A 144,179-nucleotide genomic window follows, 5' to 3' on the forward strand; every position below is an offset into this window, starting at 1 on the left:
GTTAGACTGAGTTCTAAGACCTTGGCCAGGGCAGTAATATAAAGTGGAGAAAGAGTTTTTCCACTATCGAACTCGAGTCGAATAAATCTTGACATATGACAGACGATGGGGTTTGACGAGTTGTCCATGACCTCCGTCCTGTAGGGATCCACGATAGTAGGACTGTATCACACGTTAACTGCACCTAGAGGTTCATCTTTCTATTCTACTGGGTGGCCACTACATGCTGCTAGGTGTCACTGGTGGATGGTGGGACTCATAGGGATTATCTTGATGATCGATAAACCCTAATGAGTTGAGTTGGAATCGTTCCAACCCATTGAAAGGAGTTTTCAATGATATTGTGATAGAGATCATAATATATCTCACTACCAGTCAGAGTAGAACCTATGGAGTCACACACACTAGAAGTATTGACCGATCCAATGGTTGAATAGTGATTATGAATTACGAGTAATCAATTCGATTGATATTCAGTTGAAGAAGGAACAAAGGGAATTAATTAATTGGACTTAAATACAAATCCTACTTCGGGTAGGATTCCTAGAGTCCTAATTAGATTAGGACTGGGAATCCTAGTTGGAGTAGGACTGGGATTCCTACTTGGAATAGGACTCCTGCAATCCTAATGAGATTAGGAGTTTTGAATCAAAATTAGATTCCTACTTGGAGTAGGATTCCTAGAGTCCTAATTGGATTAGGACTTCGGATTCAAATAGAGTCCTAATTGGATTAGGACTAAAATTAAATATGTCCTAATTTGGATTAGGGTTTCTTAAGTCACAATTAATTATTAATCTAATGAATCAATAAGACTCCTAATTGGATTAGGATTGAAGAGTTCAATTGAGTCAAAATTGATTTAAGTTCTAATTGGATTAGGACTTACCTAGATTGGATCCTAATTGGTTCACCCTTGGGCTAAGCCTAATTGGATTAGGGCTTGACCACATTAGGGCATTTCAAACCCTACTTAATGTGGATTAGGGTTAACCATGAGGAGGGGAATATGCCCCTCCCTTTTCCATGTGGAGAAGGGAGAAGAGAAAGGTAATTACTCTTGGGCTCCTAGATTGTAGGAGCCCTAGATGGCTATAAAAGGGGCAAAGGGGGCCGGCGCCCTAAGGAAGTGAAACTCCTCTCCTTGGTGCCGTACACCCTCTCCCCTCTCCTTGGTTCAGCCGCCATCAGCAAAGGGAAAAAGAAGAGGAGGCGTCTCCCTCCTCTTGGTCTTCTTCCTTGGCTCCAACGCAGGGAGAAAAAGAAAGGCTGCAAGGGGCTTCGTTCTTCTTCCTCTTCTTCATCCTTCTTCTTCCTCCTCTCAAGCATAATCAAGGGTTGATTGAAAGAGAGGAAATCAGCCATCAAAAGAAGTCTTTGCAAGGGAGCTAGCACTCCGGGAAGACAAGAGAGCTTTGATCGGATCACTGCTTCGTGTGGATACTCGTAGAGGCCGGGCACTTGAACGGCTTCAAGCGAACCTTCATCCTAGACCACGAACTTCAGTTTGCGGTGATCATCTACCCGCACAAGGTGAAGATCTGATCTTCTAAATGCATTTAAAAGTTTTAATTCTTATCTAACTACGAACGGTTCATGAAACAACGTTCATGCGATGAACGTCGATCCCGCTTATGCCGATTCCGCTGCCATCTGAATTTTTTGAAATATCAGCGGCATGGGCGGGTTCCCAACAGCATCGGGGGGCTGGACCTCTCTATAGACATGAGATGTTGTAGGGTAAAGGTGGGGTTGGGCACCAATAACTGTTAGGTGAGGACCCAATGACGACTTTATTCCTACGGTTATACGGTGGGTCTGACTTAACTAAGAAATGGGACCAATAACTGTTAGGTGAGGTCTTCATGGCTTAGAGACCAAGTTACACTGCACCATGCTTGAGAAGCATTGTACAAGAGTTGTACACTCATCCATCTATGTGTCACCAATAACTGTTAGGTGAGGTGGCATGTAAATCGGTGGGACCGCAGTACCCACTAGAAACCCTAGTCGTGTGGGATTTCCGTTTTCCTACCAGGGGAGTGTGAGGGATTCGAGAAAATAGTGGGAGTTACATTTGTTCTAAAAGACCTTAGAACAAATAAGGATCAAAGTACAAAAGTCTAACTAGAATCTTTACTCTCTGCATATCATAATGTCAGCCTCAAACCCTTTGACCCGTATTCTTGAGACCAACCGATTGATCGGAACCAATTACAAAGACTGGCTTAGAAATCTCAAAATTGTTTTGGACTGTGAGAAAATAGGCTACATACTCGATTCAGATATCCCCACACTACCAACACGTCCTACTGATGTTCAACGTGAGATGCATAAAAAGTGGTTGGATGATGACATTAGAGTAAAATGCTATATGATGGCATCCATGTCTAATGAACTCCAATGCCAGCATGAAAATATGAAGACTGCTAGGGACATATTGGCACACCTGCAAGAGTTGAATGGTGAGCAGAGTCGCACAGCTTGTTTTGAAGTGTCCAAGAGGCTTTTCAAAGCAAAGATGCGCGAAGGGCAGTCTGTCCAGGATCATGGTCTGACTATGATCAAGGACCTAGAGGAGCTTGAGAAGCTCGGAATGAACATGCACAAGGAATTGCAAGTGGATTTGATCCTACAGTCACTTCCTGATTCATTTGGTTAGTTTATAGTAAACTACCACATGAATAAGATTGAATGCACTAAGACTGAACTGATAAACATGTTGGTAACTGCTGAGGGAGCCTTGAAAGGTTCAAGGGGCAATGTCCTTGCTGCTGAGTTGACTTCTGGTTCCAAGAGAAAGTCTGCTTGGAAGAAAAAGAAGCCTGCTAAGAAGCACAAGAAAGACAAGAAGCCAAAGAAAGAAGTTCAAAAGAAAAAGGCTAACGACAAAGGAAAATGTTTCCACTGCAATGTCGACGGCCACTCGAAGAGAAACTATCCTTCATACCTCGAGAGCTTGAAGAACAAGAAAGGTGACACGCCTTCAGAAGGTATAGACTTGCTCATAATTGAAACTAATCTAACGGTTTCTTCTACTTCTAGTTGGGTTATAGATTCTGGTTCTAGTGCTCATTTGTGCACTACCATGCAGGGTCTAAAGGAAAGTAGAAGGCTGGCGGAAGGTGCGGTAACCCTTCGGATTGGCAACGGGGCAAAAGTTGCTGCTGTGGCTGTGGGCACCTACCATCTGCGACTACCGTCTGGATTTAGTTTATTACTTAGAGACTGCTATTATGTACCTGCTGCTAGCAGAAATTTGATTTCTGTTTCATGTCTAGCACAGGAAGGTCATGTTTTTACTTTTGACAAAGACTGTTGTTCTATTTATTTAAGAAATAAAATAGTCGCACGTGGTTTCATGATCGACAGTCTCTATCATTTATATATGGATGTATCTGTGAATATTACCGAGCAACAAGTGAGTGCCAAAGGATCCAAAAGATCTAGAGATGAGATAAACCAAAGATATTTGTGGCACCTCAGGCTTGGCCATATTGGAGAGGACAGAATGAACAAAATGGATAAAGATGGGCCTTTAGGCTCATTGACTTCCGAGTCATATCCAGTTTGCGAGTCCTGTCTTCAAGAAAAAATGGCTAAACTGCCTTTTGTAGGACATGAGGAGAGGACCACTGAAATACTTACCCTAGTACATACAGATGTATGTGGCCCATTCGATGTGCTAGCCAGGGGACGTTATTCTTACTTCATTACCTTTACCGATGATTATTCACGGTATGGATATGTGTATCTTATGAGATACAAGTCTGAATCTTTTGAAAAGTTCAAAGAGTTCAAGAATGAAGTAGAAAAACAGACTGGAAAACCTCTTAAGGCTCTTCGATCAGATCGAGGAGGAGAATACCTTAGTGGGGAATTCCGGGACTATCTCAAGGAAAATGGCATAGTCTCACAATGGACACCTCCGGGTACACCTCAACTCAACGGGGTGTCAGAGAGGAGGAATCGGACCCTATTGGATATGGTCAGGTCCATGATGAACTTCACTGATTTACCTATATTTCTTTGGGGAGATGCCTTACTCACAGCGATTTATTTATTGAATAGAGTGTTAGATGTATGCCCTAGAAGCCAATTTGGCTGACACATTGTTGATTCTAGGGACATAATTTTGTACTTGACTGTTTATTATTGAATAAATAAAAGGCATCTTTTTCATTCATATTATTTATGTGTCTATGAATCGTCCAAGAAATTAATAAGATGATGATACATATTCTCAAGAGTTGAGAATTTGAGCCATGTATCATTGGTGATTAATTTCTAAAATGCTCCTGATCAATGAATCATCACGAGGACGGTGATCGATCCGATCAGTGCACAGATCACTTTCCTTCTGGATGGACGAGACTTGAGTCCACAGTGTAGGGACACTGAAGTAATAGTGCAGGTGCTTGTTAGAGAACAAGGGTACTGAGCGTGACCAAGACAAGAAGTCACTTGGATGTCTATCCACTCGTCAGTGACTTGCTTGATGTTGCAGTAGTGTGACTGGTTCTTTGACCTGCGGTGCTTCGGCTACTCACAGTGAGGTTATTGTAGTTTGACTGCACACATACATGGTCTCTAGCCATATGGGTCCATGCAGTGTAGATTGGCTGCAGTAAGTTCACTGTAGGAGTAGGGTATGCACCTATAAGGAATCTATCGACCTTGATAGAAGAGGAGTGATCCTATGTGATTTGTTAGACTGAGTTCTAAGACCTTGGTCAGGGCAGTAATATAAAGTGGAAAAAGAGTTTTCCACTATCGAACTCAAGTCAAATAAATCTTGACATATGACAGACGATGGGGTTTGACGAGTTGTCCATGACCTCCGTCCTGTAGGGATCCACGATAGTAGGACTGTATCACACGTTAACTGCACCTAGAGGTTCATCTTTCTATTCTACTGGGTAGCCACTACATGCTGCTAGGTGTCACTGGTGGATGGTGGGACTCATAGGGATTATCTTGATGATCGATAAACCCTAATGAGTTGAGTTGGAATCGTTCCAACCCATTGAAAGGAGTTTTCAATGATATTGTGATAGAGATCATAATATATCTCACTACCAGTCAGAGTAGAACCTATGGGGTCACACACACTAGAAGTATTGACCGATCCGATGGTTGAAAAGTGATTATGAATCACAAGTAATCAATTTGATTGATAAGAAGTTGAAGAAGGAACAAAGGAAATTAATTAATTGGACTTAAAACAAGAGTCCTACTTCGGGTAGGATTCCTAGAGTCCTAATTGGATTAGGATTGGGAATCCTAGTTGGAGTAGGACTGGGATTCCTACTTGGAATAGGATTCCTGCAATCCTAATGAGATTAGGAGTTTTGAATCAAAATTGGATTCCTACTTGGAGTAGGATTCCTAGAGTCCTAATCGGATTAGGACTTCGGATTCAAATAGAGTCCTAATTGGATTAGGACTAAAATTAAATATGTCCTAATTTGGATTAGGGTTTCTTAAGTCACAATTAATTATTAATCTAATGAATCAATAAGACTCCTAACTGGATTAGGATTAAAGAGTTCAATTGAGTCAAAATTGATTTAAGTTCTAATTGGATTAGGACTTACCTAGATTGGATCCTAATTGGTTCACCCTTGGGCTAAGCCTAATTGGATTAGGGCTTGACCACATTAGGGCATTTCAAACCCTACTTAATGTGGATTAGAGTTAACCATGAGGAGGGGAATATGCCCCTCTCTTTTCCATGTGGAGAAGGGAGAAGAAAAAGGCAAGTTGTCATGGAGCTCCTAAATGTTAGGAGCTCCACTCCCTTTAAAAGGAGGACTAGGGCCGGCCCCCAAGGAAGAACCCCTCTCTTCCTCCTCCAAGCCGTGGCCATCCTCATCCTCCCTTGTTTCAGCGGCAAGCAAGAGAGAAGCCAAAAAGAAAGGGTGGCGGCCTCCTTCCCTTCTCTTCCTCCATCCAACGCAGGGAGATAAAAAGAAGGCTGCAAGGGTTTTGGATCTTCTTCCTCTTTTTCATCCTTCTTCTTCCTCCTCTCAAGTGCAATCAAGAGTTGATTGAAAGAGAGGAGATCAGCCATCAAAAGAAGTCTTTGCAAGGGAGCTAGCACCTCGGGAAGACAAGAAAGATTTGATCGGTCCTCTACTTCGTGTGGATACCCGTAGAGGCCGGACGTTTGAACGGCTTCAAGCGAACCCTCTTCCAAAAACCACGAATTCAGATTTGCGGTGATCATCTACCCGCGCAAGGTGAAGATCTGATCTTCCTAATAGTTTTAAAAGTTTTAATTCTTACCTAATTACGAAAGGTCTCGAAACAACGTTCATGCGATGAACGTTGATCCCGCACATGCCCCCTTTTCGCTGCCATCTGATTTTTGTTTTGAAATATCAGCGGCATGGGCGGGTTCCCGACAGTGGTATCAGAGCCTAGGCTTCGTAGATTAAGGTAAGAATTAAATATGTAAAGGCTTATTAGATCTGAAAATTGAATGATCATGCATGCTGAAAATTTCTGCATGCAGATTTTTCAGGGGTGCTGATTTTTGCATGCTGATTTTTATGTGATAAAATGATAATTCTAATTGCGTTGTTAATGAGATTACAAAGTTTAGAATCATGATTAGCATGATCAGCAACCTATGTCATGACATAATCAGTTAGTTTTCAGATCTGAAAATTATAATTGTTGCATATGGTGATGATCATAGGATTCAAACCCTTTTGGTATCAAATGTAATGACCTGCGATGTGATCTGTGATGTCATGTAATTTTTCAGATGCTTGCATGCATCTTATTTGATGTTTTGAGAGGCCAGCGTGCCTCCTAAAAGGGGATGTAATTTATTTTTATTTTTATTTTACATCTGGTTGTATTTCTGTGATGTGATGTACGTCAACGATCAAGTCGAAGATGTTGCATGAGATGAACAGGGCTCCAAGCGGCTGATGGCGATTGGATCAAGAGTTGGTCAAGGATCGAGTCAAGGAGGCTTGGGACCAATTCAAGAGTTGAAGATCAGTTGATCGATTGACGTGCATGTGCTTGTAATATGACCTAACTAGGATCCATGATCATCACCTATTTAAAGTTTAGCTTTAATTATTGCTGCGATTATAACTGCCTGCAATGTGCCGTTTGCATGTGATGTGAATGTGAGTCGGGTAGATAGGTTTACATATGATGTAGCAAACCCAATTGAGACCTAAATCAAAACCTCCTCAATCAAGTCGAGAGTGAACCGACATGAGCAAGTCATATTAGATTAATTGATCTAATTGGTGTCTAGGAAAGCATGAAAGGTGGTTACTTAATTAGGACCTTACTCTCTGAGTAAGGGGAGCTTCCCACCTGCTTACCTGGCCAATTGTTCGATTACCTCTTATGAAGAGCTCAAGTTGCAAACACTAAGACCTGATTAACCAATATTAAGTCAATAGGTCTTCCACTGTAGTAGAGCTGCTAAGGCCTTTCTGATGTTGATTTGTCTCGGCTGGACACAGTGGTCAAGTTGTATCGGGGGGCTGGACCTCTCTATAGACATGAGATATTGTAGGATAAAGGTGGGGTTGGGCACCAATAACTGTTAGGTGAGGACCCAATGACGACTTTATTCCTACGGTTATACGGTGGGTCTGACTTAACTAAGCGATGGGACCAATAACTGTTAGGTGAGGTTTTCATGGCTTAGAGACCAAGTTGCACTGCAACATGCTTGAGAAGCATTGTACAAGAGTTGTACATTCATCAATCTATGTGTCACCAATAACTGTTAGGTGAGGTGGCATGTAAATTGGTGGGACCGCAGTACCTACTAGAAACCCTAGTCGTGTGGGATTTCCGTTTCCCTACCAGAGGAGTGTGAGGGATTCGAAAAAATAGTGGGAGTTACATTTGTTCTAAAAGACCTTAGAACAGATTAGGATCAAGTACAAAAGTCTAACTAGAATCTTTACTCTCTGCAGATACAATGTCAGCTTCAAACCCTTTGACCCGTATTCTTGAGACCAACCGATTGACCGGAACCAATTACAAGGACTGGCTTAGGAATCTCAAAATTGTTTTGAGCTGTGAGAAAATAGGCTACGTACTCGATTCAGATATCCCCACAATACCAGCACGTCCTACTGATGTTCAGCGACAGATGCATCAAAAGTGGCTGGATGATGACATTAGAGTCAAATGCTATATGATGGCATCCATGTCTAATGAACTCCAATGCCAGCATAAGAATCTCAAGACTGCTAGGGACATACTGGCACACCTGCAAGAGTTGTACGGTGAGCAGAGTCGCACAGCTCGTTTTGAAGTGTCCAAGAGGCTCTTCAAGACAAAGATGCGCGAAGGGCAGTCTGTCCATGATCATGGTCTGACTATGATCAAGGACCTAGAGGAGCTTGAGAAGCTCGGAATGAACATGCACAAGGAATTGCAAGTGGATTTGATCCTACAGTCACTTCCTGATTCATTTGGTCAGTTTATAGTAAACTACCACATGAATAAGATTGAATGCACTAAGACTGAACTGATCAACATGTTGGTAACTGCTGAGGGAGCCTTGAAAAGTTCAAGGGGCAATGTCCTTGCTGCTGAGTTGACTTTTGGTTCCAAGAGAAAGTCTACTAGGAAGAAAAAGAAGCCTGCTAAGAAGCAGAAGAAAGACAAGAAGCCAAAGAAGGAAGTTCAAAAGAAAAAGGCTAACGACAAAGGAAAATGTTTCCACTGCAATGTCGAAGGCCACTGGAAGAGAAACTGTCCTTCATACCTCGAGAGCCTGAAGAACAAGAAAGGTGACACGCCTTCAGAAGGTATAGACTTGCTCATAATTGAAACTAATCTAACGGTTTCTTCTACTTCTAGTTGGGTTATAGATTCTGGTTCTAGTGCTCATTTGTGCACTACCATGCAGGGTCTAAAGGAAAGTAGAAAGCTGGCGGAAGGTGCAGTAACCCTTCGGGTTGGCAACGGGGCAAAAGTTGCTGCTGTGGCTGTGGGCACCTACCATCTGCGACTACCGTCTGGATTTAGTTTATTACTTAGAGACTGCTATTATGTACCTGCTGCTAGCAGAAATTTAATTTCTGTTTCATGTCTAGCACAGGAAGGTCATGTTTTTACTTTTGACAAAGACTGCTGTTCTATTTATTTAAGAAATAAAATAGTCGCACGTGGTTTCATGATCGACAGTCTCTATCATTTACATATGGATGTATCTGTGAATATTACCGAGCAAGAAGTGAGTGCCAAAGGATCCAAAAGATCTAGAGATGAGATAAACCAAAGATATTTGTGGCACCTCAGGCTTGGCCATATTGGAGAGGACAGAATGAACAAAATGGATAAAGATGGGCTTTTAGGCTCATTGACTTCCGAGTCATATCCAGTTTGCGAGTCCTGTCTTTAAGGAAAAATGGCTAAACTGCCCTTTGTAGGACATGAGGAGAGGACCACTGAAATACTTACCCTAGTACATACAGATGTATATGGCCCATTCGATGTGCTAGCCAGGGGACGTTATTCTTACTTCATTACCTTTACCGATGATTATTCACGGTATGGATATGTGTATCTTATGAGACACAAGTCTGAATCTTTTGAAAAGTTCAAAGAGTTCAAGAATGAAGTAGAAAAACAAACCGGTAAACCTCTTAAGGCTCTTCGATCAGACCGAGGAGGAGAATATCTTAGTGGGGAATTCCGGGACTATCTCAAAGAAAACGGCATAGTCTCACAATGGACACCTCCGGGTACACCTCAACTCAACAGGGTGTCAGAGAGGAGGAATCGGACCCTATTGGATATGGTCAGGTCCATGATGAGCTTCACTGATTTACCTATGTTTCTTTGGGGAGATGCCTTACTCACAGCGATTTATTTATTGAATAGAGTTTCCTCTAAATCCGTTCCTACCACACCGTATGAGATATGGCATGGTAAGAAACCAAGTCTGGGTCATCTCAAGATTTGGGGATGTCCGGCCCACATCAAGAGACTACAGGCGGACAAGTTAGAGGCTAGGACCATAAGTGCTCGTTTTATAGGATATCCTAAAGAGTCATTAGGATACAATTTTTACGTCTCAGAGGATCACAATGTGTTTGTGAGCCATCATGCCATCTTCTTGGAAAATCAGTTTATCCTTGATAGAGGCAGTGGGAGAAAAATTGAGCTTGAAGAGAAAGTCTCTGAAAAGCAACGAGTCATGGATCCTATCGAACCCATTCATACAGAGCCAGTACACGATGTCCCTCGACCACCTCGTAGATCTAGTAGGGTCTCCCATCCTCCCGATAGATACTTAGGTATACTAGAAGAGGATACCGAGGAAATGTTCCTAGTGGGAGATAGGGATCATACACAAGATCCCAAAACCTACGATGAGGCGATATCTGATATCGATTCCGAGAAATGGCTGGAAGCCATGAAGTCAGAATTAGACTCCATGCATTCCAACCAAGTCTGGACCTTAGTAGATCCACCAGAAGGTATTGTACCTATTGGATGTAAATGGATCTACAAAAGGAAAATAGGTTCGGATGGAGAGGTAGAGACCTATAAGGCAAGGCTTGTGGCGAAAGGGTATAGTCAGCGCGAAGGCATTGACTATCAGGAGACCTTTTCACCTGTAGCCATGCTGAAATCCATCCGAACACTGCTTGCCATTGCAGCATTTCATGATTATGAAATCTGGCAGATGGATGTGAAAACTGCTTTCCTGAATGGATATCTTAATGAAGACATCTATATGGAACAGCCTTTGGGTTTCACTTCCAGTGATGGAGATCACAAGGTCTGCAAGCTGCAAAGGTCCATCTATGGACTAAAGCAAGCATCTCGGAGTTGGAACACTCGTTTCGATGACGCAATCAAAATGTTTGATTTCATTAAAAATGAAGAGGAACCGTGTGTTTACAAAAAGGTTAGTGGGAGCGCTGTCGTATTTCTCGTACTGTACGTAGATGACATTCTCCTGATTGGGAATGATATTCCCATGCTAACCTCGGTCAAGGTCTGGTTGTCAAAAGAATTCTCCATGAAAGACCTTGGGGAAGCATCCTATATTTTGGGAATAAAGGTCTATAGAGATAGATCTAAAAGGATGCTTGGCCTTTCACAGAAAATGTACATAGAGGAGGTGCTGAAGAGGTTCAGCATGGAAAACTCCAAGAGGGGTCTCTTACCCCTTAGGCATGGAATTCATCTCTCCAAGAAGATGTGCCCCAACACATCTGAAGAGATTCAACGCATGAGCAAGATTCCCTATGCATCGGCAATAGGAAGCCTCATATATGCCATGCTGTGTACACGACCTGATATAGCTCTTGCTGTGAGTGTCACAAGCAGATATCAGTCGAATCCAGGTGAAGAACACAGGACAGCTGTGAAGAATATTCTTAAGTACTTAAGAAGAACTAAAGATTTATTCTTGGTTTTTGGAGGATCATCAGAGTTAAAGGTAGAAGGGTACACAGATTCAGACTTCATGACTGATGTCGATGACAGGAAGTCAACATCTGGATATGTGTTCTTGTGCAATGGTGGTACGGTAAATTGGAAGAGTTCTAAACAACCGATCATTGCTGATTCTACTATGGAAGCTGAATACATCGCCGCCTCTGAAGCTGCTAAGGAAGGCTTCTGGTTCAAGAAATTCATTGCAGAGTTGGACGTGATGACATCAGATGCCATAACACTCTACTGCGATAATAATGGCGCCATAGCCCTTGCTAAGGAGCCAAGGTCTCATCAGAAGTCTAAGCATATAGAGCGGCGCTTCCATCTCATACGCGACTATGTTGAGAAGAAATATGTAAAGGTGCAGAGAGTAGACTCCGCGGATAACGTGGCGGACCCGTTCACTAAGCAGCGGAGTCAGCAAAAGACTGAAGCCCACCTTGAGAAGATGGGCCTAAGATATATGACCAATTGGCTTTAGTGCAAGTGGGAGATTGTTAGATGTATGCCCTAGAAGCCAATTTGGCTGACACATTGTTGATTCTAGGGACATAATTTTGTACTTGACTGTTTATTATTGAATAAATAAAAGGCATCTTTTTCATTCATATTATTTATGTGTCTATGAATCGTCCAAGAAATTAATAAGGTGATGATACATATTCTCAAGAGTTGAGAATTTGAGCCATGTATCATTGGTGATTAATTTCTAAAATGCTCCTGATCAATGAATCATCACGAGGACGGTGATCGATCCGATCAGTGCACAGATCACTTTCCTTCTGGATGGACGAGACTTGAGTCCACAGTGTAGGGACACTGAAGTGATAGTGCAGGTGCTTGTTAGAGAACAAGGGTACTGAGCGTGACCAAGACAAGAAGTCACTTGGATGTCTATCCACTCGTCAGTGACTTACTTGATGTTGCAGTAGTGTGACTGGTTCTTTGACCTGCGGTGCTTCGGCTACTCACAGTGAGGTTATTGTAGTTTGACTGCACACATACTTGGTCTCTAGCCATATGGGTCCATGCAGTGTAGATTGGCTGCAGTAAGTTCACTGTAGGAGTAGGGTATGCACCTATAAGGAATCTATCGACCTTGATAGAAGAGGAGTGATCCTATGTGATTTGTTAGACTGAGTTCTAAGACCTTGGCCAGGGCAGTAATATAAAGTGGAAAAAGAGTTTTCCACTATCGAACTCAAGTCAAATAAATCTTGACATATGACAGACGATGGGGTTTGACGAGTTGTCCATGACCTCCGTCCTGTAGGGATCCACGATAGTAGGACTGTATCACACGTTAACTGCACCTAGAGATTCATCTTTCTATTCTACTGGGTAGCCACTACATGCTGCTAGGTGTCACTGGTGGATGGTGGGACTCATAGGGATTATCTTGATGATCGATAAACCCTAATGAGTTGAGTTGGAATCGTTCCAACCCATTGAAAGGAGTTTTCAATGATATTGTGATAGAGATCATAATATATCTCACTACCAGTCAGAGTAGAACCTATGGGGTCACACACACTAGAAGTATTGACCGATCCGATGGTTGAAAAGTGATTATGAATCACAAGTAATCAATTTGATTGATAAGAAGTTGAAGAAGGAACAAAGGAAATTAATTAATTGGACTTAAAACAAGAGTCCTACTTCGGGTAGGATTCCTAGAGTCCTAATTGGATTAGGATTGGGAATCCTAGTTGGAGTAGGACTGGGATTCCTACTTGGAATAGGATTCCTGCAATCCTAATGAGATTAGGAGTTTTGAATCAAAATTGGATTCCTACTTGGAGTAGGATTCCTAGAGTCCTAATCGGATTAGGACTTTGGATTCAAATAGAGTCCTAATTGGATTAGGACTAAAATTAAATATGTCCTAATTTGGATTAGAGTTTCTTAAGTCACAATTAATTATTAATCTAATGAATCAATAAGACTCCTAATTGGATTAGGATTGAAGAGTTCAATTGAGTCAAAATTGATTTAAGTTCTAATTGGATTAGGACTTACCTAGATTGGATCCTAATTGGTTCACCCTTGGGCTAAGCCTAATTGGATTAGGGCTTGACCACATTAGGGCATTTCAAACCCTACTTAATGTGGATTAGGGTTAACCATGAGGAGGGGAATATGCCCCTCCCTTTTCCATGTGGAGAAGGGAGAAGAAAAAGGCAAGTTGTCATGGAGCTCCTAAATGTTAGGAGCTCCACTCCCTTTAAAAGGAGGACTAGGGCCGGCCCCCAAGGAAGAACCCCTCTCTTCCTCCTCCAAGCCGTGGCCATCCTCATCCTCCCTTGTTTCAGCCGCAAGCAAGAGAGAAGCCAAAAAGAAAGGGTGGCGGCCTCCTTCCCTTCTCTTCCTCCATCCAACGCAGGGAGATAAAAAGAAGGCTGCAAGGGTTTTGGATCTTCTTCCTCTTTTTCATCCTTCTTCTTCCTCCTCTCAAGTGCAATCAAGAGTTGATTGAAAGAGAGGAGATCAGCCATCAAAAGAAGTCTTTGCAAGGGAGCTAGCACCTCGGGAAGACAAGAAAGATTTGATCGGTCCTCTACTTCGTGTGGATACCCGTAGAGGCCGGACGTTTGAACGGCTTCAAGCGAACCCTCTTCCAAAAACCACGAATTCAGATTTGCGGTGATCATCTACCCGCGCAAGGTGAAGATCTGATCTTCCTAATAGTTTTAAAAGTTTTAATTCTTACCTAATTACGAAAGGTCTCGAAACAACGTTCATGCGATGAACGTTGATCCCGCACATGCCCCCTTTCCGCTGCCATCTGATTTTTGTTTTGAAATATCAGCGGCATGGGCGGGTTCCCGACATAGAGTTCCCTCTAAATCCGTTCCTACCACACCGTATGAGATATGGCATGGTAAGAAACCAAGTCTGGGTCATCTCAAGATTTGGGGATGTCCGGCCCACGTCAAGAGACTACAGGCGGACAAGTTAGAGACTAGGACCATAAGTGCTCGTTTTATAGGATATCCTAAAGAGTCATTAGGATACAATTTTTACGTCTCAGAGGATCACAATGTGTTTGTGAGCCGTCATGCCATCTTCTTGGAAAATCAGTTTATCCTTGATAGAGGCAGTGGGAGGAAAATTGAGCTTGAAGAGAAAGTCTCTGAAAAACAACGAGTCATGGATCCTATAGAACCCATTCATAAAGAGCCAGTACACGATGTCCCTCGACCACCTCGTAGATCTAGTAGGGTCTCTCATCCTCCCGATAGATACTTAGGTATACTAGAAGAGGATACCGAGAAAATGTTCCTAGTGGGAGATAGGGATCATACACAAGATCCCAAAACCTACGATGAGGCGATATCTGATATCGATTCCGAGAAATGGCTGGAAGCCATGAAGTCAGAGTTAGACTCCATGCATTCCAACCAAGTCTGGACCTTAGTAGATCCACCAGAAGGTATTGTACCTATTGGATGTAAATGGATCTACAAAAGGAAAATAGGTTCGGATGGAAAGGTAGAGACCTTTAAGGCAAGGCTGGTGGCGAAAGGGTATAGTCAACGCGAAGGCACTGACTATCAGGAGACCTTTTCACCTGTAGCCATGCTGAAATCCATCCGAACACTGCTTGCCATTGCAGCATTTCATGATTATGAAATCTGGCAGATAGATGTGAAAACTGCTTTCCTGAATGGATATCTTAATGAAGACATCTATATGGAACAGCCTTTGGGTTTCACTTCCAGTGATGGAGATCACAAGGTCTGCAAGCTGCAAAGGTCCATCTATGGACTAAAGCAAGCATCTCGGAGTTGGAACACTCATTTCGATGACGCAATCAAAATGTTTGATTTCATCAAAAATGAAGAGGAACCGTGTGTTTACAAAAAGGTTAGTGGGGGCGCTGTCGTATTTCTCGTACTGTACGTAGATGACATTCTCCTGATTGGAAATGATATTCCCATGCTAACCTCGGTCAAGGTCTGGTTGTCAAAAGAATTCTCCATGAAAGACCTTGGGGAAGTGTTGCCCAGAGATGGTCACCCAAGAGGGGGGTGAATTGGGTGTTTTAAAAACTTTTGACTAATTAAAAATAAAACACACGAATATATGCACTAAAGTAAAGAAGGAGGAATGAGAAAGGTCAATCGCAAACACAAGGTTTTATAGTGGTTCGGAGCTTCCACTGCTCCTACATCCACTCCCCAAATCACCTTTGGGAATTTTCACTATAATCCACGATTACAGTACGGTAGTTTTGCGAGTTTACTACCCAACTCGTTGTTTTACACCGGGCTCACAACAAACCCTAAAACCCCCAATTTCACTTAGGCTTGGGACGCCTTTCCCTTGTTCCAAGTCCCTTGACTGGAACAAGCACCACAACGAAAGAGTTTACAAAAGAAAGGAAAAGCTCTAAAAAGCAAATATTGCAATTATGAACAATAGAACCCGGAAGAATCCTTTTGCCGTTGGAAGCGTGGGAGATATTGATTCTTCCGATGTGGAGCGCGTAGGATTGAGTGTGAGCTTTGAATCCCAAGCGCACGAGAGTGATTGAGCTTGAAATCACTTGGGAAGCTTGAAAACACTTGATTTCTTCACTTGAATGCACTCACTGTTGGGAATTGTGTCCCAAAGCCAATTTTTTAATTGTAAGAAATTGAATTATGTATATGTTTTATTAAAATGAATAAAAATTTATTCTGGCAATTTTCTATTCATCACAAGTGTTGCATCTTCAAATTGAACTCCTGTGTATTGTGATGAAGTCCTTAGGACTAATTTAGTGGATAAAAGAGGTTTTATCATTTAGTCCTTGAACCAGTTCGCGACCAAATGACGAGCTGTCAATTGGACGATAGCTATGTCAAGTATAGGTCGTTGTGTGCCATTTAGTTGGTTGTCCTCTTAAACCAAGGAGTGTGGAGACACTGTATGGCATACAGGTGAGATGTAGGAGTACATCGTCACTGAATAGTGACTCACCTGAGTAGCACTCCACTGTCGGGAGTTAGCTCGTAAAACGTATGGGCATAAGTACCCCTTAGACCTGAGACTGTCACGGTGACTTGCAAGCAACTCACTGTACTTAGGCACTGGATGACCTGAATTTCTAATTCAGGGATCGGAAGGATGCTGGGTGCAGTCAAGTACTCGCGAAGTCTGTGTATGAGTCAAGATGGGATTGACCGCTCCAGATTTTAGGAGTTGATGTCTCACTGTATTTCAATTCAGTAAAACCTTGGCCAGGGTAAACCAAGTGATAGGTCACTTGATTTGATTATTTGAAATACACTATGGATGACCGGACCCAGAGGTCGACAGTCCACTCTGAGGTCATCTTGAGCATCGAAGGTCATAGGGATGAATTATGCAACAACCATACGTCTAGGTTCTTGAATGTTGCTTTGCATATTCGACCTATCCGGACGTCGGGTATCATTGCTAGATGGTCACCTCGATTAGTGCATGGAGTAGTCCATGTACTACCGGCTTAGTGTTCGAACCTATCGGAGTCACGCACATAAGTCAAGTTAAGTAGGAAGGACTTGATCCAATTTAATTGAGAATTAAATTGTGGGTCATTTGAGATTTGATTTTGTCTATGTTCAGCTAGCACTGAACATGAGGTACATACTGAATTTCATGGATGTGTATTTAATTATGTCTGTATTCTGGCTTAATCAAGTTTCAATTAATGTAATTGAAATTGATTTGGACTCATTTGTTGAGTTTGTTTTTGAATTGGATTCAAATGAATGTAATTGGGCTTCATGATGATTTTATTAGAATTTATTCCATATTTATTCTAGTCCAAGTGTGACTTGGATTGATCCGAAAATTGAACTAATTGGAGTTCACATGAATCAGATTCATGTGGAATTTTTCCGGATCCAAAACCTTTCAAATTGGTCTTCAATTTGGTTTAGAACCAATGATGGATCCAAGCCCATTTGATTCAGCCCATTTGAATTAACCCATTTAAGTCAAGTCTGGAAATTTACGTGTTTGCCCCTCAAATTGAATGACACGGTTTAGTTCTGGTTTCTTCCTCGATCCATGGACCAATTTCTCTGCAAATATTCTCCCGTGGACCGCGTTCTTCTTCTTCTTCCGAACACATCGAAGGCCGCTTGATCTTCCCTCTTTCGGCTACCATTTGAAGATCCGAAGAGACATGTCTCTTCAGTTTTGAAACCTCTTTAACATAGGACTGATTTAATTGAAATCAAATGGTTAAAAAAATTCAATAAAATCATGAATCGTTTGGCGTTCACTCTTCCCTTTTGGCGTTTTCTCTTCCCTGGTTCAGTCTTGTCTTTGCCTATAAATAGGCTAGTTTTCTCTTCATTCTGTGCTAGAGATTTTATCTGGGGAGAGGGGAGATTCGTGATCTTTTGAGTAGCTTGAAAAGAGAGGAAAAGGAAACGGGAAGAAAGAGGAAAAGAAAGAAAAGAAAAAAAAGGGGAAGAAAGAATTTTTGAAATTCTTTTCTTCTAGGGGTTTATTTGCAAAAAGGGTTTTTGCACTATACAGACATCATCCTACCTTCCTGCATTTCTTGGCGTGCGTGTGAAGTAGAGGGTCCGTACATCCGGGCCTCGCATAGCACCAGATCCATCAGTACCAGATCCGGCACCAGATCCAGTTCCAGATCCAGTTCCCGATCCAGTACCAGATCTAGCATCTGATCCAGTATCTGATCCAGCACTTGGCCCTGTACCAGATTCTGTTCCTGAGTACCTTGACCATCTTCCGCTGCGGGATCGAGGTATGGTAAACATAATATAGTTATGTTATTTATTTATACCTGTTATAAATAAATAGATAAAATTTTAAAACTGATTTTCTGACCTGGCATCCGATTTTATCGGATTTTGCGGGATATTTTTTCTTCAACTGGTATCAGAGCCAGGTTGGCCGATGGAATTGGCCTATAATATCTAGAATTATGCATGATTTAATTTTTAAATTTAGATTAGATCTAGATTTATTGATAAAATATCAATCTTGTGCTGAATTATAAGGTTGTCCTGCTATAAGGTTAACCCCTTATAGTGAAAAGGTTGTCCTAGCACAAAATTGAGATTAATTTATATCATAAAATAAATAGTTTATTTTTGTGAAATTATGCATAATTGATGTTTATGAAATTTCAGTTTTAAATTTATTATGACCACAAAGTTTAAATATAAATTGTTTATATTTGGAATAAATTGACATCTTGAATCCATGATCATAATACATTTAATAAAGAATTAAATGTTGAATTTAAAATTTAAAATTTGAATTTCAAATAAAGATTTAAAATTCAAAATTTGAAATTCGAATTAAAATTTAAATTTGAACATGGGTTTTGGGGCATGGGTTAGCACAATCAGATTAGTTGATTAGGTTAGACCTAATGTTAGAATTGAATTGGAATCAATAGTTGTATTAGACTAAATTCATTTTTCTAATTTGATCAAACTCAATAGTTTAGTTGATCATGTCCAAACACTTCAATTGGATCTGATTGTGGCTCAGTGGTCGAGCCTGAGTTCTCAATGACTATCTAAATCAACTTGACATACCATTTGGTGTCTAAGGCAAGTTGGATCTACGGTTATTAATTGGGGCTACCTCTTTCCTGGCCAACTCGGTTGGTGTCTAGGAAAGACGGTTAATGGCGGAACCCTCCCGTGATCTCTCTTACCTGGCCAATGTGGTCGTTCAAGCTTTGATTTAGATATCTTGAGACTTGGTACTCACCCATGTCAATAAGGAAATCAGTATGACTGATTTAGATGTCCATAGACCAATGAAATTCTATGTTCTCTATATGACTCAGTGCAGTCAGTGGGAGGATATAGAATTATCGGTCTCTCTAAAATCCTCTAAATTATTAGGTCCTTAAAATGATATAGTTATATAGATAACTAGGTCATAGCCTCCCATTAAAATGGATGATAATTGGTCCAGTATTTCAGTTGGACATGCAGGACGCTTCCGTCTGGTGTTCATCTGAATATTGGAATTATCATTCATTATATGATAGCTCTTTGAGCTATCTGATTGTGATTAGGTTGGCCGAGCTTTCCTCGGGCCTGATCATACATTAGGTAGTGTCATCGAGTTAGTTCATTAATGGTTGGATCTGACCAGGATTTTCAGTGGAGGCCTCCGCCTACTGATTACCACCTGGGGCAAAATAAAATACTAGAAATTATTTAGAGAAATAATTGGTAATGTACCTACCCTTAGATGCATATGGGTTGGCCGAGCTTTCCTCGGGCCTGTATACAGTCCATGTGGATTCTAGTACCCGCTAAGGAATTAAAGTAATTCCTCGAATTAAAGGTAGAGGTTAAAAATTTGACTAAAATAGTGGGAGAAATCTTTAGACTGAAGTCCAAGTCTTTAGAATTAAAATAAATCATATACTAATTAGCTCTGGTTTTTCCTTTCAGATATGGCTAACTCATTATCCCTCCGAACACTATTAGACAATGATAAGCTTAATGGACCTAACTTCGATAGCTGGTATCGAAAGATGAAAATAGTATTAGAGCATGAGCGGATCCTGTATGTGATATCGGATCCTGCACCTGAGGAACCTGCAGCCAATGCACCATATGCAATCAGAGACGCTTATCAGAAGTGGCTCAACGATCGCACTACAGTGCGTTGCATCATGAGGGCCTCGATGAATGACGAGTTTAGTCGTAAATTCGAGGAAGCGCAGCCAGTGGAAATCCTTCAAATGTTGAAGGAGTCTTTCGGCACACCTGATGATGTTGAACGACATAAGACCTCCTGCGCTATATTCAATGCCCGCATGAGGGAAGGGGCATCGGTCACCGATCATGTATTGTACATGGTCGAACAAATCGATCGCCTAAGTAAACTTGGCTTTCCTTTGCACGAGCAATTGGGCAAGGATGCCATTTTGAATTCACTTCCCAAGTCCTACCTGACCTTCCTTAGTCATTATAGAATGACTAAACCTGAAGTATCCTATCATGGTTTGCTAGGTTTACTGCAGACCTATGAGAAGGATCACCAACTCAAAAAGGAGTCGGTGAATGTGGTAGGTGGGACTTCTGCAGGACTTTCTTCCTTTAAGAAAGGAAAGAAGAAGAAGGTGCAGAAAGCTCGTGCTGGGGTCTCTAAGCCCAAACAGACTATGAAGCAGAAATCTGATCAGAGTAAGGCAGAATGCTTCTTCTGCAAGAAGCAGGGTCACTGGAAGCGGAACTGTCCGGCTTATTTAGCATCCCTTGATCCAAACAGGCCAAAGAAGAAAATGCAGCAAACAGTTGCTGCACAAGGTAATTATATGATAACACCTTGTAATTTTTCTGTTTATGATTTTACTACCTGGGTATTGGATACCAGAAGTCCAATTAATATTTGCAATTCTTTGCAGGGACTTCAAGTAAGTAGAAGATTCAAGAACGGCGATCGATTCCTAAATGTTGGTGATGGAAGATCTGTTCCAGTCCTAGCTTTAGGAGTCATTGAGTTGTTTTTTGAGTCTGGAGTAGTTATGTTAGATGATTGTCACTTTTGTCCAGCATTCTTGATGAATGTCATCTCTATAGGCTTTTTGGCCAAGAATGGTTATACCTTTTATATAAATGAAAGATTTTGTGATATCATTTTGAATGATACTAAAATTTTCAGTGGACAAATGAAATATGGCATTTATACTCTATCATTGCCTGTGAATGTAATGTACACCTCTAATAAACGCTCTAAGTTAGATAATGTCAATGAAGCCTATTTATGGCATTGCCGGTTAGGTCACATAAATAAAAACAGGATAAACAGGTTAGCCCAACAAGGCATTTTAGAAATCAATGATTGTGAATCATTGCCAACTTGTGAATCCTGTCTTCTGGGTAAGATGACCAAGTCACCTTTTTCTGGAAAGGGTGAACGAGCCAGCGATGTTCTTGGCCTCATACATACTGATGTATGTGGACCTATGAACGTAAGTGCCAAAGGTGGTTATGCCTACTTCATAACCTTCACAGATGACCTATCCAGGTATGGGTATATCTATCTGATGAAGCATAAGTCGGAATCATTTGAAATGTTCAAACGATTTCGTAATGAAGTAGAAAAACAGACTGGAAAGAATATTAAGATCCTTCGATCAGACCGAGGAGGAGAATACCTTTCCGGTGATTTCTTGACTTATCTAGAGGAGAATGGGATTCTCTCACAATGGACCCCTCCAGGAACACCTCAGCACAATGGTGTATCCGAAAGGAGGAATCGAACTCTGTTAGACATGGTTCGATCCATGATGGGGTTTACTAGTCTGCCTCTATCTTTTTGGGGTTATGCTTTAGAGTCTGCGTGTATAATACTAAATAAGGTTCCAAGTAAGTCTGTTGAGAAGACTCCATATGAGATATGGACTGGGCGTAAGCCGACACTTTCATACCTTAGGGTTTGGGGATGTCCGGCTTATGTTAAACGTTCTCAAACTGACAAACTTGGTCCTAGGTCCGATAAGTGTTATTTTGTAGGGTACCCCAAGGAAACTAGGGGTTATTACTTCTACCTTCCTAATGAACAAAAGGTGTTCGTAGGACTTAAGGCAACCTTTTTGGAAAGGGAATTTCTTAGTGAAGGAATTGTTGCCTCTAAGGTTGAACTTAGTGAAGTTCAGCAGGTGGAAGATTTAACACAATCTACTGAACCCACAGAACCGGATTCAATTAGATCAAACCCGAAGCCCAATGTAGAAGCACCATTAAGGCGATCAGGTAGAGTACTGCGTCAAGTGGATAGATACTATGGTTTCTTGGTCCAAGACGCAGATCCCATTGAGCTCGATGAGAACAATGAGGATCCGATCACCTATATGGATGCTATGCAGAGGTCCGACTCTGAGTTATGGCTTAACGCCATGAGATCCGAAATGAAATCTATGGAAATCAATAGTGTATGGACACTAGTTGATCCACCCGAAGGGATAAAACTCATAGGGTGCAAATGGATCTTCAAAAGAAAGAGAGGCGCAGACGAAAAGGTGGAGACCTATAAAGCCCGTCTGGTTGCCAAGGGGTATCGTCAATGTTATGGTATCGATTATGACGAGACTTTTTCTCCTGTGGCAATGCTAAAATCTATTCGGATCATGCTAGCTATAGCAGCATATATGGATTATGAAATCTGGCAAATGGATGTGAAAACAGCTTTTCTAAATGGAGAGCTGGAAGAAGAGGTGTGTGGAGTGATTGATTAAAACTCCATTTGATTTTGATGAGCTCAAAGCATTTGAGTATATCTTGTGATTACTAATGAATTCAATTGAGTGTTTCAGTGAAAATCCTGTCCAAGTGTCTCTAGATTTGGTTCATAGTATTTTGGATAAGTTAAGAAGTCTGCTGAACCAAAGTCTGAGACTCGAGTCGACTCCCGAGTATCACGAGTCGACTCCAAGCGTATCAAGTTCACTGGCACGAGCTCGAGTCGACTCCAGACTAGTACGAGTCGACTCCGACTGAGAATAGAAAGAAGAACAGAAAGCCTCATCTCAGAACCTGTCAACGAGTCGACTCCTGAAGTGCGCGAGTCGACTCCAATGTTCAACGAGTCGACTCCAGGGTAGTAAGAGTCGACTCCAAGAGGTACACAAAGAAAAGTCAGAGAGCAGTTTTCGAGTCTGAGATTCGAGTCGACTCCAGTGGAACGCGAGTCGACTCCGATGGTTGGCAAGTCGACTCCAGAGAAAGCAAGAGTCGACTCTCAGCGGTACACAAAGAAAAGGTCAGAGAGCATTTTATGGACTCTGAGATTCGAGTCGACTCCCGCAATACGCGAGTCGACTCCGAGACTGTGCGACCATCGACAGACAGAAAACCATGTTACTGCCTTTGAGATTCGAGTCGACTCCCAGATAGCTCGAGTCAACTCCAAGACAAGCTTCACGTCAAAAGGCAGAAGACCAACTTTCGGAAACTGAGAGCCGAGTCGACTCCAAGGAAGTTCGAGTCGACTCCAAGACTGGATGAGCCAAAAGACAGAGAATCGGGAGTTCGGGCTCTGAGATTCGAGTCGACTCCAAGGACAGTCGAGTCGACTCGAGTGGACAAAATTCAAAATTGGATCCACGGACTTCAGTGGATGAGCCGACTCCAAAATTGCCAGGTCAGCTCCAGAAGTTGGCGAGTCGACTCCGGGTCAAGACGAGTCGACTCCCAGTCGTGACGGCAACTTTAATTCAAATTTGGAACAGTTGCCGCGTCGACTCCGGAAAAGCTTGAGTCGACTCCCGCTACAGCCGAGTCGACTCCTGATCGCGCGAGTCGACTCCAACCCACCAACGGTCATATTGTCAGGCTGCGCAGAGTGTGCAGAACGGACAGAAAAAGCAGTGTAACGGCTAGTTTCCGTGGGGGTTGGCTTAAATAGCCACAGAAGACTGTAGCAAGGCAGAGTACAACCATTCCACTCCAAGCATTCAAGCTTTCAAGCTCTGCAACGTGCTCTTCAACGAAAAAGGGGAAGATCAGCATTTACTGCAACCAACTACATCTTCCCAGCAATTAAAGGCTCCTCCTCCTGCATTCAAGTCGACTACACATTCTAGAGGACACCGGAGTTCAAGAAGCCATTCCTCTACTTCAGCTTAAAAGCGTTTGAGGGCTTCTAAACTCCTCTTTTGATTATATTGTTTTACATCTGCTTTTGAGAAGCTTATTTTCCTTTCTTTCTATAATTTGTATTTACTTGATTCAATCGGAGGATTGAATCAAGGGGATTAAGGTTGGTTGGTGAGCCAAGTTAAAAACCAACGTGTGTAAGGGTTTGATTGTGAGCCCGGAAAAACAATCGGGGTTGGTTCTAGTCGGTGAGCCTGGGAAAACCGACCGAGTTCGTTGTGAGCTCGTAAAACAACAAGTTTGGTTGTGAGCTTGCAAAACAACCGGCTGTAATCCAAGGGGGTTATAGTGAATTCCCAAGAGAGACTTGGGGAGTGGACGTAGGAGCAAGGGGTAGCTCCGAACCACTATAAAACTCTGTGTTTGCATTGGATTGTCTCTTCTCTTCTTCCTCTCACATCACTCACAGCACTTAGCATTAATTAAATAACTTGCAATAGTTTTTAATTAATCATCCATAACGTTTTAATTATCCAAATTAATTTAAAACCCAATTCACCCCCCCTCTTGGGTTGTCTATCTGGGCAACAAGTGGTATCAGAGCCAAAAACTCTTCCACTCAAGAGTTAAAAGATCAAAATGACAACCCCATTTGGATCTTCTCACATTGAGGGTCAGTCCACCCAAAGACCTCCTTTCTTCAATGGATCCGACTACTCATACTGGAAGGCTAGGATGAGAATATTCATCCAAGCCCAAGACTATGAGATGTGGACCATTGTAGTGAATGGCCCATACATCCCATCCATATATATAGATGGTGTCAAGGTACCCAAACTAGAAACAGATTGGGATGAACATGACATGAGGAAGGCACAATTAAACTCTAAAGCTATGAATGTGTTTTATTGTGCCTTAGACCGTAATGAATTCAATAGGATTTCAACTTGTAATTCTGCAAAAAAAATTTGGGACAGACTTGAAGTGACCCATGAGGGCACAAATCAAGTCAAGGAATCCAAAATAAACATCTTGGTTCATAAATATGAACTATTTAAAATGGATTCAAATGAAACAATCACATGCATGTTCACTAGGTTTACTGATATTGTCAATGCCCTAAAAAGCCTTGGCAAGAACTATACTAACAGTGAGCTTGTCAGGAAAATCCTTCGATGTCTACCAAGGTCGTGGGAAGCTAAAGTGACGGCAATCCAAGAAGCCAAGGACTTGAACAAGCTACCACTTGAGGAGCTTCTTGGATCCCTTATGACGCACGAACTCACCATGAAACAACACAACGAGAAAGAGTCCTCCCATAAGAAAAAGGTAATAGCTTTAAAGTCTACTTCATCTAACAAAGATTTATCTTGCAGTAGCAGTAGTGAAGAAGAAGAAGATGAGGAAGATGGTGGTGAGGCACTTCTTGTGCGCAAGTTCAAGAAATTTATCAACCACAAGAAGTCCTATCATCAAAGGAGAGGCCCCTCAAATTCCTACCGCAAGGATAAAGGTAAGGAAAGAGAAAATGAGGGGATTGGGTGCTATGAGTGCAAAAAGCCGGGACACATCAGAACTGAGTGTCCCTTACTAAAGAAGGGCAGCAAGTACAAGAAGAAGAAGAAAGCCCTTGTCACCACCCTATCGGACTCCGACGCATCATCTTCATCATCGGATGAAGAACAAGAAGAGAAGGCCAATTTCTGCTTCATGGCCAACGAAAACGAGGTAACTTCCGATACGCATTTTGATTTTACATTTGATGAACTTTATGATGCGTTTAATGAATTAATGATTGAATATAAGAATATAAATGTTAAAAACAGAGAACTAAAAGTAACTAACCAAACTTACATTCATAAGCATGATTCATTAATTAAGGATAAAGATAATCTTACCAAAGAAAATCTAGAACTTAAGACAAGCAATCAACTCTTAATTAAGAAGACTAACAACTTAACAAAAGATAATGAAAAACTAACTAAGGAACTTTCAGAACTTAAAAACCATAAACAAATCTTAAACAAGGATCTCACAAAAGAACTAAATGATTTAAAAGCAGAAAATCAAACATTAACTAAAGAACTTGGAAAATACAAACCTTTAGTTGAAAAGTTTACGTATAGTTCTGAAAAGTTAAATATGATACTAAATAGTCAACGAGCAGTATTTAATAAAGCGGGTTTAGGGTATAAACCAAGAAATAAACAAAAACTTCTTAGTAACTTCTTTGTTAAAGCTGGAGAAACTAAAACTAAGAAAATAACCTGCTTTTGTTGTGGAACTATAGGACATAAGGCAAATGCATGTGACTATAGAAAAAGTAAAACAAAAAGGAAAATTAAAAGGGTATGGGTTCCAAAAGGAACCAACTTGACTAACCATGAAGGACCCAAGAAAACTTGGGTACCTAAGATGACATGATTTGCTTGTGTAGGAGTGTCTTGCAGCCAAGGTCAACAAAAACCGCTGGTATTTGGATAGTGGCTTCTCAAGGCACATGACGGGTGATAAAGATCAATTTTTCACCCTTGAAGCTAAGAAGGGAGGTGTTGTGACTTTTGGAGACAACAACCAAGGTCATATCATTGGTATTGGTAAAGTTCAAATCACCCCCTCTACTTTTATAGATAATGTTAGATATGTTGATGGTCTTAAGCATAACTTGTTAAGCATTAGTCAATTATGTGATATAGGATATGATGTTATGTTTAAACCATCACTATGCATTATAACAAATCCTAATGATAATAGTTTAGTTTTTAAAGGAATTAGACGTGGAAATGTATATGTTGTAGACCTAGAAGATCTTGCAAAACATAACCAATGTCTAGTTGTAAATGAAACTAAAGATAATGATGCTAGTTGGTTATGGCACCGTAAGTTAGGTCATGCAAGCATGGACACAATAACTAAACTTGTTAAAAGAGACTCCGTGATAGGTTTGCCAAAATTAAAATTTGAAAAGAACAAAATATGTGAAGCATGTCAATTTGGCAAACAATCTAGGAACTCTTTTAAATCCATAAAATGTATCTCTACTTCTAGGCCTCTAGAATTACTACACATGGACCTATTTGGTCCAACTAGAACAACAAGCCTAGGTGGAAATAAATATGGTCTAGTTATAGTAGATGATTACTCTAGGTACACATGGGTCATGTTTCTAGCACATAAGGATCAAGCATTTTCTGTTTTTAAGAAGTTCCATAAGGAAGTAACAAATGCTAGAGAGTCTTCAGTCATAGCCATTAGAAGTGACCATGGGACCGAATTCAAAAATCAATCATTTGATGAATTTTGTAGTAAAAAGGGGATAACCCATAATTTCTCAGCACCTAGGACACCACAACAAAATGGAGTTGTGGAAAGGAAGAATAGAAGACTAGAGGAAATGGCTAGAACTATGTTATGTGAAAGTAACCTCCCTAAGTACTTTTGGGGAGAAGCCATTAATACCTCTTGTCACATATTAAATAGAGTTCTATTGAGACCCATTATAAAGAAAACACCTTATGAACTGTGGAAAAACAGAAAACCAAAGGTTAATTATTTTCATGTTTTTGGATGTAGGTGTTTTGTGCATAATAATGGGAAAGATAATCTAGGGAAATTTGACCCTAAATCTGATGAAGGAATATTCTTAGGTTATTCTACAACTAGTAAAGCCTAAAGAGTATTTAATAAAAGAACCTTAGTCATAGAAGAATCTATACATGTAGTATTTGATGACTCTAGTGACATCTCCTCTAGTAAGAAAGTTAATTTTGATGATGATGTTGAAATACTTGAGGAAAAGATAGATGAGATGGGATTACAAGATGATAATCAAAAGTTGATTGAAGGAGAATCATCAAGCCAAGAGGCTATTGTGGATCATGGGCTAACAAAAGCTTGGAGGTATGCTCACGGGCATCCTAAGGAACTCATTCTAGATGATCCATCTCAACCGGTTAGGACTAGAGCTTCACTTAGAAATCTAAATAACCATCTAGCTTTTGTTTCACACTTTGAGCCCAAACATATAGAAGAAGCCAAAAATGATGTAAATTGGATAAATGCAATGCAAGAAGAACTAAACCAATTTACTAGAAACAAAGTGTGGGATCTAGTAGAGAGACCTTCTAAATATCCAATTATAGGTACAAAATGGATATATAAAAATAAGCTAGAAGAAAATGGAATTGTTATAAGGAATAAGGCTAGACTAGTGGCAAAGGGTTATAATCAAGAAGAAGGCATAGATTTTGATGAAACCTTTGCTCCCGTAGCTAGACTTGAGGCTATTAGACTATTATTAGCTTATGCATGCTCTAAGGATTTCAAACTATTTCAAATGGATGTAAAAAGTGCATTTTTAAATGGGTATATTAATGAGGAAGTGTATGTAGAACAACCTCCTGGTTTTGAAAATCATCAATACCCTAATCATGTGTATAAACTGAACAAAGCACTTTATGGATTAAAACAAGCACCTAGAACATGGTATGAGAGACTTAGTAAATTCCTATTAGAACATGAATTCTCTAGGGGAAATGTAGACACAACATTATTTCTGAAAAAGCAAAATAAGGAGATGCTATTAGTACAGATTTATGTTGATGATATCATTTTCGGTGCTACTAACAATCGCCTCTGCGAAGAGTTTGCTGATTTGATGCAGAGTGAGTTTGAGATGAGCATGATGGGAGAGCTGAACTACTTCCTCGGGCTTCAAATCAAACAATCTGAAGGAGGCATCTTCATCAATCAAGCAAAATATGTCAAGGAGATGCTCAAGAAGTTTGATATGGAAGGAAACAAATCAATCAGCACCCCCATGAGCTCATCATGCAAATTAAATCAAGATGAATTAGGTAAATCTGTAGATCAAAAACTTTATAGAGGTATGATAGGATCTTTACTATATCTTACTGCAAGTAGACCTGATATTATGTTTAGTGTTTGCATGTGTGCTAGATATCAGGCTAATCCTAAAGAATCACACCTAGCTGCAGTTAAGAGAATTTTTAAATACTTAATAGGAACTAAGAACATAGGGCTATGGTACTCTAAAGAATCTAGCCTAAACTTAATAGGGTACACAGATTCAGACTTCGCTGGATGTAAGCTTGATAGAAAAAGTACCAGCGGGTCGTGTCAGTTTCTAGGAGAAAACCTAATCTCATGGTTTAGCAAGAAACAAAACTCGGTTGCATTATCCACTGCAGAAGCTGAATATGTGGCAGCCGGGAGTTGTTGTGCTCAAATCTTGTGGATTAAACAACAATTAGAAGATTATGGCATTAAACAAGATAAAATTCCCATTAATTGTGATAATACAAGTGCCATAAATCTAACTAAAAATCCAATTCAACATTCAAGAACTAAACACATTGAGATAAGACATCACTTCATAAGAGATCATGTATTGAATGGTGATGTATCACTCCAATTTGTTTGCACTGATAATCAATTAGCAGATATTTTTACAAAACCCCTAAGTGAAGAGAGGTTTAGCGTGCTTAGGAGGGGATTAGGAGTGATTGATCCATCCTAGTGGGAGTTTCCACTAGATTAATTGATTTTGATGATTAGAATACGGTTAAAATAGAGTTTACATTCAATGATCATCAAATCAGATCCCAATTAGGTGATTTTCCCTCATTTGGCACGGTTATAGCATGACTTTTAGGTGCGTGCCAAGGTTAGAGACGATTCGAGATCGAGTCGACTCGCGACTCAGGGGAGTCGACTCGCAGTCGGGATCCGACTTTTTAACCCTAGGTTTGTCGTTTCGCAAACACTTCTCTTTCAAGCTGCCACTGTTCAAAAAGCCCTAGAGCCGACTCCTAGGTCTTCCCCGATCGTCTCCAACCTCTGTTCGGTCGATTTTTCACCGGTTCTTAGGGTTTTCGTCCGTTCCTAGGTCGTCTCCGGTCCGTCCCGAGTCTCCTCCGTCGACCCTTCTCCGTTCTTTAGGTGTTTCTTCCCGTTTAGGTCAAGATGCCTCGTAAGACCGTGGTTAGGAAGAGGTCCCGTCCCGAGGCCGGTCCCGAGCGGCGCTCCAAGGCGCGGCACGATCCCGCGAGGCAACCACCTCCGGCTCGTTCCCCGCCTAGGGCGGTTCCCGCGAGGCCATTGGCCGGGAAGGTCGTCTCCACCGGGAGGTATGTCGATTTCGACTTCCTCTCCCGGGAAGGATTCACCATAGGTGATAGGCTTAGAGCCCAGGGCTTAGAGTTCTTCCTTACATTGGACCTCCCCACATATCCAGGGCTCGTTAGAGAGTTTTACGGTACCGTCCATCGGAGAGATGGGGGTATCGAGGGCACAGTAGCCGGTGTCCCTGTGTTTGTCACGGAGGATCTTATTGGCCACATCCTCCACCTTCCACTAGTAGGGGTGGCTCCCGCACACCCTGAGGATAGAGTTGAGGCCCTTACGGTCGTCTTAGGGCATCCACCTCAGTCCCCCCTAGACGAGGTATCTGCTAGCTCACTTCCTGTTGAAGTGAGAATCCTTTTGAGTATTCTGTCCAGGTCTGTCTTCCCTAAGACAGGAAGATTTGATTTTGTAAATGAGAGGGACCTAGCTATTATGTCTTACATTCTTCAGGACACCCCGGTCAACTTTCCCAAACTCATATATAGGTATATGTGTGAGCCCCTAGATAGACCTAGGCTCACCCTCCCATATGGCATGATTTTTACTCTTCTCTTTAGGGAGTACGAAATTCCCATTCCTGAGAGGAAACCCTCTCGTGCATTGCGATGGACAGATCGCTTGTGTACGGGGACCATGCACAGGATAGGGTTTCGGAAGAGAGAGGGGGTATGGGTTAGGAAGTCTACCCTCACCGCTCAGACCACCAGACCTTCACCCAGTCCTGAGCCCGATTCAGACTACCCAGACCTTCCAGACCTTCCATCCACTCCTCCTGCTCCTACCACCTCCGCCGGACCTTCCTCCTCGGCACCACCCTCTATGGCGGTCCGGATTGATCCTGAGCAGCTCCGGGAGCTGCGACAGGAGATAGTCAGAGAGGTGAGGGATGAGCTGCTTCGGGAGCTCCGAGGTGCGGTGCCTGCTCCCACTCCTGCACCCGTCTCTTCTCAGTTGGTCCCTTCCTTGACAGCCGTGACTGACATGACGGCTCATGTACGGGAAGAGATCTACAATGTCCGGAGTTTGGTCCAGGCCCAGTTCCACAGCATGAGTGAGGTCACGAGCTCCACTCGACAGATGCGAGAGGAGATAGGTCGTGACATGCACACCACCACCGAGGGGGCCGAGCGCTTGGCGAATGTACTCATCGACAAGCTGGATGCACTTCAGACATCGGTGACTGGGCTTCAGGCGTCGGTGACAGAGCTCTCCACTACACATAGCAGAGCCACCACGTCTATCATCACACAGCTTGGCCATGTCACAGATGCAGTCACCCTCCTCATGGAGCAGAGCCGATTGAGAGGAGGAGCACCATCCTCGAGAGGAGGAGCCACATCCTCGAGAGGAGGAGCCACATCCTCCAGAGGGGGAGATGCATCATCGAGAGGGGGAGATACATCCTCGAGGGGGGGATCTTCATCCTCGAGGAGACCATAGATGTCTTTTTGCTTTGTTTTGTATTGCTTTGCTTTACGTATTGTATGCTCAAATGTATTCACATTCATATCAATACAATGAGTAGACATCTTATCTTCATTTCTGTGCCATTTGATGATTGGTTGTGCAATTGATTGTGTGTGATTACCTCCTTTTTGGTATGATGACAAAAAGGGGGAGAAATATGTATACAATATGTAAAAGGGGAGAAATATGGATGAAATATGTAAAAGAAATCAATGAAAATCAATAAAAAGACACACAAATTTGTTCTAAGTGGATTCGGTACCTCGAGGCTCATTATCTCTCTTTTGGGGCTCCTAATGGAGTAATCTCCAGAATCTATTCAAGGGATATTCGGAGATTAGCTGAATCCTACTCAAGAACAAATTGACAGATTTTCCCTCTAAAAACAAAAAATTCAGTTCAAAAACTTCATAGCATTAAAAGAAAATTCAGAGAATCAAAACATAGTTGAATGCATATGTTGAGGGGGAGAATCTGAATTTTAATCAAGCTAAATCATTAATGACATATAAGCCAAACAATTGATTGCATAATATGAAGGCTTATATAATTCCAAATGAAAGGGGGAGCTTTAACTCCGAAATTTGCTGTTTCACTCCTTTCAAACTTGGATAAATTAAATTATCAGATATTTGAATTCATTTATGGATTTTATTTCATTATTTATTGAGCAAGTCATTTTACATATACTCAAAGTTTTGTCATCATCAAAAAGGGGGAGATTGTGGCGTGATTGATTAAAACCCCATTTGATTTTGATGAGCTCAAAGCATTTGAGTATATCTTGTGATTACTAATGAATTCAATTGAGTGTTTCAGTGAAAATCCTGTCCAAGTGTCTCTAGATTTGGTTCATAGTATTTTGGATAAGTTAAGAAGTCTGCTGAACCAAAGTCTGAGACTCGAGTCGACTCCCGAGTATCACGAGTCGACTCCAAGCGTATCAAGTTCACTGGCACGAGCTCGAGTCGACTCCAGACTAGTACGAGTCGACTCCGACTGAGAACAGAAAGAAGAACAGAAAGCCTCATCTCAGAACCTGTCAACGAGTCGACTCCTGAAGTGCGCGAGTCGACTCCAATGTTCAACGAGTCGACTCCAGGGTAGTAAGAGTCGACTCCAAGAGGTACACAAAGAAAAGTCAGAGAGCAGTTTTCGAGTCTGAGATTCGAGTCGACTCCAGTGGAACGCGAGTCGACTCCGATGGTTGGCAAGTCGACTCCAGAGAAAGCAAGAGTCGACTCTCAGCGGTACACAAAGAAAAGGTCAGAGAGCATTTTATGGACTCTGAGATTCGAGTCGACTCCCGCAATACGCGAGTCGACTCCGAGACTGTGCGACCATCGACAGACAGAAAACCATGTTACTGCCTCTGAGATTCGAGTCGACTCCCAGATAGCTCGAGTCGACTCCAAGACAAGCTTCACGTCAAAAGGCAGAAGACCAACTTTCGGAAACTGAGAGCCGAGTCGACTCCAAGGAAGTTCGAGTCGACTCCAAGACTGGATGAGCCAAAAGACAGAGAATCGGAAGTTCGGGCTCTGAGATTCGAGTCGACTCCAAGGACAGTCGAGTCGACTCGAGTGGACAAAATTCAAAATTGGATCCACGGACTTCAGTGGATGAGCCGACTCCAAAATTACCAGGTCAGCTCCAGAAGTTGGCGAGTCGACTCCGGGTCAAGACGAGTCGACTCCCAATCGTGACGGCAACTTTAATTCAAATTTGGAATAGTTGCCGCGTCGACTCCGGAAAAGCTTGAGTCGACTCCCGCTACAGCCGAGTCGACTCCTGATCGCGCGAGTCGACTCCAACCCACCAACGGTCATATTGTCAGGCTGCGCAGAGTGTGCAGAACGGGCAGAAAAAGCAGTGTAACGGCTAGTTTCCGTGGGGGTTGGCTTAAATAGCCACAGAAGACTGTAGCAAGGCAGAGTACAACCATTCCACTCCAAGCATTCAAGCTTTCAAGCTCTGCAACGTGCTCTTCAACGAAAAAGGGGAAGATCAGCATTTACTGCAACCAACTACATCTTCCCAGCAATTAAAGGCTCCTCCTCCTGCATTCAAGTCGACTACACATTCTAGAGGAGACCGGAGTTCAAGAAGCCATTCCTCTACTTCAGCTTAAAAGCGTTTGAGGGCTTCTAAACTCCTCTTTTGATTATATTGTTTTACATCTGCTTTTGAGAAGCTTATTTTCCTTTCTTTCTATAACTTGTATTTACTTGATTCAATCGGGGGATTGAATCAAGGGGATTAAGGTTGGTTGGTGAGCCAAGTTAAAAACCAACGTGTGTAAGGGTTTGATTGTGAGCCCGGAAAAACAATCGGGGTTGGTTCTAGTCGGTGAGCCTGGGAAAACCGACCGAGTTCGTTGTGAGCTCATAAAACAACAAGTTTGGTTGTGAGCTTGCAAAACAACCGGCTGTAATCCAAGGAGGTTATAGTGAATTCCCAAGAGAGACTTGGGGAGTGGACGTAGGAGCAAGGGGTAGCTCCGAACCACTATAAAACTCTGTGTTTGCATTGGATTGTCTCTTCTCTTCTTCCTCTCACATCACTCACAGCACTTAGCATTAATTAAATAACTTGCAATAGTTTTTAATTAATCATCCATAACGTTTTAATTATCCAAATTAATTTAAAACCCAATTCACCCCCCCCCTCTTGGGTTGTCTATCTGGGCAACAAGGTGTATATGATACAACCTGAGGGTTTCATATCCACAGACGAGTCCAAAGTATGCAAGCTGCAAAAGTCCATTTATGGACTTAAGCAAGCTTCTCGAAGTTGGAACATACGTTTCGATAAAACTATCAAAACGTATGGCTTCGTTAAGAACGAAGAAGAACCTTGTGTTTACAAGTGGGCTAACGGTTCAGTAATCACATTCCTTGTCTTGTATGTGGATGACATTCTCTTAATTGGGAATGACATTCCTGCATTACAAAATGTGAAACTCTGGCTGTCATCACAGTTCTCCATGAAGGATCTGGGAGAAGCATCCTACATCCTAGGGATGAAAATCTATAGAGATAGATCTAAGAGGTTGCTTGGATTATCCCAATCCACGTACATCGACACTATGTTGAAGCGGTTCAACGTGGAGCATTCCAAGAAGGGCTATCTTCCGATAGGCCAAGGAATTTCTCTCTCTAAGAAAGATTGTCCGACAACTTCCGAAGAAAGAGAGCGTATGAGTAGAATACCATATGCTTCTGCAGTAGGTTCTATCATGTACGCTATGACATGTACAAGACCGGACGTTGCTTACTCCCTAGCAGTAGCGAGTAGGTATCAGTCTAATCCGGGTGAGAACCATTGGAAGGTGGTGAAAACCATCCTTAAGTATTTGAGAAATACTAAGGACCAATGGTTAATCTATGGAAAATCCGACTTAAAACTTGTGGGGTTTACAGACTCTAGTTTTCAGTCAGACCATGATGATAGTAAGAGTATGTCAGGATTTGTGTTTACCCTGAATGGAGGAGCAGTCTGCTGGAAAAGTTCCAAGCAGCATTCAGTAGCCGATTCCGTATGCGAAGCAGAGTATGTTGCTGCATCAGATGCGGCAAAGGAAGCTGTTTGGATCAAGAAGTTTGTAAATTAACTTGGTGTTGCTCCCTCAATCAATGGTCCAGTTCTTTTGTATTGTGACAATACTGGAGCCATTGCACAAGCAAAGGAGCCAAAGTCCCACCATAGAACCAAGCACATTCTGCGTCGCTACCACCTTGTACGAGAGATCGTGGAACGAGGTGACGTCAATCTTCAAAAGATCGATGGAAAGGAGAACCTAGCTGACCCATTCACTAAAGCCCTTTCTGTAAAGGAGTTCGATTATCACAAATCGAAGATGGGTATTAGATACTGTACAAATTGGCTTTAGTTCAAGTGGGAGTTGTTGGGAATTGTGTCCCAAAGCCAATTTTTTAATTGTAAGAAATTGAATTATGTATATGTTTTATTAAAATGAATAAAAATTTATTCTGGCAATTTTCTATTCATCACAAGTGTTGCATCTTCAAATTGAACTCCTGTGTATTGTGATGAAGTCCTTAGGACTAATTTAGTGGATAAAAGAGGTTTTATTATTTAGTCCTTGAACCAGTTCGCGACCAAATGACGAGCTGTCAATTGGACGATAGCTATGTCAAGTATAGGTCGTTGTGTGCCATTTAGTTGGTTGTCCTCTTAAACCAAGGAGTGTGGAGACACTGTATGGCATACAGGTGAGATGTAGGAGTACATCGTCACTGAATAGTGACTCACCTGAGTAGCACTCCACTGTCGGGAGTTAGCTCGTAAAACGTATGGGCATAAGTACCCCTTAGACCTGAGACTGTCACGGTGACTTGCAAGCAACTCACTGTACTTAGGCACTGGATGACCTGAATTTCTAATTCAGGGATCGGAAGGATGCTGGGTGCAGTCAAGTACTCGCGAAGTCTGTGTATGAGTCAAGATGGGATTGACCGCTCCAGATTTTAAGAGTTGATGTCTCACTGTATTTCAATTCAGTAAAACCTTGGCCAGGGTAAACCAAGTGATAGGTCACTTGATTTGATTATTTGAAATACACTATGGATGACCGGACCCAGAGGTCGACAGTCCACTCTGAGGTCATCTTGAGCATCGAAGGTCATAGGGATGAATTATGCAACAACCATACGTCTAGGTTCTTGAATGTTGCTTTGCATATTCGACCTATCCGGACGTCGGGTATCATTGCTAGATGGTCACCTCGATTAGTGCATGGAGTAGTCCATGTACTACCGGCTTAGTGTTCGAACCTATCGGAGTCACGCACATAAGTCAAGTTAAGTAGGAAGGACTTGATCCAATTTAATTGAGAATTAAATTGTGGGTCATTTGAGATTTGATTTTGTCTATGTTCAGCTAGCACTGAACATGAGGTACATACTGAATTTCATGGATGTGTATTTAATTATGTCTGTATTCTGGCTTAATCAAGTTTCAATTAATGTAATTGAAATTGATTTGGACTCATTTGTTGAGTTTGTTTTTGAATTGGATTCAAATGAATGTAATTGGGCTTCATGATGATTTTATTAGAATTTATTCCATATTTATTCTAGTCCAAGTGTGACTTGGATTGATCCGAAAATTGAACTAATTGGAGTTCACATGAATCAGATTCATGTGGAATTTTTCCGGATCCAAAACCTTTCAAATTGGTCTTCAATTTGGTTTAGAACCAATGATGGACCCAAGCCCATTTGATTCAGCCCATTTGAATTAACCCATTTAAGTCAAGTCTGGAAATTTACGTGTTTGCCCCTCAAATTGAATGACACAGTTTAGTTCTAGTTTCTTCCTCGGTCCATGGACCAATTTCTCTGCAAATATTCTCCCGTGGACCGCGTTCTTCTTCTTCTTCCGAACACATCGAAGGCCGCTTGATCTTCCCTCTTTCGGGTACCATTTGAAGATCCGAAGAGACGTGTCTCTTCGGTTTTGAAACCTCTTTAACATAGGACTGATTTAATTGAAATCAAACGGTTAAAAAAATTCAATAAAATCATGAATCGTTTGGCGTTCACTCTTCCCTTTTGGCGTTTTCTCTTCCCTGGTTCAGTCTTGTCTTTGCCTATAAATAGGCTAGCTTTCTCTTCATTCTGTGCTAGAGATTTTATCTGGGGAGAGGGGAGATTCGTGATCTTTTGAGTAGCTTGAAAAGAGAGGAAAAGGAAACGGGAAGAAAGAGGAAAAGAAAGAAAAGAAAAAAAAAGGGGAAGAAAGAATTTTTGAAATTCTTTTCTTCCAGGGGTTTATTTGCAAAAAGGGTTTTTGCACTATACAGACATCATCCTACCTTCCTGCATTTCTTGGCGTGCGTGTGAAGTAGAGGGTCCGTACATCTGGGCCTCGCATAGCACCAGATCCATCAGTACCAGATCCGGCACCAGATCCAGTTCCAGATCCAGTTCCCGATCCAGTACCAGATCTAGCATCTGATCCAGTATCTGATCCAGCACTTGGCCCTGTACCAGATTCTGTTCCTGAGTACCTTGACCATCTTCCGCTGCGGGATCGAGGTATGGTAAACATAATATAGTTATGTTATTTATTTATACCTGTTATAAATAAATAGATAAAATTTTAAAACTGATTTTCTGACCTGGCATCCGATTTTATCGGATTTTGCGGGATATTTTTCCTTCACTCACTCCCTTGAACTTTTCTTTCTTACTTCTCTCTTGAATGATCTAGCTTTGGGTTGGTGAAGAGTTGTTGAGAAGCACTTAAGAGGTCCCTTTTATAGCCCAAAAAGCAAATATAGCCATTAGAGACAAAGAAAGAAGGATTTGAAATTCAAACCAAACCTGAAAAGCTGTCAGTCGCGTCCCAGTCGCTCCGGGGACGTCTCCGCTTCAACGGGAGACGTCTCGGCTACAAGATTTTACTTTTTCCGTTGTCTGGGGTCGACTCGGCACTTTCAGGGGACGTCTCGGCTTGTTTGCACTTTTTGAATGGGGACGACTCCGCTTCTTTATCTCCGAAGAACATGTCCTCTGGTATTTCCTGAGAGAGTCGACTCCGCTCCTTCAGGGGACGTCTCGGGTTGTCTGCACTTTATGCATGGGGACGACTCCGCTGTCTCAGGGTCGACTCCGCTTCCTTATCACCCAAAAAACTATTCTCTGGAAAACCCTGAGAGAGCCGTCTCCGCTATCTTGGGGACGACTCGGAAAGTCTCCTTTTTACTTGCGGGGACGACTCGGCTTACTGTGGGGACGTCTCGCGCATATCTCTTGAAAACTGCCTTTCTGCCGCCACTGAGAGAGTCGACTCCGCTACTGAGAGAGTCGACTCCGCTAATGCGGGGACGACTCGGCAGGTGTCGGGGACGTCTCCAAGTATGCCGGTTCTTCCTGTTTGTGCCAGAGATGTCTCTGAAACTATCCGGAGACGTCTCGGCTGTCCCTGATCTGTTTTCTTTAACTCAAAATATTCTTCAATAAATTCATAAAAATTATGGGAACTTGCCTAGACATTTCTTAACAATATTCTTAATAAGACACATGAATTCCTCAATTAAATTGTTAAGATATAATGGAATTTTACTCTAGTGTTTTGTATTCATCAAAATCTATTAGGGGGTCAACAATCTCCCCCTTTTTGATGATGACAAAACATTGAGTATATGCAAAATTTGAGATTTGAACATATACACAGTATTCGATCAGATGTACAAGTATAATGTTTTGATTAGAACTAGATACAATGTGCATCACTCAAAGTATTCAATTTTCAGTTCTTTTCTTGTGCATAAGATTGATCTTTATAGTTCTTAAATGATTTTGGCATATCAACTGAATTTGAATCAAGTTAAAATGAAGTATTGATGCTGAGGATAATTGAAAGCTAGATTCTTTTTGACTCCCCCTTTCTTTTCCAGAAGGGCAATTATCTTAAGGTCAATATTCTTCAATTTTATCTTTTCTAAATCAACTTTGGAGTATGATTATAAATTTTGCATTCCATATTCAATATCCATATATATAACTGCTCCCCCCTTTCACTATCTCTACATTCAATATCTACTCCCCCTTTTTGTCATCAACAATGAAGGGGACAAATTATCTCTATATTCAATATATTCAGTGTTCATTTTACTCCCCCTTTGATATTCAGGTTGTGCTCCCCCTGTTTCATATGCTTTGATACGTTGTGCCAAATCTGAATACTTAATGTATGTTATGAGATTCTTATGACACATCAAGAGGCACATTCACATTCATAGAAACACATACATAGAGTTGGCAATGTACACAGTTTTCAAAAGGGATTGTATTCATGTATCATTGTGAACCTTTGAAGTCAGTACATAGTCAAAAAGAAGAAATCATTACAAGTATTGATTTCTAATACAAAAGTGTTTCAAAAATGGCCTAGGATTTACAAAAAGAAGATCTTACAAGATATCCATCATCGGCGACGTTGCTCATGGGCCCTACCAGCTGTATTTTGTTCATAAACCTTACAAGCTGCATCTATGAATGTGTTGATGGAATCCATGAGGGTCTTAAATTGATCTCCCTGTGACTTGTGGAAACCTGCCACAAGTGCCTCAAACTCTATAGTTGCCATTTCAATTCTTCCTCTGAGTTGGGCAACTAAGGTGCTCACATTGCCATCTGGTTTTGTTAGCTCTTTAAGACTCTTGGAAATGCTCTTCAAGCTGTCCTTGAGCTCTAATGATCTGATGGTTTGGGTGGCACCCACACCAATTATCTCTTGTGTTGTAGCTTCAATTTGACTTCTAATATCCTTCATCTCTTGTAGAAGCCCTTCATGTGAAGCTCTGATGGGGGCCAACTCTGTGGAGATCATGGATCTCATCTCCTCCCTCATCTGCTGGCAAATGGCAGATGCTAAGGTGCGCATCTGATCCTCTGACAGAAAGGAGGGCCCACTAACTGGAGGAGGTGGTGGCATGGATGTGGAAGGTTCAGCTGAGCTGGAGAGAATATCAGGGATATCCATGTGGCTAGGTGGAGGAGAGTGATGGTCAGACTCATGATGTGGGATCTCAGGCTCTAGGATTTGGGTTTTTCTCTTTGGTACCTTGACCCACGATCCATCTATCTTATGAAATTCCATTCTTCTCATTGTGCCCTCATTGTAATAGTCGGTGTTTCTCAAGGGCTTTGCAGGTTCATTTGTTGGAATGGGAACCTTGAAGTGTTTAAAGATTAAGGTAAAGATCATGCCATAGGGTATACTAAACCTAGAATACCTATGACATAGGGCAATGTAATTTAGCATGAGTCTAGGGAGGTTTAGAGGGATCCTTAGTAGGATGTGGTGCATTATAACTAAGTCTCGCTCCGAAACAAAATCGAAGCGACCGGTTTTAGGAAATAGGACCCGGTTGACAATACTTAAGAGAAGTCTCATCTCTGCATTTAGGTCCTGGGAATTGACAACATCAAGAGGGCCGCAGTCCTCTCTTCCTAAAAGTAAATTTAGGGCTGACTCCCTTTGGGGATGTGAGGTTGGAGCCTCACCGTCCCTAGGAATTTGTAAGACAGTGGATAGGACATCTTCATTGACTTCTACTAATGTCCCCCGGACATATGCAGTGTACCCTTGGTCCCCTAAGGCCATATTGCTAAAAAGTTCTCTAACTAGGCCGGGGTAGGTCAAGGTATTTAGGGTACAAAGGTGCTCCCACCCTTGGGCTCGGAGTCTCTCTCCAATAGAGAACCCCTCATGATCTAAAAATGAGAAATCTATGTACCTTCCGGTCGTGACTGTGCGATTTGCACAGGAAATAGTCGTGGTTGGCGGAGCAACCGGAGGAGACGGCGCGGAGGGTTCTTCCCGCCGATCCTCACCGTCGGCCGCTACCCTAGGTCGCCTTCCACGGGTCGTCCTAGCCTTCTTTGGTGCCATGGATGCTAGGGTTTGTGATGTAGAGCAAACGGAGGCTAGGGTTTGAGGTGGAGAGCAAATGGAGGCTAGGGTTTTTCGTTTTGGTTGGGGATGAAGGAGGAAGCTCGGGTCGGCTCGAGCGATTTCGACCTATTTAAAAAGCCCTCATTCGGTCCCCGAGACGTCTCCGCGACTAAGGCGAGACGTCTCCCCTGGGGGGACGTCTCTGCGATTTGCCCAAGACGTCTCCGGCACTGAAAAATTTCAGACTAAATTCTATCTTCTCCCAATTTTTGTTTAATCACCCTAATCAACATGTTTTTTTTTTGATAAACTTAGAGTGAATTTGTTTGTGATCCTCCCCCTTAATGATACATCCTATAATAATTTGATAATGATTTTTGAATTATTAATATTGAAATGAGGAGTGTTTGACCAAATTTCGAATACCTATGAAATAGGCTCTGAAAATATCTCCATGAAGAGTCCAAGGGAGGGTAACCATCCTCCGGAAAGTCAAACAGTTCGTCATTTAGCTTAGATGAATTCATGTTTTCACTTATGTTTACCTTGAGGTTGATTACTTGTTTATGCAGCAAACAATGCAATACAAGTTCAATTCATTTGCTAGGATCATACAAGCTCAAAGCATTCCTTAAGAAGTTGAATCTATCTTTACAAAGGGGCTTTGTAAAGATATCAGCCAATTGATTTTCAGTGCATACATATTCAATCATCACATCATTTTTCAGCACATGATCCCTAATAAAATGATGCCTAATCTCTATATGCTTTGACTTAGAGTGTTGAACAGGATTTTTTGTTAAATTGATTGCACTTGTATTATCACACTTAATTGGTATATTATCCATTTTGATACCGAAGTCTTCAAGTTGTTGCTTAATCCAAAGAACTTGGGCACAACAGCTTCCAGCTGCAATGTACTCAGCCTCAGCTGTGGACAAGGCAACTGAATTTTGTTTCTTGCTAAACCAAGAAACCAAATTAGCACCCAAGAATTGACATGTGCCACTTGTGCTTTTTCTGTCGAGTTTGCACCCGGCAAAATCAGCATCGGAATAAGCAATTAAATTTATGTCAGATTGTTTAGAATACTATAAGCCTACATTAGATGTCCCTACTAGATATCTAAAAATTCTCTTAACAGCTTGCAAGTGTGATTCCTTAGGACATGCTTGGTATCTAGCACACATACAAACACTAAATAATATATCTGGTCTACTAGCAGTAAGGTAAAGTAAAGAGCATATCATACCTCTGTATAATTTGCAGTTTATACTTTTACCTTTTTCATCTTTGTCAAGCTTGCAACTTGAGCCCATGGGTGTGCTGATTTCTTTTGCATCCTTCATCTTGAATTTCTCCAACATTTCTTTGATATACTTGGTCTGACTGATGAAGATTCCTTCCTCTGATTGTTTTATTTGCAGCCCAAGGAAGAAGTTGAGCTCACCCATCATGCTCATTTCAAATTCTCCCTGCATAAGCTTGGCAAACTCTTGACAAAGACTATCATTAGTAGCACCAAAAATTATATCATCCACATAAATTTGTACAAGCAATAAGTCATTTCCTTTTCTTTTAATAAAGAGGGTTTTGTCTACATTTCCTCTCTTAAATTTGTTCTCAATTAGGAAATTACTTAATCTTTCATACCATGCCCTAGGAGCTTGCTTAAGTCCATACAATGCTTTATGCAATTTATACACATAATCTGGATGTAAGTGATTTTCAAAACCTGGAGGTTGTCCTACATAAACTTCCTCCATTATATAGCCATTTAAGAATGCACTTTTTACATCCGTTTGATAGAGTTTAAAATCCATGAAGCATGTATATGCTAAAAGCAGTCTAATAGCCTCTAACCTAGCAACAGGAGCAAAAGTTTCATCAAAATCTATTCCTTCCTCCTGATTATATCCTTTGGCCACTAGCCTAGCTTTGTTTCTTATTACTATTCCATCTTCATCTAGTTTATTTCTATACACCCACTTGGTGCCTATAATTGAAACATTAGGGGGTCTTTTCATTAGAGTCCAAACTTCATTTCTTTCGAATTGGTTTAATTCCTCTTGCATAGCATTCATCCAATTATCATCTTTTTCAGCTTCTTCTAGTGATTTAGGTTCTATTTGCGAAACGAAGGCAAGATAATTACTAGTGTTTCTTAAAGAGGATCTAGTTCTTATACCTTGTGAAGGATCACCAAGGATTAGATCCTTTGGATGACCATGTGCATACCTCCATTCTTTAGGAAGATCTTGATTTCTTGATGGAGGTTGATCTTCTTCATCTCGCTGATTTGTATCTTCTTTGATCTCATCCTCATGTTGTTTGTCTTGAGTGGAGAGTTCCTTCATTTGGTCTTCAAGTATACCTACATCACCATCTTCTTCTTTTCTAGAAGAATCTCCATTAGTTTCATCAAAAACAACATGAATGGATTCTTCAACAACGAGAGTTCTCTTGTTGAAGACCCTGTATGCTCTACTAGATGAGGAGTAACCTAAGAAGATCCCCTCATCTGATTTAGCACTAAATTTACTTAGATTGTCCTTTCCATTGTTCAAAATAAAGCATCGACAACCGAAAACATGAAAATAACGTATATTAGGTTTCTTACTTTTTATCAACTCATAAGGTGTTTTCTTTAAGATGGATCTAACTAAAGCACGATTTAAGATATAACATGAAGTATTTATTGCTTCAGCCCAAAAATACTTTGGTAGATCCGATTCGCACAACATGGTACGAGCCATATCTGCTAGTGTGCGATTCTTCCTTTCTACCACCCCATTTTGTTGGGGTGTCCTAGGTGCCGAGAAGTTGTGATTGATACCATTTTCTTCACAAAATTTTTCAAAATACTGATTTTCAAACTCGGTACCATGATCACTCCTAATTGCTTTTAGTTTAAGATTGAGTTCATTTGAAACCCTATTATGAAACTTGATAAAAGCGGGAAAGGACTCATCTTTGTGTGCAAGAAATGAAACCCATACAAAACGTGAAAAATCATCAACAATTACAAGACCAAATTTCTTACCCCCTAGACTAGCAGTTCTAGTGGGTCCAAACAAATCCATGTGAATTAGTTCTAAGGGTTTTGATGTTGAAACTATTTTCTTAGACTTGAAAGAACTTCTTGTTTGTTTCCCTAATTGACATGCAGCACAAATTTTATTCTTTTCAAAGTCTATTTTTGGTAGTCCTTTGACTAGATTCTTTGTAATTAATTTTGAGATTAAATCCATGCTAGCATGCCCTAACCTACGATGCCATAACCAACTAGTCTCATTGACTTTGGGATTCATGGCTACAAGACATTGGCCATCCTTCATGGTGAGATCATCAAGATCTACCATGTAAACATTTCCATGCCTATGTCCTGTGAGTATGATCTCATTGTCAAATGGACTACTAATTATGCATAGTGATGATTCAAATGATACTTTAAAGCCTTTGTCACAAAATTGACTTATACTTAACAAATTATGTTTTAGTCCATTAACTAACAATACATTGTCAATAAATGAGGAGGGTGATATGGAGATTTTACCAACACCAATAATTCGGCCTTTAGCATTGTCTCCAAATGTGACTACTCCTCCTTCTTTTGACTCCAAGGTGACGAAGAGACTCTTGTCACCGGTCATATGCCTTGAGCAACCACTATCAAGATACCACATTCTCTTTTTATTTCCGGCTACAAGGCATATCTGCAAAATGATCATATGAAGCTCTTAGGTACCCAAGTTTTCTTGGGTCCTTCGTGGTTAGTGTAGTTGGTTCCCTTAGGCACCCATACTTTAGTTATGCTTTTAGCTTTTACAAATGTATTCTTGTTAGTTTGGATTTTTCTTTGAATACAAGAGTAGGCTTTATGTCCATTCTTTCCACAAAGAAAGCATGTTGGTTTTTCAGTTTTTACGTCTTTTGCTTTTACAAAGAAATTCTTTAGATACTTTTGTTGCTCATTAGTTTTATATCCTAATCCGGCTTTATTAAAAACAGCTCTTTGATTTGAAAGAATAAGATTTAATTTTTCAGAGCTTTGTGTAAATTTTTCAACAATTGGTTTGTATTTATGTACCTCATTCTTAAGATTCAAATTTTCTTTGACTAGTTCTTCCTTATCCTTTTTAAGAGATTCAACATTTTGTGCCAGTGAGGTATTATTATCGAGTAGGGATTTTACTTTTAGATTTAATTCCTTAATTAGTGTTTTTGCCTTTTCATTTTCAATGCTCAGTTTTGAATTTTTGATTTCTAGGTTAGTAGTGTTAATATTTTTAATGCTCTCCTTTTCAATTAATAAGTTTTCAATATTTTTCTTTAGTTTTTGATTGGAGGCTTTTAATTCTTTATTCTTTGCTCCTAACATACTACAATCACCCATAAGTTCTTGAAAAGCCTCATATAATTCTTCTAAAGTAAAATTTATGGTTGGGTTTTGACATACCTCGTCGTCTTCGAACGCCATGAAGCATAGATTGGCGGTCTCTTTCTTCTCTTCCTCGGAGGATGATGTGTCACTATCATCCCCCGTTGCCTTCAATGCCTTCTTCTTCTTCTTTCCAAAATACTTCTTTTGTTGAGGGCATTCGGAACGAATGTGTCCCGGTCTCTTGCAATCATAGCATACGATTGGGTCTCTTCCTTTTTCCTTTTCTTTTTCCCAATCATTTCTCCCTCCAAATTTCTTTCTTGGGAAGGGTTTCTTTCTTCTCATGAATTTTTTAAACTTCCTTACTATCAAACCCAAGTCCTCATCTTGACTTTCTTCTTCACTCTCACTGCTCTCTTCTTCACATACACTTGAGGTAGCCTTGAGTGCGATTGTCTTTTTCTTTGGCAGCTCTTCTTCATGCTGCTTCATCGTGAGCTCATGCGTCATCAATGAGCCCAAGAGTTGTTCTAGCCCCAAAGTGTTGAGGTCTTTGGCTTCTACAATCGCCGTGACCTTTGCTTCCCATGCTTTTGGCAGTGACCTGAGAATTTTACTCACAAGTTCGGGGTTAGTGTAAGATTTGCCCAAGCTTTTTAGGCCATTAATAATTTCGGTAAAACGTGTAAACATGCATGTGATGGTTTCATTAGGTTCCATCTTAAACAATTCATATTTGTGAACTAGAATGTTCACTTTGGACTCTTTGACTTGATTTGTACCCTCGTGGGTAACTTCAAGCCTATCCCATACTTCCTTAGCGGAGCTACATGTAGAGACTCTATTGAACTCATTTACATCTAAAGAACAAAATAGTGAGTTCATGGCTCTAGAATTGAGTTGAGCCATCCTATCATCATTCTCATCCCAATCCTCCTCAGGTTTGGGAACTCGAATGCCATTAACCACATGTGATGGTTCTTGTGGTCCCTTGACTATAACTCTCCACAAGGCATAGTCTTGTGCTTGAATGAAGATTCTCATTCTAGTCTTCCAATAGGTATAATTTGTCCCATTGAAGAGTGGAGGTCTATTGGTTGCTTGCCCCTCGGCAGGAACATTGTTAAAGGGTGTTGCCATCTAGATCTTTGGCTAAGACGGTTAGGTCTTTCAAGAAATACACAGAGCACCTGCTCTGATACCACTTGTTGCCCAGAGATGGTCACCCAAGAGGGGGGTGAATTGGGTGTTTTAAAAACTTTTGACTAATTAAAAATAAAACACACGAATATATGCACTAAAGTAAAGAAGGAGGAATGAGAAAGGTCAATCGCAAACACAAGGTTTTATAGTGGTTCGGAGCTTCCACTGCTCCTACATCCACTCCTCAAATTACCTTTGGGAATTTCCACTATAATCCACGATTACAGTACGGTAGTTTTGCGAGTTTACTACCCAACTCGTTGTTTTACACCGGGCTCACAACAAACCCTAAAACCCCCAATTTTACTTAGGCTTGGGACGCCTTCCCTTGTTCCAAGTCTCTTGACTGGAACAAGCACCACAACGAAAGAGTTTACAAAAGAAAGGAAAAGCTCTAAAAAGCAAATATTGCAATTATGAACAATAGAACCCGGAAGAATCCTTTTGCCGTTGGAAGCGTGGGAGATATTGATTCTTCCGATATGGAGCGCGTAGGATTGAGTGTGAGCTTTGAATCCCAAGCGCACGAGAGTGATTGAGCTTGAAATCACTTGGAAAGCTTGAAAACACTTGATTTCTTCACTTGAATGCACTCACTCCCTTGAGCTTTTCTTTCTTACTTCTCTCTTGAATGATCTAGCTTTGGGTTGGTGAAGAGTTGTTGAGAAGCACTTAAGAGGTCCCTTTTATAGCCCAAAAAGCAAATATAGCCGTTAGAGACAAAGAAAGAAGGATTTGAAATTCAAACCAAACCTGAAAAGCTGTCAGTCGCGTCCTAGTCGCTCCGGGGACGTCTCCGCTTCAACGGGAGACGTCTCGGCTACAAGATTTTACTTTTTCCATTGTCTGGGGTCGACTCGGCACTTTCAGGGGACGTCTCGGCTTGTTTGCACTTTTTGAATGGGGACGACTCCGCTGATCTGGGGACGACTCTGCTTCTTTATCTCCGAAGAACATGTCCTTTGGTATTTCCTGAGAGAGTCGACTCCGCTCCTTCAGGGGACGTCTCGGGTTGTCTGCACTTTATGCATGGGGACGACTCCGCTGTCTCAGGGTCGACTCCGCTTCCTTATCACCCAAAAAACCATTCTCTGGAAAATCCTGAGAGAGCCGTCTCCGCTATCTTGGGGACGACTCGGGAAGTCTCCTTTTTACTTGCGGGGACGACTCGGCTTACTGTGGGGACGTCTCGCGCATATCTCTTGAAAACTGCCTTTCTGCCGCCACTGAGAGAGTCGACTCCGCTACTGAGAGAGTCGACTCCGCTAACGCGGGGACGACTCGGCAGGTGTCGGGGACGTCTCCAAGTGTGCCGGTTCTTCCTGTTTGTGCCAGAGACGTCTCTGAAACTATCCGGAGACGTCTCGGCTGTCCCTGATCTGTTTTCTTTAACTCAAAATATTCTTCAATAAATTCATAAAAATTATGGGAACTTGCCTAGATATTTCTTAACAATATTCTTAATAAGACACATGAATTCCTCAATTAAATTGTTAAGATATAATGGAATTTTACTCTAGTGTTTTGTATTCATCAAAATCTATTAGGGGGTCAACAGGAAGCATCCTATATTTTGGGAATAAAGGTCTATAGAGATAGATCTAAAAGGATGCTTGGCCTTTCACAGAAAATGTACATAGAGGAGGTGCTGAAGAGGTTCAGCATGGAAAACTCCAAGAGGGGTCTCTTACCCCTTAGGCATGGAATTCATTTCTCCAAGAAGATGTGCCCCAACACATCTGAAGAGATTCAACGCATGAGCAAGATTCCCTATGCATCGGCAATAGGAAGCCTCATGTATGCCATGCTGTGTACACGACCTGATATAGCTCTTGCTGTGAGTGTCACAAGCAGATATCAGTCGAATCCAGGTGAATAACACTGGACAACTGTGAAGAATATTCTTAAGTACTTGAGAAGAACTAAAGATTTATTCTTGATTTTTGGAGGATCATCAGAGTTAAAGGTAGAAGGGTACACAGATTCAGACTTCATGACTGATGTCGATGACATGAAGTCAACATCTGGATATGTGTTCTTGTGCAATGGTGGTACGGTAAATTAGAAGAGTTCTAAACAACCGATCATTGCTGATTCTACTATGGAAGCTGAATACATCGCCGCCTCTGAAGCTGCTAGGGAAGGGTTCTGGTTCAAGAAATTCATTGCTGAGTTGGACGTGATGACATCAGATGCCATAACACTCTACTGCGATAATAATGGCGCCATAGCCCTTGCTAAGGAGCCAAGGTCTCATCAGAAGTCTAAGCATATAGAGCGGCGCTTCCATCTCATACGCGACTATGTTGAGAAGAAATATGTAAAGGTGCAGAGAGTAGACTCCGCGGATAACGTGGCGGACCCGTTCACTAAGCAGCTGAGTCAGCAAAAGACTGAAGCCCACCTTGAGAAGATGGGCCTAAGATATATGACCAATTGGCTTTAGTGCAAGTGGGAGATTGTTAGATGTATGCCCTAGAAGCCAATTTGGCTGACACATTGTTGATTCTAGGGACATAATTTTGTACTTGACTGTTTATTATTGAATAAATAAAAGGCATCTTTTTCATTCATATTATTTATGTGTCTATGAATCGTCCAAGAAATTAATAAGATGATGATACATATTCTCAAGAGTTGAGAATTTGAGCCATGTATCATTGGTGATTAATTTCTAAAATGCTCCTGATCAATGGATCATCACGAGGACGGTGATCCATCCGATCAGTGCACAGATCACTTTCCTTCTGGATGGACGAGACTTGAGTCCACAGTGTAGGGACACTGAAGTGATAGTGCAGGTGCTTGTTAGAGAACAAGGGTACTGAGCGTGACCAAGACAAGAAGTCACTTGGATGTCTATCCACTCGTCAGTGACTTGCTTCATGTTGCAGTAGTGTGACTGGTCCTTTGACCTGCGGTGCTTCGGCTACTCACAGTGAGGTTATTGTAGTTTGACTGCACACATACATGATCTCTAGCCATATGGGTCCATGCAGTGTAGATTGGCTGCAGTAAGTTCACTGTAGGAGTATGGTATGCACCTATAAGAAATCTATCGACCTTGATAGAAGAGGAGTGATCCTATGTGATTTGTTAGACTGAGTTCTAAGACCTTGGCCAGGGCAGTAATATAAAGTGGAAAAAGAGTTTTCCACTATCGAACTCAAGTCAAATAAATCTTGACATATGACAGACGATGGGGTTTGACGAGTTGTCCATGACCTCCGTCCTGTAGGGATCCACGATAGTAGGACTGTATCACACGTTAACTGCACCTAGAGGTTCATCTTTCTATTCTACTGGGTAGCCACTACATGCTGCTAGGTGTCACTGGTGGATGGTGGGACTCATAGGGATTATCTTGATGATCGATAAACCCTAATGAGTTGAGTTGGAATCGTTCCAACCCATTGAAAGGAGTTTTCAATGATATTGTGATAGAGATCATAATATATCTCACTACCAGTCAGAGTAGAACCTATGGGGTCACACACACTAGAAGTATTGACCGATCCGATGGTTGAAAAGTGATTATGAATCATAAGTAATCAATTTGATTGATAAGAAGTTGAAGAAGGAACAAAGGGAATTAATTAATTGGACTTAAAATAAGAGTCCTACTTCGGGTAGGATTCCTAGAGTCCTAATTGGATTAGGACTGGGAATCCTAGTTGGAGTAGGACTGGGATTCCTACTTGGAATAGGATTCCTGCAATCCTAATGAGATTAGGAGTTTTGAATCAAAATTGGATTCCTACTTGGAGTAGGATTCCTAGAGTCCTAATCGGATTAGGACTTCGGATTCAAATAGAGTCCTAATTGGATTAGGACTAAAATTAAATATGTCCTAATTTGGATTAGGATTCCTTAAGTCTAAATTAATTATTAATCTAATGAATCAACATGACTCCTAATTGGATTAGGATTGAAGAGTTCAATTGAGTCATGGTTCATTCAAGTCCTAATTGGATTAGGACTAGCATAGATTGAACCCAAATTGGCTAATCCTAATTAGATTAGGATTAAACCATGAGAGAGGCACCTAATCCTCTTTGGAAGAGGATTAGGTTAACCAAGTAAGAGGGGCATCAGCCCCTCTCCACTTGGCTAGGGCGACATGAAGAGAGGGGGCCGGCGCCCCCTCTTTGGTAAATTGTCTTGGAGCTCCTAATTGTTAGGAGCTCCACTCCCTTTAAAAGGAGGACTAGGGGCCGGCGCCCTAATCAATTGAAGCCTCCTCCTCTTGCTGCCGCCACCCTCCCTTCTCCTCCCTTGGTTCAACCGCAAGCAAGGTGCAAGGGAAAGAAGAGCTTGGCGACATCCCTTCTTCCTCCTCTTGGCTTCAACGCATGAGAAAAGAAGAAGGCTGCGAAGGGCTTTGATCTTCTTCCTCTTCTTCATTCTTCTTCTTCCTCCTCTCAAGCACAATCAAGGGTTGATTGAAAGAGAGGAGATCAGCCATCAAAAAGAAGTCTTTGCAAGGGAGCTAGCACCCCGGGAAGACAAGAAAGCTTTGATCGGTCCTCTGCTTCATGTGGATACTCGTAGAGGCCGGACACTTGAACGGCTTCAAGCGAACCCTCTTCCTAAAACCACGAACTCAGATTTGCGGTGATCATCTACCCGCACAAGGTGAAGATCTGATCTTCCTAAAGGTTTTAAAAGTTTTAATTCTTATCTAACTACGAAAGGTCTCGAAACAACGTTCATGCGATGAACGTCGATCCCGCTTATGCCGATTCCGCTGCCATCTGAATTTTTTTGAAATATCAGCGGCATGGGCGGGTTCCCAACAATCAGATGCCATAACACTCTACTGCGATAATAATGGTGCCATAGCCCTTGCTAAGGAGCCAAGGTCTCATCAGAAGTCTAAGCATATAGAGCGGCGCTTCCATCTCATACGCGACTATGTTGAGAAGAAATATGTAGAGGTGCAGAGAGTAGACTCCGCGGATAACGTGGCAGACCCGTTCACTAAGCAGCTAAGTCAGCAAAAGACTGAAGCCCACCTTGAGAAGATGGGGCTTAGATATATGACTGATTGGCTTTAGTGCAAGTGAGAGATTGTTAGATGTATGCCCTAGAAGCCAATCTGGCTGACACATTATTATTTCTAGGGACATAATTTTGTACTTGACTATTTATTATTGAATAAATAAAATGCATCTTTTCATTCATATTATTTATGTGTCTATGAATCGTCCAAGAAATTAATAAGATGATGATACATATTCTCAAGAGTTGAGAATTTGAGCCATGTATCATTGTTGATTAATTTCTAAATGCTCCTGATCAATGGATCATCACGAGGACGATGATCGATCCGATCAGTGCACAGATCACTTTTCTTCTGGATGGACGAGACTTGAGTCCACAGTGTAGGGACACTGAAGTGATAGTGCAGGTGCTTGTTAGAGAACAAGGGTACTGAGCATGACCAAGACAAGAAGTCACTTGGATGTCTATCCACTCGTCAGTGACTTGCTTGATGTTGCAGTAGTGTGACTGGTCCTTTGACCTGCGGTGCTTCGGCTACTCACAGTGAGGTTATTGTAGTTTGACTATACACACACATGGTCTCTAGCCATATGGGTCCATGCAGTGTAGATTGGCTGCAGTAAGTTCACTGTAGGAGTAGGGTATGCACCTATATGGAATCTATCGACCTTGATAGATAAGGAGAGATCCTATGTGATTTATAAGACTGAGTTCGTAAGACCTCGGCCGGGGCAGTATGCACAGTGGAGAAAGAGTTTTCTACTCTCAAACTTAAGTCGAATAAATCTTGACATATGACAGACGATGGGGTTTGACGAGTTGTCCATGACCTCCGTCCTGTAGGGAGCCACGATAGTAGGACTCTTTCTATTCTACTGGGTAGCCACTACATGCTGCTAGGTGTCACTGATGGATGGTGGGACTCACAGGGATTATCTCGATGATCGATAAACCCGAATGAGTAGAGTTGAAATCGTTCCAACCCATTGAAAGAAGTTTTCAATGATATTGTGATAGAGATCGCAATATATCTCACTACCAGTCAGAATAGAACCTATGGGGTCACACACACTAGAAGTATTGACCGATCCGATGGTTGAAAAGTGATTATGAATCACAAGTAATCAATTCGATTGATAAGAAGTTGAAGAAGGAATGGGAATTGATTAATTGGACTTAAATCACAAATCCTACTTAGAATAGGATTCCTAGAGTTCTAATTGGATTAGGACTGAGAATCTTATTTGGAGTAGGACTGGGATTCCTACTTGGATTAGGATTCCTACAATCCTAATTAGATTAGGATTTTGAATTCATCTTTGGATTCCTACTTAGAATAGGATTCCTAGAAATCCTAATTGGATTAGGACTTCGGATTCAAATAGAGTCCTAATTGGATTAGGACTAAAATTAAATATGTCCTAATTTGGATTAGGGTTTCTTAAGTCGCAATTAATTATTAATCTAATGAATCAATAAGACTCCTAATTGGATTAGGATTGAAGAGTTCAATTGAGTCAAAATTGATTTAAGTTCTAATTGGATTAGGACTTACCTAGATTGGATCCAAATTGGTTCACCCTTGGGCTAAGCCTAATTGGATTAGGGCTTGACCACATTAGGGCATCCCAATCCTTACTTAATAAGGATTAGGGCAACCATGAAGGAGGGGCACACGCCCGTCCTCCTTTCCTTGGCTTGGGGCGGCAACACAAGAGGGGCCGGCGCCCCTCTTGGAAGGTGATCAAGGGCTCCTAATTTGTAGGAGCCCTTCATGCTTATAACAGAAGGACTAGGGCCGGCGCCCTAGATGGACTCTAACTCCTCTTCAAGCCGTGGCCACCCCTCTCCTTTTCTCCTTGGTTCAGCCGCAAGCAAAGGGAGAAAATAGAAAAGCCATTGGCGGCCCCCTCCTCTTCTCTTCCTCCTTCCAACGCAGGGAAAAGGGAGTAGGCTGCAAGGGCTTTGGTTCTTCATCCAGTTGCCTTCTTCTTCTTCCTCCTCTCAAGCACAATCAAGGGTTGATTGAAAGAGAGGAGATCAGCCATCAAAAGAAGTCTTTGCAAGGGAGCTAGCACCCAGGGAAGACAAGAAAGCTTTGATCGGTCCTCTGCTTCGTGTGGATACCCGTAGAGGCCGGGCACTTGAACGGCTTCAAGCGAACCTTCATCCAAAACCACGATCATCAGTTTGCGGTGATCATCTACCTGTACAAGGTGAAGATCTGATCTTCCTAAAGGTTTTAAAAGTTTTAATTCTTATCTAACTACGAACGGTTCATGAAACAACGTTCATGTGATGAACGTCGATCCCGCACATGCCTCTTCCGCTGCCATCTGATTAGTTTTGAAATATCAGCGGCATGGGCGGGTTCCCAACAATAGCAAGAGCGTGTCGGGATATATCTTCACTCTTATGGGTGGGGCCATCTGCTAGAAGAGTTCCAAGCAGCATACAGTGGCAGATTCTACATGTGAAGCAGAATATATCGCAGCATCTGATGCAGCCAAGGAAGCCGTATGGTTGCACAAGTTCATCACTGTGCTGGGAGTGGCACCTTCCATTGATGGTCCAGTTCCTATATTTTGTGATAACACTGGAGCCATAGCTCAAGCAAAGGAACCTAAAGCACATCAGCGGACCAAGCATATTCTGCGACGCTATCACCTAGTTCGAGAGATTATAGAACGAGGTGATATTGATCTTCAGAAGATTGATACAAAAGAAAATCTGGCTGACCCATTTACTAAAGTCCTCGGCATCAAAGAGTTCAACGAACACAAGTCGAAGATGGGTATTAGATACTGTGCCAATTGGCTTTAGGCTAAGTAGGAGTTGTTGGGAATTGTATCCTAAATGTCAATCGTCAGCATATTGATGATTGAATTTTGTAAATAAATTGACAAATTAATAAAGTATTATTTGGCATTATTCATCATTTCATCTTCAAATGAACTCTTATATGATGAAGTCCTTAGGACTTATGTTATGATAAAGGAGGATTTATCTTTGAGTCCTTAAACTTGTTCGCGATCAAATGATATGTTGTTACTAGGACGACAACATTATCGAGATTAGGTCGTTGTGTGACATATACGTTGGTTGTCCTCTTAACCAAGGAGTGTGGAGACACTGGTATGCCATACAGGTGAAGTGTAGGAGTACATTTCACTGAACGTGACCAATTCCGGAATGCTCTACTGTCGAGAGGTGTTTCGAGTGGATATGGGTATAAGTTTGGCCCTCTGACCTGAGACTGCAACTTGTGACTAGCAAGCAACTCACTGTACTTTGGTACCGGACTACCTGAATTTCTAATTCAGTGACGGAAGGTCACTGGGTGCAGTCAAGTACTTGCGTAGTCAGTTGTGAGTTAAGATGGAATTGACCCCTCCTGGAAATAGGAGATAATGTCTTGTGATTAATTTAGCAAAACCTTGGCCAGGGTAATCTCAGTGAGGAGTCACGGGATATCTAAAGTTAATCACATACGGATGTACTAATTATAGGGTTGACAGTGAGCTCTAAGTCATTCCGGCATTAGGAGTCAAAAGGATTGAATTATACAGTAACCATAGTCCAGAGTTTCAGAATATTTGCTTCGCATATATTCGGCCTATCCGGACGTCGGGTACTATTGCTAGATGGTCACATCGATTAGTATAGGAAGACGTTCCTACACTACCGGCTTAGGTTCGAACCTATGACGTCACATGCATAGAAGTTTCTAGGTTGATCAAATGGCTGATTGATGATTAAGAATCATTCAGGGGTAATTTGGTCAATTCGATTGACAAATTATCCAAAGCAAAAGTTGCATTAAAATAATTATTAAATTATTGGAGGACTAATTAGCAATTAGATTGCTAATTGTTGCCCAGTAGATACAACCCAAGAGGGGGGGTGAATTGGGTCTTTTAAAACTTTTAAACTACTTCTAAGACTTTTCAATTAATTATGCTAAGTTGTATAGATGCATAGTGGAATTTAAACTTAGCAACAGTATGATTTATTGAATGGGACTTGATTAAGTAAATTGAGTATGCTTGCAACTAAGGGATGCGTAGATAAGAGTTAAGCAAGCAATATATCTAAGTAAGCAAGTTAGACAATGACAAAAAGCATCACAAACACAACAAACATATAGTGGTTCGGTGCACCCCAGCACCTACATCCACTCCCCAAGACCTCTTGGGAATTTCACTATAATCCTACAAATTACAGCCGGTTGTTTTACAAGCTCACAACCCAACTTGTTGTTTTGCGAGATAACAACGAACTCGGTCGGTTTTCACAGGCTCACCGACTAGAACCAACCGATTGTTTTTCCGGGTGCACAATCAAACCCAGTTGGTTTTCCCACAGGCTCACCAACCACAACCTTACACCGTTGGTTTTTCCTTTGGCTCACCAACAAACCTTAACCCCTTGATTCAATCCCTTGATTGAATCAAGTTACAAGATATTAAAACAAAGGTTTAAAACAAATCAAAGCTTCTTAAACAAGCAAATGTAACAATATAAACAGGTAGAGTAAAGAGAAGCCCTCAAACAAGTTTTGAAGATGAAGGAGCTCGGCTTCTTCTTTACTTGACCCTCTTCTGATTTGGCACGAAGTAGAGGATCACCGAGGCAGCACACGGATGGAGAGGAAGCTTTGGGATTCACTTGGATGCTCTTCTTCTCTCTATTTCGCTTTGGATGGCCCTTTTGTGCTTATGGAGGATTTTCCTTGTAATCTCTTTGAGATCTCTTCTTTAAATGTTCTCTCCCACTTCCATACCTTCTTTTCTAGCTCTCCTCTTGATTTTATAGCTTTAGATGTCGTGGAAATAGAAATCTAGTCGTTAGAGACAAAAATAGAGCCGTTGTGCACATTCTGCAACTCCTGACAATGTTTCCGTTGGGATCGGAGTCGACTCGCGCGATCTGGAGTCGACTCGACTGTTGCAGGAGTCGACTCATGCTTTTCTGGAGACGACTCGGCAACTGTTCAAAATTCGAATTAAAATGCTGTCTCGACTGGGAGTCGACTCGACTTATCCCGGAGTCGACTCCCCAAAGTCTGGAGCTGACCTGGCACTCTTGGAGTCGGCTCATCCCAAGGAATCCATGGATGCATGTTTCAACTTCGCTCACTCGAGTCGACTCGAAAATTCTGGGAGTCGACTCGGTGCTCAGAGTCCGAACTCCCGAGCTTCTGTCTTTTGGCTCGTGCTGTCTCGGAGTCGACTCGAACTGTCTCGGAGTCGACTCGGCCCTCAGTATCCAAAAACAGTCTTCTGTCTTTTGGGGTCGCGCTGCCTTGGAGTCGACTCAAACTGTCTTGGAGTCGACTCGCCTCTCAGAGACGAAAATACCGTCTTCTGTCTTTGGGGTTGCGCTGCCTCGGAGTCGACTCGGATTTTGCGGGAGTCGACTCGGCTCTCAGTGTCTGAAATTGGCTCTCTGACTTTTTTTCTTGTTTTCCTCTGGGAGTCGACTCTAGCTTCCTTAGGAGTCGACCTGCCAGCCATCGGAGTCGACTCGAGTTCTTCAGAAGTCGACTCGGCTCTCAGAGTCCAAAATAGCCTCTCTGTGTTTCTGTCTTGTTACTCCCTGGAGTCGACTCGTACTATCCAGGAGTCGACTCGAGGACTATTCTTTTGGATTTTCCTTTGAATTTGCTCGTCCAACTTGAGTCCTTTGAACTTGAAACTTGGGCCAATAAATTGTAGCTTTCTTCCAACTTTTCTTGAGAGCTTTGGAGGCCTTCTTGTGTTCTTCCAACTTGCTATATTCCTTGCAAAATAACTATCTTTCTCCTTGCAACACAAACGTTAGTATTTATACTTCAAGGTTTTGTGATCATCAAAATCAATCTTTAAATCAATCTTTGGGTCATCAGTCTCCCCCTTTTTGATGATGACAAAACTTGGAGTATATGCAATATAAAATATATTGTGTTCTATAAGTAATGCATAGCTAAGTTGTTTGAAGTAGAAAATATATATCTTTAAAAATATACTTCAACACATAAAGCATTATGAGCATATACTTAGATATTTCTCCCCCTTTTTGACAACATCAAAAAAATAGTGAAACATTAAGCACAAGGATAAGACTACTCAAATATTTCTTTTTCTTATTGTACTCTGATTTGCATGTCAAATTATTGTAAGGATATGAATCATATAACTCAAGGTAATAATATTAGAATGAGATTAATGAGCATAGATCAGAGCCAATTAAGATAATTTCAGAGCAGAACACATCGAATGTGATTCCAAAGATAGTTTTCAAATCAAGTGTAGGTGGAATCTTTCTTAAGTTAATCCAAGAAGTATCACGAATGATATTCAAAGAAAGCGCGAATGAAAATCTAACCTCTCTTCAATAATAAGTATGAAAGCTTGTTCATTTAAGATCTTTTGCCCAATATATTAAGTATTTTATCAACATGAGAGCAATTTAATTAATTTTCAGAGTATAAGATCAAAACTTATATACTTGAAAAACATATCATCATGTTGGATCATTAATTCTTAATGACTTCAAAGTTCTTTTATGATAATAAGAGCATTGGGGCACAAATACCAAAATATGCATATTTTGATACATCTTAGAGCTCATTTAAAGACTTTCTTTTATTTCTTTAGAAAATAAGCACAATTTGATACATAAAAATGGAAATTGGCACAAAATTGAAGTTCTAAGGAGCAAGCCAATTAGGACTCATTAGTGAATTTCAAAATAGATTTTCTAAGTGATACTCAAGAAAATTCAACACATTATTCTCCTCCTTTTTCATTAAGTTAGAGACTCTTAAGATCAACTGTTTGAATTGCAATTTGGTTCATGATTTATGCATAAGATATATTAACCAAATAACAAGCCTCAAGGAGTATCATAAAGATTTTCAGATTTAAATTTCAGATGATACATATTGGAGAGCATTAGGATCACTTTTCACTTAGTATGCATTCTCCCTCCTTTAGTTATAGATTTATGCGATTAAGTTTCATAAGATCTCTCCTTCTGAGATTTTCTTTCTTCCCCTCAATTGATCATTCCATTTAAGTGTTTAGAATTTGAAGATAATGTTCAGTAAAATTGTCAATCTCAAAAAAAAAATATTTTCTATAAGTTTCAGCTTATTTTCATAAGACTCAATGTTTGAGATAAGACAACCTTTATAGAACTCATCTCAAGGTATAAACTCATTATATAATTAAAGCAAGTCTTGCAATATAAGGAGGTTCATTAAAATCTATCAAGGTATGAGATACTGAATATCTAAAGCTCCCCCTCAAAAGATGCATTCTTCTTTAATCATTCTTTTCTATTGTTGAATTTCAGATTTTAGTGATAAACGTGAATAAAACTGAAATTCTTATGATATCAAGAATGTAGAGTAATCTAGTATTATTCAGAATTTGTAGCAATTACTCTTTCTAATCCTTCAAGAACAAGTTATGCTTTCTCTTAATCTTGGAGAAAATGTATAGAAATATTAATCAGAAAATGATTCATTTGAAGCTCAGTTTCTTTCAAAAGCATTTACATTTTCTTTCTTTTAGAATCATTTGAGTGAGCTGAAATATTTCTAGCTTTAAGATCATTCACTCTATATATATTCTGATGGAAGTCTTTAAGAATAAAGATGATCATTGAGGTATATATATTTATAGAACTCAATTTCTTAATCATAGTTTTTCAGCAATGTATACATGAAACACAATATTTTTTTTTAATATCAAAATAAAATCATATATTTAGAAATTTTTGTTTGCAATCAAGATCATCGAAAGACACATCATTTGGACCAATATTAGTACACTTTGAAGATAAGAAATGATATGTTTCGGATGCGTATCGGAGCAATCAACCAAGGCATCAAAATTAATTCTGTTTTTCTTACATTAAGAATTTATTTAAAAATCATATTGAGTTTAAGCTTTTATACAAAATCAGATTCTGAATTACATAAGAATTTTCAATAGAGGCTTTCAAAATCATAATTTGAGATATGTATCTTCCACATTGTAGCTCATCTTAAATCATTATGATTGAAAACACATATTTCAAACATATAAGAGCATATTCAGAATATTTGTATTTATGTTGAGTTTTGGTATGAATTAGAACATTATATACCAAAATTAGGCAAGTTGAAAGATAAAACAAAATCAATTCATTTTGCCTAAATAGAGATATACTTCTCTTCTCCTTTTTACAAATTTATTCAACTTTCAGATTTCAAAGATGATTGTGAACGACAAATCTAAAATTTCTTTTCAATAATACCATAAAATAACTTCATACAGTATTTCAAACATTCAATCAAATTATCCAAGCATGGAACATTACAAAATATTGAGAATCCATAATTCAGAACATCATGCCACATGCAAAATGTATCATGTGTTAAGTCATGCATTAAAATATTAAGAAAAAGCATGTCAAGGATCAAAATCAATTCTTTTCAAATAAACTCCCCCTATTTAAATATAATTTTGCACTGATTTCATCCTTAAAATGTGTTTTCAAGTGATTAAAAATTTGACTTGATTCTTCTTATATACTTTCATTTACTTTGTCTTTCATTTTTACTTTCTTATGCTCTATACTCTATTTGCTCCCTATCCGGTGGAGTTGGAAGGGGCACAAGGTACTACCACTAGCCTCCCTCTTGTACCGTCCCTAATATACCCTACACCGAATAGTTGGGTCAAATAGTGCCGGGTACTACCACTAGCCTCCCCATTGGCACCATCCCTATGATGAGCAATATAGAAAGGTTAAAATATTCACTTCAAATTCTCTCTATTTAAGTGTAATTCATTACGGATTTTATCCTTCCAAAAGAATGCTCACACAAGTCTCACAAATGTGCCGAATATATTATGCTTGTTTTGTTTTTCCTTAAGATTGGAGTATTTGCCTTTACTTAGATTTTACTTCTCTTGAATAATATCCATTTTCTTTTCTTTATCTCTCTCTCTTTTTGTTATTCTCAAGTAATTTACATGAAAGAGCAGAATAAAGAAATAATCTTATGTATCATATAGATGTATATCATGCAAACAGCATTTTCATTGTGCTCAAGAATTCATAGCTTCTCACAAGTCATTTTAAATCAACATTTTAAGCATATACTTGTGTATTTCATGGTTATGATATAGTTAAAGAAATATTTTAGTTTGAGCAAACCATGAAACAATTTCTAAAAGCATAAATCAATTAATACATATATGGACATGATATCAAAAGATTAATAATTAAAGATTTCAATCATGCCATAATAAGATTTAAATTATTGACTTTGCTCAGCTAATTTATGAGAGAGGTATCTAAAATTACCGATATATTCTGTATTCTTCAAGTCAAATACCTACTAGATTTCTTATGTGTAAACTTTTGGCTGAAGAAGGTCCTCTCTCTTATTTGCATGTGAATGTATATTGTATCTTACGTGGAGGTGTCCTTCAAGTTGAAATCTCTCATTTTCTTGCTCAAGGATCCTGCAAACTCCTTTTCTTTCTTGAAAGAAAGTCATTAGTTTCTTCAAGATACAAAACATTCATCCAACATATTTTTAACTAGATGACTCAATATAAGATATGTCAATAGTTGAATGTTGAGTCACTTTACTCAAGAGATTGCCTAAATATAAGCAAACATATGTCACTTGAACTAAAGAGATAGTTTCATTAACCAAGACTGTTCAAGGACAAGCATGTGAAGCAATAGGAAGATTCATCAAGGTCAAATTAATTTCTTATTTTCAACATCAATTTAGCTTAGATTCTATTTGCTTAAGATAATTATCAATAAGGCATGCTAGCTAAGTTTTGATCAAATTGCCTTAAACAATTGTCTCTATCAAAATTCAGATTATGATTCATTTGTTATCAATAAATTATGATTCATTAGAGTTAGATTGAAGTCTTGCACAAGGGCACATAATGATCACACAATCTGGTCTATTAGGTATATGATAAAATAATTATTCTATCATGCTTTTGATGCTTGTTCCAAATCACAAATTGCTTTATCATATTTGTAATGAATGTTTTCAAATAAGGTGGTTATTTTACATAGATTCCTTTTTAATAAAATAACCACATAGAAGTGTATTCTACACATTCATTTGACAGAATATAAAGCTCATAAAGCAAGCAGATGATAATGGTGATCTTTACTTCTAATCATGCAAGAATTTCATCAAGATCTATTTCATCTTTTCTTGATTTAGTTTTTAGTTATCAATTTTTCTTCATTAAATTTCTGAAGAACTCAATTTGGTTCTAATTATTAACAAGTTTTCAGATTGTTATATGTAAAAGATTAACCATATACATATATAATTTAATTTTAGTATCTTGATAATAAATCATTAGTCTTATAAAGAATAAAAATGAATTGATATTTCTTCAACTAGAATCTTTTTATTGAATATTCTATATGCATTGCTTGATGAATGATATCCAAGGATAGAAATTTCTTTATCAGATTTGGCATTATTTTCATAAGAACATATCAAGCATAACGTGTATGACTGAAAAATATGAAAGATATGCAATGGTTTATTTTTCATTTTTCAGAAGATCAAAAGGAGTTTTCATCAAAAAGTGATCTAATAGAAATCATATGTATGACAAGCAGTGATGATAGCTTTTAAAAATCATTTAAGTAGATGACTATCATACACAATTATCTTTTTCATTTCTTCAAGAATTCTATTAACCCTATTTTACTTAAGGTGTCCTTGGTGCTGAAATAATTAATTTCTGTATAAACTTTATCAGGATTTTGGTTTTCAACACTGTGTCATGATACTCTTCACAGTTTGGAAACCTTTTTCATTTGAAACACTTTTACAGGATTTAGCAAATACAGAAAATACTTCAGTTTTATTTGCCAAGAACAAATCCAATGTAAGCTTTTGAAAACTCAGTGATGGAAACAACATCTTTAGATTTAGAAATTGATTCTTGTTTGTTTCCTTAGTTAACATGCGTAGCAAACTTTGACCTTTCAGAAGATACTCTAAGTAAGCCAATGCCAAAGTCTTTTGAAATTAAATCCATACTCGCATGAGTTGATATTATATGCCAAAGATGGTTTCTTTAATCTTGGTATTTATAGTGCATATATTCAAAGGCATACCAAGTACACATTTTCATATCTATGATCAATAAACAATAATGCCATGGATAAAAGCTCTCAATCAAGCATATAGAGAATTCATAGAGTTATTCTTAATAAATTGATTAATCATCTAGCAACTTATCCAACAATAAGTAAAGTATAATATAGAAAGATGGAGAAATTTGAAGTTATTTCTTCTATTTTAATTATTTTTCTTGATTACATTTAAGTTCCATTCTTCAACATGTTTCTAGAATACCCATTGTTCAAATAATATCTTTTATTAGAACCTTGGAGAGCTAGACACACCTACTGAAAAATAATCAGATTTTCAACTTAGGAATCCAAACTCTTTTGGGTCCTTGCAGGTTAGCTATTATTGCTCCTTTTGGAACCCATATTTTCTTAATAGCTATTTTGTCCATAGGCTTGTAGATTTTAGGATTACAAGATGTGTATTTCTGCATATTCTTGTTAAATTTAACAGTCATAGATTTAACATAAGTAGATGATGAATTTTTAATTTTCTGATTTTGTTCATTAGGTTCATTGAATTTATGAAAAACTATTTCAGGATGAGCAAAAGGGATTTTAATTAACTTTTGTTCATCATATTTATAAAAATCTATTTTAGGATAGGCAATGGAGGATTTAACAACTGTATCCTTGAAAGATTTTTGGATGTACCATGGTTGATATCCCAATCCAACTTTGTCAAATTCAGCTCTTTGATTATTTATCATTAGGTTCAATTTTTTAGAGCTGAAAGTAAATCTTTCAACAACAGGTTTTAATTTGTCAACTTCTTTAGTTAATCTTTTGTTATCTTCTGAAAGTAATTCATTGTTTTTTTTAAGTTTATCATGGCTTTCGGTGAGAAGTTGATTTCTTTGATTTAGTTCTTTATTTTCTTTAATTAAGATTTCAGTTTTATCAGTTAGGATTTGATTTTCATTCTTTAAGTTCTTGTTCTTACAAATAAGTTTCTTATATTCTAAATACAAATCAGAAAAGGCATCGTGAAGTTCATCAAATGTAAAATGGATTTCAGTTTCAGCATGTACCTCATGTGCCATGAAGCATGGATTTGCAATATGATACTGCTCTTCTTCTACACATAATGTTTCAGATTTGTTAGTGCATTCATATTTGTCTTCAAGCATATTCCATATTTCTTTAGCAGTTATGCAAGAAGATATGCAATTAAACTCATTCCTATCTAATGCACAATATAATAGGTTCATGGCTTTTGAATTTTGTTGAGCCATTTTCTCATTATGATTAATGTTTGTGTATGTTCCATTGACTATAATGCTCCATAAATTATAATCAAGTGATTGTATGAAAACACGCATGCGTGCTTTCCAATGTGTATAGTTTATGCCATTAAATTGTGGAGGTCTATCAATTAATTGTCCCTCTCCTAGAAAACTATCTATTTGAGTTGTCATGATCTTTGGCTCTTTGACGGTTAGGTCAAAAACACAAGGCAAGAAACTATAGAGCACCTGCTCTGATACCACTTGTTGCCCAGTAGATACAACCCAAGAGGGGGGGTGAATTGGGTCTTTTAAAACTTTTAAACTACTTCTAAGACTTTTCAATTAATTATGCTAAGTTGTATAGATGCACAGTGGAATTTAAACTTAGCAACAGTATGATTTATTGAATGGGACTTGATTAAGTAAATTGAGTATACTTGCAACTAAGGGATGCGTAGATAAGAGTTAAGCAAGCAATATATCTAAGTAAGCAAGTTAGACAATGACAAAAAGCATCACAAACGCAACAAACATATAGTGGTTCGGTGCACCCCAGCACCTACATCCACTCCCCAAGACCTCTTGGGAATTCCACTATAATCCTACAGATTACAGCCGGTTGTTTTACAAGCTTACAACCCAACTTGTTGTTTTGCGAGATAACAACGAACTCGGTCGGTTTTCACAGGCTCACCGACTAGAACCAACCGATTGTTTTTTCGGGTTCACAATCAAACCCAGTTGGTTTTCCCACAGGCTCACCAACCACAATCTTACACCGTTGGTTTTTCCTTTGGCTCACCAACAAACCTTAACCCCTTGATTCAATCCCTTGATTGAATCAAGTTACAAGATATTAAAACAAAGGTTTAAAACAAATCAAAGCTTCTTAAACAAGCAAATGTAACAATATAAACAGGTAGAGTAAAGAGAAGCCCTCAAACGAGTTTTGAAGATGAAGGAGCTCGGCTTCTTCTTTACTTGACCCTCTTCTGATTTGGCACGAAGTAGAGGATCACCGAGGCCGCACACGGATGGAGAGGAAGCTTTGGGATTCACTTGGATGCTCTTCTTCTCTCTATTTCGCTTTGGATGGCCCTTTTGTGCTTATGGAGGATTTTTCTTGTAATCTCTTTGAGATCTCTTCTTTAAATATTCTCTCCCACTTCCATACCTTCTTTTCTAGCTCTCCTCTTGATTTTATAGCTTTAGATGTCGTGGAAATAGAAATCTAGCCGTTAGAGACAAAAATAGAGCCGTTGTGCACATTCTGCAACTCCTGACAATGTTTCCGTTGGGATCGGAGTCGACTCGCGCGACCTGGAGTCGACTCGACTGTTGCAGGAGTCGACTCATGCTTTTCTGGAGACGGCTCGGCAACTGTTCAAAATTCGAATTAAAATGCTATCTCGACTGGGAGTCGACTCGACTTATCCCGGAGTCGACTCCCCAAAGTCTGGAGCTGACCTGGCACTCTTGGAGTCGGCTCATCCCAAGGAATCCATGGATGCATGTTTCAACTTTGCTCACTCGAGTCGACTCGGAAATTCTGGGAGTCGACTCGGTGCTCAGAGTTCGAACTCCCGAGCTTCTGTCTTTTGGCTCGTGCTGTCTCGGAGTCGACTCGAACTGTCTCGGAGTCGACTCGGCCCTCAGTATCCAAAAACAGTCTTCTGTCTTTTGGGGTCTCGCTGCCTTGGAGTCGACTCAAACTGTCTTGGAGTCGACTCGCCTCTCAGAGACGAAAATACCGTCTTCTGTCTTTGGGGTTGCGCTGCCTCGGAGTCGACTCGGATTTTGCGGGAGTCGACTCGGCTCTCAGTGTCTGAAATTGGCTCTCTGACTTTTTTTCTTGTTTTCCTCTGGGAGTCGACTCTAGCTTCCTTAGGAGTGACCTGCCAGTCATCGGAGTCGACTCGAGTTCTTCAGGAGTCGACTCGGCTCTCAGAGTCCAAAATAGCCTCTCTGTGTTTCTGTCTTGTTACTCCCTGGAGTCGACTCGTACTATCCAGGAGTCGACTCGAGGACTATTCTTTTGGATTTTCCTTTGAATTTGCTCGTCCAACTTGAGTCCTTTGAACTTGAAACTTGGGCCAATAAATTGTAGCTTTCTTCCAACTTTTCTTGAGAGCTTTGGAGGCCTTCTTGTGTTCTTCCAACTTGCTATATTCCTTGCAAAATAACTATCTTTCTCCTTGCAACACAAACGTTAGTATTTATACTTCAAGGTTTTGTGATCATCAAAATCAATCTTTAAATCAATCTTTGGGTCATCACTAATGAACTCAATTTGATTGAGTAAATTGGGCTTAGGTTGAGCCAAATTGAATAGGATTCAATTTGGGCTGCATCAGGGTTTGACCTAATTGGATTGGGTTCAACCCAAGTAGATTGAGCTTGACCTAATTGATGGGACTTGACCCAATTGGATTGGGCTTGATCCAAATCAATTAGAAGACCTTATTTGATGAGGATTATGAGTCCAAATAATCAGAATTGGATAAGGAGAAGAATCCCTAAATTTTAGGAACCCATCCTTATCTTCTTGGAGAAGAATGATACCTTAATTTATTCCCAATATTTTCTACGCCTATTTTTGGCCAAAAATTGGCGTGAGAAGAGAGGAGGCGTGGGGCTATATTTTCTATAAAAATGGCACCTTAAATCTTTCTAGAAAGATTTAGATGAATTTCCTAATTTGTAGGGATTGCATGGTGCATGAAATAGGGTGGTCTGCGGCTGAACTTTGGATGCATGAATTCCTATCTTTTAGGAATTCAAAATGCACAAAATTTGGATATGTTTATCTCCTCTTAGCTGCCAAACCACCAGAATTTTTTAGAAATTTTATCAGCCAAATTAGTTTGCTAAATTAGGTGTGAGGCGTGGGGTGGTCTTTTGGCTATAAAAGACCCCCATGCCTTGGGTTCAAGATATACCATATTTAGATGTTTCAAAAAATTCTGAAAAAATTCTCTGAGGGCCTCCATCCCTTCTTCTCCTTCTTCCTCACGTCCATCCTCCATCTCCTTGAAGAACAATCAAAGGTTGAGTGTTTAGAAGGAGAAAGCTTCAGCCATTGCTGCGTTCCTGCGCAAGCTAGCACTCCCACGGAAGACGATCTACCTAGGGCTTTGCGTGTACTTCTCATAGAGGCCATTCATGTGCGTGGCTGCCAAGTCAAGGATCAGATCCATAAGTTTCTTCCATCATAAAAGGTATTAATCCCACATCAATATTTTATTTTGGAGTCAGGGTCTAGGTTTGATTCTCCGAGGTTTTACCCTCCTTTAGGGCTCCTCACAGAGTTATCTCCAGAATCCATTCGATAGATATTCGGAGATTAATCGGAATAGAGTTCTTAAGTTTCAGATCTGATAGTTAATCATGCATGAAAGTTTTAGCATAATTGTTTAAACGATTCCGGCATAATTCTATGTGTTCTTAAGGTGCTGATTTCTAGATTTGATCTTATAAGCATGCATGAATTAAATTGTTTGATTCGTTTTTTCAGCTGCGTTTTAAAACTTAAAAAGAACTACGTATGGCTTGATTCCCCTTATGAAGGGGTACGTAGGCAACCCGATCAGGTTCAGCCATGGTTTAAAAAAAAAAAAATTCAGCATGCTTAACACCGAAGAACCTAGGATTTACTTTCAAATCCGTGATTTGGGGATTTTGAATCCGGAGGAGATGCGGACGGTGATGGCGAAAAACAGGATGCTGGTCGCAAGCTGTGGATCTATGGAAGGAATTGTGTTTCATGGCTTTCCTTCTTTGGACCATGGGAGGATGGGAGCGTCGGCTGTGATGCGTGGCTGCTGGAAAGAGATCTGGATGAAGACGGAGGAGCTGGTCGCTGGCTGCACTCGTTGGATGTGGCTGGAACGGCTGATTGCGGACGTGAATCTTGGCTGCTGGGAAGAGGGCTATCCGCAGGATCGACGGGAAGACGCGAATCTCGGCCGTGATGCACTGCGGGAGGAAGAAGATGAACAGTGGAATGAGTTTTTTTTATTATTTTTTTTTGTAACACTGTTCATATGAACAGTGTCATCTCGGAATACTGTTCATATGAACAGTGATTCCAGTAATTTTTCCCGAAATTACTATGGATATTTAATTATATTTTTTTTAGTTTTAAAATTATAAATTTTATACGAAGGCAGGTAAGAAATTGGTTGGGAATTGGCTTTGAATTTGAGGTGGGTCATGATCGTTGATTTGTTTGAACTTGTTCTCAAGCCCAATGTTATTTAAATTTAATTCTTGCTAAACTGCTTCAGACCGAACTCGACCAGATAAAATAAACAAGACTGTGACTTAATAAAAAGGGTTACTCAAACCTTTTCCCCATACAAAAATAATTAATTATAACTTTCAATCTAATCAGGACTAAAATTCATTTAATTATACTCTTAGCTTGGTTACAACTCCATCAGATTACCGAACTAGGTCAACACAATCTCCTCCTTATATGTTTTTCTGTAGTTTTCATGAAAGATCGCAACCAAGAGAGAGACAAGTTCAGAGTCTAGTTTAAGAAAAGAATTATTTACTTCTTACCATATTTTAAATTTATTTCAATGATTATTCAATTTCATGATAAAATATGTATTTATCAGTTTAAGAACATTGATAAGTGCTATGGAAAGATAACTAAATTATAAATTATTCAGCACTTATCACACCCCCAAACCTATGTTTTGCTAGTCCTCGAGCAAAATAAAACTAGAAAAAAAAATTCTAACTCACTTTCGCAGGCATCGCGGTTGCATTTACCATATGCAACGAGACTTTAAACCCCTAGGTTATCCTAGTAGACAAGTTATAGTCTCGTAAGGATTTTCAGTGAAGATACCCACAAACTTCAATCTTAAGATAGGTCTCCTTTATTATTATTATTATTATTATTATTAAAATTTAATTTAAGGTACATAAATGATAAGAATTTCAAAATATACACGGTTTTATTAAGTTAGCCCAAATTCTAGCTTAGTATGCAATCTAAGTTGAAGTCATTAAGTTTCCATTTAGTGAGTTGTAAGACTTATTTATACTGGAGTGCTCGGTGAAATCTGGACCGTACACAAGCTAAAGGTTCGGATCTCCAAAATATTGCTAACACTAGTAGTTTCCAAGGATTGGTCGAAGGGACCTGCTCACTGATTCAAAATCATCTTATCTGTAGGATTTCGAGAGTTGTGGATGTTTACTTTAGTACCTCACGGGCTTTATCTGTATATCCAGTTTACTCAAATTTTTACAACGATGGCTTTCACACTATTATCTTTTTCAAGATCTTTTGGCTATAAAAGACCCCCATGCCTTGGGTTCAAGATATACCATATTTAGAGGTTTCAAAAAATTCTGAAAAAATTCTCTGAGGGCCTCCATCCCTTCTTCTCCTTCTTCCTCACGTCCATCCTCCATCTCCTTGAAGAACAATCAAAAGTTGAGTGTTTAGAAGGAGAAAGCTTCAGCCATTGCTGCATTCCTGCGCGAGCTAGCACTCCCGCGGAAGACGATCTACCTAGGGCTTTGCGTGTACTTCTCATAGAGGCCATTCGTGTGCGCGGTTGCGAAGTCAAGGATCAGATCCATACGTTTCTTCCATCATAAAATGTATTAATCCCACATCAATATATTATTTTGGAGTCAGGGTCTAGGTCTGATTCTCCGAGGTTTTACCCTCCTTTGGGGCTCCTCACGGAGTTATCTCCAGAATCCATTCGATGGATATTCGGAGATTAATCGGAATAGAGTTCTTAAGTTTCAGATCTGATAGTTAATCATGCATGAAAGTATTAGCATAATTGTTTAAACGATTCCGGCATAATCCTATGTGTTCTTAAGGTGCTGATTTCTAGATTTGATATTGTAAGCATGCATTAATTAAATTGTTTGATTCAATTTTTCCGCTACGTTTTAAAACTTAAAAAGAACTACGTATGGCTTGATCCCCCTTGTGAAGGGGTACGTAGGCAACCCGATCAGGTTTAGCCATGGTTTTAAAAAAAAAAAATCAGCATGCTTAACACTGAAGAACCTAGAATTCACTTTCAAGAAGTCCTCAAGTTGCTTCACGTGGGTATTATTTACCCAATTTCCGACAGCAAGTGGGTAAGCCCTACTCAAGTCGTTCCTAAGAAATCGGGTTTGACGGTAGTAGAAAATGAACAAGGTGAACTAGTTCCAACTCGTGTCCCGACGAGTTGGCGCATGTGTGTTGACTACCGAAAGCTGAATTTGGTCACACGAAAGGATCACTTTCCTCTACCCTTCCTAGACCAAGTATTGGAGAGAGTTGCAGGGCATAATTTCTATTGTTTTCTCGATGACTATTCGGGATATTATCAAATTAAAATTTCACTAGAAGATCAAGAGAAGACTACCTTCACTTGTCCTTTTGGCACTTTTGCGTTCCGACGAATGCCATTTGGGTTATGTAATGCACCTGCAACATTCCAAAGATGCATGCTCAGCATTTTTGAAGACATGAACGAAAAATTTTTAGAAGTGTTCATAGACGACTTCTCCATTTTTGGCGACTCATTTGATAATTGCCTTTCACATTTATAAGCAGTCTTAGCTCGATGTATGGAGAAGAATTTGATACTGAATTGGAAGAAATGCCACTTCATGGTGCCAAAAGGAATTGTCTTAGGACATATTGTTTCATCGAAGGGCATGGAAGTAGATAGAGCTAAGATTGATTTAATTGCTAAGCTACCTGCACCCAAGATGGTTAGAGATGTTAGATCATTTTTCGGTCACGCCGGATTTTATAGGAGGTTCATCAAGGACTTTAGTGTCATAGCTTGACCATTATGTAACCTCCTATCCCTTGATACACCGTTCAATTGGACTGAAACTTGTCAGGAGACATTCGAAAAATTGAAGTATATGCTTAGCACTGCACCCATCGTGCGACCACCCGATTGGTCATTACCTTTTGAGATTATGTGCGACGCTAGCGACTATGCGATAGGAGCTATCCTAGGACAATGCAAGGATAATAAGCCATATGTCATTTTGTTGCTCAAGGTGACAACCCAAGAGGGGGGGTGAATTAGGTTTTCTAAATAATTATGTTTCCTAATTTACTTTGCATTGAATGCAGCAGAATGATAAGATGTTATTTACTTTAGCTCTAGGCAATTACAAGTAAAGCAGTGGAAAATTAAGCTAGAGCAATTATAATCTATGTGAATGGTAAGAATGGAGTGGAAACTAAGCAAGTTCTAAACAATCACTTATAAATCAATAGAAAACAAAGCTAGAGATATTACACAATCAAGTATGAATGTAAGGCATGAAACACAAGAGATAAGGCATCACGAATACCAAGATGTATAGTGGTTCGGTGCACCCCAGCACCTACATCCACTCCCCAAGACCTCTTGAAAATTTTACTATAATTCCTCATATTATAGCCGGTTGTTTTATAAGCTCACAACCTAACTTGTTGTTTTCACGAGATCACAACGAACTCGGTCAATTTTTACAGGCTCACCGACTAGAACCACCCGATTATTTTTCGGGTTCACAATCAAATCCAGTTGGTTTTCTCCGGTTCACCAACCACAACCTTACACTGTTGGTTTTCCCTTTGGCTCACCAACAAACCTTAACCCCTTGATTCAATCCCTTGATTGAATCAAGTTACAAGATATTAGAACAAGAGTTTAAAGCAAATACAAGCTTCTTAAACAAGCAGATATAGCAAATATAAACAAGTAGAGTAAAGAGAAGAAGCCCTCAAAAAAATTTTGTAGATGAAGGAACTTGGCTTCTTCTTTACTTGACCCTTTTATGATTTCGCACGAGGTAGAGGATCACTGAGGCAGCACACAGTTAGAGATGAAACTTTGGGATTCACTCGGATGCTCTTCTTTTCTCTCTTTTGCTTTGAATGGCCCTTTTGTGCTTTTGGGAGGTTTCTCTTGAAATCTCTTTGAAATCTCTTCCCTATGTGTTCTCTCCCATTTTCTTAACTTCTCCCCTAGCTCTTTCCTTGATTTTATAGCTTTGGATGGCGTGGGAACAAAGATCTAGCCATTAGAGACAAAAATAGAGTCGTTGGAGTTGAGAAAAAATCAGCCATTATGCCTCCCAACGTGCTCGAGTCAACTCGGCTGAAGTAGGAGTCGACTCGTGAATAAGAGTTTGCCAACACTGTAGCTGGGAGTCGACTCGAGCACTGTAGCGCTGAAGTAGGAGTCGACTCGAGCACTGTAGCGCTCAAAATCAACTCTCTATCTTTTTGTCTGTTCTCAGTCGGAGTCGACTCGTAGAGTCCCGAAGTCGACTCGAGCACTGTTCCTTGAAACTACAGAGTGTCAGAGTCGACTCTGAACTTCCAGGAGTCGACTCAAGGACTATTCTTTTGAATCTTTCTTTGAATTTGCTCCTCCAACTTGAATCCTTTGAACTTGAAACTTGGGCCAATGAAGTATAACTTTCTTTCAACTTTTTGAGAGCTTTTGAGGCATTCTTGTATTTTTCCAACTTGCTATGTTCCTTGCAAAATAAATTATCTTTCTTCTTGCAACACAAACATTAGTAATTATACTTCCAGATTTTGTGATCATCAAAATCAATCTTTAAATCAATCTTTGGGTTATCAATCTTCCCCTTTTTGATGATGACAAAACTTGGAGTATGTGCAATATAAAATATATTATGTTCTAGAACTAATGCATAGCTAAGTTGCATGAAGTAGAAAACATATATCTTTAAAATATACTTCATGATAATGCTTTAGATTTAATCAACTTAACATAATCAACACATAAAGCATTATGAGCATATACTCAGATATATCTCTCCCTTTTTGACAACATCAAAAAGGTTGCAAGATAATGAAACATTAAGCACAAAGCAGTAAATGATACTCAAATATTTCTTTTCCTTATTGTACTCTGATTTTCAGTCAATGCATGCCGAATTATTGCACAAATATGAATCATATAACTCAAGGCAATAATATCAGAATGAGATTAATGAGCATAGATCAGTGCCAATTAAGATGATTTCAGAGCAAATTATAATGAGAGCACATCGAATGTGATTCCAAAGATAGTTTTCAAATCAAGTGTAGGTGGAACCTTTTTCAAGTTAATTCAAGGAGTATCAAGACTGATATTCAAAGAAGGCACGAATGGAAATCTAACCCCCTTTTGCCCAATATATTAAATATATAGCAACATGAGAGCAATCTAATCAATTTTTTAGAGTATAATATCAAAAGTTGTATACTTGAAAAATATAACATCATGTTGGATCATTAATTCTTAATGACTTCAAAGTTCTTTTATGATATAAAAATATTGGGGCACAAAATACCGAAACATGAATTCATGCAATTTATGATATATCTTAGAGCATACATAAAATTCAAAGTTTTGAAAGTCCTTTTAGAGCTCTTTTAAAGACTTTCTTTTACTCCATTAAAGAGAAACACATTTTGATACATATAAAAATGAATTGGCACAAAATTGAAGCTCCAAAGAGCAAGCCAATAAGAACTCTTTAGTGAATTTCAAAATAGATTTTCTAATAGAGACTGATGGAATTCGTTTTCAAATAATTTTCAAGATAGCTGATTTTCTGATTAGGTACATTTTAAAATCTATAAATCTATCATATGTAGCAGCTACTTTTAAATTTGTGTTCACAAGAGATACTCAAAAAAATTCAATACATTATTCTCTCCCTTTTTCATTAAACTAGAGGCTCTTAAGATCAACTGTTTGAATTACAATTTGGCTCATGATTGATGCATAAGATATATTAACCAAATAGCAAGCCTCAAGGTGTATAACAGAGATTTTCAGATTTAAATTTTAGATATTTATAATACATATTGAAGAGTATTAGGATCACTTCTCATTTAGTATTCTTTCTCTCTCCTTTAGTTATGGATTTATGCAATTAAATTCCATATGATCTCTCCCTCTGAATTTTTTTTTCTCCCCCTTAATTGATCATTTCATTTAAGAGTTTAGAAGTTGAAGACAATTTTCAATAAAATATTCAAATTGTTAATCTTAAAAATATATTTTCTACAAATTTCAGCATATTTTCAACTTAACCCATTGAGAGCATATTTGCAAGTATCAAATCATATTCATTTGAAATAATAAACGCTCTATAGAATTAAACTCATAATTTGGTCTAACTAAAAATCCATACTCGACTTCCGCAACCTTGCTTTCACCCCTTTCTTTAACTATTTCACCCCTTTCCTTTCTCGGAAAACACAACTGGCACGTCAACTCTAAAGTATAGGCTATATATAATTAAGACAAGTAATGGCAACACAAGGAGGTTCATCAAAATCAATTCATAAAATATTCAAGGTATGCATCATATGATGGTGACTTTTGAATAAGATGCAAAATCTAGAGAGATTGATATGTCTAAAGCTCTGCCTCAAAAGATGCATTCTTCTTTCATCATTCTTTTCTTTTTGTTGAATTTCAAATGTTAATGATAAGCGTGAATAAAATTGAAATTCTATGATATCAAGAATGTAAAGTGATCTAGAGTTTTTCAAAATTTATAGCAATCACTCTTTTTCATCTTTCAAGAACAAGTTATACTTCCTCTTAATCTTTGAGAAAATGTACTAAAATATTAATCAAAAAATAATTCATTTGAAGCTCAATTTCTTTCAAAAGCAATTATATTTTCTTTCTTTCAAGAGTCATTTGAGTGAGTTAAAATATTTCTAGCTTTAGGAGCATTCATTTTAAAGATAAGAAATGATATATTTCAGATGCATATTGGAGCAATCGACCAAGGCATCAAAAATTATTTTATTTTTCTTAAATTAAAATTTTTATTTATGAATCATATTGAGTTATTCTCCTGAATGAGGCGATCATTGAAGCATATAACTAAGGTTACAAAGATGTAACGATATAAGCATTTTTAAATTAAGTTGAAATTTTTATACAAAATCGAATTCTGAACTTCATAAGAATTTTCAAGGAGGCTTTCAAAGTTATAATTTGAGATATGTATCTTCCACATTGTAGCTCATCTTAAATCATTACGATTGAAAACACATATTTCAAACATATTAGAGCATATTCAGAATCTTTGTATTTTTGGTACGAATTAGAACATTATGTACTAAAGTTAGGCAAGTTGAAAGATAAAACAAAATCAATTCATTTTGCCTAAATAGAGATATCCTTCTCTTCTCCTTTTTACAAATTTATTCAACTTTCAGATTTCAAAGATGATTGTGAACAACAAATCTGAAATTTCTTTTCAATAATACCAAAAAAAAATTTATGTAGTATTTCAAACATTCAATCAAATTATCCAAGCATGGAGCATTACAAAATATTGAGAACCCATAATTCAAAACATCATGCCACATGCAAAATATATTATGTGTTAAGTCATGCACTAAAATATTAAGAACAAGCATGTCAAGGATCAAAATTAATTCTTTTCAAATAAAATCCTCCTATTTAAATATAATCTTGCACTGATTTCATCCTTATGGTGTGTTTTCAAGTGATTAAAACTTGACTTGATTCTTCTTATATACTTTCATTTACTTTGTCATTCATTTTCTCTCTTTTTTTTGAATTTCTTTCCTTAACCAATTAACGAATATTTTGATTTTGTATTTCGTTTTTACTTTCTTATGCTCTATACTCTATTTGCTCCCTATCCGATGGAGTTGGAAGGGGCACGAGGTACTACCACTAGCCTTTCTCTTGTGCCGTCCCTAATATACCCTACACCGAATAGTTGGGTCAAATAGTGCTGGGTACTACCACTAGCCTCTCCATTGGCACCATCCCTATGATGAGCAATATAGAAAGGTTAAAATGTTCACTTCAAATTTCCTCTGTTTAAGTGTAATTAATTACGGATTTTATCCCTTCCAAAAGAATGCTCACACAAGTCTCACAAATGTGCCGAATATATTATGCTTGTTTTGCTTTTCCTTAAGATTGGAGTATTTATCTTTACTTAGATTTTTACTTTTCTTAAATAATGTTCATTTTCTTTTCTTTATCTCTCTCTCTTTTTGTTATTCTCAAGTAATTTACATGAAAGAGCAGAATAAAGAAATAATCTTATGTATCATATAGATGTATATCATGCAAACAACATTTTCATTATGCTCAAAGATTCATAGCTTCTCACAAGTTATTTTAAATCAAAATTTTAAGCATAAACTTGTGTATTTCATGGTTATGACATAGGCAAAGATATATTTTAGTTTGGGCAAACCATGAAACAATTTCTAAAAGTATAAGTCAATCAATACATATATAGACATGATATCAAGAAATTAATAATTAAAGACTTTAATCATGCCATAATAAGATTTAAATTATTGACTTTGCTCAGCTAATTTATGAGAGAGATATCTAAAATTACCGATTCATTTTGCATTCTTCCGTCAAATACCTACTAGATTTCTTATGTGTAAACTTTTGGCTGAAGAAGGTTCCCTTTCTTGTTTGCATGTGAATATTTATTGTATCTTATGTGGAGGTGTCCTTCAAGTTGAAATTTCTCATTTTCTTGCTTAAGAATTGTGCATTATTAACAAAATCCTTTTCTTTCTTGAAGAAAAGTTATTAGTTTCTTCAAGATACAAAACATTCATACAACATATTTCTTAACTAGATGACTCAAGAGATTGCCTAAATATAAGCAAGCACATGTTACTTGAACTTAAAGAGATAGTTTCATTAACCAAGATGATTCAAGGATAAGCATATGAGGCAATAGGTAGATTCATCAAGGTCAAATCAATTTCTTGTTTTCAAAATCAATTTAGCTTAGATTCTATTTGCTTAAGATAATTATCAATAAGACATGCTAGCTAAGTTTTAATCAAATTATCTTAAACAGTTGTTTCTATCAAAATTCAGATTATGATTCATTTGTTATCAATAAAATATGATTCATTAGAGTTAGATTGAAGTCTTGCACAAGGGCACATAATGAGCATACAATCTGGTCTACTAGCTGTATGATAAAATAATTATTCCATCATGTTTTAATACAGCTTTTAAAAATAATAGATCTACCTTGCTCATCTTTTTTAAATTCTACAAGATGGGGTCATAGACATACCTTCTTCATGCCAATCTTCTATAAGAGTTTTCTTGTGGACTAACTTTGGTCAATGAAGATCTCCTTTCTTGTTTGTCTTAATTTGGAGTTCGAGAGAAAATGTTAATTCATTCATCATACATATTTCAAACTCACCTTGCATGAGCTTAGTAAAATCTTCATATAAATTCATTAGTAGAATCAAAAATGATGTCATCAATGTATACTTTGAGCAAATAAGATATCACAAATTTTTCTTTTTGATGCATAGATTTATCACTATTACTTTCTATCAAAAAGGTTACTCAAACTTTTATATCATGCTTTTGATGCTTGTTCCAAATCATATATTGCTTTATCATATTTGTAATGAGTGATTTCAAATAAGGTGGTTATTTTACATAGATCTTTTTTAATGAAATAACCATATAGGAGTGCATTCTACACATTCATTTGACAGAATATAAAGCTCATAAAGCAAGCAAATGATAATGGTGATCTTTACTTCTAATCATGCAAGAATTTCATCAAGACTATTTCATCTTTTCTTGATTGAATCTTTTAGTAGTTACCAATTTTTCTTCATTAAGTGCATTTATGAAAAACTCAATTTGGTTCTAATTATTAACAAGTTTTCAGATTTTATTAGCAAGATTTCAAATTCTATCTCTTTATAAAAATGATTTAGTTTAACTTGACTAATTATAATCTTGTTCATTCTTCTTAAGGTGTTTTAGTTTCAGATTGTTATATGTAAGCAAAAAGATTAACATATACATATATAATCTGATTTTAGTGACCTGATGAAAGATCATTAGTCTCATAAAGAATAAAATAAATTGATATTTCTACAACTAGGATCTTTTCATTGAATATTCTATATGCATTGCTTGATGAATGATATCCAAAGATAGGAGTATCTTTATCAGATTTGGCATTATTTTCATAAGAACATATCAAGCATAACATGTACGATTGAAAAATATAAAAGATATGCAATAGTTCATTTTCTATTTTTCAGAAGATCAAAAGGAGTTTTCATCAAAAATAGATCTAATAGAAATCATATGTATGACAAGCAGTGATGATAGATTTTTAATAAATATCATTTAAGCAGATGACTATCATACAATATTGTCTTTTTCATTTCTTCAAGGATTCTATTAACCCTATTTTACTTATGGTGTCCTTGGTGCAGAAACAATTGTATTCATATTATTTTCTGTGCAAATCTTATCAGAATTTTAGTTTTCAACACTGTGCCATGATACATCTTCACAGTTTGGAAACATTTTTCATTTGAAAGGCTTTTACAAGATTCAGCAAATACAGAAAATACTTCAATTTTATTTGCCAAGAACAAATCCAATGTAAGCTTTTGAAAACTTAGTGATGGAAATAACATCTTTAGAATTAGAAATTGATTCTTGTTTGTTTTCTTAGTTAACATGCATAGCAAACTTTGACCTTACAGAAATTAATCTAAGCCAATGACAAGGTCTTTTGAGATTAAGTACATACTAGCATGAGTTGATTTTATATGCCAAAAGTGGTTTCTTTAATCTTGGTATTCATAGTGCATATATTCAAAGGCATACCAAGTATACATTCCCATGTCTATGATCAATAAAAGATAATGCCATGGATAAAAACTCTCAATCAAGCATATAGAGAATTCATAGTGGTATTCTTAATAAATTGATTAATCATTTAGCAACTTATCCAACAATAAGGCATACTATAAAATGAAGTGATTTGATTATATTTTTAAAATATTACCTATATTACAAAATTGATTAATACCTGTAATTCATGTTTTAATCAGATACTAAGGCAAAGAGAATGATAAGATACAAGGATTACTAATTTCATTATTCTTTTCATTTCAATTACTTTTCTTAAGTATATTTTAAGTTTTATTCTTTAATATATGTCTAGAGCATCGAATGTCCAAATTAACATCTTTTGTTGGAGTCTTGAGTGCTAGACACATCTGCAGAAAATATTCAGATTTTCAGCTTAGGAACCCAAGCTCTTTTGGATCCTTGCAGGTTAGCTATTATTGTTCCTTTTGGAATTCATATTTTCTTGATAGCTATTTTGTCTATAGGCTTGCAGATTTTAGGATTACAAGATGTGTATTTCTGCATATTCTTGTTAAATTTAACAATCATAGATTTAACATAAGTAGATGATGAATTTTTAATTTTCTGATTTTGTTCATTAGGTTCATCAAATTTATGAAAAACTATTTTAGGATGAACAGAAGAGATTTTATTTAATTTTTGTTCATCATATTTATAAGAATCTGTTTTAGGATAGGCAACGGAGGATTTAACAAACATATTCTTGAAAAATTTTTGGATGTACCATGGTTGATATCCCAATCCAACTTTGTCATATCTAGCTCTTGAATTTTCTATCATGGAATTTAATTTTTCAGAGCTGAGAGTGAATCTTTCAACAATAGGTTTCAAATTTTCAACTTTTTTAGTTAGTTTTCTATTATTTTCTGAAAGCAATTCATTGTTTTTCTTAAATTTATCATGGCTTTCAATAAGAAGTTGATTTTTCTGATTTAGTTCTTTATTTTCTTTAATTAAGATTTCAGTTTCATTAGTATGTTTCTTAATTAGTGTTTCATAATTATTAGACAGTTTCAGTTTTTCATTTACTAGGGTTTTCTTTTCATTCTTCAGGTTCTTATTTTTACAAATGAATTTCTTATGTTCTTTCATTAGATCAAGAAATGCATCATGTAACTCATCAAGTGTAAACTCATTTTCAAGTTTATCATATACTTCATATTCAGAAGAGGAGACACTTTGCGTTTCAATACATACCTCGTCCTTGTGTGCCACAAGGCATAGGTTTTCAATATCACCTTGCCTCTCTTCTTCTTTAGAGCTAATTTCAGATTCACTAAAAATGTTAGTGCTTTCATCTTTAGTCTCTAGCATATTCCATATGTTTTTAGCAGTTATGCAAGAAGATATGCAATTAAACTCATTCCTATCTAATGCACAATATAATAGGTTCATAGCTTTTGAATTTTGTTGAGCCATTTTCTTATAATGATTAGTGTTTGTGTGTGTCCCATTGACTATAATGCTCCATAAATTATAATCAAGTGATTGTATGAAAATGCGCATGCATGCTTTTCAATGTGTATAGTTTATGCCACTAAATAGTGGAGGTATATCAATTAATTGTCCCTCTCCTAGAAAACTATCTATTTGAGTTGTCATGATCTTTGACACTTGATCGTGAGATCAACAATTAACCTTAGAGCACTTGCTCTGATACCACTTGTTGCCCAAGGTGACAACCCAAGAGGGGGTGAATTGGGTTTTTTAAAAAATTATGTTCCCTAATTTACTTTGAATTGAATGCAGCAGAATGATAAGATGTTATTTACTTTAGCTCTAAGCAATTACAAGTAAAGCAGTGGAAAATTAAGCTAGAGCAATTATAATCTATTTGAATGGTAAGAATGGAGTGGAAGCTAAGCAAGTTCTAAATAATCACTTAAATCAATAGAAAACAAAGCTAGAGATATTACACAATCAAGTATGAATGTAAGGCATGAAACACAAGAGATAAGGCATCACAAATACCAAGATGTATAGTGGTTCGGTGCACCCCAGCACCTACATCCACTCTCCAAGACCTCTTGAAAATTTTACTATAATCCCTCAGATTACAGCCGGTTGTTTTACAAGCTCACAACCTAACTTGTTGTTTTTACGAGATCACAACGAACTCGGTCGGTTTTCACAGGCTCACTGACTAGAACCATCCGATTGTTTTTCGGGTTCACAATCCAACCCAGTTAGTTTTTTCCGGTTCACCAACCACAACCTTACACCGTTGGTTTTCTCTTTGGCTCACCAACAAATCTTAACCCCTTGATTCAATCCCTTGATTGAATCAAGTTACAAGATATTAGAACAAGAGTTTAAAGCAAATACAAGCTTCTTAAACAAGCAAATATAGCAAATATAAACAAGTAGAGTAAAGAGAAGAAGCCCTCGAACAAATTTTGTAGATGAAGGAACTTGGCTTCTTCTTTACTTGACCCTCTTATGATTTCGCACGAGGTAGAAGATCACTGAGGCAGCACACAGTTAGAGATGAAGCTTTGGGATTCACTCGGATGCTCTTCTTTTCTCTCTTTTACTTTGAATGGCCCTTTTGTGCTTTTGGGAGGTTTTTTTTTTAAATCTCTTCCCTATGTGTTCTCTCCCACTTCCTTAACTTCTTCCATAGCTCTTCCCTTGATTTTATAACTTTGGATGACGTGGAAACAAAGATCTAGCCATTAGAGACAAAAATAGAGCCGTTGGAGTTGAGAAAAAACTAGCCGTTATGCCTCCCAGCGTGCTCGAGTCGACTCGGCTGAAGTAGGAGTCGACTCGGCTGAAGTAGGAGTCGACTCGTGAATAAGAGTCTACCGGCACTGTAGCTGGAAGTCGACTCGAGCACTGTAGCGCTGAAGTAGGAGTCGACTCGAGCACTGTAGCGCTCAAAATCAACTCTCTGTCTTTTTGTCTGTTCTCAATCGGAGTCGACTCGCAGAGTCCCAGAGTCGACTCGAGCACTGTTCCTTGAAACTCCAGAGTGCCTGCTGCCCAAGGTGACGACCCAAGAGGGGGGGTGAATTGGGTTTTTCTAAATTTTTAGTGCTTTAAAAGCTTCCTTAGTTGAGTGCGGTGGATGCTTTCTTAAATTACTTCAATGAATTAAACTATAGCAAAGATGAAAGTGATAAGTGCTTAATAATTCATAATTTAGTTATCTTTCCGTAGCACTTATCAATGTTCGTAAACTGATAAATACGTATTTTACCACAAAATTTAATAATCATTAAAATAAATTTAAAATATGGTAAGAAGAAAAGAATTCTTTTCTTGAACCAGATTCTGAACTTGTTTCTCTCTTGGTTGCAATCTTTCATGAAAACTACAGGAAAACATATAAGGAGGAGATTGTGTTGACTCGGTTTGGTAACCTGATGGAGTTGTAATTAAGCTAAGGTTATAATTAAATGGGTTTTGGTCCTGATTTGATCGAAAGTTATAATTAATTTTGTATGGGGAAAAGGTTTGATTAACCTTTTTTTATTAGGTCACGGTCCTGTTTTTAGTCTTGTCTGGTCGAGTTCGATCTGAAGCAGCTTAGCAAGAATTAAATTTAAATGACAATGGACTCAAGGGCAAGTCAACCATCATGACCCACCTCAAATCCAAAGCCAATTCCCAACCAATCCCATTCCTTTCCCGCGACCACTAATCCAAGCTTCCCAGGTGAATCCTCATGCGATCCATCACCCCCCGTGTCTATCAAAACTCCCAGGCTCAAATCCACATTTTTTTTGCGCCCAAAACAAAACCCTTCCCAGATCAGCAACCATCCAACATAACGTTCCACTCTTTATTTCACAGCGCCGAAATAGGGAGCTCTTCCCAAATCGGCCAGCCATTGATTCCATTCCTCCTGCAATGCAACTCCTCCACGCGGTGCAGCCAGTGGTGCAGCACCTCCCGTCGATCCAGCAGCCAGCGATGCAAATCCTCCATGCGGTGCAGTCGGCGACCAGCTCCTCCGCGATCACCGTGCGTGCAGCCAGCATCCCAGACCGTCTGCTCGTCCCAGCGCATTCACAACAGCAGAATAATAACAACACCTCCCGCGCACAATCCTCCGCTTCTATTCTCTCCGTGATGCATCCAAGATCCCGGCAGTCCAGCCTCTTCCGTCGTCCATTTCACACCCGGATCCACCTCCCGGAACTCCAGCACCCCAGCAAAGCCGCAAGAATCGGTCCGAATTTCCTCACGCGCCCGTTTCTCCTTCAGCCAGCATCCCGGATGATCCGATCCCACGGCCATCTCATCTCCTTCCGTCCGCACATCAGCCTCCCGTCGATCCAGCAGCTAGCTCCATTAATCCGGTCATTCAACCCGGCGCTCCACGGATCACGCTTTCCTCCCGAAATTTAGTCATTCTTCCTCTTCGTCCGCGATCTGCCCTCCAGCATCCCGCCCCGGAATCAGGCCCATGACCTCTTCTCCCTTCCCGAATGAGCGCCCCAGACGAGTATAAAGAGAGAAGGGTGGCCATCGGCTTGGAAGAGCTCGGTTGAGGAAAAAACAGGGGAGCTCTGTTTCGTAGTGAAGAAGAAGAGAAGAAGAAATAAAAAAAAAAAAGAGAGAAAGGATGGGGAAAGAGAATATTTTGTGATATTTTGAGAAGAATGAGAGGGAAAGACTTTCACTTGAAGATGGGAGGTCGTCCGGAAGCCATGCTCGGCTAAACGTCTAGTCTAGGGCTGGATGAAGCCCTAGCAATGTATCAGGGCATTGTAGTTCTTATTTTCTTTATTATTTTGGAGCTTGTTTAAATTCTTATCTTCAATGAAATATTTCTTTTATAATATTTAAACTGTTGCCCAAGGTGACAAGCCAAGAGGGGGGGGGGGGTGAATTGGTTTCTTTTAATTTTAACTATCTTACTTGTGTTAAATGATGAGTTAGTGAACTTAAACAAATCACAATACAAACAACAAGAAGTATAGTGGTTCGGTGCTCTCCTTAGCACCTACGTCCACTCCCCAAGCGACCCCTTGGGAATTCACTATAATCCCGCGGATTACAGTTGGATTGTTTTCCGGGCTCACAATCCAAAAACTTTTACACTTTGGTTTTCCGGGTTCACCAAAAACCTATGTTGGTTTTACGGGCTCACCAACGAACCTATACAATTGGTTTTACGGGTTCACCAACAACCTACATTGGTTTTACGGGCTTACCAACAACCTATGTTGGTTTTACGGGCTCACCAACGAACCTTTACAATTGGTTTTCCGGGTTCACCAATCAACCTATTCCGTTGGTTTTGCGGGCTAACCAACCAACCTTTACAAGTAGTTTAATAAACAAAGGAAGAAGATTTAAACTCCTAGATGAGCAAATATAACAATATAATTTACAAAGAAGAGTTAAGAGAATATTTATCGCTTGATGTGACTTCTCTCTTCTTTGTCAAGGATGCTTCACTCTTTAAGGGTGGATGGAGCTCTTGATGACTCTTTGAATCTGCTCAACCACTTTCTTTTGATTCTTGAATGAAGCACTTGGATGAAGCTTGCCTTGCTAGGGTTCTCTCTTGAATGCACTTGATGTATTTTCCAAAGCTTGCTTCCTCTGATGAATACTCCCTCTTAAATACTTCTCCAACCTCCAAATAGTCCTTCCTGACCGTTGGATTGAAGAAACTAGCCGTTTATAGCCGTTGGGAGTCCAAAAAGTACTTCTGCACAACTAGCCGTTATGCTTCTGCCCGTGCTTGGGTCGACCCAAACTTTTCTTGGGTCGACCCAAACCTTGGGTCAGCTCAAACTTTTTCTTGGGTCGACCCAACCTTCAGAAATACAGAAACTTGGAATTCAGCTTTCCTTCACTTGGGTCGACCCAACCTTTTCTTGGGTCGACTCAAGGTTCAGTTGGGTCGACTCAACTTCTTCTTGGGTCGACCCTAACAGGGTTTCTAGAGAACCTTTTCTGTCTTCTGTTCTGTCTTGTCTTTGGGTCGACCCACACAAGGTTTGGGTCGACTCAACTTCATCTTGGGTCGACCCTCTCAGTAAATCCAGAGAACCATTTTCTGAGTTGTTTGAGGATCTTGATGTTTGGGTCGACTCATGCTTTCCTTGGGTCGACCCAACTCACTGTTCATCTGTGCCATTTTTGCAGAAGTGTGCCAAATGATTTCTTGATGTGCCGGGATCGACCCAATCATCCTTTGGGTCGACTCAATCCACACTTTGCTGCATCTCAAGGTTAGATTCATTCATATAAACAATGAAATGTATCTATATCAATTTATACAAATATACTGAGAGTAACAGACTTATAAATGAAGTATCATTTTAACTTATAACATACTCTTGTTAAATGCTTGTTAATCATCAAAATAACATTATCATTCTCAATCTCCCCTTTTTTGATGATTACAAAATAAAGAGTATGAGCCTATTGATACTTATCTTAAAATCAGTTTTTGAAAGGGCTTAACTTGCTGAATTTCAGTTTTTCATATATAAGAGTGAAGTCTCCCCCTATATCATTCAAATGTTGCTAGTTTGACTTTTTGAATTGTTCCCCCTTTCATTTATAATTCATTAAAGATGAAACTCCAAAAATTTGAGATAAAACATGAGTTTCAGATTATGTATCGAGGTGTGAAAGGTGCGTGCCAAATTCTGAAATTCTATGTGCCAAATTCTGAAATTTGATAGAAATTTTTGATTTGATCATTTTCATTGTTACAAATTGCTCCCCCTTAAATGTATATGCTTTCCTATATGATTTTCAATTTGTTTTACAAGTTATTTCTCTTTTCTTACACAATTTCTTTACTTCTCCTCTTATTACTCTTTCTTTACTTCTCCCCTATTACTCTTTCTTTACTTCTCCCCCCTTTTGTTATCATCAAATAGGTGCATGGGAAAAGACACAATAAATAACAAACATTCAAACTTCATTGATCAAAATAGGAACATTTTAGTACATTCATGCCAAAAACAAAAGCAAATACAATGTTCCTTAATCAAAGTTTAAGATACATGATAAACACAAAATACATATGAGAACTAGATACATATCCTAGGCTCTAAACAAGATCGTGAGACTCTCCCAGATCGCTTGGCTACGGCTCTCTTGGGTCCCATTTTTCCAAGATCTTAAGGTAATCTACTGTTTGGAGGAGTTTGGAGGAGTTTGGAGAGTGGGGACAAGGGCAAACAGTGCCCTAATAGTGCTCTCGGGTCCCCCTTTAATAGTGGGGTCCCGACGTTGGGTCGACTCAAGAAATTTCTTGGGTCGACTCAACGTTGGGTCGACCCTATTCTGGGTTGGGTCGATCCAAGTGCAGAATTTTTCTTTTCTCTTCCTTTTTGCTTCTAAAAATTTTCTTTGCTTCCAATCCTTATAAATTCTTTCTGGGACAATGATACATGAGTAAGGAATCTATAGATTATAAGTTTGACTCATGTTTCATAGGTTTTTAGAAATGGGAGGAATGTATCATGAGACTGCTTGCTCCCTTTTATATCTCTTCAATAAAAAGGATCACATATGCCTAATTTCCTCCTTAGCGTGCAGATTCTATCTTCACTCAAGGATTTTGTGAATATGTGAGCTAATTGTTTTTCAGTACATATATGCTCAATACATATGTTTCCATTTTGCACATGATCCCTAATAAAATGATATCTTATTTCTATGTGTTTGGCTTTAGAAATGAGACATTTAAGATGTGAGCCAAAAGATATTTCTAAACGTAGATTCCAAAGTATATTTTTTTTTTCAAATCAAGTGTAGATGGAATCTTTTTCAAGTTATTTCAAGGAGTATCAAGAATAATATTCAAAGAAGGCACGAATAAAAATTCAACACCTTTATATATATATATATATTAAGTATATAGCAAGATGAGAGCAATCTAATTAATTTTCAGAGTATAGTATAAGAGTAAATAAAGATCAAAACTTATATACTCGAAAAACATAAGATTATGTCGAATCCTTAATTCTTAATGACTTCAAAGTTCTTTCATGATATAAAAGTATTGGGGCATAGATACCAAAACATGAATTTATGCAGTGTAGGATACATAAAATTCAAGGCTTTGAAAGTTCTTTTAGAGCTCTCTTAAAAACGTTCTTTTACTCCTTTAAAGATCATAGCATCAAAATCAATTAAAATGAATTGGCTCAGGATTGAAACACTAAAGTGCAAGCCAATAAGAACTCATAAGTAGATTCCAAGATAAATTTTTGAAACTAAGACAGATGGAATCCTTTTCAATTAAATTTTCAGAAATAAATGATTTACCGATGAATACAGATGGAAATCCAACTTTCAAAAGATATTCAATGAAGCACAAAGTTTAATACCACTTTACATTTAGTATTCTTTGTCTCATCTTTAGATGCAAATTTATACGATTAAGTTCTATATGATCTCTCACTCTGAAATTTTCTTTCTCCCCCTTAATTAATTATCCCATTTGAGAGTTTAGAGTTTAAAGATAATTTTCAATAAAGAGATTGAGTATTTAAAGCTCCCCCTCAAAAGATGCATTTTCTTTTAAACTTTCTTTTCTTCTTTAATGATAGAAGCATTTAATAATGCAGGAGTGTATATTCAAAATATTAATTTTTTTGGTCATAGTTTTTCAGCAATGTATGTATGAAGCACGATAAATCTTTTTAATATCAAAATAACATCATATGTTTAGAAACATTTGTTCGCAATCAAGATCATTGAAAAACGCATCATTTAGACTAATTTTAATAAACTTATAAGATAGAAAATGATATGTTTCAGATGCGTATCGGAGCAAACAATCAAGGCATCAAAAGTAATTCTATTTTTCTTAAACCGTAGTTTTCATCTAGAAATTATATTGAGTTATTCCCCAAAATGATGCAATCATTGAAGCATATAATGAAAGTTACAAAAATGCAACGATAGAAGCATTTTTAAATTAAGTTTAAGCTTTTATACAAAATCAGATTCTGAATTTCATAAAAATTTTCAAGGAGGCTTTCAGGATTATAATTTGAGATATGCATCTTCTACATTGTAGCTCATCTTAAATTATTAAGATTGAAAACACATATTTCAAGAACATTAGAGCACATCCAGAATCTTTGTAATTCATATTGAATTTTGGGACAAATTGGAGGATATTATGTACTAATGTTAGGCAAGATAAAAGATAAATCAGAATCAATTCATTTTGCCTAATTTGCAAATTCAAATTATTCTTTTCTTTTATTTTTCAAAATATATTCATTAAAACAAAATGATGTTGTTGTTGGTAATAACATATTTCAATCAAATTTTATAGGCATGAAGCATTACAAGTTATATTTAGGAAAGATCTTTGTTATTTGAATATTGAAAACACATAATTCAAAACATCACGTGACATGCAAAACATAATATGCATTAAGTCATAACATTATGTATTAAAACATTAAGAGCAAGCATGTCAAGGATCAAAATTAATTCTTTTCAAATAAACTCTCCCCATTTATACATAATTCTACACTGATTTTATCCTTTTCAAAAGAATGCTCACACAAGTCTCACAAATATGCTGAATATATTATGCTTGTTTTGCTTTTCCTAAAGATTGGAGTATTTGCCTTTACTTAGATTTTACTTCCCTTGAATAATTGTTCATTTTCTTTTCTTTATCTATCTCTCTTTTTGTTATTCTCAAGTAATTTACATGAAAGAACAGAATAAAGAAATAATCTTGTATATCATATAGATGTATATCATGCAAACAACATTTTCAATATGCTCAAGGATTCATATCTTCTCACAAGTTATTTTAAATCAAAATTTTAAGCATAAACTTGTATATTTCATAGTTATTATATAGGCAAAGAAATATTTTAGTTTGAGCAAACCATGAAACAATTATCATTAGCTTGAGAATGAAGCATGATATCAAGATGATCAGCAATTAAAGGTTTAATCATGCTACCATATAATTTCAGACTATTGATTTTGCTCAACTAACTCACAGGAGAAGAGTTTAGATTACCAGTGCATTTAGCATTCTTCAAGCCAAATACCTTTTAGATTCTTTACACCCTTGGCTGAAGAAAGTCTCTTTTTTTTTTGTTTGCAAGGGAATGTTTATTGTATCTTTCATCGAGGTGTCCTTCAAGTTGAAATTTCTTGCTCATAAATCCTGTATCATTAACAAAATCTTTTTCTTTCTTGAAGGAAAGTCATTAGTTTCTTCAAGATACAAAATATTCATACAATATATTTCTTAACTAGATGACTCAATATAAGATATGACAATAATTGAATATCGAGTCACTTTACTCAAGAGATTGTCTAAATATAAGCAAGCACATGTCACTTGAACTAAAGAGATAGTTTCATTAACCAAGATGGTTCAAGAACAAGCATGTGAGGCAATAGGAAGATTCATCAAGGTCAAATCAATTTCTTGTTTTCAGAATCAATTTAGCTTAGATTCTATTTGCTTAAGATAACTATCAATAAAACGTGCTAGCTAAGTTTTAATCAAATTATCTTAAACAGTTGTTTCTATCAAAATTCAGATTGTTACATAGAATCAAAATGATAAACTATATTCTCAATAAAGGATCTAGTTTTAATAAGAATAGTATGAATTGATATCTCTACAACTAGTATCTTTTCATTGAATATTCTATATGCATTGCTTGAAGAGTAATATCCAAAGAAATATTTGTTTTATCAGATTTGACATTATTTTCATAAGAACATATCAAGCATGACATGTATGACTGAAAAATATAAAAAATATACAATATATCATTTTCTATTTTTCAGAAGATCAAAAGGAGTTTTCTAATAGAAACCATATGTATGACAAGCAATGACGATAGCTTTTAACAGAAATCATTTAAGTAGATGACTATCATACAACATTGTCTTTTTCATTTCTTCAAGGATTCTATCAACTCTATTTTATTTATGGTGTTCTTGGTGTAGAAACAATTGTATTCAATATTATTTTCTGTGCACAACTCAATAAGAAATTGGTTTTCAAAACTATGCCATGATACAATTTTATTTTCATAGTTTGCAAACCTTTTTCATTTGAACCCTTTTTGTGAGTTTGTGCCAATGCAGAAAATATTTTAATTTAAGTGCCAAGAACAAAACCAATATTAGCTTTGAGAAATTTTTCACAATTACAAAATCAGAAAGCTTATCTCCTAGGTTCACAATCCTAGAGATCCAAATAAGTTCTTATGGAGAATTTTCAAAGGCTAAAGGTGAAAATAATATTTTCAGATTTAGAAATGATTCTAGTTTATTTTTCTAGATGACATACATAGCAAACTTTGACCTTGCAAAAATTAATCTAAGTGAACCAATGACAAGGTCTTTTAAGATTAAGTCCATACTAGTATGAGTTGATTTTATACGCTAAAACTAGTCTATTTAATCTTGGTATTCTTAATGTATATATAAAAAAAAATATACCAAGTAGACATTCTTGTGTTTATGATCAATAGAAGATAATGCCGAGGATAAGAACTCTCAATCAAGTATATAGAGAATTCAAAGAGTTATTCTAAGAGTATTGATTAAGTAAATTATCCATCAATAACTGAAGCATAATATAGGAAGATGGAGTGATTTGGATATATTTTCTTTTTATACCAAAAGTATCACTTATATCACAGAAATGATTAATACTAGCTAATGAAAGGATGCAAGGATTACTAATTTCATTATTTCTTCCATTTTGGTCACTCTTCTTAATTATATTTTAAGTTCTATTCTTTAACACGTGTCTAGAGAACCCATTGTCCAGATTCATTGGAATCTTGGGTAGCTAGACACATTTGCTAAAAATGATCATGTTTTTAACTTAGAAACCCAAGCTCTTTTGGGTCCTTGCAGGTTAGCTATAATTGTTCCTTTTGGAACCCATATTCTCTTAATTATCATTTTGTCTATTAGTTTGCAGGTTTTAGAATTACAAGTAATATACTTCTGCATATTCTTGCTAAATTTAAACAACATAAATTTAGCAAAAACAGATAATGAATTTTCAGTTTTCTGTTTCTGTTTATTAGTTTCACCAGATTTGTGAAAAATTGTTTTAGGATGAATAGTGGAGGATTTAAGAATTATATTCTCGAAAGATTTTTGAGTGTACCAAGGTTGATATCCCAATCCAGCTTTGTCATATACAGCTCTTGAATTTTCTATCATTAAATTTAGTTTTTCAGAGCTGAGAGTGAATCTTTCAACAATAGGTTTCAAATTATCAACTTCTTTAGTTAATTTTTCATTATCTTCTGAAAGCAGTTCATTGTTTTTCTTAAGTTTATCATGGCTTTCAGTAAGAAGTTGATTTCTCTGATTTAGTTCTTTATTTTCTTTAATTAAGATTTCAATTTCATTAGTCAGTTTTAGTTTTTCATCTATTAGGATTTGATTTTCATTCTTCAAGTTCTTGTTCCTACAAATAAGTTTCTTATGTTCTAAATACAAATCAGAAAAGACATCATGAAGTTTATCAAATATAAAATCATCTTTAGTTTTAGCATGTACCTCATATATCTCATCTTCATGTGCCATTAAGCATGAATTTGCAATATGATGCTGCTCTTCTTCTACACATGATGTTTCAGATTTGTTAGTGCATTCATATTTAACTTCAAGCATATTCCATATTTCCTTAGCAGTTGTGCAAAAAGATATGCAATTAAGTTCACTATCATCTAATGCACAAAATAGCACATTCATGGCTTTTGCATTTTGCTGATCCATTTTCTTATCATGATTAGTGCTTGTGTGTGGTCCATTGACTATGATACTCCATAAATCATAGTCATGTGCTTGAATGAAAATGCACATGCGTGCTTTCCAATATGTATAGTTTATGCCATTAAAATGTGGAGGTCTATCAATTAATTGTCCCTCTCCTATAGAATATCCCACTTGGGTTGTCATGATCTTTAACTCTTGATTGTGAGATCAATGAGTACTATTGGAGCACCTTGCTCTGATACCACTTGTTGCCCAAGGTGACAAGCCAAGAGGGGGGGGTGAATTGGTTTCTTTTAATTTTAACTATCTTACTTGTGTTAAATGATGAGTTAGTGAACTTAAACAAATCACAATACAAACAACAAAAAGTATAGTGGTTCGGTGCTCTCCTTAGCACCTACGTCCACTCTCCAAGCGACCCCTTGGGAATTCACTATAATCCCGCGGATTACAGTTGGATTGTTTTCCGGGCTCACAATCCAAAAACCTTTACACTTTGGTTTTCCGGGTTCACCAAAAACCTATGTTGGTTTTACGGGCTCACCAACGAACCTATACAATTAGTTTTACGGGTTCACCAACAACCTACGTTGGTTTTACGAGCTTACCAACAACCTATGTTGGTTTTACGGGCTCACCAACGAACCTTTACAATTGGTTTTCCGGGTTCACCAATCAACCTATTATGTTGGTTTTGCGGGCTAACCAACCAACCTTTACAAGTAGTTTAATAAACAAAGGAAGAAGATTTAAACTCCTAGATGAGCAAATATAACAATATAATTTACAAAGAAGAGTTTAGAGAATATTTATCGCTTGATGTGACTTCTCTCTTCTTTGTCAAGGATGCTTCACTCTTCAAGGGTGGATGGAGCTCTTGATGACTCTTTGAATCTGCTCAACCACTTTCTTTTAATTCTTGAATGAAGCACTTGGATGAAGCTTGCCTTGCTAGGGTTCTCTCTTGAATGCACTTGATGTATTTTCCAAAGCTTGCTTCCTCTGATGAATACTCCCTCTTAAATACTTCTCCAACCTCCAAATAGTCCTTTCTGACCGTTGGATTGAAGAAACTAGCCGTTTATAGCCGTTGGGAGTCCAAAAAGCACTTCTGCACAACTAGCCGTCATGCTTCTGCCCGTGCTTGGGTCGACCCAAACTTTTCTTGGGTCGACCCAAACCTTGGGTCAGCTCAAACTTTTTCTTGGGTCGACCCAACCTTCAGAAATACAGAAACTTAGAATTCAGCTTTCCTTCACTTAGGTCGACCCAACCTTTCCTTGGGTCGACTCAAGGTTCAGTTGGGTCGACTCAACTTCTTCTTGGGTCGACCCTAACAGGGTTTCCAGAGAACCTTTTCTGTCTTCTGTTCTGTCTTGCCTTTGGGTCGACCCACACAAGGTTTGGGTCGACTCAACTTCATCTTGGGTCGACCCTCTCAGTAAATCCAGAGAACCATTTTCTGAGTTGTTTGAGGATCTTGATGTTTGGGTCGACTCATGCTTTCCTTGGGTCGACCCAACTCACTGTTCATCTGTGCCATTTTTGCAGAAGTGTGCCAAATGATTTCTTGATGTGCCGGGGTCGACCCAATCATCCTTTGGGTCGACTCAATCCACACTTTGCTGCATCTCAAGGTTAGATTCATTCATATAAACAATGAAATGTATCTATATCAATTTATACAAATATACTGAGAGTAACAGACTTATAAATGAAGTATCGTTTTAACTTATAACATACTCTTGTTAAATGCTTGTTAATCATCAAAATAACATTATCATTCTCATAAACCTTGAGCATGCCATTTACTATTCATGTTTGCTAAAGTAGTCTAAGATGATTCATGCCTAGGAAGATGAGGTGTGCTGCACCCTAGATTAGCATACTTAGGTAGACACTTCATGCTATACTGAAGATGGATTTTCCTAAAACTCTTTAGATTTTTATTTTAAAAGGCTTGTAGCCAAATTGCATGCCTCTCCAAAAGACAAAAATTAAGAACACAGTCCCTGATGCAATGCTATGTGGTGGATTCCAAACCCTAGATCTATCTACCCTGATAAATTTTAATTCGCACTCATAGTTTAATTTAGTTAAATCAAGTTAGCAAATCCTTCTTCTTAATTTATTTTTTTTAAAAGAAAAATAATTTATTCTTCAATCCTTGTGGACCGACACCCGTAATCACTATCCTACAGGATACGTTCTATTACGTGGTTTATTTTTGAAATTGAAAGAACCGATCAATTTTTGGTGCCATTGCCGGAGATTGCTAGCATAGTTATTTTTCCTATCATTAAAAAAAACTTCCAAAAAAAATATATATATCTAAAATAAAATAAAAAAATATTTTCTATTGTTGTTACTTTTCTTATCTCCTTTTTCTCTCCTACTAAATTTTAATTTTTTTTATATTATTTGATCAGGAATCGAGAAAAAAATCTGGGATGATCCAAAAGAGAACTGCTGGAAAAGGAATGCTGTAGAGGTTCGCCTAAAAATTTTTTAAATTGCTGGAAAAATTCCCTTTGGTAACCTCTAAACCTTTCTTGTTTAAATTTATTATTAGATTGAAATTTTGTGGTGATTATTTGATTTTAATTTCAGCAAAAGTGTGAATGCATGCTTGATACACATATACAAATTAATCCACACATAGTAAGGACAATCACCCTAACAAGATAAGAGCCGGATTTCATCACCGGACTCTTTCCCAACTTAGATGAACTCAATCTCACATAGTGTCACATTATTTAAAATTAATTAGACGTTGGCTCCTAGGGACATTCGAGCTTAATAGGACGAAGATCACCGAAAGTTGCACCAATTTCGCTCTGTGGCTTAGTTGATGTCTAGGCAAGCTTTGTCCCTATAAGGGAGACAGTTCATTTGTTCGAGGCAAGTGGGTTTTAAGTAGGACCTTTGCGAATGCATCGTGACCCCTCCACTTACCTGGGAGCTTACCTGGTCAACTCGGTTCATTAGACCGGATTGGAGGCTTAGGTGCCCTCTTCAAACCAGTTAGGAGCTGTCTAGTGATTTTAGGACAAATACAAGGATTGATGTGTTTGTCTTTTATTGCATGCTTGACTGATCAAGTACTAGTGTATGCAAGGGAGTCGTTCTAGAGTACGTGACCTATTACCTTTTGACCCTGAAATAGAACGGACCCTTAGAAATATTCGAGCTGAGATCAGAACATTAGAATCATCCCCACCTCCTGAGATGGCTGAAGAATAACCCAAACTCCTGAGGGAGTACTTTACTCCCACCATTTACACTTCCCCATCTTGCATTCGATTACCTGAAGTAGCAGCAGTACAATATGAAATAAAGTCTAGTGTGATCCAAATGCTCCCATCTTTTTATGGGCTCACCAATGAAGATCCATATAAACACTTAGATGAATTTCTTGAGATTTGCACCACCGTCAAGATTCAGAACTTCACTAATGATGCTCTGAAACTTAGATTATTCCCCTTCTCCCTTAAAGATAGAGCCAAACAATGGCTGAATTCTTTAGAAGCCAACTCGATTCGTTCTTGGGATCAAATGCAACAAGAATTTCTTAAAAAATACTTTCCTATAGGAAGAACGAACCAGTTTAGACGTGCCATTACAAGCTTCTCCCAAACCGAGGGAGAAGAATTTCATGAAACTTGGGAGAGATTTCGGGACCTAATCCGTAAATGCCCTCATCATCAAATACCTAGGTGGCAGCTAGTGCAATGCTTCTATGACGGATTGACTGAACGAAACCGTCAGATGATCGATGCTGCATGTGGCGAAACTTTTATGCTTCAAAATGAGCATGAAGCATGGCAATTATTTGAAAATCTTAATGAAAACTTCCTTCACCATGCTCCCTGTTCTCGTCAAGCACCCCCGAGTTCTCAAAGAAAAGGGACCATTTGTGAAATAAGTCATTCTATGGACCTGTCTAGTAAGGTAGATGTATTGTCCCATAAGATCGACCAACTGATGTGTTGCCCAGATAGACAACCCAAGAGGGGGGGGTGAATTGGGTTTTAAAACAATTTGGATAATTTAAAACGTTATGGATGATTAATTAAAAACTATGCCAAGTTATTTAATTAATTACTATGTGCTGTGAGCAATATGAAATGAGAAGAGGAAGAGACAATCAATCACAAACACAAGTTTTATAGTGGTTCGGAGCTATCCCTTGCTCCTACGTCCACTCCCCAAGTTTCTCTTGGGAATACACTATAACCCCCTTGGATTACAGCCGGTTGTTTTGCAAGCTCACAACCAAACTTGTTGTTTTACGAGCTAACAACGAACTCGGTCGGTTTTCCCAGGCTCACCGACTAGAACCAACCCCGATTGTTTTCCCGGGCTCACAATCAAACCCTTTCACACGTTGGTTTTAAAACTGGCTCACCAACTAACCTTTATCCCCTTGATTCAATCCCCCGATTGAACCAAGTAAATACACGTAGTAGAAAGAAAACAGAAAATAAGCTTCTCAAAAGCAGGTATGAAACAATATATTCAAGGATGAGTTTAGAAGCCCTCAAACGCTTTTAAGCTTAAGTAGAGGAATGGCTTCTTGACTCTGGTCTCCTCTTGGATGAGTGATCGACTTGAATGTAGGAGGAGGAAGCTTTGAATGCTGGGGAGAAGTTGATGGCGCAGTAAATGCTGATCTCCCCTTTTTCTCGTTGAAGAGCACTTGCAAAGCTTGAAGACTTGAATGCTTGGAGTGGAATGTATGTTCTCTATTTTGCTACAGTCTTCTGTGGCTATTTAAGCCAACCCCCACGGAAACTAGCCGTTACTCCACTTTTTCTGGCCGTTCTGCACACTCTGCGCAGCCTGACAATGTGACCGTTGGTGGGTTGGAGTCGACTCGCGCGATCAGGAGTCGACTCGGCTGTAGCGGGAGTCGACTCAAGCTTTTCAGGAGTCGACTCGGCAACTGTTCCAAGTTTGAATTAAAGTTGCCGTCACGACTGGGAGTCGACTCGTCTTGGCCCGGAGTCGACTCGCCAACTTCTGGCGCTGACCTGGCAATTTTGGAGTCGGCTTTTCCTCTGTAGACCGTGGATACAAATTTGAATTTTGCCCTCTCGAGTCGACTCGACTGTCCTGGGAGTCGACTCGAATCTCAGAGCCCGAACTCCCGATTCTCTGTCTTTTGGCTCATCCAGTCTTGGAGTCGACTCGAACTTCCTTGGAGTCGACTCGGCTCTCAGTTTCCGAAAGTTGGTCTTCTGCCTTTTGACGTGAAGCTTGTCTTGGTGTCGACTCGAGCTGTCTGGGAGTCGACTCGAATCTCAGTGGCAGTAACATGGTTTTCTCTGTTGATGGTCGCACAATCTTGGAGTCGACTCGCGTAATGCGGGAGTCGACTCGAATCTCAGAGTCCATAAAACACTCTCTGACTTTTTCTTTGTGCACCGGTGGGAGTCGACTCGCGTTCCACTGGAGTCGACTCGAATCTCAGAGTCCATAAAATACTCTCTGACTCTTTCTTTGTGTACCGCTGGGAGTCGACTCGCGTTCCACTGGAGTCGACTCGAATCTCAGATCTGAAAGACTGCTCTTCTATCCTTCTGTCTGTTTTCAGTCGGAGTCGACTCATACTGATTAGGAGTCGACTCGAGCTCGTGCCAGTGACCTTGATACGCTTGGAGTCGACTCGTGAAACTCGGGAGTCGACTCGAGTCTCAGACATTGGTTCAGCAGACTTCTTAACTTATCCAAAATACTGTAAACCATGTCTAGAAACACTTGAGCAGGATTTTCACTGAAACACTCAATTGAATTCATTAGTAATCACACGATATACTCAAATGCTTTGAGCTCATCAAAATCAAACGGGGTTTTAATCAATCACTCCACAATCTCCCCCTTTTTGATGATGACAAAACTTTGAGTATACGTAAAATGAATTGCTCAATAAATAATGAAATAAAATTCACAAGTGAATTCAAATGTCTGAAAATTTAATTTATCCAAGTTTGAAAGGTGTGAAACATTTAAATTTCGGAGTTAAAGCTCCCCCTTTCATTTGGAATTATATAAGCCTCCATATTATGCAATCAATTGTTTGGCTTATATGTTATCAATGATTTATCTTGATTAAAATTCAGATTCTCCCCCTCAACATATGCATTCAACTAGTTTTAGTTTTCTGAATTTCCTTTTAATGCTTTGAAATTTTTGAACTGAATTTTTTGTTTTTAGAGGGAAAATCTGTCAATTTGTTCTTGAGTACGATTAAGCTAATCTCCGAATATCCCTTGAATAGATTCTGGAGATTACTCCATTAGGAGCCCCAAAAGAGAGATAATGAGCCTCGAGGTACCGAATCCACTTAGAACAAATTTGTGTGTGTTTTTAAGAGTTCTTTTACATATTTTAACCATATTTCTCCCCTTATTACATATTTTATACATATTTCTCCCCCTTTTTGTCATCATATCAAAAAGGAGGTAATCACACACACAATCAATGGCACAAATGGCACAATCAAACATCAAATGGCACAGTCAATTGGCACAGAAATAAAGATAAGATGTCTACTCATTGTATTGATATGAAGGTGAATACATTTGAGCATACTATAAGTAAGGCAAAAACAATACAAAAGAAGATAAAACACAACTCAAAATCATCTATGTCCTCCTCGAGGATGTAGCTCCCCCTCTCGAGGATGTAGCTCCTCCTCTCGAGGATGTAGCTCCTCCTCTCGAGGATGCGTCTCCTCCTCTGGAGGATGTGGCTCCTCCTCCCAATCTGCTCCGCTCCATGAGGAGGGCGACTGCCTCTGTGACATGGCTAAGCTGTGTGATGATAGACGAGGTGGCTCTGCTGTGCATAGTGGAGAGCTCAGTCACCGACGTCTGAAGCCCAGTCACTGAGGTCTGAAGTGCGTCCAGCTTGCCGACAATCACATTCGACAAGCGCTCGGCCCCCTCGGTAGTGGTGTGCATGTCACGGCCTATCTCCTCTCGAAACTGTCGAGTGGTGCTCTTGATCTCCCTCATGTTGCGGAACTGGGCCTGCATCAAATCCCTGATATTATATATCTCTTCCCGCACTTTAGCCGTCATGTCTGTCACGGCTGTCAAGGATGGCACCAATGCGGAGGATGGAGTGGGTGCAGGAGTGGGTGCAGGAGTGGCAGCTGGCACGGAACCTCGGAGCTCCCGGAGCAGCTCGTCCCTCAAATCTCGGACGATCTCCTGCCGCAGCTCTCGGAGCTGCTCTGGATCAATACGGACCTCCATAGATGGTGGAGCTGAGGAGGAAGGTCCGGCAGAGGTGGTAGGAGCAGGAGGAGTGGATGGAAGGTCTGGATGATGTGGAGAGTCTGGGTAATCAGAGTCTGGCTCAGGACTGGGTGATGGTCTGGTGGTCTGAGCAGTGAGAGTGGACTTCCTAACCCAGATCCCGTCTTTCTTCCGAAATTCCATCCTGTGCATGGTCCCCGTACCCAAGCGATCAGTCCATCGCAAGGCACGAGAGGGTTCCCTCTCAGGAATGGAAATTTCGTACTGCCTAAACAGGAGAGTGAATATCATCCCGTATGGGAGGGAGAGCCTAGGTCTATCTAAAGGCTCACACATATACCTATAAATCAGCTTGGGGAAGTTGACCGGGGTGTCCTGAAGAATGTAAGACATAATAGCTAGGTCCCTCTCATTCACAAAATCAAATCTTCCTGTCTTAGGGAAGATGGACCTGGATAGAATGCTCAAGAGGATTCTCACTTCAATAGGAAGTGAGCTAGCAGATACCTCATCTAGGGGGGACTGAGGTGGCTGCCCTAAGACGATCGTAAGGGCCTCAAATCTATCCTCAGGATGTGCAGGAGCTACCCCTACCAGTGGGAGGTGGAGGATATGGGCAACGAGATCCTCCGTGACACGTAATGGGACACCTAATACCGTGCCCTCAATACCTCCATCTCCCCGATGGACGGTACTATAGAACTCTTGAACTAGGCCAGGATAGGTGGGAAGGTCCAAGGTGAGGAAGTACTCTAGACCCTGGGCTCTAAGCCTATCGCCTATGGTGAACCCTTCCCGGGAGAGGAAGTCAAAATCGACATACCTCCCGGTGGAGACGGCCTTCCCGGCCAATGGCCTAACATGAACCTCCCTAGGCGGGGAACGATCCGGAGGTGGTTGCCTCGCGGGATCATGCCGCGCCTTGGAGCGCCGCTCGGGAACGGCCGCGGGACGGGACCTCTTCCTAACGACGGCCTTACGAGGCATCTTGACCTAAACGGGAATAAAAATACCTTGAGGACGATGAAGGACGGACAGAGGAAGCTCGGGACGGACCGGAAATGACCTAGGAACGGATGGAAACTCAATGTCCGGCGAAGAATCGACGGGAAAAAGGCTTGGAGACGATCGGGGATGACCTAGGAGTCGGCTCTAGGGCTTTGTGAACAGTGGCGGCTTGAGGAAAAGTGTTTGCGAAACGACAAACCTAGGGTTAAAAAGTCGGATCCCGACTGCGAGTCGACTCCCCTGAGTCGCGAGTCGACTCGACCTCGAGTCGACTCCAGAATATGCGCGAGTCGACTCCCCTTTTGCTGCCAGCTTTGCGAGTCGACTCCCGCAAATGCGCGAGTCGACTCCCCCTTAGGAGCCGGCTCTGAAACTTACTCGAGTCGTCTCTAACCTTGGCACGCACTTAAAACTCTTGCTATAATCGCGCCAAATGAGGGAAAATCACCTAATTAAGGACTGATATGATGATCATTGAATAGAAACTCTCTTTTAACCTCATTCTCATCATCAAAATCAATTAATCTAGTGGTAACTCCCACTAGGATGGATCAATCACTCCTAATCCCCTTCTAAGCACACTAAATCTCTCTTCACTTAGGGGTTTTGTGAAAATATCTGCTAATTGATTATCAGTACACACAAAGTGGAGTGACACATCACCATTCAATACATGATCTCTTATGAAGTGATGTCTTATCTCAATGTGTTTAGTTCTTGAGTGTTGAATTGGATTTTTAGTTAGATTTATGGCACTTGTGTTATCACAATTAATGGGGATTTCATCCTGTTTAATGCCATAATCTTCTAATTGTTGTTTAATCCATAAGATTTGAGCACAACAACTCCCGGCTGCAACATATTCAGCTTCTGCAGTGGATAATGCAACCGAGTTTTGTTTCTTGCTAAACCATGAGATTAGGTTTTCTCCTAGAAATTGACAAGACCCGCTGGTACTTTTTCTATCAAGTTTACATCCAGCGAAGTCTGAATCTGTGTACCCTATTAAGTTTAGGCTAGATTCTTTAGAGTACCACAGTCCTATGTTCTTAGTTCCTATTAAGTATTTAAAGATTCTTTTAACTGCAGCTAGGTGTGATTCTTTAGGATTAGCCTGATATCTAGCACACATGCACACACTAAACATAATATCAGGTCTACTTGCAGTAAGATACAGTAAAGAACCTATCATACCTCTATAAAGTTTTTGATCGACGGATTTACCTGATTCATCTTGGTCTAACTTACATGATGAGCTCATGGGGGTGCTGATTGATTTGTTTCCCTCCATATCAAACTTCTTGAGCATCTCCTTGATATATTTTACTTGATTGATGAAGATGCCTTCTTCAGATTGTTTGATTTGAAGCCCGAGGAAGTAGTTCAGTTCTCCCATCATGCTCATTTCAAACTCACTCTGCATCAAATCAGCAAATTCTTCGCAGAGGCGATTGTTAGTGGCACCGAAAATGATATCATCAACATAAATCTGTACTAACAACATATCCTTATTTTGTCTTTTCAGAAATAATGTTGTGTCTACATTTCCCCTAGAGAATTCATGTTCTAATAGGAATTTACTAAGTCTCTCATACCATGCTCTAGGTGCTTGTTTTAACCCATAAAGTGCTTTGTTTAGTTTATACACATGATTAGGGTATTGATGATTTTCGAAACCAGGAGGTTGTTCTACATACACCTCCTCATTAATATACCCATTTAAAAATGCACTCTTTACATCCATTTGAAATAGTTTGAAATCTTTAGAGCATGCATATGCTAATAATAGTCTAATAGCCTCAAGTCTAGCTACGGGAGCAAAGGTTTCATCAAAGTCTATACCTTCTTCTTGATTATAACCCTTTGCTACTAGTCTAGCCTTATTCCGTATAACAATTCCATTTTCATCTAGCTTATTTTTATATATCCATTTTGTACCAATAATTGGATATTCAGAAGGTCTCTCTACTAGATCCCACACTTTGTTTCTAGTAAATTGGTTTAGTTCTTCTTGCATTGCATTTATCCAATTTACATCATTTTCGGCTTCTTCTATATGTTTGGGCTCAAAGTGTGAAACAAAGGCTAGATGATTATTCATATTCCTAAGGGATGCTCTAGTCCTAACCGGTTGTGATGGATCATCTAGAATTAGTTCCTTAGGATGCCCGTGAGCATACCTCCAAGCTTTAGTTAGCCCATGATCCACTATAGGCTCTTGGTTTGATGACTCTCCTTCAATCAACTTTTGATTATCATCTCGTAATCCCATCTCATCTATCTTTTCTTCAAGTATTTCAATATCATCATCAAAATTAACCTTCTTACTAGATGAGATGTCACTAGAGTCATCAAAAACAACATGTATGGATTCTTCTATAACTAGAGTTCTTTTATTAAAGATTCTATAGGCTTTACTAGTTGTAGAATAACCTAGGAATATTCCTTCATCAGATTTAGGGTCAAATTTCCCTAGATTATCTTTCCCATTATTATGTACAAAACACCTACATCCAAAAACATGAAAATAGTTAACCTTTGGTTTTCTGTTTTTCCACAGTTCATATGGTGTTTTCTTTATGATGGGTCTTAATAGAACTCTATTTAATATATGGCAAGAAGTATTAATGGCTTCTCCCCAAAAATACTTAGGGAGGTTACTTTCACATAACATCGTTCTAGCCATTTCCTCTAGTGTTCTATTTTTCCTTTCAACAACTCCATTTTGCTGTGGTGTCCTAGGTGCTGAGAAATTATGGGTTATCCCCTTTTTGCTACAAAATTCATCAAATAATTGATTTTCGAATTCGGTACCATGGTCACTTCTAATAGCTATAACTGAGGATTCTCTAGCATTTGTTACTTCCTTGTGGAACTTCTTAAACATAGAAAATGCTTGATCCTTATGCGCTAGAAACATGACCCATGTGTACCTAGAGTAATCATCTACTATAACTAGACCATATTTATTTCCACCTAGGCTTGTTGTTCTAGTAGGACCAAATAAGTCCATATGTAATAATTCTAGAGGCCTAGAGGTAGAGACACATTTTATGGATTTAAAAGAATTCCTAGATTGTTTGCCAAATTGACATGCTTCACAGATTTTGTTCTTTTCAAATTTTAATTTTGGCAAACCTATCACGGAGTCTCTTTTAACTAGTTTAGTTATTGTGTCCATGCTTGCATGACCTAACTTACGGTGCCATAACCAACTAGCATCATTTTCTTTGGTTTCATTTACAACTAGACATTGGTTATGTTTTGCAAGATCTTCTAGGTCTACAACATATACATTTCCACGTCTAATCCCTTTAAAGACCAAACTATTATCATTAGGATTTGTTACAATACATAGTGATGGTTTAAACATAACATCATATCCTTTATCACATAATTGACTAATGCTTAACAAGTTATGTTTAAGACCATCAACATATCTAACATTATCTATAAAAGTAGAAGGGGTGATTTGAACTTTACCAATGCCAATGATGTGACCTTGGTTGTTGTCTCCAAACGTCACAACACCTCCCTTCTTAGCTTCAAGGGTGAAAAATTGGTCTTTATCACCCGTCATGTGCCTTGAGCAGCCACTATCCAAATACCAGCAATTTTTGTTGACCTTGGCTGCAAGACACTCCTCGTCTTCGTTGGCCATGAAGCAGAAATTGGCCTTTTCTTCTTGTTCCTCGTCAGAAGAGGAGGATGATGAGTCGGAGTCGGATAGTGTAGTGACAAGAGCTTTCTTCTTCTTGTACTTACTCCCCTTCTTCAGTAAGGGGCATTCAGCTCTTATGTGACCCGGCTTCTTGCACTCGTAACATCCAATCCCCTCGTTTTCTCTTTCCTTACCTTTGTCCTTCCGGTAGAAATTTGAGGGCCCTCTCCTTTGATGATAGGACTTCTTGTGGTTGATGAATTTCTTGAATTTGCGCACAAGAAGAGCCTCACCACCATCTTCCTCATCTTCTTCTTCTTCACTGCTGCTGCTGCAAGATAAGTCCTTGTTAGAAGAAGTAGATTTTAAAGCTATTACCTTTTTCTTATGGGAAGACTCTTCCTCGTGTTGTTTCATGGTGAGTTCGTGAGTCATCAGGGATCCAAGGAGCTCCTCAAGTGGAAGCTTGTTCAAGTCTTTAGCTTCTTGGATCGCTGTCACTTTAGCTTCCCACAACCTCGGTAGACATCGAAGGATTTTCCTGACAAGCTCACTGTTAGTATAGTTCTTGCCAAGGCTTTTTAGGCCATTGACAATATCAGTAAACCTAGTGAACATGGATGTGATAGTTTCATTTGAATCCATTTTAAATAGTTCATATTTATGAACCAAGATGTTTATTTTGGATTCCTTGACTTGATTCGTGCCCTCATGGGTCACTTCAAGTCTGTCCCAAATTTCTTTTGCTGAATTACAAGTTGAAATCCTATTGAATTCATTACGGTCTAAGGCACAATAGAAGACATTCATTGCTTTAGAGTTTAATTGTGCCTTCCTCATGTCATGTTCATCCCAATCCGTTTCTAGTTTGGGTACCTTGACACCATCTATATATATGGATGGGATGTATGGGCCATTTACAACAATGGTCCACATCTCATAGTCTTGGGCTTGGATGAATATTTTCATCCTAGCCTTCCAGTATGAGTAGTCGGATCCATTGAAGAAAGGGGGTCTTTGGGTGGACTGACCCTCAATGTGAGAAGATCCAAATGGGGTTGTCATTTTGATCTTTTAACTCTTGAGTGGAAGAGTTTTTGGCTCTGATACCACCTGTTGCCCAGATAGACAACCCAAGAGGGGGGGGTGAATTGGGTTTTAAAACAATTTGGATAATTTAAAACGTTATGGATGATTAATTAAAAACTATGCCAAGTTATTTAATTAATTACTATGTGCTGTGAGCAATATGAAATGAGAAGAGGAAGAGACAATCAATCACAAACACAAGTTTTATAGTGGTTCGGAGCTATCCCTTGCTCCTACGTCCACTCCCCAAGTTTCTCTTGGGAATACACTATAACCCCCTTGGATTACAGCCGGTTGTTTTGCAAGCTCACAACCAAACTTGTTGTTTTACGAGCTAACAACGAACTCGGTCGGTTTTCCCAGGCTCACCGACTAGAACCAACCCCGATTGTTTTCCCGGGCTCACAATCAAACCCTTTCACACGTTGGTTTTAAAACTGGCTCACCAACTAACCTTTATCCCCTTGATTCAATCCCCCGATTGAACCAAGTAAATACACGTAGTAGAAAGAAAACAGAAAATAAGCTTCTCAAAAGCAGGTATGAAACAATATATTCAAGGATGAGTTTAGAAGCCCTCAAACGCTTTTAAGCTTAAGTAGAGGAATGGCTTCTTGACTCTGGTCTCCTCTTGGATGAGTGATCGACTTGAATGTAGGAGGAGGAAGCTTTGAATGCTGGGGAGAAGTTGATGGCGCAGTAAATGCTGATCTCCCCTTTTTCTCGTTGAAGAGCACTTGCAAAGCTTGAAGACTTGAATGCTTGGAGTGGAATGTATGTTCTCTATTTTGCTACAGTCTTCTGTGGCTATTTAAGCCAACCCCCACGGAAACTAGCCGTTACTCCACTTTTTCTGGCCGTTCTGCACACTCTGCGCAGCCTGACAATGTGACCGTTGGTGGGTTGGAGTCGACTCGCGCGATCAGGAGTCGACTCGGCTGTAGCGGGAGTCGACTCAAGCTTTTCAGGAGTCGACTCGGCAACTGTTCCAAGTTTGAATTAAAGTTGCCGTCACGACTGGGAGTCGACTCGTCTTGGCCCGGAGTCGACTCGCCAACTTCTGGCGCTGACCTGGCAATTTTGGAGTCGGCTTTTCCTCTGTAGACCGTGGATACAAATTTGAATTTTGCCCTCTCGAGTCGACTCGACTGTCCTGGGAGTCGACTCGAATCTCAGAGCCCGAACTCCCGATTCTCTGTCTTTTGGCTCATCCAGTCTTGGAGTCGACTCGAACTTCCTTGGAGTCGACTCGGCTCTCAGTTTCCGAAAGTTGGTCTTCTGCCTTTTGACGTGAAGCTTGTCTTGGTGTCGACTCGAGCTGTCTGGGAGTCGACTCGAATCTCAGTGGCAGTAACATGGTTTTCTCTGTTGATGGTCGCACAATCTTGGAGTCGACTCGCGTAATGCGGGAGTCGACTCGAATCTCAGAGTCCATAAAACACTCTCTGACTTTTTCTTTGTGCACCGGTGGGAGTCGACTCGCGTTCCACTGGAGTCGACTCGAATCTCAGAGTCCATAAAATACTCTCTGACTCTTTCTTTGTGTACCGCTGGGAGTCGACTCGCGTTCCACTGGAGTCGACTCGAATCTCAGATCTGAAAGACTGCTCTTCTATCCTTCTGTCTGTTTTCAGTCGGAGTCGACTCATACTGATTAGGAGTCGACTCGAGCTCGTGCCAGTGACCTTGATACGCTTGGAGTCGACTCGTGAAACTCGGGAGTCGACTCGAGTCTCAGACATTGGTTCAGCAGACTTCTTAACTTATCCAAAATACTGTAAACCATGTCTAGAAACACTTGAGCAGGATTTTCACTGAAACACTCAATTGAATTCATTAGTAATCACACGATATACTCAAATGCTTTGAGCTCATCAAAATCAAACGGGGTTTTAATCAATCACTCCACATGATGATAGGAGGACATGTCGTTAGCTCTTCCCAAGCACAAGTGTGTGCTATCTGTTCTAGCCCATTGCATCCTATTCATAAGTGCCCCTCAGCACCCCAATTCCCCGAACTCGTGCAAGAACAGATTAATGCTGCCCAAACACAGCCCACACCAGGTAATGACCCATTTTCCAATACATATAATCCGGAATGGCGGAATCATCCAAATTTTTCTTGGAGGCCGCAAGCTTCGAATACTACCCAACCCTACTCTCAAAATTTTCAAAACCCGCGGAATTTTCATCTCTACCGTCCCTCAACTCAATTTCAACACCCTCCTCCTCCAACCCAAAGAAATACAGCCTTTGAGGAGAAAGTGTTGACTGCCCTTCAAGGTTTGGAGGCAAATACACAACTATTGTACTCTCACACGCAATCAATTGCTAAGCTAGAATCCCAAATGGGTCAACTAGCCAATACATTAAACAAGCGAGAGGAAGGTAAGCTTCCAAGTCAACCAATGAGTAATCCTAGGGGACAATACGTGGCTCAAGAAACTCGACTAAATCATGAGCAAGCCAATGCTTTGACTACCCTAAGGAGTGGACGTATAATAGATAATAAGATTGGGGAGGGTAACAATAAGGAAGGTAAAGAAGAGGAGAGGAATGTATCACATGAAAACTCAAAACCTTCTTCAGCTAGTCCACCATCTGCCACAACCCACATTCCAAAGGCTCCATTCCCTGAAGCACTTAATGCACCCTCTCCCTTTGGCAAGAAGGGAACTTCATTAGAAGAGATGATGGAGGTCTTCAAACAAGTTAAAATCAAGCTCCCACTCCTTGATGCCATCAAACAAGTTTCCTCCTATGCCAAATTTCTCAAAGACCTTTGCACCCAAAAGCGGAAATCTAGGATACATGTGCCTAAAAAGGTCCTCCTAACTGAGTAGGTAAGTTCCATTCTCCAACACAACACCCCTCCAAAATTCAAAGATCTTGGTGCTCCCACTATTTCTTGTGTCATAGGAAATAACTCCATCGACCGAGCACTTTTAGACCTAGGGGCAAGTGTGAATCTTCTACCCTATTCAGGTGAATTAAAACCTACCTCGATGTCCTTACAATTGGCTGATCGATCTGTGAAGATACCACGGGGGATGATTGAAGATGTTCTTGTCAAAGTAGACAAATTCTATTTTTCAGTAGATTTTATCGTCCTTGATATGGAACATGTGCCCAACCTAAAAAAACAAATCCTTGTGATTCTTGGTCGTCCCTTTTTAGCGACAGCCAATACATGTATCAACTGTAGAACTAGAGCAATGGATATATCATTTGGGAACATGAAAATTAAGTTGAATGTGTTTCATGCCGCTGACCAACATGTGAGGGAAGATGAGTGTTGCTTAATTGACGAAATGGATGATCTTGTAGAGAAAGCCCTTCCCTATATCTTAGCAGATGACCCCCTAGAGGCATGCTTGGCCCATTTTGACATTGACAACTTTGATATGGACAAGGCCATAGAAGAAGTCAATATCTTACTCGACAATCAATCTCCCAAGAGTTCCCTTCCTTGGAAGATCCGACCTGAACCTCTTCCCCCCATTGCTAGCATACCACTTTGTTCTTCCATTGATTCTCCACCTAAACTTGAGTTGAAGCCACTTCCGATAACTCTTAAGTATGCCTTTCTAGGACTAGAAGATACCCTCCATGTAATCATCGCGGCCAACTTATCTACTGAACAGGAGGGTAAACTTTTAAGGGTACTAGAAGAGAATAAACATGCCATAGGATGGTCTATAGCCGATTTGAAAGGGGTTGACCTCTCTGTTTGCATGCATCGAATTCATCTCGAAGATGATGCAAAGCCCACCCAAGAAATGCAAAGAAGACTCAATCCTATTATGAAGGAGGTAGTCAAGAAAGAAGTGGTGAAGTTATTAGATGCCGGAATCATTTATCCAATTTCTGATAGTAAGTGGGTGAGTCCGACACAAGTGGTACCCAAAAAATCAGGTATCATTGTGGTTGAAAATACGGAAGGAGAATTGATACAAACACGCACAACTACGGGTTGGCGCGTGTGCATTGATTACAGGAAACTTAATTCAATGACTAGGAAGGACCATTTTCCTCTACCTTTCATAGATCAAATTTTGGAACGGTTGGCTGGTCAAGATTTCTACTGCTTCTTAGATGGTTATTCTGGATATAATCAAGTACCTGTTTACCCGGACGATCAAGACAAAACCACTTTTACTTGCCCATTTGAGATATTTGCATATAGGAGGATGCCTTTTGGACTATGCAATATACCCGCAACTTTTCAACGATGCATGATAGCCATTTTTTCAGATATGGTGGAAAAATTTCTAGAAGTGTTTATTGATGATTTCTCAGTTTTTGGCCTATCTTTTGACGATTGTTTGGACAATTTGACCTTAATTTTGAAAAGATGTAAGGAGACCAACCTAGTATTAAGTTAGGAAAAGAGCCATTTCATGGTTCAAGAAGGCATAGTTTTAGGACACGTCATGTCCAAGAGGGGCATTGAAGTAGATAAAGCCAAAGTCGATCTTATTTTCAATCTCCCTCCACCCAAAACTGTGAAACAAATCCGATCATTCCTTGGCCATGCTGGTTTCTACCGTCGCTTCATTCAGGATTTCAGCAAGATTTCCAAACCCTTGTGCAATCTTCTTGCTAAGGACACTCCCTTTGTCTTTGATAAAGCATGCGAGGAGGCATTTAAAAATTTTCGCTTGAAATTAACCACTGCACCTATCATACGGCCCCCTAATTGGACCCTTCCATTTGAACTGATGTGTGACGCATCCGACTATGCCATTGGGGCAGTTTTAGGGCAACGGCTAGATAAGGTACCTCATGTCATCTACTACGCTAGTAAAGCACTCTCAGATGCACAATTGAACTACACCACCACTGAGAAAGAATTGCTAGCTGTAATATTCGCGCTAGACAAGTTTCGATCTTACCTATTAGGATCCAAGGTTACTGTATTCACTGATCATGCTGCCCTTCAACACCTTCTTGCAAAGAAGGACACCAAACCCCGTCTAATTCGATGGATTCTTTTACTACAAGAATTTGATCTAGAAATTCATGACAAGAAAGAAACTGTAAGTGTCGTAGCAGACCACTTATCTAGGATGCTTCTTGAGCCCTCTAAGAATACCTCACCCTTACATGATGCTTTCCCAGATGAACAATTATTTGGGGTACAAGGAATGAAAACGCCATGGTTTGCAAACATAGTAAATTACCTTACCATAGGATGAATTCCTGATGATTAGTCAACTCAAGACAAGAACCGATTCTTTTCACAAGTAAAGTTCTATTATTGGGATGATCCCGATCTATTCAAGTATTGTCCCGATCAAGTAATCCGTCGATGTGTCCCCGAATGCGAATTTCAAAGTATTCTTTCATTCTGCCATTCACAAGCTTGTGGGGGACATTTTGGGGGTAGAAAAACTACAGCAAAAGTTTTACAGAGTGGATTTTATTGGCCCATACTTTTCAAAGATGCCCATAACTTTTGCCAAACTTGTGAACGGTGCCAACGGATGGGTACCATCTTCCGTAGAGATATGATGCCTCTCAATCCTATTTTAATTGTAGAAATCTTTGATGTATGGGGTATTGACTTTATCGGCCCTTTTCCACCATCTTTTGGTTTCGAATACATTCTAGTAGGGGTTGATTATGTCTCAAAATGGGTAGAAGCGGTCGCCACTAAAACTAATGACCACAAAGTTGTGGTTAAATTTTACATGAAAATATCTTTTGTCGTTTTGGCACACCCAGAGCCATCATCAGTGATGGGGGATCTCATTTTTGCAACCGGTCATTCGAGGCTTTGGTTCGTAAATATAACATCACCCACAAAGTTGTGACCCCATACCATCCCCAAACGAGTGGACAAATCGAGGTGTCCAATAGAAAGTTAAAACACATCTTAGAGAAAACGGTACGTCCCGATAGAAAAGATTGGTCTCAAAGGATAAATGATGCTCTCTGGGCATACCGTACTGCCTACAAAACTCCTATTGGCATGTCCTCCTACCGATTAGTTTTTGGAAAAGCTTGTCACTTACCGGTAGAACTTGAACATAGAGCTTTCTGGGCTATCAAAAAGTTTAACTTAGACATGGCAGCAGCTGGTCCTAACCGAAAACTCCAACTAAGTGAACTTGAAGAGTTGCGCAATGAAGCCTATGAAAATGCTAAAATTTATAAAGCAAGGACTAAGGCTTTTCATGATAAAAACATTAACCGTAAGTCCTTCGAACCTGGTCAAAAGGTTTGGCTATTCAATTCCAAGTTGCGACTCTTTCTGGATAAACTTCGCTCCAGGTGGGATGGACCATTCGTAGTGAAAAAGGTTTCTCCTTATGGTGCAGTAGAGATCCAACACCTCAATGGTGGACATGTTTTAAAAGTCAATGGTCAAAGGTCAAAACCTTATGTGGACTATGTTGCCGATGGGCAATTGATCGATTCCCTTAATTTGACGTGTTGGGAACCCGCCCATGCCGCTGATATTTCAAAAAAATTCAGATGGCAGCGAAATCGGCATAAGCGGGATCGACGTTCATCGCATGAACGTTGTTTCATGAACCGTTCGTAGTTAGATAAGAATTAAAACTTTTAAATGCATTTAGAAGATCAGATCTTCACCTTGTGCGGGTAGATGATCACCGCAAACTAAAGTTCGTGGTCTAGGATGAAGGTTCGCTTGAAGCCGTTCAAGTGCCCGGCCTCTACGGGTATCCACACGAAGCAGTGATCCGATCAAAGCTCTCTTGTCTTCTCGGGGTGCTAGCTCCCTTGCAAAGACTTCTTTTGATGGCTGATTTCCTCTCTTTCAATCAACCCTTGATTGTGCTTGAGAGGAGGAAGAAGAAGGATGAAGAAGAGGAAGAAGAACGAAGCCCCTTGCAGCCTTTCTTTTTCTCCCTGCGTTGGAGCCAAGGAAGAAGACCAAGAGGAGGGAGACGCCTCCTCTTCTTTTTCCCTTTGCTGATGGCGGCTGAACCAAGGAAGGGAGAGGGGTGGCCACGGCTTGGAAGAGGAGAGGGAGAGCTCATCTAGGGCGCCAGCCCCCTTTGCCCCTTTTTATAACCATCTAGGGCTCCTACAATCTAGGAGCCCTAGAGTAATTACCTTTCTCTTCTCCCTTCTCCACATGGAAAAGGGAGGGGCATATTCCCCTCCTCATGGTTAACCCTAATCCACATTAAGTAGGGTTTGAAATGCCCTAATGTGGTCAAGCCCTAATCCAATTAGGCTTAGCCCAAGGGTGAACCAATTAGGATCCAATCTAGGTAAGTCCTAATCCAATTAGAACTTAAATCAATTTTGACTCAATTGAACTCTTCAATCCTAATCCAATTAGGAGTCTTATTGCTTCATTAGATTAATAATTAATTGTGACTTAAGAAACCCTAATCCAAATTAGGACATATTTAATTTTAGTCCTAATCCAATTAGGACTCTATTTGAATCCGAAGTCCTAATCCGATTAGGACTCTAGGAATCCTACTCCAAGTAGGAATCCAATTTTGATTCAAAACTCCTAATCTCATTAGGATTGCAGGAATTCTATTCCAAGTAGGAATCCCAGTCCTACTCCAACTAGGATTCCCAGTCCTAATCCAATTAGGACTCTAGGAATCCTACCCGAAGTAGGACTCTTGTTTTAAGTCCAATTAATTAATTCCCTTTGTTCCTTCTTCAACTTCTTATCAATCAAATTGATTACTTGTGATTCATAATCACTTTTCAACCATCGGATCGGTCAATACTTCTAGTGTGTGTGACCCCATAGGTTCTACTCTGACTGGTAGTGAGATATATTATGATCTCTATCACAATATCATTGAAAACTCCTTTCAATGGGTTGGAACGATTCCAACTCAACTCATTAGGGTTTATCGATCATCAAGATAATCCCTATAAGTCCCACCATCCACCAGTGACACCTAGCAGCATGTAGTGGCTACCCAGTAGAATAGAAAGATGAACCTCTAGGTGCAGTTAACGTGTGATACAGTCCTACTATCGTGGATCCCTACAGGACGGAGGTCATGGACAACTCGTCAAACCCCATCGTCTGTCATATGTCAAGATTTATTTGACTTGAGTTCGATAGTGGAAAACTCTTTTTCCACTTTATATTACTGCCCTGGCCAAGGTCTTAGAACTCAGTCTAACAAATCACATAGGATCACTCCTCTTCTATCAAGGTCGATAGATTCCTTATAGGTGCATACCCTACTCCTACAGTGAACTTACTGCAGCCAATCTACACTGCATGGACCCATATGGCTAGAGACCATGTATGTGTGCAGTCAAACTACAATAACCTCACTGTGAGTAGCCGAAGCACCGCAGGTCAAAGGACCAGTCATACTACTGCAACATCAAGCAAGTCACTGACGAGTGGATAGACATCCAAGTGACTTCTTGTCTTGGTCATGCTCAGTACCCTTATTCTCTAACAAGCACCTGCACTATCACTTCAGTGTCCCTACATTGTGGACTCAAGTCTCGTCCATCTAGAAGGAAAGTGATCTGTGCACTGATCGGATCGATCACCGTCCTCGTGATGATCCATTGATCAGGAGCATTTAGAAATTAATCACCAATGATACATGGCTTAAATTCTCAACTCTTGAGAATATGTATCATCATCTTATTAATTTCTTGGACGATTCATAGACACATAAACAATATGAATGAAAAGATGTCTTTTATTTATTCAATAATAAATAGTCAAGTACAAAATTATGTCCCTAGAATCAACAATGTGTCAGCCAAATTGGCTTCCAGGGCATACATCTAACAATCTCCCACTTGCACTAAAGCCAATTGGTCATATATCTTAGGCCCATCTTCTCAAGGTGGGCTTCAGTCTTTTGCTGACTCAGCTGCTTAGTGAACGGGTCCGCCACGTTATCCGCGGAGTCTACTCTCTGCACCTTTACATATTTCTTCTCAACATAGTCGCGTATGAGATGGAAGCGCCGCTCTATATGCTTAGACTTCTGATGAGACCTTGGCTCCTTAGCAAGGGCTATGGCGCCATTATTATCGCAGTAGAGTGTTATGGCATCTGATGTCATCACGTCCAACTCTGCAATGAATTTCTTGAACCAGAAGCCTTCCTTAGCAGCTTCAGAGGCGGCGATGTATTCAGCTTCCATAGTAGAATCAGCAATGATCGGTTGTTTAGAACTCTTCCAATTTACCGTACCACCATTGCATAAGAACACATATCCAGATGTTGACTTCCTGTCATCGACATCAGTCATGAAGTCTGAATCTGTGTACCCTTCTACCTTTAACTCTGATGATCCTCCAAAAACCAAGAATAAATCTTTAGTTCTTCTCAAGTACTTAAGAATATTCTTCACAGCTGTCCAGTGTTCTTCACCTGGATTCGACTGATATCTGCTTGTGACACTCACAGCAAGAGCTATATCAGGTCGTGTACACAGCATGGCATACATGAGGCTTCCTATTGCCGATGCATAGGGAATCTTGCTCATGCGTTGAATCTCTTCAGATGTGTTGGGGCACATCTTCTTGGAGAGATGAATTCCATGCCTAAGGGGCAAGAGACCCCTCTTGGAGTTTTCCATGCTGAACCTCTTCAGCACCTCCTCTATGTACATTTTCTATGAAAGGCCAAGCATCCTTTTAGATCTATCTCTATAGACCTTTATTCCCAAAATATAGGATGCTTCCCCAAGGTCTTTCATGGAGAATTCTTTTGACAACCAGACCTTGACCGAGGTTAGCATGGAAATATCATTCCCAATCAGGAAAATGTCATCTACGTACAGTACGAGAAAAACGACAGCACTCCCACTAACCTTTTTGTAAACACACGGTTCCTCTTCGTTTTTGATGAAATCAAACATTTTGATTGTGTCATCGAAACGAGTGTTCCAACTCCGAGATGCTTGCTTTAGTCCATAGATGGACCTTTGCAGCTTGCAGACCTTGTGATCTCCATCACTGGAAGTGAAACCCAAAGGCTGTTCCATATAGATGTCTTCATTAAGATATCCATTCAGAAAAGCAGTTTTCACATCCATCTGCCAGATTTCATAATCATGAAATGCTGCAATGGCAAGCAGTGTTCGGATGGATTTCAGCATGGCTACAGGTGAAAAGGTCTCCTGATAGTCAATGCCTTCGCGTTGACTATACCCTTTCGCCACCAGCCTTGCCTTAAAGGTCTCTACCTTTCCATCCGAACCTATTTTTCTTTTGTAGATCCATTTACATCCAATAGGTACAATACCTTCTGGTGGATCTACTAAGGTCCAGACTTGGTTGGAATGCATGGAGTCTAACTCTGACTTCATGGCTTCCAGCCATTTCTCGGAATCGATATCAGATATCGCCTCATCGTAGGTTTTGGGATCTTGTGTATGATCCCTATCTCCCACTAGGAACATTTTCTCGGTATCCTCTTCTAGTATACCTAAGTATCTATCGGGAGGATGGGAGACCCTACTAGATCTACGAGGTGGTCGAGGGACATCGTGTACTGGCTCTGTATGAATGGGTTCGATAGGATCCATGACTCGTTGCTTTTTAGAGACTTTCTCTTCAAGCTTAATTTTCCTCCCACTGCCTCTATCAAGGATAAACTGATTTTCCAAGAAGATGGCATGACGGCTCACAAACACATTGTGATCCTCTGAGACGTAAAAATTGTATCCTAATGACTCTTTAGGATATCCTATAAAATGAGCACTTATGGTCCTAGCCTCTAACTTGTCCGCCTGTAGTCTCTTGACGTGGGCCGGACATCCCCAAATCTTGAGATGACCCAGACTTGGTTTCTTACTATGCCATATCTCATACGGTGTGGTAGGAACGGATTTAGAGGGAACTCTATTCAATAAATAAATCGCTGTGAGTAAGGCATCTCCCCAAAGGAACATAGGTAAATCAGTGAAGCTCATCATGGACCTGACCATATCCAATAGGGTCCGATTCCTCCTCTCTGACACCCCGTTGATTTGAGGTGTACCCGGAGGTGTCCATTGTGAGACTATGCCGTTTTCTTTGAGATAGTCCCGGAATTCCCCACTAAGGTATTCTCTTCCTCGATCTGATCAAAGAGCCTTAAGAGGTTTTCCAGTTTATTTTTTCTACTTCATTCTTGAACTCTTTGAACTTTTCAAAAGACTCAGACTTGTGTCTCATAAGATACACATACCCATACCGTGAATAATCATCATTAAAGGTAATGAAGTAAGAATAACGTCCCCTGGCTAGCACATCGAATGGGCCACATACATCTGTATGTACTAGGGTAAGTATTTTAGTGGTCCTCTCCCCATGTCCTACAAAGGGAAGTCTAGCCATTTTTCCTTGAAGACAGGACTTGCAAACTGGATATGACTCGGAAGTCAATGAGCCTAAAAGCCCATCTTTATCCATTTTGTTCATTCTGTCCTCTCCAATATGGCCAAGCCTGAGGTGCCACAAATATCTTTGGTTTATCTCATCTCTGGATCTTTTGGATCCTTTGGCACTCACATCTTGCTCGGTAACATTCACAGATACATCCATATGTAAATGATAGAGACTGTCAATCATAAAACTACGTGCGACTATTTTATTTCTTAAATAAATAGAACAGCAGTCTTTGTCAAATGTAAAAACATGACCTTCCTGTGCTAGACATGAAACAGAAATCAAATTTCTGCTAGCAGCAGGTACATAATAGCAGTCTCTAAGTAATAAACTAAATCCAGACGGTAGTCGCAGATGGTAGGTGCCCACAGCCACAGCAGCAACTTTTGCCCCGTTGCCAACCCGAAGGGTTACCGCACCTTCCGCCAGCCTTCTACTTTTCTTTAGACCCTGCATGGTAGTGCACAAATGAGCACTAGAACCAGAATCTATAACCCAACTAGAAGTAGAAGAAACCGTTAGATTAGTTTCAATAATGAGCAAGTCTATACCTTCTGAAGGTGTGTCACATTTCTTGTTCTTCAGGCTCTCGAGGTATGAAGGACAGTTTCTCTTCCAGTGGCCTTCGACATTGCAGTGGAAATATTTTTCTTTGTCGTTAGCCTTTTTCTTTTGAACTTCCTTCTTTGGCTTCTTGTCTTTCTTCTGCTTCTTAGCAGGCTTCTTTTTCTTCCAAGTAGACTTTCTCTTGGAACCAGAAGTCAACTCAGCAGCAAGGACATTGCCCCTTGAACCTTTCAAGGCTCCCTCAGCAGTTACCAACATGTTGATTAGTTCAGTCTTAGTGCATTCAATCTTATTCATGTGGTAGTTTACTATAAACTGACCAAATGAATCAGGAAGTGACTGTAGGATCAAATCCACTTGTAATTCCTTGTGCATGTCCATACCGAGCTTCTCAAGCTCCTCTAGGTCCTTGATCATGGTCAGACCGTGATCATGGACAGACTGCCCCTCGCGCATCTTTGTTTTGAAAAGCCTCTTGGACACTTCAAAATGAGCTGTGCGACTCTGCTCACCATACAACTCTTACAGGTGTGCCAGTATGTCCCTAGCAGTCTTCATATTTTCATGCTGGCATTGGAGTTCATTAGACATGGATGCCATCATATAGCATTTTACTCTAATGTCATCATCCAACCATTTTTTTATGCATCTCACGCTGAACATCAGTAGGACGTGTTGGTAGTGTGGGGATATCTGAATCGAGTATGTAGCCTATTTTCTCACAGTCCAAAACAATTTTGAGGTTTCTTAGCCAGTCCTTGTAATTGGTTCCGGTCAATCGGTTGGTCTCAAGAATACGGGTCAAAGGGTTTGAAGCTGACACTGTATCTGCAGAGAGTAAAGATTCTAGTTAGACTTTTGTACTTGATCCTAATCTGTTCTAAGGTCTTTTAGAACAAATGTAACTCCCACTATTTTTTCGAATCCCTCACACTCCCCTGGTAGGGAAACGGAAATCCCACGCGACTAGGATTTCTAGTGGGTACTGCGGTCCCATCGATTTACATGCCACCTCACCTAACAGTTATTGGTGACACATAGATGGATGAGTGTACAACTCTTGTACAATGCTTCTCAAGCATGGTGCAGTGTAACTTGGTCTCTAAGCCATGAAGACCTCACCTAAAGTTATTGGTCCCATTTCTTAGTTAAGTCAGACCCACCGTATAACCGTAGGAATAAAGTCGTCATTGGGTCCTCACCTAACAGTTATTGGTACCCAACCCCACCTTTACCCTACAACATCTCATGTCTATAGAGAGTTCCAGCCCCCCGATGCAACTTGACCACTGTGTCCAGCCGAGACAAATCAACATCAGAAAGGCCTTAGCAGCTCTACTACAGTGGAAGACCTATTGACTTAATATTGGTTAATCAGGTCTTAGTGTTTGCAACTTGAGCTCTTCATAAGAGGAAATCGAACAATTGGCCAGGTAAGCAGGTGGGAGGCTCCCCTTACTCAGAGAGTAAGGTCCTAATTAAGTAACCACCTTTCATGCTTTCCTAGACACCAATTAGATCAATTAATCTAATATGACTTGCTCATGTCGGTTCACTCTCGACTTAATTGAGGAGGTTTTGATTTAGGTCTCAATTGGGTTTGCTACATCACATGTAAACCTATCTACCCGACTCACATTCACATCACATGCAAACGGCGCATTGCAGGCATTTATAATCGCAGCAATAATTAAAGCTAAACTTTAAATAGGTGATGATCATGGATCCTAGTTAGGTCGTATTACAAGCACATGCACGTCAATCGATCAACTGATCTTCAACTTTTGAATTGGTTCCAAGCCTCCTTGACTCGATCCTTGACCAACTCTTGATCCAATCGCCATCAGCCGCTTGGAGCCCTGTTCACCTCATGCAACATCTTCGACTTGATCGTTGACGTACATCACATCACAGAAATACAACCAGATGTAAAATAAAAATAAAAATAAATTACATCTCCCTTTTAGGAGGCACGCAGGCCTCTCAAAACATCAAATAAGATGCATGCAGGCATCTGAAAAATTACATGACATCGCAGATCACATCGCAGGTCATTACATTTAATACCAAAAGGGTTTGAATCCTATGATCATCACCATATGCAACAATTATAATTTTCAGATCTGATAATTAATTGAATGTCTCATGACATAGGTTGCTGATCATGCTAATCATGATTCTAAACTTTGTAATCATATTAACAATGTTATTAGAATCATCCTTTTATCATATAAAATTCAGCATGTAAAAATCAGCACCTTAGAAAAATTCTGCATGCAGAAAATTTTCAGCATGCATGATCATTCAATTTTCAGATCTAGTAAGCCTTTAGATATTTAATTCTTACCTTAATCTACGAAGCCTGGCTCTGATACCACTGTTGGGAACCCGCCCATGCCGCTGATATTTCAAAAAAATTCAGATGGCAGCGGAATCGGCATAAGCGGGATCGACGTTCATCGCATGAACGTTGTTTCATGAACCGTTCGTAGTTAGATAAGAATTATGTTGACCCTCTAATGGATTTTGATGAATACAAAACACTAGAGCATAATTTCCTTTATCTTAACAAGTTATTTGAGAATTTTAGTTGGTTAATTAAGAATATTGTTAAGAAATGTCTAGGCAAGTTCCCATAATTTTTATGAATTTATTGAAGAATATTTTGAGTTAAAGAAAACAGATCAGGGACAGCCGAGACGTCTCCGGATAGTTTCAGAGACGTCTCTGGCACAAACAGGAAGAACTGGGACACTTGGAGACGTCCCCGGCACCTGCCGAGTCGTCCCCGCGCTAGCGGAGTCGACTCTCTCAGTAGCGGAGTCGACTCTCTCAGTGGCGGCAGAAAAGCAATTTTCAAGAGATATGCGCGAGACGTCCCCACTGTACGCGGAGTCGTCCCCGCAAGTAAAAAGGAGACTTCCCGAGTCGTCCCCAAGATAGCGGAGACGGCTCTCTCAGGGTTTTCTAGAGAATGGTTTTTTCGGTGATAAGGAAGCGGAGTCGACCCTGAGACAGCGGAGTCGTCCCCATGCATAAAGTGCAGACAACCCGAGACGTCCCCTGAAGGAACAGAGTCGACTCTCTCAGGAAATACCAGAGGACATGTTCTTCGGAGATAAAGAAGCGGAGTCGTCCCCAGATCAGCGGAGTCGTCCCCATTCAAAAAGTGCAAACAAGCCGAGACGTCCCCTGAAAGTGCCGAGTCGACCCCAGACGACGGAAAAAGTAAAATCTTGTAGCCGAGACGTCTCCCGTTGAAGCGGAGACGTCTCCGGAGCGCCTGGGACGCGACTAACAACTTTTTCAGGTTTGATTTGAATTTCAAACGTCTCTTTTTTGTGTCTAACGGCTATATTTGCTTTTGGGGCTATAAAAGGGACCTCTTAAGTGCTTCTCAACATCTTCTTACAAACCAAATACAAGATCATTCATGAGAGAAGAGAGAAAAAGAGGTTCAAGAGAGTTAGTGCATTCAAGTGAAGAAATCAAGCGCCTTCAAGTTTTCCAACAGATTTCGTGCTCAACTACTCTCTTCCGTTTGGCATTCAAAGCTCACATTCAAGCCAACGCGATCCACATCGGAAGAACCATCATCTCCCACGCTTCCAACGGCTAAAAGGGTTCTTGCGGGTTCTATTGTTTATATTGTTATATTTGCTTGTTTAAGAAGCTTTGATTTGTTTTAAACCTTTATTCTAATATCTTGTAACTTGATTCAATCAAGGGATTGAATCAAGGGGTTAAGATTTGTTGGTGAGCCAAAGGGAAAAACCAACGTTGTAAGGTTGTGGTTGGTGAGCCTTTGGGAAAACCAACCGGGTTAGATTGTGAGCCCGTGAAAACAATCGGTTGGTTCGAGTCGGTGAGCCTGTGAAAACCGACCGAGTTCGTTGTGATCTCGTAAAACAACAAGTTGGGTTGTGAGCTTGTAAAACAACCGGCTGTAATCTGTAGGATTATAGTGAAATTCCCAAGAGGTCTTGGGGAGTGGATGTAGGTGCTGGGGTGCACCGAACCACTATATGTTTGTTGTGTTTGTGATGCTTTTTGTCATTGTCTAACTTGCTCACCTACTTACTTAGATAAATTGCTTGCTTAACTCTTATCCGTGCATCCTTTAGTTGCAAGCATATTCAATTTACGTAATCAAGTCTCATTCAATAAATCAAACTGTTGCTAAGTTTAAATTCCACTGTGCATCTATACAACTTAGCATAATTAATCAAAAAGTTTCAAAAGAAGCTTAAAAATTTTAAAAGACCCAATTCACCCCCCCCCCTCTTGGGTTGTATTTACTAGGCAACAAGTGGTATCAGAGCAGGTGCTCTAAGTTTAATTATTGATCTCACGATCAAGAGCCAAAGATCATGACAACTCAAATAGATAGTTTTCTAGGAGAAGGACAATCAATTGATACACCTCCACTATTTAATGGCATAAACTATACACATTGGAAAATACGCATGCGCATTTTTATTCAATCACAAAACTATTATTTATGAAAAATCATAATAAATGACCTTCATACACTCTCTCAAACTATTAATGAAAAGGACTTAGCACAATTGAATGCTAATGCTATGAACATATTATATTGTGCTATTCATGAAACGAAGTTTAATGAAATTTCTGCATGCTTATCTGCTAAGGAGATCTGGGATACTTTAGAAACTATTTATGATAAATCTCAGATTAGCTCACATGTGCTTCAATTGCGTACTAACAATGAGATTGCAGAATCCTCCACAGTAGCCGAGTCGACTCCCAGTTTGTCCGAGTCGACTCCTAGAGAAGAACAGTCTGAAAGGCAGAGACACAGTCTTGAAGACCCTGTGAACGAGTCGACTCCAAGTATTTTCGAGTCGACTTCCAAGTTAGCCGAGTCGACTCCAACAAGGCCCGAGTCGACTCGGAGGCAGATTAGTTCAAAAAATAAAGAGTACGGTGATGGAAACAAGGATCCATTCCCGAACACCGAAAGATTCAAAAGCTTCCTAAAGACGAAGAAGAAGAGGAAGCAAGAAGAAAGGAAGAAAGAGATAAAAAGCAAGAAAGCCTTGACCAAGGAAGAGTCAAGCAAAAAATTGAAAGCTAGAAGCAACAATGAACTACAAGAGGTAACTAACTTATGTTTTATGGCACTAGAAGATAAAGTAGAATTTGAATCTAATTTTACATCAAATGATTTTCAAGAAGAATTTTCTTATGATGAACTTTTAAATGCTTTTCATGATTTGTATGGTGAATGTAGAAAATTAGCTATGAAAAATAAAAATCTTAAAAAACTAAATTTGGAAATTTCAAAAGAAAGAAATTCTATTGCTGAAATACAAGACAAACTAAATTCTGAAAATAAAAGCTTAAGGTTAAATTCAGAAGAATTGATTCAGAAAAATCATAGCTTAATCAAAACAAACCAAAACTTGAGTAAAGAAGTTGACCAACTGAAATCTCTTATTAACAAGTTCACTGTAAGTTCAGAAAGATTAAAAATGATGTTTGAAAGCCAACATGCTGATTTTGATAAATCAAAATTTGGCTTGATTCCCTCACTTAGCAATGAATCCCTAAAGAAAAATGTTTTGAATTTATCAAGCAAATCATCAAAAAGGATAACGTATTTCAAACATCAAAAGAATGGACATAACAACCTTACCTATAGTTCTAGTACAATTAAATCAAATGGTAAAGTTATTACTGTTAAACAGATTTGGATTCCAAAAGGAACCATATGTCCTAACTCTCAAGGACCCAAGCAAGCTTGGGTACCCAAAATGAAAATATGAGGATGTAGACATAGGTGTGCCAAGATACCCATGGAACAAATAGAACTTTCATACAAATGGGTGTTCTAGACACACATCAAAAAAATGAAACTTAAAACATACTTATGAAAAGTAATTTTAAATAATAAAAAAAATATAATAATAATAATGAAATCAGTAAACCTTGCATTTCATCATTATTTTTGCTTTAGTATTTGATTGAAATATGAATTGCAAGTATTGACCAATTTTATGATATAGAAAATACTTTTGAAAATATAATCAAATCACTTCATTTTATAGTATACTTTACTCACTATTGGATAAGTTGCTAAAAGATTAATCAATTTATTAAGAATAACTCTATGAATTCTCTATATGCTTGATTGAGAGTTTTTATCCATGGCATTATTATTTATTGATCATAGATATGATAATGTGTATATGCACTATGAATACCAAGATTAAAGAAACCATCTTTGGCATATAAAATCAACTCATGCTAGTATGTACTTAATCTCAAAAGACCTTGCCATTGGCTTACTTAGATCATCTTCTGAAAGGTAAAAGTTTTGCTATGCATACTAACTAAGGAAACAAACAAAAATTATTTCCAAATCTAAAGATGTTGTTTCCATCACTAAGTTTTCAAAAGCTTACATTGGATTTGTTCTTGGCAAATAAAATTAAAATACTTTCTGTATTTGCTAAATCATGTAAAAGTGTTTCAAATGATAAAGGTTTTCAAACTGTGAAGATAAAGAGTATCATGGCACAGTGTTGAAAACCAAAATCCTGATAAAGTTTATACAGAAATTAATTATTTCAGCACCAAGGACACCTTAAGTAAAATAGAGTTAATAGAATTCTTGAAGAAATGAAAAAGACAATTGTGTATGATAGTCATCTACTTAAATTTTTTTTTAGGCTATCATCACTGCTTGTCATACATATGACTTCTATTAGATCTATTTTTTGATGAAAACTTCTTTTGATCTTCTGAAAAATAGAAAATGAACCATTGCATATCTCTCATATTTTTCAGTCGTACATACTATGCTTGATATGGTCTTATGAAAATAATGCCAAATCTGATAAAGATATTTCTATTCTTGGATATCATTCATCAAGCAATGCATATAGAACATTCAATGAAAAGATTCGAGTTGTAGAAATATTAATTCATTTTGTTACTTATGAGATTAATGATTTATTATCAAGATACTAAAATTAAATTATATATGTATATGGTTAATCTTTTACATATAACAATCTGAAAACATGTTAATAATTATAACCAAATTGAGTTTTTTAGAAATGCACTTAATGAAGAAAAATTGTTTGCTTAGAAGATGAAATAGATCTTGATTCTTGCATGATTAGAAGTAAAGATCACCATTATCATTTGCTTGCTTTATGAGCTTTATATTCTATCAAATGAGTGTGTAGAATGGACTCCTATATGCTTATTTTATTAAAGAAGATATATGTTAAATAACCACCATATTTGAAAATACTCATTACAAATATGATAAAGCAATATATGATTTGAAACAAGCATCAAAAGCATGATATAAAAGCTTAAGCAACCTTTTTGATATAAAGTAATAGTGATAATTCTTTGCATCAAAAATGTGTGATATCTTACTTGCTCAAAGTATACATTAATGACATCATTCTTGGTTCTACTAATGGAGATTTATATGAAGATTTTACTTAGCTCATGTAAGGTGAGTTTGAAATATGTATGATGAACATCTTCTCTCAAACTCTAAATTAAGATAAACAAGAAAGGGGATCTTCATTGACCAAAGTTAGTCCACAAGAAAACCCTTATAGAAGATTGGCATGAAGAAGGTATGTCTATGACCCCATCTTGTAGAATTTGAAAAGGATGAGCAAAGTAGATCTATTGTTTTAAAGCTGTATTGAAGCATGATAGAATAATTATTTTATCATACAGCTGATAGACCAGATTGTATGCTCATTATGTGACCTTGTGGAAGATTTCAATCTAACTTTAATGAATCATATTTTATTGATAACAGAGAAATCATAATCAGAATTTTGATAGAAACAACCGTTTAAGATAAGTTGATTATAGCATAGCTAACATATCTTATTGATAATTATCTTAAGCAAATAAAATCTAAACTAAATTGTTTTTGGAAATAAGAAATTGATTTGACCTTGATAAATCTTTCTATTGCTTCACATGCTTGTCTTTGAACCATCTTGGTTAATGAAACTATCTCTTTAAGTTCAAGTGACATATGCTTGCTTATATTTAGGCAATCTCTTGAGTAAAATGACTCAACACTCAATTATTGTCATATCTTATGATTGAGTCACCCAGTTAAGAAATATGCTATATGAATGTTTTGTATCTTGAAGAAACTAATGACTTTCCTTCAAGAAAGAAAAGAATTTTGTTAATAACGCAGGATCCTTGAGCAAAGAATGAGAGATTTCAACTTGAAGGATATCTCCATGTAAGATATAATAAACATTCGCATGCAAACAAGAGAGAGGACCTTCTTCAGCCAAAAGTTCATACATAAGAAATCTAGTAGGTATTTGACTTGAAGAATGCAGAATGAATCGGTAATTTTAGATACCTCTCTCATAAATTAGCTAAGCAAAGTCAATAACTTAAATCTTATTGTGGCATGATTAAAATCTTTAAATATTAATTTCTAGACATCATGTCTATATATGCATTAATTGACTTATGCTTTTAGACAATTGTTTCATGGTTTGCTCAAACTAAAATATTTCATTGCCTATATCATAACCATGAAATACACAAGTAAATGCTTAAAATTTTGATTTAAAATAACTTGTGAGAAGTTATGAATCCTTGAGCACAATGAAAATATTGTTTGCATGATATACATCTATATGATACATAAGATTATTTCCTTATTCTGCTCTTTCATGCAAATTACTTGAGAATAACAAAAAGAGAGAGAGATAAAGAAAAGAAAATGGATATTATTCAAGAGAAGTAAAATCTAAGTAAAGGCAATTACTCCAATCCTAAGGAAAAGCAAAACAAGCATAATATATTCGGCACATTTGTGAGACTTGTGTGAGCATTCTTTTGGAAGGGATAAAATTCGTAATTAATTACACCTAAACAGGAAGAGTTTGAAGTAAACATTTTAACATTTCTATATTGCTCATCATAGGGATGGTGCCAATGGGGAGGCTAGTGGTAGTACCCGGTACTATTTGACCCAACTATTCGGTGTAGGGCATATTAGGGACGGCACAAGAGGGAGGCTAGTGGTAGTACCTCGTGCCCCTTCCCAACTCCACCGGATAGGGAGCAAATAGAGTATAGAGCATAAGAAAGTTAAAAATGAAAGACAAAGTAAATGAAAGTATATAAGAAGAATCAAGTCAAATTTTTAATCACTTGAAAACACACTTTAAGGATGAAATCAGTGCAAAATTATATAGGGGGAGTTTATTTGAAAAGAATTGATTTTGATCCTTGACATTCTTTTTCTTAATATTTTAATGCATGACTTAACACATAATATATTATGCATGTGGCATGATGTTTTGAATTATGGGTTTTCAATACTTTGTAATGCTTCATGGTTGGATAATTTGTTTGAATGTTTGAAATACTGCATAAATTTTTTTTTTTTTTTTTGGTATTATTGAAAAGAAATTTCAGATTTGTCGATCACAATCATCTTTAAAATCTGAAAGTTGAATAAATCTGTAAAAAGAAGAAGAGAAAGATATCTCTATTTAGGCAAAATGAATTGATCTTGATCTATCTCTCAACTTGCCTAACTTTGATATATAATATCCTAATACTTGTTAAAAAATCCTCCATTTTGTATCGAAACTCAATATTAAATACAAAGACTCTGAAAGTGATCTAATGTTATTGAAATATGTGTTTTCAATCTTGGTAATTTAAGATGAGCTACAATGTAGAAGATACATGTCTCAAATTATAATTTTGAGATCCTTCTTAGAAATTCTTACGAAAATTCAGAATCTGATTTTGTATAAAAGCTTAAACTCATATGATTTCTAAATAAAATCTTAATATAAGAAAAATAGAAGTAAAATTTTGATGCCTTGGTTGATTGCTCCGATACGCATCCGAAACATATCATTTCTTATCTTTAAAGTGTACTAATATTGGTCCAAATGATGTGTCTTTCAATGATTTTGATTGCAAACAAAAATTTCTAAATATATGATCTTATCTTGATATTAAAAAGATTTATTGTGTTTCATATATACATTGGTGAAAAACTATGATTAAGAAATTGAGTTCTATAAATATATATACCTCAATGATCATCTATATGTTTTTCTCTCCTACATTCTTAAAGACTTCCATCAGAATATATATATAGAGTGAATGATCTTAAAGCTAGAAATATTTCAGCTCACTCAAATGATTCTTAAAAGAAAGAAAATGTAAATGTTTTTGAAAGAAACTGAGCTACAAATGAATCATTTTCTGATTAATATTTCTATACATTTTCTCTAAGATTAGGAGAAAGCATAACTTGTGCTTAAAAGATTAAAAAGGGTGATTGCTATAAATTTTGAATAATTCTTGATCACTCTACATTCTCGATATCATAGAATTTCAGTTTTATTCACGCTTGTCATTAAAATCTGAAATTCAACAAAAGAAAAGAATGATTGAAGAGGAATGCATCTTTTGAGGGGGAGCTTTAGATATCTTATCCTAAAGTTACTTTAATTTGATGCATACCTTGATTTTTATGGATTGATTTTGATGAACATCCTTATATTGCAATACATGCTTTAATTATAAGTTTATACCTTAAGATGAGTTCTATAAAGGTTGTCTTATCTCAAACCTTGAGTCTTATGAAAATAAGCTGAAACTTATAGAAAACATATTTTTGAGATTGACAATTTTATTGAACATTATCTATAAATTCTAAACTCTTAAAATGGAATGATCAATTAAGGGGGAGAAAGAAAATTTCAGAAGGAAAGATCTTATGGAACTTAATCGCATAAATCTATAACTAAAGGAGAGGGAAAGAATACTAAATGAAAAGTGATCCTAATACTCTCCAATATGTATCATCTGAAATTTAAATCTGAAAATCTTTATGATACACCTTGAGGCGTGTTATTTGGTTAGTATATCTCATGCATCACTCTTGAACCAAATTGCAAATTTTAAGAGCCTCTAATTTAATAAAAAAGGGGGAGAATAATGTGTTAAATTTTCTTGAGTATCTCTTAGAAAATCTATTTTTGAACTTCACTAATGAGTCCTAATTGGCTTGCTCTTTAGAACTTCAATTTTGTGCCAATTCATTATTTTATGTATCAAATTGTGCTTATTCTCTAAAGAAATAAAAGAAAGTCTTTAAAAGAGCTCTAAGATGTATCAAAAATTGCATGAATTCATATTTTGGTATTTGTGCCCCAATGCTCTTATTATCATAAAAGAACTTTGAAGTCATTAAGAATTAATGATCCAACAGGATGATATGTCTTTCAAATATATAAGTTTTGATCTTTTACTCTGAAAATCAATTGAATTGCTCTCCTATTGATAAAATACTTAATAGATTGGGCAAAAGGTCTTAAATGAACAAGCTTTCCCACTTATTATTGAAGAGAGGTCAGATTTCCATTCGTGCTTTCCTTGAATATCATTTGTGGTACTTCTTGAATTAACCTAAGGAAGATTCCACCTACACTTGATTAGAAAACTATCTGTGGTATCAAATTAGAAAATTTCTTGAAATCACATTCGATGTGTTCTGCTCTGGAATTATCTTAATTGGCTCTGATCTATGCTCATTAATCTTTTTCTAACATTATTGCCTTGAGTTATATGATTCATATTCTTGCAATAACTTGACATGCAAATCAGAGTACAATAAGAAAAAGAAATATTTGAGTATTCTTATCTTTGTGCTTAATGTTCCACTATCTTTTTGATGTTGTCAAAAAGGGGGAGAAATATCTAAGTATATGCTCATAATGCTTTGTGTTTTGCATTGAACACCAACTCAGCTTAAATTGAAATATGTCAGCTTAAATTGAAATATGTTGATTGTGTTAAGCTGATTAAATCTAAAGCATTATCATGAAGTATGTTTTAAATATTTATGTTTTCTACTTCATGCAACTTAGCTATGCATTAGTCCTAGAACACAATATATTTTATATTGCACATACTCCAAGTTTTGTCATCATCAAAAAAGGGGAGATTGTTGACCCTCTAATGGATTTTGATGAATACAAAACACTAGAGCATAATTCCCTTTATCTTAACAAGTTATTTGAGGATTTCAGTTGGTTAATTAAGAATATTGTTAAGAAATGTCTAGGCAAGTTCCCATAATTTTTATGAATTTATTGAAGAATATTTTGAGTTAAAGAAAACAGATCAGGGACAGCCGAGACGTCTCCGGATAGTTTCAGAGACGTCTCTGGCACAAACAGGAAGAACTGGGACACTTGGAGACGTCCCCGGCACCTGCCGAGTCGTCCCCGCGCTAGCGGAGTCGACTCTCTCAGTGGCGGCAGAAAGGCAATTTTCAAGAGATATGCGCGAGACGTCCCCACTGTACGCGGAGTCGTCCCCGCAAGTAAAAAGGAGACTTCCCGAGTCGTCCCCAAGATAGCGGAGACGGCTCTCTCAGGGTTTTCCAGAGAATGGTTTTTTCGGTGATAAGGAAGCGGAGTCGACCCTGAGACACCGGAGTCGTCCCCATGCATAAAGTGCAGACAACCCGAGATGTCCCCTGAAGGAGCGGAGTCGACTCTCTCAGGAAATACCAGAGGACATGTTCTTCGGAGATAAAGAAGCGGAGTCGTCCCCAGATCAGCGGAGTCGTCCCCATTCAAAAAGTGCAAACAAGCCGAGACGTCCCTTGAAAGTGCCGAGTCGACCCCAGACGACGGAAAAAGTAAAATCTTGTAGCCGAGACGTCTCTCGTTGAAGCGGAGACGTCCCCGGAGCGCCTGGGACGCGACTAACAACTTTTTCAGGTTTGATTTGAATTTCAAACGTCTCTTTTTTGTGTCTAACGGCTATATTTGCTTTTGGGGCTATAAAAGGGACCTCTTAAGTGCTTCTCAACATCTTCTTACAAACCAAATACAAGATCATTCAAGAGAGAAGAGAGAAAAAGAGGTTCAAGAGAGTTAGTGCATTCAAGTGAAGAAATCAAGCGCCTTCAAGTTTTCCAACAGATTTCGTGCTCAACTACTCTCTCCCGTTTGGCATTCAAAGCTCACATTCAAGCCAACGCGATCCACATCGGAAGAACCATCATCTCCCACGCTTCCAAGTCATCGGTCTACACGTCGAGCACCAGTTTGTCTTAGGCGATTTGTCATGCTTTTGTATAGAACAGAATCAGCGCTTTTCGCTTCCTCTCTATTGCTGACTTTCATTGGGGGCCTTTTTCTTCTTTATCCTTACGAACCGAACCGTAGAGGTTGACTCCCGTCTTTGCAAAAGACGACAAATGAGACCTCAGACCAGGAGTCTGAGGCTATGTCTTGCAGACTTGCTATTGCTGACTTGGGGAACCCCCGGCATTTCCACTGATTCTAAAGAAGGACTATTGACTCCCCTCGCGAGCGCAAAACGGGACAGTAGAAAAAAAGGAAAGAATTCACTACAGTAATAAATACTGAACATCAACCCAATCTCCATTTAGGAAACGCTCAGTTTGAATATTCATTTGCTATATAATCTTCGTTTGCCTAGCTGCCCATTGCTAGAGCTTCCAGCGGCTAAAAGGGTTCTTGCGGGTTCTATTGTTTATATTGTTATATTTGCTTGTTTAAGAAGCTTTGATTTGTTTTAAACCTTTATTCTAATATCTTGTAACTTGATTCAATCAAGGGATTGAATCAAGGGGTTAAGGTTTGTTGGTGAGCCAAAGGGAAAAACCAACGTTGTAAGGTTGTGGTTGGTGAGCCTTTGGGAAAACCAACCGGGTTGGATTGTGAGCCCGTGAAAACAATCGGTTGGTTCGAGTCGGTGAGCCTGTGAAAACCGACCGAGTTCGTTGTGATCTCGTAAAACAACAAGTTGGGTTGTGAGCTTGTAAAACAACCGGCTGTAATCTGTAGAATTATAGTGAAATTCCCAAGAGGTCTTGGGGAGTGGATGTAGGTGCTGGGGTGCACCGAACCACTATATGTTTGTTGTGTTTGTGATGCTTTTTGTCATTGTCTAACTTGCTCACCTACTTACTTAGATAAATTGCTTGCTTAACTCTTATCCGTGCATCCTTTAGTTGCAAGCATATTTAATTTACGTAATCAAGTCTCATTCAATAAATCAAACTGTTGCTAAGTTTAAATTCCACTGTGCATCTATACAACTTAGCATAATTAATCAAAAAGTTTCAAAAGAAGCTTAAAAGTTTTAAAAGACCCAATTCACCCCCCCCTCTTGGGTTGTATTTACTGGGCAACAAATTAAAACTTTTAAATGCATTTAGAAGATCAGATCTTCACCTTGTGTGGGTAGATGATCACCGCAAACTAAAGTTCGTGGTCTAGGATGAAGGTTCGCTTGAAGCCGTTCAAGTGCCCGGCCTCTACGGGTATCCACACGAAGCAGTGATCCGATCAAAGCTCTCTTGTCTTCCTGGGGTGCTAGCTCCCTTGCAAAGACTTCTTTTGATGGCTGATTTCTTCTCTTTCAATCAACCCTTGATTGTGCTTGAGAGGAGGAAGAAGAAGGATGAAGAAGAGGAAGAAGAACGAAGCCCCTTGCAGCCTTTCTTTTTCTCCCTGCGTTGGAGCCAAGGAAGAAGACCAAGAGGAGGGAGACGCCTCCTCTTCTTTTTCCCTTTGCTGATGGCGGCTGAACCAAGGAAGGGAGAGGGGTGGCCACGGCTTGGAAGAGGAGAGGGAGAGCTCATCTAGGGCGCCGGCCCCCTTTGCCCCTTTTTATAACCATCTAGGGCTCCTACAATCTAGGAGCCCTAGAGTAATTACCTTTCTCTTCTCCCTTCTCCACATGGAAAAGGGAGGGGCATATTCCCCTCCTCATGGTTAACCCTAATCCACATTAAGTAGGGTTTGAAATGCCCTAATGTGGTCAAGCCCTAATCCAATTAGGCTTAGCCCAAGGGTGAACCAATTAGGATCCAATCTAGGTAAGTCCTAATACAATTAGAACTTAAATCAATTTTGACTCAATTGAACTCTTCAATCCTAATCCAATTAGGAGTCTTATTGATTCATTAGATTAATAATTAATTGTGACTTAAGAAACCCTAATCCAAATTAGGACATATTTAATTTTAGTCCTAATCCAATTAGGACTCTATTTGAATCCGAAGTCCTAATCCGATTAGGACTCTAGGAATTCTACTCCAAGTAGGAATCCAATTTTGATTCAAAACTCCTAATCTCATTAGGATTGCAGAAATCCTATTCCAAGTAGGAATCCCAGTCCTACTCCAACTAGGATTTCCAGTCCTAATCCAATTAGGACTCTAGGAATCCTACCCGAAGTAGGACTCTTGTTTTAAGTCCAATTAATTAATTTCCTTTGTTCCTTCTTCAACTTCTTATCAATCAAATTGATTACTTGTGATTCATAATCACTTTTCAACCATCGGATCGGTCAATACTTCTAGTGTGTGTGACCCCATAGGTTCTACTCTGACTGGTAGTGAGATATATTATGATCTCTATCACAATATCATTGAAAACTCCTTTCAATGGGTTGGAACGATTCCAACTCAACTCATTAGGGTTTATCGATCATCAAGATAATCCCTATGAGTCCCACCATCCACCAGTGACACCTAGCAGCATGTAGTGGCTACCCAGTAGAATAGAAAGATGAACCTCTAGGTGCAGTTAACGTGTGATACAGTCCTACTATCGTGGATCCCTACAGGACGGAGGTCATGGACAACTCGTCAAACTCCATCGTCTGTCATATGTCAAGATTTATTTGACTTGAGTTCGATAGTGAAAAACTCTTTTTCCACTTTATATTACTGCCCTGGCCAAGGTCTTAGAACTCAGTCTAACAAATCACATAGGATCACTCCTCTTCTATCAAGGTCGATAGATTCCTTATAGGTGCATACCCTACTCCTACAGTGAACTTACTGCAGCCAATCTGCACTGCATGGACCCATATGGCTAGAGACCATGTATGTGTGCAGTCAAACTACAATAACCTCACTGTGAGTAGCCGAAGCACCGCAGGTCAAAGGACCAGTCATACTACTGCAACATCAAGCAAGTAACTGACGAGTGGATAGACATCCAAGTGACTTCTTGTCTTGGTCACACTCAGTACCCTTGTTCTCTAACAAGCACCTGCACTATCACTTCAGTGTCCCTACACTGTGGACTCAAGTCTCGTCCATCCAGAAGGAAAGTGATCTGTGCACTGATCGGATCGATCACCGTCCTCGTGATGATCCATTGATCAGGAGCATTTAGAAATTAATCACCAATGATACATGGCTTAAATTCTCAACTCTTGAGAATATGTATCATCATCTTATTAATTTCTTGGACGATTCATAGGCACATAAACAATATGAATGAAAAGATGCCTTTTATTTATTCAATAATAAATAGTCAAGTACAAAATTATGTTCCTAGAATCAACAATGTGTCAGCCAAATTGGCTTCTAGGGCATACATCTAACATGACGAACTCTGTTTATCAAAATAATTAAGGATGCACTGTGTCTAGCTGAAGACAATAAACTTAGCGCTTAATGGGAGGCAACCCAATTCTTTTAGTTTTCTTTAACATTGAGGACAATGTTAGGTTTAGGTTTGGAGGTATTTTTAAGTATTTTTAATCATTTTTGTTTTGTTTGCATCTCTTGCATTCGTTTTCACTTCATAATGTCAGGTTTATCGAAAAAAATAAAAAATAAAAATAAAAATATCTTTTAAAAAAAATTGTGTTCATTTTCATTTTTATAAATTGAAACAAATAATAAAACATAATAAATAATAATGATAATAATAAAAAAATTTAAAAAAAAAATATTTTTTTGCCTAATTTCTATACATAAATGCGAGAATGATAAACACACAGGGTATATAAAATCTAAAAAGCCCAATGACTAGTCGGAAGTAATACAAATTTAAGTTCTTTTTATTAAGTCTCTCTTAGGGAGTTGTAAGCTGATTAATACTTTGGAATTTCACTACACACTGGCCGACCCTTCTAAGGTCTAGGCTCGATATTATGTTGATCGTATAGTAGCAACCTTGGACCCTGATGAATCATACTTATCTAATTCAAAAAAAAAAAATCATCAATAAAAATGGATTTAGTCAGGAACATCGAAAAGGGCTACCTATTGTCAAAGGTCAAGTGGGCTTGTGATGAGGACTCTGAGAGCATAAGTCCGTAGGGGAGTCTTGATGCCCGACACCTTATGCCAACTGGTGTGAGAGTTGTCGACTGATTGCTCGTTACACGGAGAAATCACCACAAGAGTAAAAGTGCACAATTTATATATCTTTCTTGAAAAAAAAAGAGAAAAAATTTAAGAAAAAAAAATGATGTATTGACCTTGAAAAAGACAATAGTGTGAAAGCCGTCATTGTAAAAATTTGAGTAAACTGAAATATTACAGATAAAGCCCGTGAGGTACTAAAGTAAATATCCACAACTCTCGAAATCCTGCAGATAAGATGATTTTGAATCAGTGAGCAGGTCCTTTCGACCAATCCTCGGAAACTACTAATCTTTGCAATATTTTGGAGATCCGAACCCTTAGCTTCTTTTTTCCCTTCTGTTAAAAGATTTTTCTATTTGCTTTTTCGCTTCCATAATGGGACCCTACTCTTTCTTTTAGGCTCAATAGCATAGTCTTCTGAGGGAGCATGCCTTATCTCTCTTTAACTACAGGAAGCTCGGTCCATAGGATAGCGGTTGAATGGCCTCGGCCTTGGTTGGCTTCCTAGATTAACATATTCGCAAAGAAAGAGAATATGGTACAGTGGTATGGTACAGAGCATACCATATTAAGCAGACCCCATTCTATTACGCTATTTGGAGGGAAGAGAGTAGGCTCCTACTCGGTTAACAACTGATTGTTTCACAGAATCGGTTGTTCACTAAGATGTCCTACTGCTCCTACTTCTAGTGAGAGTGACCTCGGAAAGAGAGAGTCTATAGACCTTCACTCTTATTCACGCGATATTGATATTGCTGGATCGGGCTTTCGCCCATTGTCCTTCAAGTCCCCCTTTCTCATCCCAATCGGGATAGCCGCGGTTGCCTGTCGTCGGAGTTAAGTTAGCGGGGCTACCTCAATGTCGGGATAGAAGGGGCTACCTCAACTCAATGAGAGTAGACGATTTTGAACATAGAATGCATGTGAAAAGCAGAATCCGAATAATCCTATGATACGAGACTAGTATGGTACACAAGAATTGGTGGACTCGGATAGGTCCCTCTTCTTTATAAGTCACTCGGAGATAGATCAATTAGTGGACCAAATACGGACTCTCAGGACTAGCATAGTTCCCCTTCTATGACTAGGGAAGACCCTATTCTTCTCTTCCTCAGGGGCTAGGAGCACGAGACCTTAGCCCTGGGTGCCTGGAACAAACTAGCTCCCTCAGGGAAAGCGAACTAACTTCCTACTTTAGATAGAAAGAGGCCGGAGGGGGATCTCTCAATAGAATAAATCGGGTAGTACGGACGCGAAAGCTAAATAACTTGGGAAGCTGGAAGACCACTAGATCCTGCTTAGTAACTTCAACAAACCCAAATCCTACCCTTCCCGCCGTAGACGCAACCCGGTCCGCTTCGAGATCAGTTCAATCAGCGGCGCAGATATAATCGGATCAAATTTAACCCACTTTAAAACTCATTTTTATAGAGGAAATCCACGCTTCAAAAAAGAAGTGAAGTGAGGCTTTCCAAGCCGAACGAAACGGAGACTTTCCATTTTAAACTTGTAACCAATCCCCCCGAGGGTGACGAGGCCATAGGCCGAAGGGGGGAAACGAACCATAAATGGCAGGCAAGTTTCTCCGATCGGAGTTGTGTCGGAGAAACTTTCACTTGTAAGGACTCCCCCCAAGGGGGTTGGGGGGGAAACGTCCATATAAACACTCCCCCCTAGGGGGGTGCTATCAGAGAACAATTATCCGATTCAGATTTGCGAATTATTATAGATAATTCGTCCAGATTTCACCGAGCACTCCAGTATAAATTAGTCTTACAACTCCCTAACGGAAACTTAATGACCTCAACTTGAATTGCATTTTTGACCTAGGATTTGGGCTGACTTAGTAAATAAAATCGTGTGTGCTTTGAAATTTTCATCATTTATGTATCTTAAATTAGATTTTAATAAAAAAAGAGAGAGTTTTTGAAATTCTTTACTAGTATGCATTTGGAATTCGATTTTCACTTTATAGATCAATCGATCTAAAAAAATAAATAAATAAATAAATAAAAACAATAATAATAAATGATTTATTGAAGTTTGTGGGTATCTTCACTGAAAACTCTCACGAGACTATAACTCGTCCACTAGGGTAACCTAGGGGTTTAAAGCCTTATTGTATATGGTAAATGCAACCGCGATGCCTGCGAAAGTGAGTTAGAGTTTTTCTTTTCTAATTTTATTTTGCTCGAGGACTAGCAAAACATAGGTTTAGGGGTGTGATAAGTGCTTAATAATTCATAATTTAGTTATCTTTCCGTAGCACTTATCAATGTTCGTAAACTGATAAATATGTATTTTACCACGAAATTTAATAATCATTAAAATAAATTTAAAATATGGTAAGAAGAAAAGAATTCTTTTCTTGAACCAGATTCTGAACTTGTTTCTCTCTTGGTTGCAATCTTTCATGAAAACTACAGAAAAACATATAAGGAGGAGATTGTGTTGACTCGGTTTGGTAACCTGATGGAGTTGTAATCAAGCTAAGGTTATAATTAAATGGGTTTTGGTCCTGATTCGATCGAAAGTTATAATTAATTTTGTATGGGGAAAAGGTTTGATTAACCTTTTTTTATTAGGTCACGGTCCTGTTTTTAGTCTTGTCTGGTCGAGTTCGATCTGAAGCAACTTAGCAAGAATTAAATTTAAATGACAATGGGCTCAAGGACAAGTCAACCATCATGACCCACCTCAAATCCAAAGCCAATTCCCAACCAATCCCATTCCTTTCCTGCGACCACTAATCCAAGCTTCCCAGGTGAATCCTCATGCGATCCATCACCCTCCATGTCTATCAAAACTCTCAGGCACCAATCCACATTTTTTTTGCGCCCAAAACAAAACCCTTCCCAGATCAGCAACCATCCAACCTAACGTTCCACTCTTTATTTCACAGCGCTGAAATAGGGAGCTCTTCCCAAATCGGCCAGCCATTGATTCCATTCCTCCCGCAATGCAACTCCTCCACGCAGTGCAGCCAGTGATGCAGCACCTCCCATCGATCCAGCAGCCAGCGATGCAAATCCTCCACGCGGTGCAGCCGGCGACCAGCTCCTCCGCGATCACCGTGCGTGCAGCCAGCATCCCAGACTGTCCGCTCGTCCCAGCGCGTTCACAACAGCAGAATAATAACAACACCTCCCGCGCACAACCCTCCGCTTCTATTCTCTTCGTGATGCATCCAGGATCCCAGCAGTCCAGCCTCTTCCGTCATCCATTACACACCCGGATCCACCTCCCAGAACTCCAGCACCCCAGCAAAGCCGCAAGAATCGGTCCGAATTTCCTCATGTGCCCGTTTCTCCTTCAGCCAGCATCCCGGATGATCCGATCCCACGGCCATCTCATCTCCTTCCGTCCGCACATCAGCCTCCCGTCGATCCAGTAGCCAGCTCCATTGATCCGGTCATTCAACCTGGCACTCCACGGATCACGCTTTCCTCCCGAGATTCAGCCATTCTTCCTCTTCGTCCTCGATCTGCCCTCCAGCATCCCACCCCGGAATCAGGCCCATGACCTCTTCTCCCTTCCCGAATGAGCGCCCCAGACGAGTATAAAGAGAGAAGGGTGGCCATCGGCTTGGGAGAGCTCGGTTGAGGGAAAACAGGGGAGCTCTGTTTCGTAGTGAAGAAGAAGAGAAGAAGAAATTAAAAAAAAAAGAGAGAAAGGAGGGGGAAAGAGAATATTTTGTGATATTTTGGGAAGAATGAGAGGGGAAGACTTTCACTTGAAGATGGGAGGTCGTCCGGAAGCCATGCTCGGCTGAACGTCTGGTCTAGGGCTGGAGGAAGCCCTAGCAATGTATCAGGGCATTGTAGTTCTTATTTTCTTTATTATTTTGGAGCTTGTTTAAATTCTTATCTTCAATGAAATATTTCTTTTATGATATTTAAACCTTGAGCATGCCATTTACTATTCATGTTTGCTAAAGTAGTCTAAGATGATTCATGCCTAGGAAGATGAGGTGTGGTGCACCCTAGATTAGCATACTTAGGTAGACACTTCATGCTATACTGAAGATGGATTTTCCTAAAACTCTTTAGGTTTTTATTTTAAAAGGCTTGTAGCCAAATTGCATGCCTCTCCAAAAGACAAAAATTAAGAACACAGTCCCTGATGCAATGCTATGTGGTGGATTCCAAACCCTAGATCTATCTACTCTGATAAATTTCAATTCGCACTCATAGTTTAATTTAGTTAAATCAAGTTAGCAAATTCTTCTTCTTGATTTATTTTTTTTAAAAAAAAATAACTTATTCTTCAATCCCTGTGGACCGACACCCGGAATTACTATCCTACAGGATACGTGCTATTGCGTGGTTTATTTTTGAAATTGAAAGAACCGATCAGAAAGATAATGCAAGAATAATCACAAGTGAAGCCACAACACAAACACCACGATGTATAGTGGTTCGGTGCACCCCAAGGCACCTACGTTCACTTCCCAAGTATCCCCTTCGGAATTTTACTATAATCCCTCAGATTATAGTAGGATTGTTTTTCGGGCTCACAATCCAAAATCTTTACAATTTGATTTTTCGGGATTACCAATAACCTATGTTGGTTTTGCGGGCTCACCAACAACCTAACGTTGGTTTTACGGGCTTACCAACAACCTATGTTGGTTTTAGGGGCTTACCAACAACCTACGTTGGTTTTACGGGCTCACCAACAACCTAACCGTTGGTTTTACGGGCTGACCAACAATCTACGTTGGTTTTACGGGCTTACCAACAATCTAACGTTGGTTTTGCGGGCTCACCAATAACCTACACCGTTGGTTTTACGGGCTCACCAACAAACCTTACAATGAATAATAGAAAAGAAGTTTAAAGCTCCTAAATGAGCAAATATAACAAGTATGCACAAAAAGAAGAGAGTAGAAAATAATTATCGCTTTGTAGATTGCTCTTCTCTTCTTTCCCAAGGTTGCTTCGCTCTTCAATGAATTGGTTGAGCTCTTGAAGGCACTTGAATTCTACTCAACACACTTCTTTTGGGTTTGAACTTGAAACAATAATCTTAACTTTCTTGGATTTCCTCTTTCTCTTGAATGCACACTTAGATTCCCACCAAGATTTTTTCCTTTGATGAATAGTGGCTCTAAATACTTCTCCAACCTCCAAAGATGACTTCCTAGCCGTTGGAATGGAGAAACTAGCCGTTTATACCCGTTGGAAGCTCAAAAAGTACTTCTGCAGAACTAGCCGTTATGCTGTCAGCCATGCTGGGATCGACCCGAGCAAATCTGGGGTCGGCTCAAGTCACTGTTCATCAGGCTAGGGTCGGCTCAAGCTTTCTGGAGTCGGCTTAAGTTACTGTTCATCAGGATAGGGTCAGCTCAAGCTTTTCTGGGGTCGGCCCTCTCAGAAAATTCAGAGACTTGCTTTCTTGACGTTTCAATCTGGGGTCGACTCAATTTTTTCTGGGGTCGGCTCAACCTGGGGTCGGCTCAAGCTTTTCTGGGGTCGGCTCAACTTGGGGTCGGCTCCAACTTTCTTAGGGTCGGCCCTCTCAGTGAATTCCAAAGGCTATTTTTCTGATGTCTGAAGCTGGGGTTGGCCCGAGTTTTTCTGGGGTCGACCCGAGCTGGGGTCGACCCGAGATCTGTGCCATTTATGCCAGAATATGCCAAAGTGTGCCAAATTGTGCCAGGATCGACTCCATCTCTTCTAGGGTCGACTCTAACCCTGTTTTTTGCATCTTTAGGTTAGATTTGCATATTAAACATATAAAAGAAGTAACAACATTGCAAATCATTTCTTTCTCCTTAGGATGCTTGGCACATTAAAGTTTAGGCTCATTAAGCATGTAAATGACAGAGTTAAGCTTCAATCAAAATAACTTGACTCTAAGGTATATTAAACTCTAAATTAGTTCTTTCCTCAAGTTCTTCCAATATAATTTGTTTTAGATGTGTTCTTGAAAATTCTTTTAAATATATCAAGCAAAGCGTATCAAGGATGTATCAAATCTTTCTTCCTTACTTACTTATGTATTAGATCAATTGAATTGAAAGCATTAGTATTTCCATTTGACCTTAATGGCTTTGTAAACATCAAAATCACACTAGGATCCTCAATCTTCCCCTTTTTGATGATTACAAAATGTTGAGTGTAAGCAAATTGATATTCATGTGAGAAGTAAGGTTTAATGTATAGGAAATGCTTTTGGTGTAAAAGTGTCAAGATGGTCCAATTTAGAGAATGCATCAATAAACCAAAAGCTCCCCCTATCTTATCCAAATAGATGCCAAATGAATTTTAGCTTTGCTCCATCTTACTCTTGTATTTCATTCAAACAAAATTTTCAAAAGTTTGTATCAAAGCAAGAGTTCAAAGTCATGTATCGAGGCAAGAAAAATCTCTATTATTATGTGCCAGAATTTAGATTTTCTCCTTTTTTCTTTTTTTTGTCACATGTCTCCCCCTTAAGTATATAATACATGTCTCCCCCTTAAGTATGCAATATATACCTTTTATATTTTCTCCCCTATTATATGTTCTCTCCTATACAGTTTTTCTTATAGAATTTGCTTCTAGTTTCTCTCTTATATTTTCTCCCCCTTTTTGTCATCATCAAAAAGAATGAATAATAATGAAATGGATAGCATTGTATTGACAATCACAAAGATCATAGCTTAAGAGAAACATTGTATTTCATCTATGCCAAAAGCATAAACTACCACAAAGAGCAAATACAAGTCAAAACAAATACATAGTCTAGGAGACACTTTAAGAACACACTTCATGATAATGCTTTAGAGTTAATCAGTTTTAACATAATCAATATATTTCAATCTAAACTGATTTATATTCAATTCAAGGCATAAGGCATTATGAGCATGTACTCAGATATTTCTCTTCCTTTTTGACAATATCAAAAAGGTTGCAAAATAATGAAACATTAAGTACAAGACAATATTTTATTCAATGTATGTCAGATTATTGCAAGAATATGAATCATGTGACTCAAGGCAATAATGTCAGGGCAAGATAATGAGTATAGAACAGAGCCAATTAATGTAGTTTCAAAATTATGATAGAATCACATCAAATTTGATACCATTCTTTTAAAGTTCTTTTATTTCACATCAATATCATTAAAATCAAGCATGAAATATTTGGCTTTAAAAATGAGACATATGAGCCAGAAGAGATCTCTAAATATGGATTCCAAAGATAGTTTTCAAATCAAGTGCAGATGGAATCTTTTTATTTAACGTCTTTTTTTTCAATATATTAAGTATACAGCAACATGAGAGCAATCTTTTTTCAATATAAGTTAAAGATCGAAACTTATATACTCAAAAAACATAAGATCATGTTGAATCATTAATTCTTAATGACTTCAAAGTTCTTTTATGATATAAAAACATTTGGGCACATATACCAAAACATGAATTTATGTAATATATGATACATAAAATCCAAAGCTTTGAGAGTTCTTTTAGAGCTCTTTTAAAGACTTTCTTTTATTCCTTTAAAGATTATAGCATCAAAATCAATTAGAATAAATTGACTCAGGATTGAAACACTAAGGTACATGCTAATAAGACTCATTAGTAGATCCCAAAATGAATTTCCGATAATAAGACAAATGGAATCCTTTTCAATTAGTTTTTAAAACAAATGATTTACCAATTAAGTGCAAATGAAAATTCAACTTTCAAAAGATAGTCAATAAAGCATAAAGTCTAATACCAAAATATGCTTAAATTGATATCAGTTTTAGATCAGTTAGACATTAAAAACATACTAAAAGTGTTAGAAAACCCCGATCATGCCGCTGAAATTTTAAAAAATTCAGATGCAGCGGAAGAGGCATGCGCGGGATCAACCGTTCATCGCATGAACATTGTTCAAAAACCGTTCGTAGATAGATAAGGATTAAAAACTTTTAAAACCTTTAGAAGATCAGATCTTCACCTTGTGCGGGTAGATGATCACCGCAAACTGATTTTTGTGGTTTAGGATGAAGGTTTGCTTGAAGCCGTTCAAGTGTCCGGCCTCTACGGGTATCCACACGAAGCAGAGGACTAATCCAAGCTTTCTATCTCCCCGGGGTGCTAGCTCCCTTGCAGAGATAACTTTTGATGGCTGATCTCCTCTCTTTCAATCAACCCTTGATTGTGCTTGAGAGGAGGAAGAAGAAGGATGAAGAGAGGAAGAAGATCAAAGCCCCTGCAGCCTTCTTTCTTTTCCTTGCGTTGGAAGGGAGAAGGGAGGAGGAAGAGGCCACCAAACAATCTTCCCTTGCTTTCCTTTGCTTGCGGCTGAAGATGGAGAAGGAGGAGAGGGAGGCCACGGCTGCAAGGAGGAGAGCATCAATTCTAGGGCGCCGCCCCCCTTTCACCTCCTTTTAAAGTACCTAGGGCTCCTACAAATTAGGAGCCCTAAATCTTTTCCAAGAGGGGCGCCGGCCCCTCTTGTGTTGCCGCACCCATGAAGATGAGAGGGGCTCATGCCCCTCTTACTTGGTTAACCAAATCCTCCTCCAAGGAGGATTAGGTGTCCCTCTTGTGTTTTAGCCCTAATCTAATTAGGGTTTAACCAAATCATGAATCAATCGGGTTCAATCTTTGTTAGTCCTAATCCAATTAGAACTTGAATGAAACATGACTCAATTGAACTCTTCAATCCTAACCCAATTAGAAGTCATGTTGATTCATGAGATTAATAATTAATTAGGACTTAAGAAATCCTAATCCAATTAGGACTTATTTAATTTTAGTCCTAATCCAATTAGGACTCTAATTTGAATCCGAAGTTCTAATCCGATTAGGACTCTAGGAATCCTACTCCAAGTAGGAATCCAATTAGAATTCAAAACTCCTAATCTAATTAGGATTGTAGGAATCCTATTCCAAGTAGGAATCCCAGTCCTACTCCAACTAGAATTTCCAGTCCTAATCTAATTAGGACTCTAGGAATCCTACTCGAAGTAGGATTTGTGTTTAAGTCCAATTAATTCCCTTTGTTCCTTCTTCAACTGAATATCAATCGAATTGATTACTTGTGATTCCTAATCACGATTCAACCATCGGATCGGTCAATGCTTCTAGTGTGTGTGACCCCATAGGTTCTACTCTGACTGGTAGTGAGATATATCATGATCTCTATCACAATATTATTGAAAACTCCTTTCAATGGATTGGAACGATTCCAACTCTACTCATTAGGGTTTATCGATCATCGAGATAATCCCTGTGAGTCCCACCATCCACCAGTGACACCTAGCAGCATGTAGTGGCTATCCAGTAGAATAGAATGATGAACCTCTAGGTGCAGTTATCATGTGATACAGTCCTACTATCGTGGATCCCTACAGGACGGAGGTCATGGATAACTCGTCAAACCCCTTCATCTGTCATATGTCAAGATTTATTTGACTCGAGTTCGATAGTGAAAAACTCTTTCTCCACTTTATATTACTGCCCTGGCCAAGGTCTTAGAACTCAGTCTAACAAATCACATAGGATCACTCCTCTTCTATCAAGGTTGATAGATTCCATGTAAGTGCATACCCTACTCCTACAGTGAACTTACTGCAGCCAATCTACACTACAAGGACCCATATGACTAGAGACCATGTATACGTGTAGTCAAACTACAATAACCTCACTGTGAGTAGCTGAAGCACCGCAGGTCAAAGGACCAGTATACTACTGCAACATCAAGCAAGTCACTGACGAGTGGATAGACATCCAAGTGACTTCTTGTTTTGGTCACGCTCAGTACCCTTGTTCTCTAACAAGCACCTGCACTATCACTTCAGTGTCCCTACACTGTGGACTCAAGTCTCGTCCATCCAGAAGAAAAGTGATCTGTGCACTGATAGGATCGATCACCGTCCTCGTGATGATCCATTGATCAGGAGCATTTAGAAATTAATCACCAATGATACATGGCTCAAATGCTCAACTCTTGAGAATATGCATCATCATCTTATTAATTTCTTGGACGATTCATAGACACATAAATAATATGAATGAAAAAATGCCTTTTATTTATTCAATAATAAATAGTCAAGTACAAAATTATGTCCCTAGAATTAACAATGTGTCAGCCAGATTGGCTTCTAGGGTATACATCTAACAATCTCCCACTTGCACTAAAGCCAATCAGTCATATATCTAAGCCCCATCTTCTCAAGGTGGGCTTCAGTCTTTTGCTGACTTAGCTGCTTAGTGAACGGGTCTGCCACGTTATCCGCGGAGTCTACTCTCTGCCCCTCTACATATTTCTTCTCAACATAGTCGCGTATGAGGTGGAAGCGCCGCTCTATGTGCTTGGACTTCTGATGAGACCTTGGCTCCATAGCTAGTGCTATGGTGCCAATGCTATCGCAGTAAAGTGTTATGGCATCTAATGACATTACACCTAACTCTGCAATGAACTTTTAACCGGAAGGTTTCCACTGCACCCTTAGATACGGCTTAACATTCAGCTTCTAAGGTAGAATCTATAATGATCGG

At 39.0% G+C, this 144,179-nt stretch overlaps 1 protein-coding gene and 1 non-coding gene across 2 annotated transcripts; one reads left to right on the top strand and one right to left on the bottom strand.

Moving 5' to 3' along the window:
* Positions 1-25,037: 25,037 nt before the first annotated feature.
* Positions 25,038-94,045, top strand: LOC149767935 (uncharacterized). Its single transcript, XM_089929495.1, has 2 exons — positions 25,038-25,757; positions 93,955-94,045. Exons 1-2 carry the CDS (start codon positions 25,089-25,091, stop codon positions 94,012-94,014), a joined length of 729 nt encoding a protein of 242 aa, XP_089785621.1. The 5' UTR covers positions 25,038-25,088; the 3' UTR covers positions 94,015-94,045.
* Positions 94,046-95,129: 1,084 nt separating this feature from the next.
* Positions 95,130-95,235, bottom strand: LOC149767936 (small nucleolar RNA R71). Its single transcript, XR_016400086.1, has one exon. It is a non-coding gene; the product is annotated as a small nucleolar RNA R71 (small nucleolar RNA).
* Positions 95,236-144,179: the final 48,944 nt, after the last annotated feature.

Source organism: Phoenix dactylifera, chromosome 3, assembly GCF_051530095.1.
Source record: "Phoenix dactylifera cultivar Ajwa chromosome 3, Ajwa_hap1_PhDact_Kaust_v1.1, whole genome shotgun sequence".
In the NCBI taxonomy this organism is placed as follows: Eukaryota; Viridiplantae; Streptophyta; class Magnoliopsida; order Arecales; family Arecaceae; genus Phoenix; species Phoenix dactylifera.

Excerpts from the sequence above, each read along its gene's own strand:
- LOC149767935 (XM_089929495.1), top strand. The coding sequence starts at position 25,089 with ATGGATTCAAATGAAACAATCACATGCATGTTCACTAGGTTTACTGAT. Across the intron at positions 25,758-93,954 it reads TCATGGCCAACGAAAACGAG|GAATCGAGAAAAAAATCTGG; the intron begins GTAACTTCCGAT and ends TTATTTGATCAG.